Source organism: Scleropages formosus, chromosome 17 (assembly GCF_900964775.1).
Source record: "Scleropages formosus chromosome 17, fSclFor1.1, whole genome shotgun sequence".
NCBI lineage: Eukaryota > Metazoa > Chordata > Actinopteri > Osteoglossiformes > Osteoglossidae > Scleropages > Scleropages formosus.
The window spans coordinates 492,184-630,844 of NC_041822.1; the positions used below are offsets into that span (position 1 = coordinate 492,184).

The following is a 138,661-nucleotide window of genomic DNA, read 5'->3' on the forward strand; positions in this document are numbered from 1 at the left end:
AAGAAAAGTGTCTGCTAAATGAATAAATGTAATGTAAATGTATCCAGAAAAATATCTTTAAAGGTGTAAATTACTAGTTTTTATATTAAACATTCTTCGTTTTGTTTTTAAGTCAGATGCTCTGATATTCCTATATGTGTGCTTGTACTGTTGTTCTCTGTGAAAGAAAAAAAGGGCTATGGTTGCTAAGTGTGACGTATGGGAGGTCTAGTCTCACAATATAACAGTATAGCTTTACACTACGCTAACTGGGCTCTCCTCACCCTAGCAAGAGTCATACACCTCAAATTGGAAAGCAAAAGTAGATGTATCCCAAATTTATATTTTTGTGGACACCACCAATTCACCTCCCATGCGATGGGGTTTACAGAGGTATGGTAAGACAATCCTGAAAAAAAAATCAGAATTGAGTGGGTGGGCAACATATGTTAAAGTATATGAATTTTAGCGTGAGAGATGAATGCAGTACATAGACACTGCCAGCATGCACTGAATACGAGAGTCAGAAATCCGCATAATGAGTTTGTTAAGACACTTTTGCGCAAACACATCAGCAGAGTCAACATTTAAATTCTTAGTCAGCTGTCTCTGTTGCTCAATGTCTGTTAGTGATGTTGAACAAAAGCATATCATTATACATGCCTGGTGCTCACAGAACCATGTTGTAAAGAGAGTAATCTGTTGTAAAAACACTTCTTGTTCCACACATATATGTACTTTGTACAGTATTTATCATTCTTTATGTTATACACAACATTGAATAAAATATATATCATGTATGTTAATGGGGGCAGGGGGGTGCAGTGGCACAGCGGGTTTGCCCTGTGCCTGGTCTTTGGTGGGTCTGGGGTTCAAGTCCCACTTGGGGTGCCTTGTGACAAGCTGGCCTCTCATCCTGCATGTGTCCCCTCCCCCTCCAGCCTCACACCCTGTGTTAGAGGGTTAGGCTCTGGCTCACTGCAACCCTACTGGGGACAAGCGGCTTCAATCAATGTATCTGTGTTATGTGTATAATGATACATATTGTACTTAATTTACTGTATACTCTTGATGGGTTTATATTCTCTATTCTTTATGCATTCCTTATATGAAGAAGATCCAGTTTACAGAAGAGCTGGTTAGACAACACAGAAGAGCGGAAAAGTAATTGAAAATCAACACAAAGCATTAATGCTTTTTTCATTATCTGCATGTCTCACACCAACTTCTGCTTTCCATAAATGTTTAGCCAAGTGTAGTGTGTCTTTTATTAGTGGTGCTTTACACAGACAGAATTAGCTTTGTGCTGAATGGGCTACTTTTTCAGCTGGCCAAAAATAGAAAAACTGATATTTGAACTGTACATTAATGAAATCCCTAATCAAATTCTACCCAATAAACAGTTTTTATCAGTTTTGAAGTTTATTATACATTCATACATTTTCAGAACCACCTGTCCCATACGGGGTCGCAGGGCCTACCTGGTAACACAGGGCGTAAGGCTGGGGGGGGGGGGACGGGACACACCCAGGACAGGACGCCAGTCTGCCACAAGGCACCCCAAGCAGGATTTGAACCCCAGACCCACCGGAGAGCAGGACCCGGTCCAACCCACTGCGTCACTGTGCCACCACGCCCCCCCATTATACATTCATTTGTATTGAAATGTCAGAAATGAACAACAGTAACTCTTTGACAATAATTCATAGAGTATCAACAAATGAAAACAGTTAATGCATATATTCTTATGACAAGAGTACGGTTTGCATGTAAGATAGAACCCAAAACTTGAGTATTTTTCTACTGGAATTACTGTGTTTTTCAAATGAAAACTGCAATATCAGATGGAAAAATCACAGTGAATTTCAGCAACAATGAATTGAACAACTGTTTTCATCATGCTTTGAATTCTTGCTCAAATTCTTCGGAGGCATTTGTTAAGATCTAGAAGTCTGGCAGCTTATTGAGGCAAAAAAAAAAAAAAAACAGAGGTAGGTACTATTGTAAAAGTCTGTTCACCACATGAGGAGGGTGTGGTGGTGCAGTGGCGCAGTGGTGCAGTGGGTTGGACCGCGGTCCTGCTTTCCGGTGGGTCTGGGGTTTGAGTCCCGCTTGGGATGCCTTGTGATGGACTGGCGTCCTGTCCTGGGTGTGTCCCCTCTCCCTCTGGCCTTGTGCCCTGTGTTACCGGGTAGGCTCCGTGACCCCGTATGGGACAAGCGGCTCTGAAAGTGTGTATGTGTGTGTGTGTGTGTTCACCACATATCAGTGACTATTAGTGGCCATATACCTCCAAACCAGTTGAACAGGCAGTTTCAGTGAAATCTACATACAGGATATGTAATATTGCAGCACCTACATGGTACTGTACCAAGTAACAATAGAAGACCTGTCAGACTGACACTCCTGCACAATGTCCTCTGTATAGATTATTCTGTTTTATTTTGCACCTCTAGAAGTTTCCCAAAGCCCTCCACAGGGAAAGGGTATAGACCCACTTATTTTTCTTGTGTTAATAAACTTCTCAGAATTCTGGTAAAAGAGTTGATAAACTATTTTAAGTTCTCCCATTAAGTTGGTTCATAAATATGTTTTTTTTTCATTCTTCTACTGTATGTTTCCTTCATTTTGTGCTTATGAAGGGCTGAGAGTGATGACCCATGTTGACATACTTGAGGAGTCTAGCTGTAAATAACACCAGCTGGGTATTAACAGTTTATCTACAAACAGGAAATATATATGTATATTTGCATGTAAAATATTTTATTTTTTCAAATACACTGAAAAAGATGAGCCAACTATTTGTCTAAAAGAAATTATAAGAATAGTGGCTCAACATGGCTCAATAAAAAATTCATTCAGATGGTGCATCAATACTACCAGCATATGAGGCGTGACACGATTTAAGATAGCTGCCATGCTTCAAAGGGAATGAGAAATTCACAATTGTGATGAGCTACCAGGGACCAACAATACAAATATCATTCAGATAAATAATTCCTAGGAGATTATATAGGCTGTCTTTCTGTTTGGAATCTTCAAACACATAGTTTCTCTTTGGAAATACCGAACACATAGGATAAGTCTTTACGTATCCGTCATACCTGTCCCCTTTGTGCTTGTAGCATTAACGTCATGCTACATTCAGTGTTAAGAAGTATAGTTCTCAAGGTTGTCTAAGCCAACAGCTTTTATTTATATTTTGAGCTTCAGTGTGCTGAAAGGATGAGCAAAGGATGCAGATAAATAAATGTATAATTTAAACAATTTTAGGGTATGAGCAACTTTAAACAGACTTGATTGATTTCTGTTTCTGTTCACATCACGCAATTCAGGTTTTATGCACCGCTGCAGTTTTATTTGTTAGTTTGTGTTGTGCTCACATTTATTTGATCTGATTTGCTATACAGTGGGTAAGACTGTTTCAAATTCAGATGTTAGGTAGGTATCATATTGTAACGACCCGCGTTACTTGTATTTAGGAGGGAAACCCCTCTAATGTAAATAGTTGCATTATGGGAAATAATGTTAAATGTGTGTGCAACCACTGGGGGCACTTAGGGGGAAAATGATGGGGTTGACTGTGTCTGGCACTCTATAGAGAAAGAACTAGGGGTGTTAAGTGGGGTGGATGGGTGGTGTAGTGGGTTTGACCAGGTTCTGCTCTCCAGTGGGTCTGGGGCTTGAGTCCTGCTTGGGGTGCCTTACAACAGACTGGCATCCTGTCCTGGGTGTGTCCCTGCCCCCTCTGGGCGTAGTTGCTGGGTTAGGCTCAAGTCCTGCTTTGGCGTGCCTTGCAACAGACTGGCATCCTGTCCTGGGTGTGTCCCCTCCCCCTCCGGGCGTAGTTGCTGGGTTAGGCTCTGGTTCCCCGCAACCCTGTATGGGACAAGCGGTTCACAAAATGTGTGTGTGTCTCCTGAAGTGTTATTTAGTGTATCTAGCAGTGTAAGTCAAGATACACTGTAAGTCACCTTGTTGAATAAGGTGTGTGGGCTGATAACACTACATAGAGTTCATTTTAAGTCGCTTTGGAGAAAAGTGTATGCTAAATAAATAAATGTAAATCTAAGTGTGAGATTCAAAATAAATCACATCAATTACATCAGATGCCTGCCACAAACATAGGATCAAACACTGGAACCAGTGATACAAAACATACACTGGGTCTCAAGCCATCATAATAATATCAGAAAGCTTTTCATCCCAGCCATATGAGTACACCCCCAAACTGAATGGCACTGTGACATAACAAGCTCCCGCCCAGGTGTGATTATGTCATTTACTCTTAGTAAACAGCCGGAGTCCCGTGGTCAGGGTCTATTCTCCCTTTGCGAGATTGGCAAAGCAGCTGAAGAGCCCAACATCCGGAATAACTGCAGCTCTCCACACTTAAAGAAACTCTCAGTATGAACCCCATGGAAGCTCTTGGTGAGTTCAGTTTTAATTAATTTACTGATATTCACACAAAAAATTGATTTGAAATTTTTGAAAATCTTAAGAATGTACCATTTTTCTACTGGCACGAAGATACATTGTGTGTTGTATTAGTAATTTTTATGGCAAAATTTTTGTGCTATAGTACATGTATGACAGAATTTTATATAACCTATTTACATTGTTATTTTTCAGAGACATAACATTAATGAAGATTACTTGAGCAGAAATATAGCATGTAAATAAAAACTAATTTTCACTGTTACCAAAATCATAAATTTTATTTGAACAATTAAAACAAAATAAATCACAAACATTTATATACTAAAAATAAGTGAGAATGAGACTAAGTGAAACTTTAATGTTCGGAACCTCTGCTCAGCCTCTTTACTTTATGTGTGTTTTTGTGTTTTCAACTCTGTATATGTGTCGGTCTGTGGGTGCCTTTGCCAGACACCAACAATGAAATACTCCCTGGGGCGAAGGGCAAAGCTGACTTGCTGTGGAGAACAAGTAGAAATGACAATGAGAACAGAGAGCATCATGGGAAACCTGGAACCTGCTTTACACACTGTGACTTTAGTAGCATCTACAGCAAAGGTGAGGCCAAAGAGCAAACACTGTCAAAGAAAGATTAAGTGAAGGCAGGTACAGAAATTAATTTACTGTATATGTAATGCTTATGTGCTATGCACTTACACTATGTATTATATACATTGAATCTTTTGTATGCTTATAAAGACATTCATAGAGTTAAAATCTCTAGGCCTAGTTTGCGCTTTCTATTTTCAGTTTCAACAATCAGTTCTCTAAATGTGATGATCAGATAAGCTTCATAGATTAGTTTGCTAATTTAGAAGAATGTTTTTCAGAGATGATTTTAATGAACTTTCTTAGCTCAGTTGTTAAACAGGCTGAAAATTTCCTGTGCTTGAACTTTCATGGCTGTTTAAAAGGCAAATACTGTAGTGTTTCAGAACAATCTGGTATACCTTTGCAGCTGCTAAAGCTATTTTTTAGCCATAATTACTTAAAATGCACATACACATAGCCTGAAAGTTCTCACAATGTCATCCAAATGTTGACTTAGACTTGCTTCCTGACCCTGCTGGAGAGGAACCCACAAACAGATTCCTTCAGGCGCTGGTGCAAATTCTTCTCACACACGTCAACTCCACATTCGACCGTACCTCCAAAGTGCTTGATTTCCACCATCCTCACCAACTTAAGGAAGGCCTCGAGGGATTCAGTTTGGAGCTCCCTGATAGGCCGGAAAATCTGGAACAGCTCCTGGTGGATTGCAGGGACACATTAAAATATGGGGTCAAAACAGGTATGCACTATTATTATTATGATGTGTTGTCCCCATCTCCAAAGGAACATGAATAGTTGAAATATTTCACACGTGCACATATTGAAATTGTGACTGAAAATATTGCTAAAAGGTATTAATACTGGAATTCGTGCTGAAGGAGCGCACAATGTAGTTTCTGAAAAGCATATTTCATACATGAAGGCTGTGAGCAACAGTTATGTGCCCCATTAGTTTTGACATCTAATGGTCTTATGTGGATGGGGACGCAGTGGCGCAGCGGTGGCGCAGTGACTTGGCTGGGTCCTGTTCTCTGGTGAGTATGGGGTTCAAGTCCTGCGTGGGGTGCCTTGCAATGGACTGGTGTCCCATGCTGGGTGTGTCACCTCCCCCTCCAGCCTTGCGCCCTGTGTTGCTGGGTTAGACCCCAATTTGCTGTGACCCCACTTTCCTCCAAAGCAACATACATCTCTAGTGAAAATACAATTTGTGCATTACATTAAGAAAAAGAGACATAGCTGCAGACATGTCATTTCTAAGTAAACCTAGTTTGTTACTTTCCACTCAATGACCAATGTTGGGACAAGTGGTTTCAGACTCTGTGTGTGTGTGAGATCCCATGTGCTGTGCTCAGAAATAACTGACACGATCCACATAAGTTATATAACCAGATTTTTTAAAAAATGTATTTTACAGATTTGTGTTTTCATTTGCTTAGCAAAGTACTTTTATAAGGATGAGTGCACAGCTAACAATTTTACCATTTTTCTCAGCTCCTTATCTGAGGACTTAATTATGCCCAAATGCCTTTGACAGATGTATGATTATATATATTCCTTGTACGCTCACTAGGTAATAAGAGTTGTTTAATCACTTACAAAAATCAACCCAGTGCAAAATAGAGGACAGTTGTTTATGTCTTTATGGAGATGTGATTAAATGACAACATTCCGGACATGGCTATACAGCTGGACAAGCTAAGCTAACCTCTTTTAGAGCAGACATACTGTATTGGCATCACTATGGTAAGAAATGGCAATGGGGCTTGTGCATTTACCTCAAAAAAAATGGTGTAAGAATGATATCTTAATCCACAAACACTGTTCATCAATGGTAGAGTTTGTTGTCATGAAGTGCTGGCCTTATGTGCCCAGGCAGTTCACGGTTCTTGTTATTGTGGCTGTATACTTGCCTCCGAGTGCTAACTTGTAAAGTGTACGGCGCTATTACTGAGCAGCAAACAGCACACCCCGATGGATTTTTCATCATTACTGAAGATTTCAGTCATAAATTTAAATTTCACCTTTAAATTTCATCAATTTAAAAACTTCACCACTGAAATTCCACTAGCATGTAAACTTTGCAACCAGAGGGGAAAATGCATTAAATTTGACTTACACAGATAGGAAAACACACATACAAAGCTGTTCCCCTGCCCCACTAAGAATACTCGGGCCATATCTCTGCTACGCTAATTCCAGACTACAGATCACTTCTGAAACTCACCAAACCAGTTTAGAAACAGATCAGGGTCTGGCCTAAGGGAGTTACCTCGGCTCTACAGGAATGCTTTGAGCACGCAGATTGGAATGTGTTCAGAGAAGCAGCCTCCCATGGCCAGCAGAAAAACTTGGAAGAATATGCAGAGGCGGTGACTACTTACAGCTTACTTGGTGACTGCACTGAAGATGTTACAGTCATCACACAATCATCCTACTACACCATCTTATGAAGATGGCGCCCACTGTGGCAGCCGTCTCCTCCTCAAGCAGCCATCGTTTTATGTCATTTATTCTTGTTTGCTTACTTATTCTTAACTGCTTAAAAGCACACTTAGTCTCTGCATTGATTATATATGACAGGGAAACATTACTACAAATTGGAAAACAGTCATTTGAGCTCACTTTCAGTCTGTCTGACCTGGATTATCTCCTGCGCCCGAGCTCACACCCGCGAGGCCCACCAACACCGGAATCGAGTCATCAGCGCAGCCGGGGTAAAGAGTGATCCAAGCAGCGACGAGGCAAGAGAGGTGGGCTACATGCTAGGCTAAAGGCTCGAGCAAACCGTCCGCCTCTCTCAAGCCTACTGCTAGCGAACGTCCGATCCCTCGAAAACAAACTGGATGAACTCAGAACCAGGATCACATTACAACACGAAATTAGAGACTGCTGCTCGCTCATCTTCACAGAAACCTGGTTATCGGACAACATTCCAGACTCGGCGGTTCAGCTACAGACGCACTCCATTCACTGTAGGGACCATACAGCGGCGTCCGGAAAACATAAAAGTGGAGGAACATGCATGTACATTAATAAGCGGTGGTGCTCGGATGTGCAGACGGTCAGTAAACACTGTTCGAGTGATTTGGAACTTTTAGTAGTGAAATGCAGGCCCTTTTATCTGCCGAGGGAGTTTTCCGCGGTATTTCTCCTGGCTGTCTACATCCTGCCACACACGAACTCCGCGGCAGTGCTCGGGATTCTGCACGACACCATAAACACACAAGAAATCGCACATCTGGACGCTGTGTTTATCATCGCAGGCGACTTTAACCACTGTAACTTATAAAATGTACTCCCTACATATAACCAACATGTTAATTACCCTACAATGGAGAAAAACAAATTGGACCAGGTGTACAGTAACGTGAAGGGCGCATACAAGACTGCACCGGACCCCCACTTTGGACAGTCTGATCACATCTCAGTGTTTCTCTACCCTGCATACAGACAGCTTCTCAAGCAAGCCCCCCCAGTGAGTAAAACTGTAAAAGTGTGGTCTGAAGAATCTGATATGGTGCATCAGGACTGCTTTGACTGCACTAATTGGGAGGTGTTTAAGCATGCTGCCATGCGTGAGGACTGTACTGTTGACCTTTATGACTACACGTCAGCAGTAACCAGTTACATTAGCACCTGCATCGAGAACACTGTGCCCACCAAACAGATCCGGACGTACTCCAACCAAGAGCCGTGGATAAACTATAAAGTTCGATCCATGCTGCGTGCCCGCTGTACTGCATTCGTCTCAGGCAATGCCAGTGACTAAGAGAAGGCCAGGTATGATCTTTGAAGAGCCATTAGGGCTGCCAAGAGGGAATACAGACTGAGATTGGAGGGTCATTACACTATTGCTGACACCCGGCGCATGTGGCAGGGATTACAGAACATCACAGACTATTGGAGCAGAAGCAGGGGTGAGATCACTGACAGCCTCATCACACCTGACAAAATCAACGAATCCTTTGCCTGTTTCGAGGTCTTGAACAACGAACCACTGGGTGTTAAACTGACTGGTGGGAACACAGAACCCACCACTCATTGTCACATCTGCCAAAGTGCCAAAGACTTTTGGGAAGACAAACCCATGGAAATCAGCCGGACCAGACAACATCCCTGCTCATCGGTGCTAGCTGATGTCCATCCATGCATCCATCCATCTTCCTCCGCTTATCCGGGACCGGGTCACGGGGGCAGTAGTCCAAGCAGAGTCCCCCAGACTTCCCTCTCCCTGCACACCTCCTCCAGCTCCTCTGGAGGATCCCCAAGGCGTTCCCAGGCCAGCTGGGAGACGTAGTCTCTTCAACGTGTCCTGGGTCTGCCCCGAGGCCTCCTCCCAGTGGGACATGCCCGGAACACCTCCCCAGGGAGGTGTCCAGGAGGCATCCGGAACAGATGCCCGAGCCACCTCAACTGGCTCCTCTCGATGCGGAGGAGCAGCGGTTCTACTCCGAGCTCCTCCCGGGTGACTGAGCTCCTCACCCTATCCCTAAGAGTGCACCCAGCCACTCTGCAGAGGAAACTCATTTCTGCCGCTTGTATCTCATTCTTTCGGTCATGATCCAGAGTTCATGACCATAGGTGAGGGTAGGAACGTAGATCGACCGGTAAATTGAGAGCTTCGCCTTACGACTCAGCTCCCTCTTCACCACAACAGACCGGTACAATGACCGCATTACTGCGGACGCCGCACCGATCCGTCTGTCAACCTGCCGCTCCATTTTTCCCTCACTCGTGAACAAGACCCCGAGATACTTAAACTCCTCCACTTGAGGGAGGAGCTCCCCTCTAACCCGGAAGGGGCAATCCACCTTTTTCCGACTGAGAACCATACCTTGACGGCATCCCTTACCTCCGGTGTCCACCATCGTGTTCGGGGATTGCCGTTGCGACAGGTGCCGGAGACTTTATGGCTGCAGCTCCGAACCACCGCCTCGACGATGGAGGTGTGGAACATAGTCCATTCAGACTCAATGTCCCCAGTCTCCCTCGGGACCTGGTTGAAGCTCTGTCGGAGGTGGGAGTTGAAGACCTCTCTGACAGGGGCCTCCGCCAAACGTTCCCAACAGACCCTCACTATGCGTTTGGGCCTGCCAGGTCTGTCCAGCTTTTCCCCCACCATCGAATCCAACTCACCACCAGGTGGTGATCAGTTGACAGCTCAGCCCCTCTCTTCACCCGAGTGTCCAAGACATATGGCCGAAGATCAGAAGAAACGACTACAAAGTCGATCATCGACCTCCCACCTAGGGTGTCCTGGTGCCAAGTGCACTGATGGACACCCTTATGCATGAACATGGTGTTTGTTATGGACAAATTGTGACTAGCACAGAAATCCAATAACAACTCACCACTCGGGTTCAGATCAGGGAGGCCATTCCTCCCGATCATGCCCCTCCAGGTGTCACTGTCGCTGCCTACGTGGGCGTTAAAGTCCCCCAGTAGAACAACAGAGTCCCCACTGGGAGCGCTTTCCAGTACGCCCCCCCAGGGACTCTAAAAAGGCCAGGTACTCTGCATTGCCATTAGGTGGATAAGCACAAACGACAGTGAGAGACCGTTCCGTGACCTGAAGGCGCAGAGAGACGACCCTCTCGTTCACCGGGGTAGACTCCAACACATGGCGGCTGAACTGGGGGGCTATTAATAAGCTCACACCTGCCCGCCGCCTCTCACCCTGGCAAAGCCAGAATACTGGAGAGTCCACCCTTGGTTGAGAAGAGTGGTTCCAGAACCCAAGCGGTGAGTGGAAGTGAGCCCGACTATATCTAGACGGTATCTCTCAACTTCCCGCACCAGCTCAGGCTCCTTCCCCGCCAGTGAGGTAACATTCCAAGTCCCAAAAGCCAGAGTTGGTGCCCGAGGTTTGGGTCGGCCGGGCACTCGGTCCTGACCACCGCCCAAATCACAACGCACCGGCCCCTTACGGTCTCTCCGGCAGGTGGTGAGCCCACCGAAGAGCAGCTCCACGTCTTGGCTTCGGGCTGAGCCCAGCCAGGCCCCGTGGGCATAGACCTGGCCACCAGGCGCTCACATGCGAGCCCCCCCCCCCCAAGGCCTGGCTCCAGGGTGGGGCCCCGGTGACCCCATATCGGGCAGGTTAAATGAGAACCTTGATTTTATGGTCATAAGGGGGTTTTGAACCGCGCTTTGTCTTTACGGATATATTCAATTTGTCCCTTGCAAAAGCCTCAATTCCCACCTGCTTAAAGAGGACCACTATCCTGCTGCTGCCAAAAAACAACAAAGCATCCTGCCTCAATGACTACTGACCCGTTGCACTGACTCCAATAGTGATGAAGTACTTCGAGAGAATCGTCATGAGGTACATCCAGGCCATCGCTCCGGACACTCTGGACTCTCTCCAGTTTGCATATGGATGGAACAGATCCACACAGGACGCCATCAGCACAACAATACACACTGCGCTCACCCACCTGGAAAACATGAACAGCTATGTTCGAATGCTGTTTGTTGATTACAGCTCAGCATTCAACATAATAATACTTTCGAAGCTCATCAACAAGCTTCACAATCTTCGTGTGCCACCCACCTTCTGCAACTGGGTTCTGGACTTTTTGACGGGCAGACCCCAGTCCGTTAGAATTGGGAACCACACATCCAGGTCAATAACCATAAACACAGGAACTCTACAGGGCTACATGCACTTTTCACCCATGATTGTGTGGCCTCCCAGAGCAACACCAGCATTATCAAGTTTGCTGAGGACACGACATTCATTGGACTGATAGCGGGAGGTGATGAGTCGACATACAGGAGGGAAGTGGCTGACCTAGTGAAGTGGTGCCATGACAACAATCTCTCACTCAATGTCAACAAAACAAAGGAGTTGACAATAGATCTACAGAGAAGGAGGTAGCAACACTCATCACTGCATATTGGTGAGACAGTGGTGGAGAGGGTAAGCAGCTTCAGATTCCTGGGTGTTCACATTACTGAAGATCTCACCTGGTCTCACAACACAGCACATCTGGTCAAGAAATCACGTCAGCATCTGCATTTCTTGAGAAGGCTGAGAAATTTGGCATGCCAAGCTGAATCCTCGGAAGCTTCTATAGGTGTGCAATCGAGAGCCTCCTCACCAGCTCTATCACAGTGTGGTTTGGAAGCTGCACAGTACAGGATCGTAAGGCGCTACAGTGAGTGGTGAAAGCTGCTCGAACCATCACTGGAATGTCCTTACCATCACTGGAGAGCCTATACCAGGCCAGAACCATTACGAGAGCCACTAACATCATCAAGGACAACAGTTATCCCCAGCACAGCCTTTTCACATCCTTACCATCAGGCAGACGCTACAGGAGTGTTAAAGCCAGAACCTCAAAGTTGAAAAACAGTTTTTACCCACAGGCCATCAGGCTTGTGAACAACACCCATCACAGCAGACACAGTTCACCCTCTGAGCCTGAGAGGTGTCAACTACCCCCCATCCCTCCTAGACACACATACACATCCACAACGCCAATATCATCAGAGACCACAGACTACCTCCGCATACCTTGCGTACACAAATACACACCCCCTCTTTAACTGTGAATAGACCCAATCTACCTCCGCAGGACTTTGCACATGTACGACTTCCATGTTTACATTGCGCACTGCACACTTTATATACATATATAACCTTGTTTCTTGGATTTTTGCACTAATAGTAATTTTATTAATTTTTGTAATTTGTGATTTACCCTCTCTGTTCTCATTGTGTTTTTTTCTTGTGTTTTTCTTTCCTTATGTCCTTACAATTTATGTCATAGGCTGCTGAGAGGATTCACTGAGTAAGAATCTCATTGTTCGGTGTAACAAACTGTTTACTGTACACATGACAATAAACTCTTCAGTCTTGAATCTTGAACAATAAACCTGAGTTAGTTGGGCCTCAACACCTCCCTATGCAATTGGGTGCTTGGCTTCCTGACCGGAAGGCTGCAGTCAGTCCAGATCGGCAGACACACCTACAGCGCCACCATATTGAATGCAGGTACCCTACAGGACTTTGTGCTCAGTCCACTCCTGTTCACACTTCTGACCTATGACTGCACCGCAACACACGCGTCCAGCAGCATCATCAAGTTTGCTGATCACACGACAGTGATTGGTCTCATTGCCAACAATGATAAAACAGCATATAGAGAGGAACTGAATCAACTGGCTAACTGGTGCAAAATCAATAACCTTTCCCTAAACAAAGGAAAAGCGAAGGACTTCAGAAAGGCTCATACTTACCATCAACGACACCACTATGAAGCGAGTAAGCAGCCTGAAGTTCTTTGGAGTGCACATTGTTGAGGATTTCACCTGGTTCTCACACACGTCAGTTTTCACTAAAAGAGCCCAACAGTGCCCCCACGTCCTGCAGCACCTGAAGAGGGCAAGTAACCCCCCTACCTATCCTCATTACATTCTACACAGGAACCACTGAGAGCGTACTGACCAACTGCGTCACTGCCTGGTTTGGGAACTGCAAGGTTTCTGATTGAAAGTCCCTTCAATGGATAGTGAGCATTGTAGGAAGGATCATCATGCATCATACCCTTCGTCCCTCCCTGCAGGACATCTAATATATACAGTGTAGCCACAAGGCCCTCAGCATCACAGCTGACCCAACCCACCCCATCATAGTCTCTTTGTCCTCCTGTCAACCAGCAGAAGGTACAAAAGTGTTCGTGCCACCCCCCCCAGACTGAGCAACAGCTTTTTCCCTCAGGCTGTGAAAATCCTCAACAGTATGAATCCCCCACCCCAGACCATCCGTACACTCATCTCATGAAACAGTTGTGCATCCTTTTCCTTTTGTATTTGGAAAAACAGCTAAGTCACTTTGAACATAGCACATGCCATTTCATTTAAAATAGCACACGGCACATACTGTTCCCTTGTTTTGTATTATTGCTGCTCCGATAGTTCCTGCCACTGTCCCTAGTGCCGAGTGTTTTACTGTCTGTAGTGCTCATGCTCTGTGTATATGATGTGTACTTCACTGTCCTGTATTTGCACTCTTCTTGTTTGTAGCATACTGTACTGTATGTTCTGTGTGGTACAAAGGTCCAAAGAGAAACAAAATTTCATTCTCCTGTATGTGTAACTCACCTATAGGTGGAATGATAAAAAAGCTGACCTTGACACACACACACACACACACACACACACATTTTCTGAACCACGTGTCCCATACGGGGTCGCGGGGAACCGGAGCCCAACCCGGCAACTCAGGGCATAAGGCTGGAGGGGGAGGGGACACACCCAGGACGGGACGCCAGTCCATCACAAGGCACCCCAAGCAGGACTCGAACCCCAGACCGACCAGAGAGCAGGATCCAGTCCAACCCACTGCGCCACCGCACCCCCCATGTATATACATATGTATGAATATGTATATGTGTGTATATACAGACATGTTTGTTTGTTTGTTTGTTTGTTTGTTTATATGCTTTGCAAAAGTATTCAAGTCCCTTGAAAGTTTGCACCATTTTCTGGATTTCAGTAGATACATAGACATTTTCTTCCGATAAGTATTTTTACCATAAAAAGCTTAAGTAAATAGTTTGTAAAGATAATAATAATAATAATAATAATAATAATAATAATAATAATAATAATAATGACTGGAAAAACACTCCCTGCATAAGTATTATGCTCTACTGCATAAAAACAAAGCAAATATCTGCTTTGTGCACAATAGTGCACAATAGTGGCATAATTAAGTGTGTTTTGGTTGACAGGTCATCCACGTTTTTTCAACCAGCTCTCCTCGGGGCTTGATATCATTGGCATGGCTGGTGAATGGCTCACATCAGCCGCTAACACAAATATGTAAGTATTCTTTCTATTTTAAAATCATTTTAACTTTCTTAATTGGCAGATGGGGGGGAATGGTGGTTTGGTGAGTTTGGCCTGTGTCCACTGTGTGGTGGGTCTGGGTTTCGAAACTTGTTTGGGGTGTTTTGCAGCAGACTGACATCCTGCCCAAGGTGTGCTCCCCCCCACCTTTGGCCCTGTGAACTGTGTTGCCAGGTAGGGTCTGGCTTGCCCCGACCCTACTTGGGACAATCAGCTGTAATCAGTGCCATGCAATTGACCTATCACCCATAGACTACTTTTTAAATTCTTAATTGTCTTTTTTTTTCAGATTCACTTTTGAAATATCCCCAGTTTTCATCCTCATGGAGGAGGTTTTGCTGAAGAAATTGCGGGAGAAAGTGGGCTGGCCACCTGTGGAAGGAGATGGTGTTTTTTGCCCTGGTATTCCCTGTTTACCCATATAAACCACACAGACCAAGAGTGGGCAGTTCTAATCTTTAAGGGGCAGAGTCTGGCAGATTTTAAATTATTTTTTATTCAGCAGTGCATATACACTAGACTGTCATGGTAACATGGCTTTCTGAACCTAATATTGGCTACCATCATACCATGAAGTGCTACAGAGAAATAGAATGAAAAGTGCAAGTTTCCATATTTGTACTCAAAACATATTACACAGATACTTTCTTAGACCAAATATCTATGAACCACTATATATTGCAATTTAGACCTGAAAAGCAGTGAATTTACTTTACTGTAAGTCTTCACTCTAAGTCCAACACACCCACAGTGGAGATTCTTGAGCACTTATATATTTAAAACTTAAAACGTACTTTAATCAGTTCTGTGGTCTCTGTGCTGACATTTTAGTTGTGAAAACACCCAAAAAAGCAGTGTATTTTATAGCCATGTAGAACAAGGCGGTGATTTCCACCAATCTAACAAGAGCTTCACACTAGGCATAATGTTGTTTTTATAAAAATTACCATTTTTTTTCCATTTTTGTTGTACCCCTATTTTCTCACGAGGTAACAATTTTTATGTCATTAGACTGAAATTCTGATTTCATAAGCAGGTACAGGAGTATCCTGTTCTTAATGTTAGCGTCAGTGGCAACTGATTAATCTGGTCGTACTGTTTTTGACTACGTCCCAACATTTTTTTAATGGCATAACAGCATGATAAGTTCTGGAAACAGGTTACATGTGCTCAGCAGCAGTGCAAACAGACATAACTTTCTTCACTGAGGATCTAAAAAACCATATGCAGTGTGAGCATGACGACCACACAGTCGAGGACTGAATGAATAAGTGATTTTTATCACATATTATGAGACTATCTCTTTGGGATTTTATTATACATCAGGTTCTCTTTATGATCCCTTTGACCTGTGTGATTCTAGTTTCAAACAGGCTGAACCTCTGAAACAGCACGTAAGTCAGTCCAATAGCAGGAAATACTAGAACTGTAGATTTAAAAATAGCCTTTGGAGTTTCTATTTCCACTGTGGTGTGATGCTGCATAACCTTTACTGCAGGTGGTTCCATGTCCAACCTGTACAGCATCTTGCTGGCTCGGTACAGTTACTTCCCTGAGGTGAAGATGCATGGAATGGCAGTGATTCCAAGACTGGCATTATTCACCTCTGAACACGTAATTCCTGACATTTTGGTAGCTGAGCTTCCTCAGACTGATAGATTGCCAGGTCGTTTATGTAAATGTGTTTCTAGCAAAATTTAATCATGTACAGATACACATAAATTCTACTTAAAAAGGTACTTCAGCCAAAAAGATTATGTGATTTTATGAGAATCATTCTATTGTAACTGAAAATTAATAAAGAAACATTAGCCTATGTCACATGCAATTTCCTAATTACTTATGTAATTTCTGTTACATAGCCAAGTGAACAAAGGCATGTGACTTCTGTGTTGTACAGATTTTTTTTTGCCAAATGGACAATGATTAGGTATATTTCAGAATTCATTAATTCCAAATAAAATGCAGAAATGTTACAAACATTCAAAATTTTAATGAATTTCCTATATTTTACTATTGTATTAGTATTACTTAGCTCATGATGTAAAGTAATGAATGACATATTACTTGTTCTCATGTATTTCTTTTTTTCTTTAGAGTCACTACTCTATCAGAAAGGCAGCAGGAGTTCTTGGAATCGGAATAGAAAATGTGTTCCTTGTAAAATGTGATGAGAGGTAAGAAAACATTGAAAGTATCTGGGCCCAAACTACAGCAAAAGCCTTTAAAGTTCTTTTGTGAATTAGTATTTCATTAACAGGGGGTGCGGTGGCGCAGTGGGTTGGACCACAGTCCTGCTTTCCGGTGGGTCTGGGGTTCGAGTCCCGCTTGGGGTGCCTTGCGATGGACTGGCGTCCCGTCCTGGGTGTGTCCCCTCCCCCTCCGGCCTTACGCCCTGTGTTGCCGGGTAGGCTCCGGTTTCCCGTGACCCTGTGAGGGACAAGCGGTTCTGAAAATGTGTGTGTGTATTTCACTAACATCAACTGAATGCTACTTATGTTTATGGAAAATATTTATTTTTTTCCATTGAAGAGGCAAAATGATAACCTCAGAACTAAAATCAGGCATCATCAGGGCAAAAGCAAAGGTATGTTTGCATGTTTTTTCTACTTACGATTTTGTCAAATTACTTTTCTTAAACTAGACTGTATGTTTATAATGCGTTGTTAAAACAAATCTGATCAAAGAGATATGTATGATCATTAACCACTAGCAATATCTAGTATGATACAGTAGATTATTTCATTATATTTCATTATATATCATTATATTTAATTTTTATGTTTTATATATTTAATTTTTTATCTTCATGCAGCAGAAAACTTTCTCTCTGTTTAGGGTATACAATGTTATTTAATGCATGTTTTGTGCCGAAACCTTCAAAAAAGTCCCAAGTCCTGGGGGTAGTATTGGCAATATGTTCCATTAGTTGGGCTGCCTTCAGTGATATACAATGCAGCAGTCACTTCTGTGTGTGTGTGTGTGTGTGAGTGTGTCAAGTTAACTCCGCAAACCCTTCTGTGTTCCTCTCAGGGCTTGGTGCCATTCTACATCAATGCCACAGCAGGAACTACTGTCTATGGTGCCTTTGATCCACTCAATGAAATTGCTGAAATCTGTGAGAGGCATGGGCTCTGGATGCATGTTGATGTATGCATTTAATAGGTTTTATCCTTTCTAAGTAATATCTGAGAGAATCCTGGGAATGTCACATATTACGGTTACTCCCAGCTTCTACTACTTCTCTTCTGTTAGCCATGACAATGGGATGGGCTAAGCTCCACCTCAATTTACTCAACTTAAGCTGCTCTCTTATCTGTCTTTTCATGAATGTGGAGTCATGTTTCAAAATACCTCCAAAAAGAGCCATTACCCCCTGCTTTTACTGGGGATTTCCATCACTTTTAGCATTTTCCTGTCCATTACTAATTATGGATAGAATAAATTCTATGACAAAATCAACAATAACACGGGGAGAAAAGTATGGAGTAGCTCCAGCACTGAATGTTTTTAAGACCTATCTGAAAAGTCATGCTGATAAGGAGCCAATATATTGTAACCTTTTACAATCTAAAAGCAGTTTGTATTTAGAATCAGTACAAAGTTTATAATGTGTTAGTTTATCCAGTTTGTCCTATTCAAACTAGTTTGTAGTTTATTTATTTAGTTTATCCAGCAACAATGATCTTCATGAAAGTATAATGTGATCTTAAGTGATGCTTAATAACAACTTAATTTGGATTACAAGAAGAGATTTTCAAATATAATCATATTATAATTATATAAATTACTTGATTTAAAATGAATGATTAAATGCAAACAGGGAGAAAGATGAAGGGGAAAATGTTTGATTAAAGGGGTAACATTTTTTAATGATATAGACTAGACATGTCGTAAATCATAACATACTGTGATATGATTAAATGATATACCAACATTTTTAAATTTGTTAGACAGTGATTTCCAGAAAACTCAAGTCTTGCTTACGTTGCTTTTCTTACACCTCCTCAGACATCTCATTATTTCTTAAGATTTGCTTTAATTTTTGTCTTTTCACACTCTTTCAAAGACTTCTGCAAATTTCACTTGCACTTGCCGCATTTCTCAATTTTTCCAGAAGCTTTCTAAGACTTACCCCACATTTGCTCATCTATTCCTGTTCTTATGAAGACTTCCATATTTCCTCACTTTTCACCAGTTTTCCTGGTACTCCCCATACTTCCACAGATTTTCCTGCATTTCCTCATCTTTCCTTGCCCTTCCTCACATTCGCACACTTCCCCACATGTGCTCACATTCCCCTACAGGCTGCATGGGGTGGGGGTCTGCTCATGTCCAGGAAGCATGCTGGAAAACTGCAAGGGATTGAGAGGTGAGAGCCTGAATACAGAGGTGTAACTCAGGGTTCAGGAGCTTTGATATCTGAGATCCAGACTGTGCTGGTCTTCTTCATAACTCTTACTAGCTGAATGACAATCAGCTGGTTAGGTATTTTGAGTGAAAATCAATGGTTAATTCTGTGGTACATGAAAAGTCTCCGTTTGCATTTGTTTCTTTATCTGATACTTGTGTGGAATTTTTTTCTAAGAATTTTACATTACATTTACATTTCTTCATTTAGCAGATGCTTTTCTCCAAAATTTTCTCAGCAAAAATACAATTTGTGCATTACACTGAGAAAGAGACATAGTTGCAGACATTTGATTCTTAAGAAAACCTACTTTGTTACTTTTCGCTTGATAGACCGATGTTCATCACTCAAGTAGATGCAAAAAATGCAGGATAGATAAATCCTGATAACCTTCCTACATTTTTTTTGTAAGGTACACAAACATTCACATACAATTTTACAATGATAAGCTAATAATAGTGCTGTATCCATTCATAAAGCTCAGTCATTTTTACTGTATCAGTTCAGGATAAGGATCTGGATTAAGAGTACTGCAGCAAGAGGTGGGATTTGAACCTGAGTCTTTTAAGTGAAAGGCAGTGGCTTTAACATGCTACCTGCTTCCCCCAAGACTTTGTCTATTATGGACCCCTGATTAACCTCTTCCATAGTAAAGCATATATGTGCTAATTTGATTATTAAATTGGCTCCAGATATTATTTAAAATTTAAACTCCTTCATAGTCACAATGTTTAATACATTCACATTACATTTACATTTATTTATTTAGCAGTTGCTTTTCTCCAAAGTGATTTCCAATGAGGGGGGCATGGTGGTGCAGTGGATTGGATCGATGCTTTCCAGTGGGTCTGGGGTTCGATTCCTGCTTGGGGTGCCTTGCGATGGACTCGTGTCCCATCCTGGGTGTGTCCCCTCCCGCTCCAGCCTTGTGCCCTGTGTTGCCGGATTAGGCTCTGGCTCCCTGCGACCCCATATGGGACAAGCGGTTTAGATGGTGTGTGTGTGTGTGTGTGTGTGTGTGTGTGTGTGTGTGTGTGTGTGTGTGTGTGTGTGTGTGTGGACACCCAGGACAGGACACCAGTCCATCACAAGCCCCCTGCCAGAGAGCAGGACCCAGCCAAGCCCACTGTGCCACTGTGTTCCCCTCCAATGTTAAATAACAAAAAAGAAAGTGACTGTTTTTAGGTTTTTTCTGAATTTGATATTTAAGCATTCCATTTAAACCGTTAATATGTAAAAACACTCCTACTGAATTCTGCAGAGTGAAAAAAAAATCTTGAAACTACAGAATATTCTGGACTGTTGTACTGCATTAAATGGCACACTGTATTTAAAGATTATAGTCTGCTGAGGAACCATTCAAAACACACACGCACACAATCTGAAGTCACTTGTCCCCAGTGAGGTCAGGGCAAGCCAGATCCCAGCCCAGCAGCACAGGGCTGGAGGGGAACACTCCCCAGGCAGGATGCCAGTCTGCCAGTCCACCACAAGGCACCCCAAGCAGAACTCGAACCGCAGACCTGCCAGAGGGCTGGATGTAGCCAAACCCACTGCGCCGCTGTGCAACCACACCCTGTCCCCCCTTGAAAACAGGGATTTTAAAAAAGGTGTTTACAATGAAAAGAAGAAACAAGGAAAGTAACTGTGGTCTCCATTGCATCGGCCTTTCTCAAAAAAAGAAATAAATAAAATAAAAGAATCACCATTAAATGAATTTACAGAATCAATTTACATTTATTCATTCAACTGATGCCTTTTTTTACAAAGGTATATTATACCAAGCGACTTAGAAAGGAAGCACGCAGTAGTACAATGGCACAGTGGTTTTGGTCAGGGCCTGCTGTATGGTGGGTCTGGGGTTTGAGTCCTGCTTGGGCTCCCTTGTGGCAGACTGGCATCCTATCTGGGGTTTGTTCCCTTTGACCATGTGGCCTGTGTTCCTAGGTTATGCTCCTGTTTGCTGCGACCCTGCTTGGGATAAGCGGTTTTAGACATTGTGTGTGTTCTTACAAATTTTTACCCATTTATACAGCTAGGTAATATTTATTGGAGTAAATAGGGGTAAGTACCTTGTTTTTTGGTAGTACAAGCGACATCTGAAGTTAGATAATTTGATCTGATGGTAATAGCGCTATCACCACCTGTTGCCCCAAACTTCTAATGTCCCGCTTTGTGAATGACATGTAATGTATGATTTGTAATTACTGTGTAATGTGTAATGATAGACTTACAGTTGAACATTGTTATGCTTTCACTTTCATCAGAGCATCTTCTGTGACATGGAACCCTCACAAAATGATGGGAGTTCCTCTACAGTGTTCAGTCATCCTCATGAGGCAGAAGGTAAGCCAGGTGGCAGGTGCCAAGGCAGCCGGTGGACAAAATCAATTACCTGGAAAATAATAACTCAACACCTTATTTGATAAGGTCTCATTACTGAAGTAACCTCCTTTATATAAGGACCTCTATTACAGTAGATTTGTTCATTTAGTTGATACTTTTCTCTAAAGCATGTTGTAATGTTAAACTATCTGCAATTATTTACCTGTTTATTCAGCTGGGTAGTTTTACTGGAGTAATTTAGAGTAAGTACCTTGCTCAAGGGTACTGCAGCCTAAGGTTGAATTAGCATCCAAAGGCAGCAGCTCTAACTACCTGTGCTACCAGCTGTCTTCAACACATTTAAAGCAAACCTAAGCTCTGAAGCACACCAAAGTTTAATCATAGTAAATGAAATTTAAAAAAAAAAAAAAAAAAACAGGGAGACTAATCCTGGCAATAAATTTTTGCAAGTAATCAAAGTCTGTAAAATCAAAATGTATAATGCTTTGTCTAATATGCTATCACTATCAGTTTAATATTTATATATTAAATCACACTCTATGTCAGGGTGTCCACCTGGAGCGGAAGCGCTGGACCCAAGCCCGGAGCACAGGAAGGTTTCATAAGGGGAAATCTGAAAGACATGGTCACAAGACAAGCAAAGGGTCACTGATGAACATATGCTGTTGAAGGGACAGTCTGAAAGCTGTAATCTGAAAAGACAAGCAAGAGGTTGAGGAGAATGAGAGGAGAGGAGAGGAGAGGAGAGGAGTGGAGTGGAGTGGCGTGGCGTGGCGTGGCGTGGCGTGGCGTGGCGTGGCGTGGCGTGGCGTGGCGTGGCGTGGCGTGGCGTGGCGTGGCGTGGCGTGACCGGGGGCGGGGCTGAACAAGGTTCCACAGCTGACTGCACCCCGAACTTTCCTTTTATGCGCCCATCCAATCCTTTAAATTCTCTTTCACTGCAGCAGAAAGTCAGTAGAAATTGTAGCATCATTACTTTGAAGGAGTTGCTGATAAGGAGACACCTGGTAGTGTAGTGATTAGGGTTACTGCCTTAGGTCTAAAGGTTTTAGGTTCAATCCCCACCTTTGCCTTCAGTACCCTAAAGCAAAGTACTTACCCTAAATTGCTTCACTAAAAATTAGCTAGCTGTATGAATGGGTAAGTGCTTGTAATAATTGTAACCTTAGCATTGTAAGAAGCTTTGAAGAAACACATCAGCTAAATGAGTGAAAGCAGGCTTTTATTTATGTATATATTTGGGCTTCGGAGAGGTTCTTACTCAAAGGATATTATTTCATACGAAATTATAAATGTCATGTTAGATGCAAAACACTTAAAATTTTTAAGCTAAGTGGCTTTGTTCATATGCTGCATATGTGCCTCAAGTTTTGTTTTTTCCAAACCAGAAGAATCCTGTTTCACAATCTTTGTCATGTTGAATGGAAACTCCATGACTGACTGATTTTGCATATGTATAAGTAGCACATTCAATTCTGGGACTTTTTTGCAGTATATCATCCTGAACAGGAGGTGTCACCTGCTCACTAGCAAGTTAAAAGACATGTACTACTTTACATCTGAAAGTTCTATTTGAGATTAATACGGATGATGAGAATAACAAGGTTTGGGGTTTCCTCATTATCCAATTATCCATTTTATCCAAGCACAACCAGACTTCCAGTGACAAGAGGTAACACTTTAGAATACTGTTCTATACTTCATAGGTAGTTCATGGATAGTTATGCAGGAACTAATGCAGAACTAATGGGTATTGTTTCATTAACACTGCAGTAACTACTGATAACTAATAAGGAAGAGTGACTAACTAATCAGTAGGCAATGTTTGCAGTAACAGTTAATTATTAGTTATGTAATAGTTACTAATAACTATTAAATCCTGTAGTACTGACGATTACATAATTTTTACTCATTTAGTAGTTACTAATAACTATTAAATGTTGTAAGCCTCCTGCACATTAACTGAGGCTCATTTAAAAGAACTATGAATTAACTACAAATCAACAGTCATGTACAAGTACCTATTGCAATAAACAGGCTATTTATGATCCTGTTTATTATTAATAATACAATTTTCAGATTATTCTTTTACTTCAGTAGGTTGGTCAGAGTATTTTGAACCTTTTATGTCCTCTACCAGTGTTAACGAAGCAGTACCCATTAGTTCTGCATTAGTTCCTGCATACACACACACACACACACTTTCTGAACTGCCTGTCCCATATGGGGTCGCAGGGAACCGGAGCCTACCCGGCAATTCAGAGCGTAGGGCCGGAGGGGGAGGGAACACACCGAGGATGGGACGCCAGTCCGTCGCAAGGCACCCCAAGTGGGACTCGAACCCCAGACCTGCTGGAGAGCAGGACCCAGTCCAACCCACTGCGCTAGTTCCTGCATAACTACCTATTAATTACCTATGAAGTATGGAACACTATTCTAAAGTGTTACTGTGACACCTTGGGGTCTAAAGGCAGTTCTAACCACTGTATTACCAGCTGTTACATAAATCAGTTGCTTCCTTCAATGAGACAGCTAAAGCAGAAACCAATTCATATACTGTATTTCAAAACAATCAATCATCTACCAGACAGTGGAAATGTTTGTTATAGAAGGACACTTTCTCATTAACTGTATACCATATTCATTTACATTTATTCATTTAGCTGACACTTTTCTCTAAAGCAACTTATAATGTTAAGGTCACAATTATTATATGCTTACAATCATTTACCCATTTATATAGCTGGGTAATTTTTACTGGAGCAATTGAGGATAAGTACCTTGCTCAAAGGTACTGCAGTCAGAGGTGGGTACCAAATCTGCGACCTTTGGGTCAAAAGGTGGTAGCGCTAACCACTACACTACTAGCTGTCCCCATAGTCAGCACTTTCTACTGTCCCTCCCATTGTTTTGTTGTTTCTATAGCATAAAAATTTGCAAATGCAGAATTCTACTTTCACCAGCCTGTCCTGGGTGTGTCCCCTCCCTCTCCAGCCTTCCGCCCTGTGTTGCTGGGTTAGGCTCCGGCTCCCCGCGACCCCTATGGGACAAGTGGTTCAGACAGTGTGTGTGTGTGTGTGTGTGTCTGTGTGTGTGTGTGTGTGTGTGTGTGTGTGTGTGTTGGTGTGTACTTGCACCAGTCTCCTCTCTGTCATGACAGTCATTGACAATTTTTCTCCCCAGTGGTAAGATATTTGGTCAAAGATGATACAAAAAAACTTTATTTTATTGTTTCAGTTGCTTTGCTTTATAGGCATAGAAATCTATGATCACAACACAAAACATATTTCCAAAAAAAATTTAAAGACATTGTTTTTAAGATTTCATTTATGCATAACAAGATTACTCTGTCAAAATGATAATGAAAATAACCCCTTTAATACACTGAAGTTACCTCTCAACTGCATGATGAAATCTACCAGTTAGACATGTGAGCATGACCTGTGTCACTTTCATTAAATATCTGCACTTCTCACCCAGACAAAATGTGAATCTTCCAAAACTAAGAAATGTGTAGTAGGCATTTCTACCAAGACACACACACACACACACATTTTTGGAACCGCTCGTCCCATACGGGGTCGCGGGGAACCGGAGCCTACCTGGAAACACAGGGCGTAAGGCCGGAGGGGGAGGGAACACCCCCAGGACAGGATGCCAGTCCATCGCAAGGCACCCCAAGGGGGACTCGAACCCCAGATCCACCAGAGAGTAGGACCTGGTCCAACCCACTGCGCCACAGTGCCCCTCCTCTACCAAGGCATGTTGTGACATATTCCATTCTCAGATGTTCATCTTAAACACTTAAGGGAATCATATATAATCATATATAACAGTGTAACTGTTATAAGGGACAACTGCACAATTTCTGTTCACTCCAGAGAGAGCTGATGTGTTAATCTTGGCTGGTTGGTGAAGCTTTCACCTCTATTCATATTCCAGATCCAGATTCAAACCCAGAGTCAAAACCACAGCTTGGGAGCTGTGAGACAGCAGCACTACATATAGTCCTACTGTACTTCTAGTCCCAGTCTTTGGATTGCTTTAACTTTTAACTTTTGTGCTTTAATTGCACCATTCGACCATCTGTCCTTCAATCCATTCATCTAGGTGACTTCTCATGTGCAGAGGTTGTTGGCCATTCTCCCCTATGCTTTTTGGTCTCTCGTGAAGTGTAGGTTTCCTCAATCACTGCAGTCATCCCATTTTGAGATGTTTTCCATGTATATTGTTTTATTGCTGTATTCCCCTTCCAGCCCTCCCTCTTTGTCCTTCTACGATGTCTTGCAAGACCCGGGGCAAAAGTGAGTCATTTTCTGCTCTGCTCATAAGGTGGCTACAGTACTTGTTTCTTCTGTCTGCTGCTTTCTGGAGGAGGATGGTGCTGCAAACCTTTTCTTTTACCTGCCTCCTCATTTCTTACAAACTCATTCCAGGTATTTTTCATGACCTTCTACAGCACCACATTTCAAAAGAGGATGCTCTTCTTTTACATCTATTCTCATTGACCATCAATCACAGCCACACAAGAACACTAACAAATTGTAACATTTCAGTTTAATAATGGCTGAGCAAAGTTATTGGAAAGGCACCATCAAATTTCAGTCTCTAGATCAGTATGTCACATCACTGGAAGAAGAGGGCATTCAAAGGACTAACCTTTAAATACAGAAGATTTTCTGCCTGTCAGTGTTGGTGTAGAACATCAAAGTGATGCACTGTCCAGTGAAGTGCCTAACCTATTTTTTCTTACAAGAACCAGCTATGCAATATACATTTTCAAAGGTATGGAATAAAAATATTATATATTGCAATGTAGGGGGGTGCAGTGGGTTGGACCAGGTCCTGCTCTCCAGTGGGTCTGGGGTTCAAGTCCCACTTGGAGAGCCTTGCATATTGTGTATTTCAATGCATACACACACATTTTCTGAACTACTTGTCCCATACGGGGTCGTGGGGAACCGGAGCCTACCCGGCAACCCAGGGCATAAGGCCGGAGGGGGAGGAGGATACACACCCAGGACGGGACACCAGTCCGCCGCAAGGCACCCCAAGCAGGACTCGAACCCCAGACCCACCGGAGAGGAGGACCTGGTCCAACCCACTGCACCACTGTGCCGCCTTGTATTGCAATGTATATAGATAATATATTTTATGTTTTAAAAAGCATTCTAAGTGGATAAAGTTACAAGTAAAGGCAATGGCAATACCTGCATTGACGAAAGCTCATACGGATTGGGAAGCAAAGTGAGACATGAAGTATCACTGGTGCCTCAGAGCTCCTGGGCTGTGGATTCAAATATGTCAGTCTGGGGTGTTCTTGTTTTCTACATGATAGCATGGGTTTTCTCCCACAGTCTAAAGAACATGATTCACATGAGTTGGTGATTCTAAATTACTCATAGCATGTGTGCATGTGAGTGTTTGTGTATGAAAAATTGTGTGTGTGATTACCCTGTGTTGGCACCCTGTTTCAAACCTTATGCTCCCAGGACAGAGTCTGAATCACCACAACCCTGCATTGGACAAGTGGTTATTAATTATGAATAGAATGGATTGATCATATCTGGTTTTTTGATTGTACCTGTTTTTTTGTTCTGCTTTTGAGTCAGAGAACTCTGAAAGTTAAAGATAATATTAAATCATTTTCTCAAATTGTGTATAATTTTGTAAATTGTTTGAGGGAGTCATGTTCATGTTAGTGTATTCGTATTTGAATTCTGCTACCTCCTTGGCTTACGTGTGTGAGAGTGTGTGCACTTGCCCTTTGCTGGACTTGGTCACAGTTCATTCCCCAGTCATCCCAAACACACTGATGCACCACAACACCCCACCCCACTCCCCCACCTGGTTCCAGGGGCTTCTACAGGATTGTAACCAGCTCTGCGCCGAGTACCTGTTCCAACCTGACAAACACTATGATGTTGCCTATGACACGGGGGACAAGTCCATCCAATGCGGTCGGCACGTGGATGTTTTCAAGCTGTGGCTCATGTGGAAGGCCAAGGTGAGAGAACTTGTGGGGGCAGGTTTCAGACAGAAACCTTTCAGGGAACTCACAGTTTGTTCTGTTGAAGAATTACAGAATATGAAGCAAGGACCATGAAAGGTTTAAGCTTGGAGAGAAGTAATGAATCCAGAGCCAATAATAGACTTAAATATAAATATATAGGGAGACTCAAATGAAAAAAGGGCAAGTGCATACTTTTTTGACGCTTTGCATAAACCTGGTCAAACCATCAGGTTATTGGAAGAGTGTGAAACTTTTCTGCAGAGCACACAACATGACTCACTACTAGAAGATCAGAATTTTTCCCAAAAAATATTTATATTATTCTCTTCTTCATGTTTATACTGTATTGGCAAAAAGTACGCTTTATTTTAATGATACATTTCCTAACAAAAATCATTACTGTTTTACAGGGTTCTGAGGGTTTTGGGTCCCAAGTTAACCAGTGTTTAGAAAATGCTGATTATCTGTTCAACAAACTGGAGAACAGAGCTGACTTTGAGCTTGTCTTTAAAAACAAAGTAAGATTTCATTCATTCATTTTTGCAACAGAGTGGATCATACCGTAACTCACAAATGCTGGATTAAATTAAATGTTTTGTTAAGTACATTTTAACTCAGTTTTAAGTAATGGAGAAGTGTTGGACATTACATATACGGCTTTAAAAAATGGTCATAACATGTTTCATGTTTTCAATCTTACTTCCAAGCCGGAACACAGCAACGTCTGCTTCTGGTACATTCCACATAGCCTAAGAAAGATGTCCCGTGGCCTGGAGTGGAACAAGAAACTACATGAGGTACTGTAGTCTAATGCTGCATTTACAGTATTGCATGATGCTGGTGAACCTTACATTCTTAATCAGTTTTCTCAATGATTATTTTGCTAAACTGCAGGCTATGTCAACTCCTCCTTGCCAAGAGTACTTCACAGGTATACAGTAAAATCACAAGCTCTAAAATAACGCAGAAAGAATCTCATACCAAAGCCAAAATATATTTACAAGGACAAAGACAAAATCCAAATATATTTACAAGATTTTTTTAACTCTGGTAGTTTTAGGCGTGTGAAATATTTTGTGTGGGTTTTCTCCAGGTGCTTCAGTTTACGCCCGTAATTACTCCAAAAATGCGTTTCAAGTAAACTGGCGATGCTAAAGTGCTCAAACTGTGCGTCCGTATATGTGAGACTACCCTGCAATTGGCTGGCATCCTGTACAGTGGGAACCCTATATAGCTTTGTGCCCCATGCTTTTGGGATCAGCTGTAGACCACTGCATCTCTGATTCAGTGGCTAAATTGTTAAATAGTTGCGTTAAATTGCTCTGCTGTACAGTATAAATGTGTGAATGAATGTCGGAAGTTTAGTGTGGTGTACCTAACAGTGTCAGTCAGCTTGAATAATGGTGTCAGCAAAATACTAATCATTCTACCTCACTTTGGAGAAAAAGCTTTGCTGAACAAATAAATTTATATAATGTTATGCCAGATCCGAGCATTTTTAGGCAGATTAAGAGCATTAGGAAGGCACAGTAAGGGCCCTTCTGTAGCTTTAAACCCAAATGATTTCAATGAAATATCCAGCACTGTTATTGGTGACATTAACCATTTTAGATAAAAGACATAAAATATTGTTAATGATAATAGTCACTTTATGTACAGGTGGCACCTAAGATAAAAACCAAGATGATGGAAGAGGGAATGGTGATGGTTGGGTACCAGCCACTTGGAGAGAAGCCAAACTTCTTCCGATGTGTTTTCTCCAACCCAGCCACCACCAGAGAAGATGTGGACTTCCTGGTAGATGAGATCACACGTTTGGGGCAAGATTTGTAAATGATGACCAACACACTGAGGAAAAATGAAGAAAAACTAAAAAAAGAACCATGTCGATAGACATGTGCTGCACACATGTTAACAAGTTAAGATGAAAAAATACAATTAGGTTTTTAATATTAGAATATGGTTAGCCTAAAGTATACCCCTATATATAGTAAATTTTTTGATCTAGCTTTTCTACAGACATTTTGACCCTTTTCTACACGTAATTATGAGACATGCTGGGTCACGTCTGGTCTGTGAAATAGCCTAGGCCACAATAGAATAGAAAGCATCCTTATATTGTGTTTATTGTTCAATGAAGAAGGCTTAATCCTTATTGTATTTTCATGATAAGCATTCTACTGTACAAAAATGAGAAAAATTTGAAAAATTAGAGAATTTTGCAGTCCTCTTGGTACAAAAGAAATGATTGATAGGAAGAATTTCTTTGGCAATAGAATACTAAACATGGGGGGTGTGGTAGCATGGTGGTGCAGTGGCACAGTGGGTTTGACCAGGTCTTGCTCTCTGGTGAGTCTGGGGTTCAAGCTGTGCTTGGGGTGCCTTGTGATGGACTGGCATCCCATCCTGGGTGTGTCCCCTCCCCCTCCAGCCTTATGCCCTGTGTTGCCGGGTTAGGCTCCTGCAACCCTGTATGGGCTGAGCAGTTCTGACAGTGTAGAATACTAAACAATCCTTTTTCTGACAACAGTACAATGCCCATTAGATAGTAACAAAATACAATCCCACAGCATAACACTGAGCTATCATAGCACTACACTGGCCCACAATGAGTAAAAAAAAAGACTAAATTAATACTGTTACACAGTCTGATCAAAATGCATTGTTTATTAGCTTTTGGGCAAAAGAATGCGCAGGTACTGAACGCACATGGCATTGAATTGCAAACAAGTTTGAATACAAAATAAGATTGCCTACATTGTAATGCCAAGAGACATTTGACTGAAAGCTGGGAGAAGAGAAAGACAATGAAGCATGGGATATCTCTGTATGTAGATGAGGCTGCAAGTGTGAAAGTCGGTTATTTGGCAAAAAACAGCTGGATTTTCAAATATTTACTCTTTTGAATTCAGTGTAAGATTCGGTGATTTGCTGAATGGCCAAGGGAAAAGCTCACCAGACAGAAATCTAGTGATCAACATAGAGGTCACAGTTAATTACAACAAGCTTTAAAATGAAATCCCTTAGACAGAAAATTACTCTTATTAAAAAGAAAATACTTAAATATCACCAGCTTTAGGTGCAAAGGTACTGTTGTGCAATGTGCCATGAAATAAATACAGTAATAAACAAAATATTTTATGTGTACCTTGCATATTTCTCATTGTTTCCAAAAAAATGAATGTGATGCACTGTGACGGTCTCAAGATTGCATAATTTTGCACCAGCCTGTAAAGAGAGGTGTGTATGTTGATGATGTTGGTGTGTCTGTTGGAAACCATGGGAAAGAATGAATGAATGAATGAATGAATGAATGGGAGAGAGAGACTGCAATGTATCAATCTGCATGGGCAACACTGACACCTGCAGGAAGGAAAGTGGATTTGATTGACATTATCTCTTTGATTATTTACAGTCATATGTAGACATATATACAAATATATAATTGTGATGATCAGTGACATTTACTGCATTGTCCAATGTTATGTGATACTTCTTTGGTATAGTTTAAAGTCTGCATGAAAGGACAACAGAAAATACAAGTGAAATGCAATGAAACTGACCTTGTGACCAGAATGTTTTTCAGATCCACCCTTGAAGGAACTCAATGGTGTCATTGTATCCTTTGTATCTTATTAATAAAAGCCCCATCTATCCAAGTATCTGTTTACACAAATGAGTGAAACTGGGTGGAAGGTAAACAACTTTAAAAGAAATGTAAATACATGCTAGAGGTGGAGACAAGACTGAAACACTTGTACAATTCTATATCTAGCTTTTCGTTTGCTGAATAGCTAAAGTGGTAGAAATATCAGTTTCAGCACTTATCAGCATCAAATGTTGCCAGTGGCATATGTTGTGACATTTAAAGTATAAAGTGTTTCCTGTATTTTTTAAGAACTTACACATACAGTATAACTTATTAGCATTATATCAGTGTATGTTTGATTCCTGCAAGACCAAGATATTATATTGAAAATAAATTTACTAAGGTATACTTTTTAAAGACAAAAATTGAACCTAACCGTAATAAAACCATAATTAAAAATTATGAAAGATGCCTGTCATGTTTCCTGCCCTTATATATTGCCAGCTATATTTACACAAACACACAATGACTACAACCCCTTGCCTCGAGCAAGGTCATGGTGAACCAGAGACTAACCCAGCAACACAGGCCACAAGGCTGCAGGGGGAGGGGACACACCGAGGGTAGGACGCCAGGCTGCCGCAAGGCACCCCAAGCAGGACTGAAGCCCCAGACCCACCACAGAGCAGGCCCCGGCCAAACCCACTGCACCACACTCCATGAGCCATATTTAGATTTTCTTTTAATTTAGCTAAATCTTTCACTGCATAATTAATAACAGGCATTGAAGAATAAGTGATTAAGTTATGCAAAATCATCATCCTCCTCACAGTCAGGACAAATACAGCTTCTCATTCCACCCTTTGTATACATCAGAACACTTTATTGTGCACAAGTATACTAGTAACTAAGATCATCAGTATGAACAACAATGACCAACAGTTAATAACAAATGTGGGTGAAGACACTAAGGAAGATGCCAGAAAATGGAACTTCTGTAACTAGTAATATAATGGTGCAGTACAAGAGAAGGAAGCTGATCTTGTCAAAGGCCATCCGGCTACCAGGTCCTCCAAATCTGACAGATTAATTCATTGGAATAATTGTTTTCCCATTACATTATTTTGACAACTGAGGCAGTGAACAGTTCAAAGATGAAGAAGTTGCTACTGCTGTGACCTCCCTGTGAGCAGAACTAGGGTTAAGTGTTCCAGCCATCAAGCCCTTTCAGCACTCTGTGTTCCCTTGTTACAAAGTCTCCTTTGGCAGAGCATGTGACACAATACATTAACAGAAATGCTTTTATGTGTGGACATGAAACAGTCTGTTTGCTAACCAATCAAAGGGCAGAGCTTTTAACATGAACACTGGAAATGACTGGAAGACTGAATGACACTGAAAGGAACATCTCTGTGGAAGAGGCAGATGGTTAATCCTTGTATGGTTGCTAAAGCACATCAGAAAAAGCATACAAAGCGCATACATTGCTTGTTTTTTATATATATATGTACAGAGGGGGATGTGGTGGTGCGGCGGGTTTGGCCGGGTCCCACTCTCTGGCCAGTCTGGGGTTTGAGTCCTACCTGAGGTGCCTTATGACAGACTGGCGTCCCATCTGGGGTGTGTGTGTGTGTGTGTGTCCCCAGCCTTGTACTACCTCTTGTCAGGTAAGGCTCCAACTCTCCATGACAAGCAGTTTCAGCCATTGTGTGTATACATACACACACACATGCATTCTGAGCATCAGAATGAGAAAGAAAGGTGATTTAAGTGACTTTAAACATGGCATGGCTGTTGGTGCCAGACAGGCTGGTCTGAGTATTTCAGAAACTGCTGATCTACTGGGATTTTCATGCCTAACCATCTCTAGGGTTTACAGAGAATGGTCAGAAAAAGAGAAAATATCCAGTGAGCGGCAGTTCTGTGGGCAAAAATGCCTTGTTGATGCCCGAGGTCAGAAGAGAATGGCCAGACTGGTTCGAGCTGATAGAAAGACAACAGTAACTCAAATAACCACTTGTTACAACTGAGGTATGCAGAAGAGCATCTCTGAACACACAACACGTCGAACCTTGAAGCAGATGGACTACAGCAGCAGAAGGCCACACCGGGTGCCACTCCTGTCAGCTAAGAACAGGAAACTGAGGCTACAATTCACATGGGCTCACCAAAATTGGACAATAGAAGATTGGAAAAATGTTGCCTTGTCTGATGAGTCTTGATTTCTGCTGTGACATTCAGCTGGTAGGGTCAGAATTTGGCATAAACAACATGAAAGCATGAATCAAATCATCTCAAACTGGTTTCATGAACATGACAATGAGTTCACTAAACTCAAATGGCCTCCACAGTCACCAGATCTCAATCCAATAGCGCACCTTTGGAATGTGGTGGAACGGGAGATTTGCATCATGGATGTGCAGCTGACAGATCTGCAGCAACTGCGTGATGCTATCATATCAATATGGACCAAAATCTCTGAGGAATGTTTCCAGCACCTTGTTGAATCTATGCCACAAATAATTAAGGCAGTTCTGAAGGCAAAAGAGGATCCAACCCAGTACCAGCAAGGTGTACCTAATAAAGTGGCCGGTGAGTGTATATACATGTATGCATGAGTGCTGAATGTTGTTTGCCTTTGAGTGGGAAAAATAATAAATTTATATTCATATTAATATGTATTTTCCACATTGCTAGATGTTTTTAAAACTCACAGGTAACAGGCATAACACTAAGATGAAAACACACATACATACATTTTCAGAACCACTTGTCCCATATGGGGTCACAGAGCCTACCCAGTAACACAGGGCATAAGGCCAGAGAGGGAGGGGACACACCCAGGATGGGATGCCAGTCCATCGCAAGGCACCCCAAGTGGGACTTGAACCCCAGACCCACTGGAGAGCAAACCTGGTCCAACCCACTGCACCACCATGCCCCCCAGCAGATGAAGACCAAGCAGAAAATGAAATGCACCATAACCAGGATTATTACTTGAATGACCTGAGAGATTTTCCAATATATGCAGGTAAAAACAAACACCATCAGAAAATAAACAGCCAAAACAAAGGAATGTATTGACTCTGTGAGCCATTGTTATTGAGCAGTGAGAGGCAGGTGAAGAGGAAAAGCTTCATAATCTCGCTCTATAATAATGGGTTTTTTTTTTTGCTTTGTTATAGAAAAGCAAGGATTGTTTACTACTAACGCCATTGTTGTTTAACCACACATCTCACCTTATCTCTTCCTCACACCATACTGCCCCCCGATGGTGCATTACTGTATGACACCACCAAGGTGGGCAGCAACAAATAGTAAACGGTACAGAAAAAGAGAAGCACTGATGACAGTAGTAAGATGGTGTGGTGGCGTGGCAGGCGTGGCAGGCCTGGCAAGCCTGGCCAAGTCTTACCGCGTGGTGGGCCTAGGGTTCAAGTCCTGGGTGAGGTGCCTTGTGGTGAACTGGCATCTTGTCTGGGGTGTGTCCTCTCCCCCTCCAGCCTTGTGCCCTGTGTTGTCATGTTAGGCTCCTGGTTGCTGTGACCCTGCTGAGGTCAGGTAGTTTCAGACAGCATGTGTGATGACAGTAGTAAAATATATAAGCCAGACTTTTCTGTGTTTAAATTTAAAAAAGTTAGCTGTATTTTTGGGTTGTGGTCAGCTTAGCAAGCAAGTTTAAACTGAGTAGGCTGTGTGAATAATTAATTAATTTCTCAAAAGAACTACTGAATCACACACACACACACACACACACACACACATTTTTGGAACCACTTGTCCCACATGGGGTTGCGGAGAACCGGAGCCTATCCGGTAACACAGGACATATGGCCAGAGAGGGAGGGGACACACCCAGAATGGGACACCAGTCCGCCGCAAAGCACCCCAAGTGGGACTCGAACCCCAGGCCCACCCGAGAGCAGGACCCGGTCTAACCCACTGCGCCACCGCCCTCCCCCTAGAACTACTGAATCTTACTATTTATTTGATTAAAAATAATAAAGGAAAACAAACAGCTTGTTTACATTTACATTTATTCATTTACCAGATGCTTTTCTCCAAAGCGATTTACATCTCATAGAAAATACAATTTTTCCATTACATTAGGAGAAATAGAGATATAGTTGCAGACATGTGGTTCTTAAGTAAATATAGTTTTTCTTTCCACTTTATGCACAGATGTTCATCGCACAAGTAGGTGCGTAAAACACGGGATAGATGAATCCTGATCACCTTCATACTTTTTAAAAATTTTTTAAAAAGGTACACAAAAATTTATATATAATACAGGAGCAGCAGCTGTCTCACACACACACACCATCCGAAGTCACAATGAACCAGAGCCTAACCCGACAACACAGGGCGCAAGGCTGGAGGGGGAGGTGACACACCCAAGACAGAACACCAGTCCATCACAAGGCACCTCAAGCAGGACCCAAACCCCAGACCCCCAGAGAGCAGGCACAGACCAAACCTGGTGCGCCACCATGCCCTTCCTATAGTAGCATCTGTGTAAAGGCTTATTTGGGGATGATCGTGAAGTTACGATGCATGAACATCTTACATGAGCTTGAGAGATCATGGGTGAAATGAATCTGGAAAAGATGAGTTTTCAGACCCTTCTTAAATGTAAACAGAGTTTCAGCAGTTCTGAGTGAGAGGGGGAAGTCATTCCACCACAATGGAGGCAGAACTGAGAACCTCCGCACTTTACTTTTCGTGCCCAGGACCACCAAATGAGCAGAAGTAGATGAATAAAGGGGTCTGGTTGGGGTGTAGCAGTTGATCAAGTCTTGTAAATAGCTGGCAGCAGTTCTATTGATGCATTTGTAGGCAATAACCAGGGTCTTGAATTTGATCTGGGCAGCTGTAGAAAGCCAGTGCAGAGAAACGAGTAGAGGAGATACATGGGAACACTTTGGCAAGTCAAACACAACTCGTGCAGCAGCATTTTGTACCAGCTGCAGAGGTTTGATGGCAGTAGCAGGAAGGCCAGACGAGAGAGTTGCAACATTCCAGACAGGACGTCACCTTGGCCTGGATAAGTAGTTGAGCAGAGTCAGTTGTATTTACCTGTGGCAGCTCATTTGTTTTTAAGCAATCACTTAATTAGAAATGTAGCAAGTCTGAAAAGTATACAAATAAAAGTCATGCAATAATAGGGATGATTGTTTGATTACGTATTTTCAATTATGCCAGTTGGAAGTGGTAAGTGATTGGTCCTATAAATGGACATGGCTCATATTTTCCTGGAAGTTTTACATTAATGCATTTCTGATGTTTTTTTACTGGAAAATAAAACTGAAAAAGTAATTTTCCTTTCAGTGGCACCATGCTTACAAGTTTAGTTAACTAGTTTGATAGCTGCTTGAGGGATGGAGCAGTGTTTCAGGGAAACTGAAAACCATTAGAGGGGTGGCTAACAACAATATATAAGTCAGGGCTTCCAAGTAAGTTGTGACTATGGGTATATCAGTACAGCATCCTGTAATGAGTCCTGTGGCTGTTGCACAGAGCAGACTGGAGACCCGGGCGTGGAGCCAACTGCAGGATCGTTTATTACAAATGTACGAGGGGCAAAGCAATACTCATGGTCAGGGACAGACATGATTCAATCTGAGGTACAAACATTGTTTAGAAGGAGAATCCAAAAACATGGTTGATGAAGCGAAGCAAGGGTCATTGTCATGGGAGACAGGAACAGGGACGAGGAGACAGGTGAGGGAAGAAAGAGGGAGATGCGTGGAGAAGGGTCAGTAAGGCAAGGTAGATGTGTCGTGAGCACATGGCTGTCTCAAAGAGATTCTGCAACTGGGGAGCACTGGACTGGTGCTCTTTATACCAGGTTGCGTTGATTGTGACCAGGTGCTTGCGGCTGTGCTGAGAGCATGGGAGTGACAGTGGCCCCCTCAGGTATATGAAGTCCCCTTGTTGACATATTTATGCAGGTTGATCACAAGTTGAACAATACAAATCATCAGCTTCTTTTTAAAAAAAATTTCACAGAAATTCTAATGGATTTGTCTTTTCAAAATAAATCTTTTATCAACGTAAAGCAGATTCATTATATCTTAACTGGTATTTTTATTTTTCACTCTTAGGTGCCTCTTTAGAATGTTGAAATCTGAATTATTTTAATATTTGACTGTGTGTTGAAAAATATGAATATATACTGTAAATGTACACTATGTGGGTAATTTTCTTAGCTGTATCATAAGTAGGCAAACAGCTTGGGAAGAAGGTATTCATTATTGCGTCAAACCAGATCCCACAGCAATCTTTCAGAATCAGACTAAACCAAGCCAGCTGTGTGCTCTTATAGTGTCTGTTTTTTACTCTTATGGGGACAACAGGCTTGGGTCAAAGCTTTAACTCCATTTCCAGGCCAGTTTATCTTCCATATAGTGGATGCATCTGGGTACCTCAAGTGAGGGACACCCTGGAGGGCCTGGACCTTTGCTGCTACTGTGGCACCTGTGCAACCGATAATGTGCAGCTCCAACTGGGAGAGACTCCAAGTTCAGAAATTGTGAGCTAAGTCAGCCTGAGTCAGCCATGCTGGAGTCCAGGGAAGCCTAAACCACTGATCAGAAGTAGCGGACAGGGAGAAAAAACTGTGCAGCATACAGACTATATCATGTTTATTGTTTCATAAGAGTCTGAGGCTGGATCTGTCTTGTTGTAGCCAAGAGGCGTGATAGAACACAACGGGAAGATCTTTGGGAGGTAGAGAGGTCTCCTGAGTGCTTAGCCTTCTTTTCCACCCCTTTCATCCAGCCTAACCACAGAGTGAACATCCGATGAATGAAGAACAGCCAAAGGAAATGAGAGCGTGACGAAGTTCACTTGTGACAGTGCCAGGGCTTCTCGACTGAAACAAAACAAACAAAAATCAGGTACGTTCTTTATCAGCAACAGGAGCATTTGGTTGTTTACTTATGACCATTTTGTTGTTCACTATTTCAGTTGTTGCTGTGAAAAAGGCCAGTGAAATAAATACATTAAAAAAATAACTTTGGTAGCAGAAAACGTGTTTTAGTGATAATTTCAGTTAAATTGAGCTTCAGAAACCTGAGAAGTTGGTCATTTTGATGGGTGATCATTGAGCCCACAGCCCTAGATGGGACCCTCCTGTTTTCAAGTGTATTGCAATTATAGATGAAAATGTTCCACAGTTATTTTTATAAATACATTTACCATGATTTTATTTTTTATTTATCATGGATATATACTTTTTTGATGTTGGGGCAAAAACATACAGTATTTGTATTATAACAATTGTATAATTGAATATGGCAATCAGAAAAAAGTGCATAACCTACTTCTTGTAAAAAAAGTTGCTGTACAGTGTTAATAACCATACTACATTTACTATATATAGTCCAAGTAGTATGGTTATTGACATGGTGCAATATAAATGTTCATTTAATGCCAGTTAAAGAAGACATTTTATGCAATGATACAAACAAACATTTCCAGTATTTTATTTCTTTCTGTTTCTATATGAGCAGTCAGTAGTATAATGGTTACAGCTGTCTTTTCCACTTGCTCCTACTTGCTTGTAGTAACCTTGGGCAAGGTATTCACCCTGAATTGCTCAAGTAAATATTATCCCTCTGTATAAATAGACAAATCACTGTAAGTTGCTCTGGAGAAAGACAAACATCAGATACACAACTAATCATAAATGTGTGTAAATGAACAACGGCCTTCTGATCTCTGCAATCTTATATTTTCTAGTTAAAGATTTATGTACTGTATTGTGTAACTGGCAGCTGTACAGCAAGGGTAGACTGACAGTTAGTGTGTGACCCAACGCTACACAGAAGCAGATAATGTAAAAACTTTTGCAGGGAATGGGTGTGAAGGTATCTCCTCTTCTCCCAGCCACGGCCAAAGTGCAGTGGGAAAGCAGGAGGTGACCGTGGCCCACAGAGGCACAAGCTGGAAGCCCATATGGTTTTCCTGGACCAGTCAGTCTGCCAATGCTCTCCCACCCAGTTTTGGAGAGATGAGATGAACTTGGTGACAGTGCTGCTGCTCTGGAAGCTCTCACTCTGTGGGCTAAAAACACAGTACAGATGGTTTGTTTGACACACTGAAGTGTAGTAATACAGTAAGATGGACAGTGGATATTCACACTCAGTGTCACGCCTCCTACGTTCTGCAGGGAGGGCACACCATGGTAAGCATGGCTGTACCTATAGAGAACTTCAGTCTCAAAGCTCCCGTGTGGTCTCAGGGACACTGTATTCTTTCTTTTTTTTACTATGTTACTGAGACTGCAGCATTAAGCAATCCTATGGTGATGTTTATAACTTGGCTCCTGGGAAATGGTATTGCCACTTTGTTGTGTTACACTCACTTGCCTTTAGGGCTTATGGCACTGTTGGAGGACCCAGGTGTGTCTGTCAAACTGATGAAGAATTAGTTTGACTGCACATTTTGCCCTGAACCTGTTATCTTAGAGTGTTATTTTGGATGGAAGGAATTGCAAGTGGAGTCACAAAGCTAACCATTTTACTTTGTCATCTTTGGTAACCTGATATTGAAGGACAGAATTCCCATCTTCCTACTTGATCATAGAAGTGACACTTTCTATCAGATAAGGACACTGCTTTCTGTAAGCCCTTTTGAGAAATACCATGGGATAAACATGTTGGTATGTTCCAGAAATAAGTTAGAGGCATCAGGATTTTTTTAAAGGTAGAGTTCATTGGAAGTTCCTTTGGAGAAAAGCACCTGTTAAATAAATAAATGTAAATGTAATGTAAAGCTGATGTACAGTTCAATTCAATTTATTTTTATAGAGTGCTCTTCTCACGCAGTGACACAGAGCGCTTTAACACAGGCATAAATTAAGAAAAACAGATACAAACAAAGAAGACAGTCAACTAATGGCTCCCATAATGAAGAACTTATTATAGAGCTATAAGTATACCTACTGGCCACCGGAAAAAGGAACAAAAACTCCCAACTGAAGGTTGAGGGAGAAAAAACCTCTGGGGGTCCACAGGCCAGTGGTTGCCCACCCCTCCTGGGCATTCTAGAAAGTAACAATTTGTAAGCCAGTAACAATTTCTAAGTTGTACCAAATCACCAGTGACCAAATAGTAGAATGACCAGACAACCCACAGGATCATTAATATTGCCATTTTATTTCTTACAAATTTTCTATAATTCAAAAACTATTTTATCAATCAAATTATTAAACAAACAATTATTATAATGCATACTGTATGTCATGGTTTCTTGCAGGGAAAAAGGTAACGAACTGAAGCGCAGAACTTGGCTTCCTGGATTTTATTGTTGCCAAGGGATCAGGTGAGAGAATAGTCAAGGGACAGGTGACGGTCAGGCAATTGGCAAACGTCTTACACAAGGAGAAACAATGCTCGTCGTCAAAGGAACAGGCAAAAGGTCAGGAAATCCAGGAAGCCTGAGACACAGGAACCAATAGATGGGAGGCAGCAGTTACTCTTCTCAGAACTTCCACATGGAAGAACTTCCGAGGCTGTCTTTTATCTGTTGTTCCCTCAAGTGGCAGCAGGTGTCACAAATGGGTTAGCCAATGGGAGCGCGACAGTACCCCCCTCCTTATGGGTGGCACTGGATGCCCTATGCCAAGAAGGATGCCCCTGAGGGCGAGGCGCTGGCCTCTCCGGATGGTCCCTGTGGAAGGCAGTTATTAGATCGGGCTCTAGAATGTCATGCGCACCCACCTAAGACCGTTCCTTCGGGCCGTAACATTCCCAGTTGACCAGGTATTGCAGCAGTCCCCGTCACCGGCGGGGATCTAGTCAGGACCGAACGGCATATGTCGGGTCTTCATCAACCTGCACTGGAGGTGGTGGATCTGTAGAGACGGCAGGCTGGTGAAGGGAGATATCACAGGGTTTAAGAAAAGACACATGAAATGTAGAGTGCACCCGCATGTTAGGAGGCAATTGCAATCAGTAAGTCACCACTGTAACCCATCCCAAGACCTTGAACGGGCTGATGTAGCGTGGGCTTAGCTTTCTCGAGGGGAGTTTCAACCGGAGGTCCTGCATTGAGAGCCAGACCCATTGCCCGGGTACAAAGGAAAGGGTCCCTCGATCTGCCTGTCACTTGTACTGCTTGGAGCTCTCGCAGGTGGTCCTGGACAGTCCGTCATACATTGCCGCTATCCCTATGCTAATCTTCCACAGCCAGAATCTGGCTAGACAAGGTCTGCCATGGGAATATGGCTGGCTGGTACCCTAACATGCACTGAAAAGGAAACAGCCCGGTGGCGGTGTGGGGTGCGGCGTTGTGCGCATACTCCGCGGAGGGTAGGTACCTAACCCACTGGTGTTGCTTCCGAGCACAATAGGACCACAAGTACCTGGCAATGTCTTGCTGGAGCCTCTCCACTTGGCCATTGGCTTGGGGGTGGTACCCAGGGTCAGGCTTACCTGGACACCCAAACATTCCCAGAAGGCTTTCCATAGCCTCGAGGTAAACTGGGGACCTTGAGCTGAGACGATGTCCTCTGGTAACTCAAACAGCCTGAATATCTGGTGGAAGATGACCTCAGTCATCTCTAAGGCGGATGGAAGCTTGGTGAGAGGGATCAGATGACAAGCTTTTGAGAATCTGTCTACAATGGTTAGAATTACGGTCTTACCCTCTGAGACGGGGAGATCCACCAGGAAGTCGAATGCTACATGGGTCCGGGGACGGGAAGGCGTGGGCAGGGGTTCCAGGAGACCTGTGGGTTTCAGGGACAGGCTCCGAGCTTGAAAACAGACCATACAGGCCCTCACGTAATCCTGGATAACATCAGGCAACGATGGCCGCCAGAACTGCCCCAGCAGAAAGGATAGAGTTCTCCAGATGCCAGGATACCCAGACTCAGGGAGTCATGTGCCCACTGCATTAGAGTAGATCGCAGGCTGATGGGCGCATACTCTTTTCCTTCGGGTTTGTCTAGTGGAGCTGTTTCTGAAGCTTGGGCAGCCTGTAGCTCTTAAAAAAACTGCCAACACATTGGGGCCACCAAGCACCCTTCGGGTAGAATTCTCTCAAGGTGATCCCATGTGGGCATGGAATCGTGAATCTGGGACAGGGCATCCGCCTTGGTGTTTTTGGACCCTGGTCTCTACAAAACGGTGAAACGAAACTGGGTAAAGAACAGGCCCCATTGAGCCTGGTGGGAGTTCAACCGGCGAGCCTTCTCCAGGTATGTGAGGTTGTAGTGGTCGGTGGGTACCAGAAACTGATGCACCACACCCTCTAGCCAATGCCTCCACTCCTCGAGTGTGAGCTTTTAATGGCCAGGAGCTTGTTGTTCCCGATGTCGTAATTGCGTTCAACTGGTGACAACTTACGGGACAAGTAGGCACAGGGGAACAGTTTTGGTGGGGTTGCCTGCCGTTGGGATAGTGCAGCTCCTATTCCTACTCCTACTCCCACAAGTGAAGCATCCACCTTGACCACAAATGGCAAGGAGGGGTTGGGATGTTTGAGCACTGGGGCCAATGTGAAGTGAGCACCCGAAAGCTTTCTTGGTAGCTTCGCTCCAGGGTAGTCAGGGTCCCTTGGTGGTGGTGATGGCCGTGAATAAGGCCACCAGGGTGCTAAAACCTCGAATAAAACGGCGTTAGAAATCTGAAAAACCTATGAAGCATTGGAGCGCCTTCACTGTGGTAGGTCTGGGCAAGCTGGTGGTTGAACACAGTCTCAAACTTCTTTTGGAAGGTGTTGGTGGTCTTCTGCAGCATACGCCAACCCACCGTGGCCCATGTACGCTTCGGACCGGTGAGCAGCGACACCAGAAAAGCTATCTTAACTTCATCGGATTGGTACATGTGGGGGGAGCACACACACACACACACACACACTTTCTGAACCACTTGTCCCATACGGGGTCGCGGGGAACCGGAGCTTACCCAACAACACAGGGCATAAGGCCAGAGGGGGCGGGGACACACCCAGGATGGGACGCCAGTCCATCGCAAGGCACCCCAAGTGGGACTCAAACCCCAGACCCACTAGAGAGCAGGACCCGGTCCAACCCACTGCGCCACCCCACCCATGGGGGGAGCAGTCAAACACCAATTCGCACTGTGTTAAAAACCCTTGACAGTGCTCCAGTGTCCCGTCATACCTCTCTGGTGTGGCGACATGAGGTCCCAGAGATGGGGTACTCAGAGGCACAGAAGCAGCACCCCCTTCTGGAGAAGATGTCAGCTCAACTTCCTCCGCCATCTGAAGGAGCCCACTGGCTCTGAGAGTGTTGATCAGACCATCAAGCATCTCCTTGATCCGTCTGAGGGATTGATCGTACGCGCCAAGAAGGGTGTTCTGTGACGCTAGGGCGCTGCAGATCTGAGCGAGCTCTGCTGAGTCTGTATGCGAGGCAGAACCTTCTGTCATGGTTGCCTGGAGGGAAAAAGGTGAGGAACTTGAGCACGGAGTTCGGATTCTGGGTTTTATTGTTGCTGAGGGATCAGGCGAAAGAATAGTCAAGGGACAGGCGAAGGTCAGGCAATCGGCAAATGTCTTACATGAGGAGAAACAATGCTCGTCATCAAAGGAACAGGCAAAAGGTCAGGAAATCCAGGAAGCCTGAGACACAGGAACCAATAGATGGGAGGCAGCCGTTGCTCTTCTCAGAACTTCCACATGGAAGAACTTCCAAGGCTGTCTTTTATCTGTTGTTCCCTCAAGTGGCAGCAGATGTCGCAGATGGGTTAGCCAATGGGGGCGCGACAGCATATTTGATAAGGGATAAATGTGGTGCCGACATAGTATTGTGATTAATATTTTTTCTCTTTAGTTGTTGGTTAATCATCAAAATGTAATGCAAACTATTGAAAAATCACTTACTGTAGCATCATGTCAAAAAGATTTTGAAAAATCAAGTATGTGGTACACTGGAGTGACTGGCCTATTGCATAATCAGATCCTCTCCAAGCCTATGAACCTTTAGTCAGGCAAGGATAAAGTGTGACAGAATAAACATGAAACAAATTAGTGAAAAGAAAACTATGATCATGAAACCAGATATTCAGAAAAAGAATTAAAAAAGAAAACATGGGGACAATGAAGCATTTTATCAGCTGTATTAAGTTTTAATAATTGTTTGACCAGAGTGAAAATATCTTAGAAATTGTTGCACTTGCTGTCAGAGACACAAATTGGCTCCACTGAATTCCTTAGCTTCTCAGTGCAGGCCTTCAAAAGATTCCCTGTTCAACATCTCCAGTGTAGTGAATGGTGCTTCATTCTTCTTGACACCTTGAATATTTCACCTTCAGTGTGTCAGCTGAAAACCAATTGAAAGCAGTAGGTTTCTGCATATGAATCAGCTTCCGTTCCTTTACATGTTCATCAAAATCTGAAACTGAAAACAATCAAGTGCAGGCTTAGAGACTGCCCTTATAAAACACTATAACTCCTTACGAGCAGTCTTCAAGCGTTCTCTTTATTTTTCCACTTTTTTTTCTTATTTCCCAACACTGGGAATTAAATTCATCTGGTTGATCTCACCTGAAGTGGTACTTTGTAGACTGACATTTTCATTTATATTCAGTTTGTTTAGCCGGTCTTTTTCCAAGCTTTGTACCTGGCAATTTCATGAAAAAAGGAATGAGGCCAGTGCAAAGTTTATTGCACTTCAAGTAATAAATAAGTAGATGTATAAATATTTTGGCAAGGTGGAGATCCAAAATCAGCATGAGGTCAAGACCATCTGTTCATTTTGTATTGTGTAAAAATAGCTTCTAGCTCACCTATCCCTGCTGTGGATATGTCTCTATGCAGCCAAATCACAGCTATGACCTTCGCTACTTCAGCATGTCTCCCTGTTCCTAAAAGTCAGAAATCCAATTTTAATTGAAAACAGGCTTAGTGGCCTTGCAATTTTTTTCAATTTGGGCTACATGTCCATTTGACCAGACTTGCTTTGTTAAAGCCATGTGTTGACAGAACACAATGTAAAATGCGCCCTGCCTCTAATGTCCTCCAGTAATGCACAACATTGTATTTTTCTCAGAGATTTACATTGCTTTGGAGAAAAGTGTCTGCTAAATGAATAAATGTAAGTGTAAAATGGTTGTGATTCAGTTGGTTTTGAGGCTAGATGCATTTCTGTTTCTTTGTCATGTCCATTAAAGAAAAACAAATATAATCTTTTTATTCTACTGGGCCATGTTTATTTTAACCCATCACACATTTTCTCAGTGGAAAATTGTGTCAAATATCTATGGTTCCTCTTAGGTTCCTCCATTGAGCAGACATGCTTTCCAGAGGTCCCATGCTTGTTAAATACAGCATGTGACAACCGAAACTGCATTACTCCAGGGATCTATTTTGTCCATTGGAATAAGAAGACCTCTTAATAAAAGTACCCTTGAGAAAGGTATTCCTACATTGCTCCAGGAAAAAAAAATTACTTAGCTGTATAAATGGGTAGACAGTTGTAAGTAGCTTAACGTTATAAATTAAGGTGTCAGTAAAATGAATTCATGTCAAGGTAAACAGAGTGGTCAAGGCAAAATATCAGCATAACATTTTTCTTTTACTCCATATAAATTTTAAAGCTTTTAAACACAAAAAACTTAACAGGTAAGTATATTGTAGGGAAAGGAAAGGGGAATCTTCCCACCATCCCTTGCTGTCCAGTATACAGTATATGTGTTGCTTTAATTGTATTGTGAACTGGTGCAGCGTAATCTGTTATACTTTTTATGTTATCGATGCTTAAGCTACTGGAATGTGTTGTGTATTGTACGTATTGAGTATGTGTAATATTTAGTTGCCTGCAGTCAGCAGGTCTTCCATTGTATCCCGTTGCCTATGATGCATTTTGTCCAGGATGAAATGAACAATTAAAACACAAACCTTTCTGTGGTGCACCACATTCAGGGACTGAGCAGGCTTGAGATGATAAGGAGCAGATTTCTTAAGGAAAGAAGCATTGCATTTTTTTCTGAAATATACTTCACTTTGGAGAAAAGAGTCTGCTAAAGGAATAAATGTAAATGGAATGTCAACAGGCAGGGGGCACATCTTGCTTGGCTAGGGCCTGCTCTCTGGGTCTGGGGTTCGAGCCCTGCTTAGGGTGCCTTAAGATGGACTGGCATCCCGTCCTGGGTGTGTCACCTCCCCCCTCCAGCCCTGCGCCCTGTGTTGCCAGGTTTGGCTCCAGCTCACCATGACCCTGCTCGGGACAAGGTGTTTCAGACAATGGGTGTGTGTGTGTGTGTGTGTGGAATGTCAACAAAAAAGCTATGAAACACAAAAAAAAGATCAGCTGTGGTCAGAAGCAGCATCCATGTTCTTCCAGCTGAGGAGGTTGTAATGAACATGGCTCATGGTTCTCTGAGTCATCCATCCATCCATCTTCCTCCGCTTTTATCCGGGGCCGGGTCGCGGGGGCAGCAGTCCGAGCAGAGTCCTCCAGACTTCCCTCTCCCCGCACACCTCCTCCAGTTCCTCTGGGGGAACCCCAAGGCGTTCCCAGGCCAGCTGGGAGACGTAGTCTCTCCAACGTGTCCTGGGTCTTCCCCGAGGCCTCCTCCCAGTGGGACAAGCCCGGAGCACCTCCCCAGGGAGGCGTCCAGGAGGCATCCGGAACAGATGCCCGAGCCACCTCAACTGGCTTCTCTCGATGCGGAGGAGCAGCGGCTCTACTCCGAGCTCCTCCCGGGTGACTGAGCTCCTCACCCTATCCCTAAGAGTGCACCCAGCCACTCTGCGGAGGAAACTCATTTCTGCCGCTTGTATCCACCATCACATTTTTTCGGTCATGATCCAGAGTTCATGACCATAGATGAGGGTAGGAACGTAGATCGACCGGTAAATTGACAGCTTCGCCTTACGACTCAGCTCCCTCTTCACCACAACAGACCAGTACAATGACCGCATTACTGCGGACGCCGCACCGATCCGTCTGTCAACCATTTTTCCCTCACTCGTGAACAAGACCCCGAGATACTTAAACTCCTCCACTTGAGGGAGCAGCTCCCCCCTAACCCGGAGGGGGCAATCCACCTTTTTCCGACTGAGAACCATGGCCTCGGATTTGGAGGTGCTGATTCTCATCCCCGCCGCTTCACACTCGGCTGCAAACCTCCCCAGTGCACGCTGCAAGTCTTGACTTGATGAAGCCAACAGGACCACATCGTCCGCAAAAAGCAGAGACTAGATCTCGCAGCCACCAAAACAGACACCCTCCATTCCCTGGCTGCGCCTAGAAATTCTGTCCATAAAAATAATGAACAGAATCGGTGACAAAGGGCAGCCCTGGCGGAGTCCAGCATGCACCGGGAACAGGTCTGACTTACTGCCGGCAATGCGAACCAAGCTCCTGCTCCGGTCATACAGGGAACGAACAGCCCGTAGCAACGAGCCCTGAACCCCATAATCCCGAAGTACCCCCCACAGGATGCCACGAGGGACACGGTCGAATGCCTTCTCCAGGTCCACAAAACACATATGGACTGGTTGGGCAAACTCCCACGAACCCTCCAGCACCCTAGTGAGGGTATAGAGCTGGTCCAGTGTTCCACGGCCAGGGCGAAAACCGCATTGCTCCTCCTGAATCCGAGGTTCGACTATGGGTCGGATTCTCCTTTCCAGTACCCTGGCATAGACTTTCCCAGGGAGGCTAAGGAGTGTGATCCCCCTGTAGTTGGAACACAATCGCCGGTCTTCAGCTTGACGGCATCTCTTACTTCCGGTGTCCACCACCGTGTTCAGGGATTGCCGCCGCGACAGGCGCCGTAGACCTTATGGCCGCAGCTCCGAACCGCCGCCTCGACAATGGAGGCACGGAACAAAGTCCATTCGGACTCAATGTCCCCCACCTCCCTCGGGACCTGGTTGAAGCTCTGTCAGAGGTGGGAGTTGAAGCCTCCGCCAAATGTTCCCAACAGACTCTCACTATGCATTTGGGACCGCGACTAGCACAGAAATCCAATAACAACTCACCGCTCGGGTTCAGATCAGGGAGGCCGTTGCTCCCAATCACGCCCCTCCAGGTATCACTGTCGCTGCCCACGTGGGCGTTAAAGTCCCCCAGTAGAACGACAGAGTCCCCAGTGGGAGCGCTTTCCAGCACGCCCCCCAGGGACTCTAAAAAGGCCGGGTACTCTACACTGCCGCTAGGCGCATAAGCACAAACGACAGTGAGAGACCGTTCCCTGACCCGAAGGCGTAGGGAGACGACCCTCTCATTCACCAGGGTAGACTCCAACACATGGCGGCTGAACTGGGGGGCTATTAATAAGCCCACACCCGCCCGCCGCCTCTCACCTTGGGCAACGCCAGAGTAGTGGAGAGTCCACCCTTGATCAAGAAGAGTGGTTCCAGAACCCAAGCTGTGAGTGGAAGTGAGCCCGACTATATCTAGACGGTATCTCTCAACTTCCCGCACCAGCTCAGGCTCCTTCCCCGCCAGTGAGGTGACATTCCAAGTCCCAAAAACCAAAGTTGGCGCCCGAGGTTTGGGTCGGCTGGGCACTCGGCCCCGACCACCGCCCAAATCACAATGCACTGGCCCCTTACGGTTTCTCCGGCAGGTGGTGAGCCCACCGAAGAGTGGCTCCACGTCGTGGCTTCGGGCTGAGCCCGGCCAGGCCCCGTGGGCATAGACCTGGCCACCAGGCGCTCGCATGCAAGCCCCCCCCCCAGGCCTGGCTCCAGGGTGGGGCCCCGGTGACCCCATACCGGGCGGGGTAAACGAAAGCCTTGATTTTTTCTTCATAAGGAGTTTTTGAACCGCTCTCTGAGTCATCTGTTGTCAAAATACATGTTGGTATGTATATGGGCCAAGATGCAGCTGCAAACGTTCAACTACATTTTGAGTCCATCCTAGAATATCCTCTATACAGATAACTCCTGAAATAACGATTTACAAACATTGCAAATAATAAATATCATAAATAAGCAATAAAAAAATGAAACAATTCAGGAGTTAATCAACCAGCAAGTTTAAAACCTCAGGCTTTCCTCACATCAGCAACTGGCAATTTTTTTAGCAGTGCAATTGTTTGCCATGTCTTAAATCAGTCATACCCTGTCATGGATAATTGTTCAAGATAATCCATGTACCATCTTGTTGCCCACTGCCTGGCCAAATTCTCATTTCATTGTAGTGGTGTTTTTATAGAATTAAAATTTTGCTCATATGCCATAATATACAGGGGTCCACGGATCTGTTGGCAGGCTTCAGTTGATCAGTGAATAACAGACTTACTTTGAAAAAAACCCAAAGTACCCACACACACATACACACTGTCTGAAACCGCTTGTCCCAAGCAGGGTCGTGGCGAACCAGAGCCTAACCCGGCAACACAGGGCACAAGGCTGGAGGGGGAGGGGACACACCCAGGAGGGGATGCCACGCCGTTGCAAGGGCACCCCAAGCAGGACTTGAACCCCAGATCCACTGGAAAGTAGGACCCCCTCAAACCCAAAGTAAATAAAAGTTAAACATAAAATAATGAATTGTTAAGCTTTTACTGTCTGGGACAACCTGAGAAATAACAGAATGCAGAGAACATCCATGTCATGGCAGGGATCAGATCTATGCAAAGAAGAATATCAATAATAATGTGCAGCACAGTCACACTCAGGTCTTTGTGTGTACCTGTTACAGAAAGGCCCAGTGATGCGGCGATTCAGTGGCTGTGGGTTCCTCTTAAGTGGGGAGTTCTGCTGGTGGAGTATCTTCACCTTGGTCCAGCTCCTACCCTTCCAGGCCCAGGGGCTGTGGGGAGAGAGGACGGAGCAGCTGAGGCATGTGAGGAGACACTGGGTGTGGAACCAATTCTTTGTCCAGGAGGAGCACATTGGCTTGGAGCCCCTCTATGTTGGCAAGGTGCGACCACCACCTGGGTAGGGATGAAAATCTTCCATTAAACCATTTTACTATAAAATTTCAGGGTAAGTACCTTGTGCAAGGGCACTAGAGTCAGAGGTGGGATTCAAACCTTGGTCCTCTAAATCCAAAGGCAGCAGCTGTAACCATTGCGTCCTCTAAGTGGAGCCATTACAGAAAACCACAAGTGGTTGCTATGAGTGAAACTGAATCTGACATCTTCTTTCCTTAATATAATTTTCCTTCATTACCATTTTAAAATGGCAATATGCCTAACTCCCATGGGGCATCACTAAAAAGTGTGAGATGGATGTTCACATTACACATTACAAAAGGGCAGCGCGGTGGCACAGCGAGTACCATTGCTGTCTCACAGCACTAGGGTGGGTTTGATCCCCTCTGACTCTATATGGAGTTTGCATGTTTTCCCTGTGTTGTGAGGGTTTTCTCTGGTTTCCTCCCACAATCCAAAGACATGTTGTCCAGGTAGATTGGTGACTATAAGCCATAGTGTGTAAGTGACAGAGGAAGTGTGATTCAAAGGTATTTGAATGAGTGACTCGTTGTAAGTGATGTATCTAGCATTGTAAGTCACCTTGGGTGAATAAGGTGTGGGATGATACCACTACACAGTGCTCACTGGAAATCACTTTGGAAAAAAGCATCTGCTACATTTATTTATTTAACAGACTCTTTTCTCCAAAGCGACTTCCAATGAGCTCTATGTGGTGTTATCAGCCCACACACCTTATTCACCAAGGTGATTTACACTGCTACATTCATTATCTACAAGGGGGTCATTCATCCATACATCAGTGGAACACACTCTCGCTCACATGCTATGGGTGAGCCTGAACAGCATGGCTTTGGACTATGGAAGGAAACGCAGAGGAATTCAATTCAGTTCAATTTATTTTTATAGAGTGCTCTTTTCACACAGTGACCCAGAGCACTTTAACACAGGCATGAGGCAAGAAAAACAAATACATCAGATAAGAAACAAAAAAAGACAGTTAACTACTGACTACCATAATGTAGTACTTCTATAGCTGTAAGTATGCCTGCTGGCCATGGAGGAAAGGAACAAAAACTCCCAACTGAAAATCGAGGGAGAAAAAACCTCTGGGGATCCAAGGGCCAGTGGCTGCCCACCCCTCCTGGGCATTCTAGATTAAGTAACAATTCTAAGACAGTTAACAAGTAATAATGATATTGTTGCTATATGGTATCTTGAATCCCCAGCTCAGCATGGTGCGTCTCATCCACCATGGCAGTTGGTCATCATCTTCAGTCAGCCCGGCATTCGTCTGTCACCACTGGCCGGCCTCCTCAAGTCTTATGTAGCGAGGCAATGCTCAACAAGAAAGAACAGAGTTAGTAATTTGTAACTTAAACAAGTCAATTTAATATGCATTTGTATAAAGGTGGTAAAAATAAACACAGGCAAGTGGAATTACATTTCAACGTGGAATGCCTGAGCGAACATGTAAATCTTCAGTCTGGATTTGAAGACAGAAACAGACGGGGCAATTCTGACAGTAACTGGCAAAGTATTCCACAGTTTAGATGCTCTATAACTAAAGGCACAACCTCCTACTGAGGTCTTATTGATCACAGGTACTTTAAAGTAACCTGCACCCAATGAACAAAGACATCGTCCTGGGATATAAGAATCAATAATCTCACAAAGGTAAGCAGGAGCAATGCCATGTACTGCCATATAGGTCAAAAGTAGGATTTTATAATCAACTCTAAATGCGACCGGGAGCCAATGTAACGATTTAAGTACCAGTGTTATTTGGTCATACTTCCTAGTTCTAGTGACAATTCTCACAGCAGCATTTTGTACCAACAGTAGCCTGGATACAGACTGGTATGGTCAACCCAATAATAAAGCATTACAATAGTCCAACCTGCTTGAAACAAAAGCATGAACCAGTTTCTCAGCATCCCATCTCCATTGGAATTGCCGTTAATTAGCTATGTTTCTTAACTGAAGGAAGCATGACTTAGTCAAAGCATTTATATGAGATACAAGTGACAGTTTCCCATTCAGCAGGACACCCAACTCCTTGACACAATCTGTACGCTTGAAGCTCATACCATTTGTTGTAAAGATTGGCTTGATTATGTCAAGAGTTTTGGCATCACCACCTACGACAAGTACCTCTGTTTTACTGGCATTTAGAGATCAAGAATTTTTATTCATCCATCATTTTGTACTGGTATAACAATTAGCTAAAGACACCACATGTGATGGATCATCAGGCTTAAACGATACATATAGCTGTGTGTCATCGGCATACGAATGGAAATTCACATTGTGTTTGCGAATGTCACCCAATGGTAACATATAGAGTGAGAACAGTAATGGCCTCAACACAGAGCCCTGTAGCACACCCTACTGAACCGTAGTTGAGATGGAGGGGGTGCAGTCATCAGATTTCAGTACAAATTGTTCATGGTTAGCTAAATACGAGTCAAACAACTTCAGAACAGTACCCTTAGTCAGAAGCACTTATGCTGGCTAAGACCGAACTAGAGGGTACTATGGATTCGCAGATATTCTCTAATTTATTACTGAAAAACAATATAAATTCAAAATTTGTAATGGAAGCAGAAAAAGTGGAGGGAGGGGAATGGTAGGATGGGGCTTCAGGCCGGTCCTCGTCCTCCATCTCACACACTCACTGCCGGGCACAGGAGAAGAAATAGGGAACGTAATTAACCCCAGCTGTGGCCGCTTCATCCCCATCTCCGCCCCTTTCCCTGGCCACCTCAGCGTGCTACAATCTTGTTTAAAGGAATAATATTAACACGATCAACATGATCTACGCCGTAGGTTATGATGAGGTCGAGCGTCGTGAGTAAAATCGACAGAGTTTAAGAGAGACATAAAACTATTAGCGAGAGTAGCTGACGACACGTCTATATAATATGAATATTGAAATCACCCATCAAGATTATTTTGTCATGAGAAATGACTAAATCAGTTATAAAGTTACTAAATTTCTTGAGAAAAGAGGAATACGGTCCAGGATGGCGGTAGAAAGGAATATAATATATTAGGTTTCGACTTGAAATCTAGCTCTGGAACTTCAAACAAGGTAAAATTATCACGAATTCTTGGTGTTATTTGTAATCTATTGAAAAGAACGCCGACTCTATTTCCATGACATAGAGCACAAGATTTATAGAAATTATATCCATCGGGAGCGGCTTCTATTAGCGGAATCGTATCGGACTCATCGAGCCAAGTTTTGGTAAGAAAGAATAGATTGGACTTGTAACTTAATATTAAGTTGTTTACTAGAACAGCTTTACTTGTTAGTGAACGAATATTTAACAGACAGCATTTTATATTACAGTTTTGCCTCAGTGATAAGTTGAGAATGTCTGTTTTAACGTATTTTCGGTTTCTGGTGCAAGCGTTCCTATCACTAAGTCTAGTTAAATGCCGTGGCCTTATAATGGTTTGTATGTTTTGGCTGCACTTAACGCTTTATTTAAAATTTTGAGGTCCACACTGGACAAGGTACAAGAAACCCTATAACATGAGAAATGACCACTGGTACCAGGACAAGTAACAGACCGATCAATACACACAGCTGCTAAAGGAGATGACCCATTGCTGAATCAGTCCTGCATCTTGCAGGCCAAGTTCTGGGGCAGAACAAACGAACCCCTCCAGCTGAGGTGTACACCATCAAGCGTAAAAAACCTGAGCCTTTCCCAGAAATCATCCCAGTTATTAACAAATGATATGTGATTAGAGTGGCACCATGTCTCCAACCACCTGTTGAAGGACACCAGTCTACTGTACACTATGTCCCCCATGAAGAGTCTAGGTCTAGGTGCGATAGGTCAAGGTCTAGGACCAGACACTATTAGATTATGACATTTCCTTCTGGCCTTATTACGCATAGAAATAAAGTGGCTCTTTATCACCTCAGACTGCTGATAACGAATATCATTACCACCAACATGTACCATCATAGTCGACACGGCATTATTAGCCAGAGAACTCGAGCCTCAATGTTAGATACACGTTTGCATGGGAAACACTTCACCTTTACACTTCGATTCCCAGGCCCCCAAACCTTACCATTTCAGATAGATGAATCCCCCAAAATAAGCACATCATTATTATTATTATTATTAGGTGAACTGCTTAGCGCCTAATATCTATTTTGGGTTTGGACAGGAGAACCCGAACCAGGAACCAGTAGCCTTAGGCTTCGCTTTATTAGACTTACTCCAAACAGTAACCAAGCTGCCGTGAGAGCACTCCGGGGTACCCAGCTTCTCATTAGTTGTATTGGGGCCTGTAAGTGTCGACACCGAATTCGACACTATGGAGGCATCGGGACACATTGAGTCAAACCAGCTCTCCATTTCTCGGATAAAAATCAAATTCTTAATGTGCTCTTCTAAATTGTGGACCTTCTGCACCAAGTCATTATTTGTCACGCATTTCAAGCAAATGAAATGTTCAACAATGTCAACAGGTGTAACTAAGCAATACATTTTACATGATACACAACACATATGTGTGCCATCAGACGATACATTCAGGATGGAACTTACATCGAACAGGGACTCCATTCTTTCGAAAGACGCCGTCTCGGCTACCGGTGTTCGACTCCTTGCTCTGGACGCTCAGGAATCCCACACAGACACAGGGAGAACATGCAAACTCCACACAGACTGAGGGGAGAATCAAACCCACGCCCTATCGCACCACCCAGGCACTGTGAGACAGCAGCACCACCATACCGCCCGCTAAATTAATAAATGTAAATGTACAAATAAACCTAAGGGATCAGCAAGACTTCATACAGCCATCACTGCATGTCGAGATGTTAAACTTTTAAATGTTTCCCCACCTCAGCTTCATTCTGACCTGGACACTGGAGATGGCTCCATCGAATATGTCCTAACGGGGGAAGGGGCAGGGACTGTCTTTACTGTGGATGTCAACACTGGTGACCTCCATGCAATGCGACGTCTGGACCGCGAAGCCAAGGCCCACTACACCCTGCGGGCCCAGGCGCTACACAAGCACACGGGTCAACTACTCGAACCAGAGTCTGCGTTCACCATCCGGGTCCTTGACATCAATGACAATGAGCCTAAGTTCCAGGGTGAGCCCTACCAGGCCACCATACCTGAGATGTCTGCCATAGGTAATGACAGAAGGGCAGAAATGACACAGGAATGCATGCAATTGGCCTTGAGTGGGTCCCAACCTCAAATTTGAATTATAATTAAAGTTTAACATATTAAAAATTAAAGTCTAGTTTAATTATGTTAAAATTTTAATCCGCTTTGCTAAAATGAATGCTTATACTTATACATCAGTTCAGGTGCCCTGTTTATGTTTGTGTTCATATTCCCAGGACCCACTTTTGTAGGTTTGAAGTTTTCACTGTCCTTCACTATCATCATCACATGTCATAGACAATGACATAGCCAGTATTTTTGCTGATAGCTAATTTCTGATGTCAGTTTTGATAACATTTATTTGTGGAAAAATTAATTCCATCTGTGGGGGTGCGGTGGCGCAGTGGGTTGGACTGGGTCCTGCTCTCCGGTGGGTCTGGGGTTCGAATCCTGCTTGGGGTGCCTTGTGACGGACTGGTGTCCCGTCCTGGGTGTGTCCCCTCCTCCTCCAGCCTTACGCCCTGTGTTGCCGGGTTAGGCTCCGGTTCCCCGCGACCCTGTATGGGACAGGCGGTTCAGAAATATGTGTGTGTGAGAATTCCATCTGGTTTGGGGAGAAGACTCATAAAGTAATGAAAATTGGACTTCATATTATATTTCTTGATACCTTTGAAGGGTGTCTCCTGGCATTCAAGGTATACATTTACTTACTTTTGCAATTATTCATTTAGCACATGCAGAATATGCAGACTCTACACCAACTGAGCTTGATTCGAACCTGTAACCAGTCACACAGCCCAGTACACTGCCTCCGTTGCACCCAGCTGACCACTACTGGTTAAAGTCCTTTCAGTTTTCAGCTTCCTGTCTCAAATCAGACTCCATTAGACTTTTCTTGCTATTTCAGGTACAACTGCACTTCTTTTTGGCACCTATTGAAATATCTGATAACTAATAATTGTTGTAGATGATCAATGGCCAAATTTTCTTTCAGAGCATTAAATTAAATATATTAAATAATAATTAAATAAGTGCCTTCAGCAGAGTCACATATTAATTCTGCAGTGCTGTGATATGAGGACAGTTTTGCTGGGGGTGCATGTTGAAGTTAAAGAAAAAAAAAAAGACACCACTAACAGTAAGTCTGAAAAGGGAGAAAACTCTTCATAACTAGATATGAGAAAAACCCACCAGTTTGTTTGAGTTGGTTTGGTTTGGTTTAACGTAATCTGAATTGCAAAGGAAATTCAATGAAATGCTGAGAAGTTAAAAACTCATTTGTGGCAAAAAGCAGTGTTACCTTCTGGGCTACAAAGTATAAGCCTGACCACCTCTGCTGCAACTGATGTGTGTCATTTCCTTATGTGGTTCCATATCTCACCCCCCACCCCGGGTATCTCTAGGCACATCAGTAATCCAGCTGAAGGCAACAGATGCCGATGACCCTACGTATGGTGGCAATGCTGTGGTCGCATACAGCCTTGTGCAAGGCCAACCACAATTTTCCATCGAAGCAAGAACAGGTCAGAACCAATTAGTAGCCATAATCTGAGCTACCACCCCCCCACCCCCTTTACCATTCTTGTCATTTTGTTACCTTTCTGATTATTATGATACCCAGCAAATTAGCTGTCTGAAGACAACATTATAACTTTTAACTTTGATGATACCAATTCTATACTGTCTTATTAATCTGCTCCTCTTACCCCATTGAGACTAAACTCATAAGAAATCATGCACTAGTTAACACAAGGTGATTTTTTTTCTGTTTTACAGCTTCAGATACAAGTTGCATAGTTAATATAATCAAACATTTAAAATAGAAGAATTTTGCATCCAGCTTGTAGTGATTTTGGCAGCTTTTGCAGCAGCCAAACAGCACAAAATGGCCGACAGGAGGTGTGTGATTCCAGCCACATGACCATATATATAAATACAATAGCAACACCAATAAATGCATAAAATATGCTTAAATGCATGTGGTTCAGTTATGAAGCTTTGAAAAATGATAAAAATTGGCAGCAGTGGAGTTCTGTTGTGACCCCAGGTTGTCTTAGGGTTTTAGGGATGGAGTTTTAGGGATTAGTACTGTTTGGAAACCGGTGTAATGGGGAGAGGGACAGAAGAGTGACAGAACAATACTGGTGAGTTGTTTGTAGGATTTACTATGTACAAGTGAATTAGTAGAATAGCAAATTATATACAGGATACAGGAACACACACATTTACATGCAGAAAAGGAACATGAGCAGTGCCTTGAAGAACATATCAAAACAGATAACATATCAAAACCAAAGAATTCTAACTGCACAATTTCAACTGCAAAATGCGACATCACTAATGAAAACAAAACAGAAAGAAAAATCTTCGGCATCTTCACGCGCCATAACTAACTTACACTACCTACCCAAACCGAAATACAAGCGTGGTGCTTGCCCCTGTTCTGTGTCTAAACAACTGAAAGAAAACTACGTTTGTGCAAGGTATGTGTCATGACAATCTGACCTGTTCACTATTCCTTCAAGAGGCACAAAATCACAGTGAACACAAAAGGCATCACAGCCACAAAAACAAGAGACTATTATTTACAGTGAATACAGAACACACTGATAGAAAATGGAGTAAACGTAATAGCAATAAACAAATAATTCACACAAATTGGAACAAGCAAAAGCAAAACTGAATATCAAGCTAGGCAAGAAGTCACCTGTGAGTTCAATCTTTCAGGTTTCTAAACTTGCCATGGTGGATCTGATTGGCTGGAGGCTTCTGTGATGTCATGGATGATGACAGGAAAATTAATGGGACACTGACAAAATGCAACAGGATGCAACAGATTCAAAATATCCCCCACATTAGTTTGCTGATGCTTTTCTCCAAAGCAACTTATAGCGTTATGTTACAATCCTTTACCTATTTATTCAGCTAGGTAATTTTACTGGTGCAATTTTAGGGTGAGTACCTTTCTCAAGGGTATTACAGCTGGAGGTGAAACTTGAACCTGCAACTTCTGGGTCCAAAAGTACCACACCGCAGTGCCCTATAATATGGTGTTATGTGACAAGGATGACAGCAGCAACTGTGCTGTTTCATTTCATGTTCCTGCCTTACCCAGACTAGCCTGTAGCCTCTACGTGAATGAAGATGCTCAACAATTATATGCTGAAATGTACATCACTTTGGAGAATAGCGTCTGAATAAATGAAATGAGCACAGACAACGAGCAGTGAGCAGATGAGACAACTGCAGAATTTATCACAGCTTTACCAGAACTGATTGTAAACTGTGAGTCTGGGGATGGAACAGATGAAATGTTGAAGGATCAGCATGTCGAAAAGTCCTGCTGCCCATGCATTCATGAATGGCTTCTGTTGCAACCTGCACTCACTTGAGAGAACCCCATGATGCGTGCTGCTCGGATAGAGTCTACCACGGTGCATGCACAGTTATTAGTACCACATCCAGTACACGTAATCAAAACGAAACTGCTTAAGACAAAGCCATAACCTATGGTGAGTATCGTCTCCATAGCCAGTCTACTTCTTCTCCTAAGTCAATTTGCTCTTGCTTTCACTGTGATTCTGCTTCTCACTTTGGCAATGCTCCATACAACCCTGCTGCTAAAGCATTCAAAGACAGGCCATTTTGCAAGCATCTATCAATCTGATAAAATGGAAACCCATCCATCCATCTTCCTCCGCTATCCGGGGTCGGGTCGCGGGGGCAGCAGTCCGAGCAGAGTCCTCCAGACTTCCCTCTTCCCACACACCTCCTCCAGTTCCTCTGGGGAAACCCCAAGGCATTCCCAGGCCAGTCGGGAGACATAGTCTCTCCAACGTGTCCTGGGTCTGCCCCGAGGCCTCCTCCCAGTGGGACAAGCCCAGAACACCTCCCCAGGGAGGCGTCCAGGGGGCATCCGGAACAGATGCCCGAGCCACCTCAACTGGCTCCTCTCGATGCGGAGGAGCAGCGGCTCTACTCCGAGCTCCTCCCGGGTGACTGAGCTCCTCACCCTGTCCCTAAGGGTGCGCCCAGCCACTCTGTGGAGGAAACTCATTTCTGCCGCTTGTATCCGTGATCTCATTCTTTCGGTCATGATCCAGAGTTCATGACCATAGGTGAGGGTAGGAACGTAGATCGACCGGTAAATTGACAGCTTCGCCTTACGACTCAGCTCCCTCTTCACCACAACAGACCGGTACAATGACCGCATTACTGCGGACGCCGCGCCGATCCGTCTGTCAACCTGCCGCTCCATTTTTCCCTCACTCGTGAACAAGACCCCGAGATACTTAAACTCCTCCACTTGAGGGAGCAACTCCCCCCTAACCCGGAGGGGGCAATCCACCTTTTTCCGACTGAGAACCATGGCCTCGGATTTGGAGGTGCTGATTCTCATCCCCGCCGCTTCGCACTCGGCTGCAAACCTCTCCAGTGCACGCTGCAAGTCTTGACCTGATGAAGCCAACAGGACCACATCGTCCGCAAAAAGCAGAGACGAGATCTCGCAGCCACCAAAGCAGACACCCTCCATTCCCTGGCTGCGCCTAGAAATTCTGTCCATAAAGATAATGAACAGAATCGGTGACAAAGGGCAGCCCTGGCGGAGTCCAACATGCACCGGGAAAAGGTCTGACTTACTGCTGGCAATGCGAACCAAGCTCCTGCTCCGGTCATACAGGGAACGAACAGCCCGTAGCAGCGAGCCCCGAACCCCATAATCCCGAAGTACCCCCCACAGGATGCCACGAGGGACACGGTCGAATGCCTTCTCCAGGTCCACAAAACATATGTGGACTGGTTGGGCAAACTCCCACGAACCCTCCAGCACCCTAGTGAGGGTATAGAGCTGGTCCAGTGTTCCACGGCCAGGGCGAAAACCGCATTGCTCCTCCTGAATCCAAGGTTCGACTATGGGTCGGATTCTCCTTTCTAGTACCCTGGCATAGACTTTCCCAGGGAGGCTAAGGAGTGTGATCCCCCTGTAGTTGGAACACAATCGCCGGTCCCCCTTCTTAAAAAGAGGGACCACCACCCCGGTCTGCCAGTCCAGAGGCACCGTTCCCGAACTCCACGTGATGCTGCAGAGGCGTGTCAGCCAAGACAGCCCCACAACATCCAGAGACTTGAGAAACTCGGGGCGGATCTCATCCAACCCCGGAGCCTTGCCACCGAGGAGTTTTTTGACTACCTCAGCAACTTCAGCCAGGGTAATGGACGAGTCCCCCTCCAAGTCCCCAGCCTCAGCTTCCTCTATGGAAGGCGTGTCGGAGGGATTGAGGAGATCCTCAAAGTACTCCTTCCACCGCCAGAGGACATCCTCAGCTGAGGTCAGCAGCGCACCACTTTCACTGTAAACAGTGTTGGCGGAACACCGTTTCCCCCCTCTGAGTCACCGGACGGTTTGCCAGAATCTCTTTGAGGCTGACCGAAAGTCTTCCTCCATGGCCTCACCAAACACCTCCCAAGCCCCAGTTTTTGCCGCGGCGACTGCCAGAGCCGCGCTCCGTTTGGCCCGTCGGTACCTGTCAGCTGCTTCAGGAGTCCCATGAGCCAGCCAGGCCCAATAGAACTCCTTCTTCAGCTTGACGGCATCCCTTACCTCTGGTGTCCACCACCGTGTTCGGGGATTGCCGCCGTGACAGGCGCCGGAGACCTTATGGCTGCAGCTCCGAATCGCCGCCCCGACAATGGAGGCGTGGAACATAGTCCATTCAGATGCAATGTCCCCCACCTCCCTCGGGACCTGGTTGAAGCTCTGTCGGAGGTGGGAGTTGAAGACCTCTCTGACAGGGGCCTCCGCCAAATGTTCCCAACAGACTCTCACTATGCATTTGGGTCTGCCAGGTCTGTCCAGCTTTTTCCCCCACCATCGAATCCAACTCACCACCAGGTGGTGATCAGTTGACAGCTCAGCCCCTCTCTTCACCCGAGTGTCCAAGACATATGGCCGAAGGTCAGAAGAAACGACCACAAAGTCGATCATCGACCTCCCACCTAGGGTGTTCTGGTGCCAAGTGCACTGATGGAAACCCTTATGCATGAACATGGTGTTCGTTATGGATAAACCGTGACTAGCACAGAAATCCAATAACAACTCACCGCTCGGGTTCAGATCAGGGAGGCCGTTCCTCCCAATCACGCCCCTCCAGGTGTCACTGTCGCTACCCACGTGGGCGTTAAAGTCCCCCAGTAGAACGACAGAGTCCCCAGTGGGAGCGCTTTCCAGCACGCCCTCCAGGGACTCCAAGAAGGCCGGGTACTCTACACTGCCACTAGGCGCATAAACACAAACGACAGTGAGAGACCGTTCCCTGACCCAAAGGCGCAAGGAGATGACCCTCTCATTCACCGGGGTAGACTCCAACACATGGCTGCTAAACTGGGAGGCTATTAATAAGCCCACACCCGCCCTCCGCCTCTCACCTTGGGCAATGCCAGAATAGTGGAGAGTCCACCCTTGGTCGAGAAGAGTGTTTCCAGAACCCAAGCTGCGAGTGGAAGTGAGCCCGACTATATCTAGACGGTATCTCTCAACCTCCTGCACCAGCTCAGGCTCCTTCCCCACCAGTGAGGTGACATTCCAAGTCCCAAAAACCAGAGTTGGCGCCCGAGGTTTGGGTCGACCGGGCACTCGTCCCCGACCACTGCCCAAATCACAATGCACTGGCCCCTTATGGTTTTTCCGGCAGGTGGTGAGCCCACCGAAGAACGGCTTCACGTCATGGCTTCGGGCTGAGCCCGGCCAGGCCCCGTGGGCATAGACCTGGCCACCAGGCGCTCGCATGCGAGCCCCTCCCAGGCCTGGCTCCAGGGTGGGGCCCCAGTGACCCCATACCGGGCCGGGTAAACGAAAGCCTTGATTTTTTCTTCATAAGGGGTTTTTGAACCGCGCTTTGTCTCGTCTGTCATCCAGGACCTGTTTGCCATGGGAGACCCTACCAGGGGCATATAGCCCCAGACAACATAGCTCCTGGACTCATTCAGGCACTCAAACCCCTCCACCACGGTAAGGTGGCAGTTCACGGAGGGGATAAAATGGAAACAGTAAAGAAAATGGAAATACTAAAATGAACAGTTTTGTGCCTTAATGAAATGAAATAATACAGAAGGTCAAATTATACTCAGTACTATGCCAAACTTCTATAGTGACACAATACCTATTTGAACTGATTATAGATCACAGGCTCCCCAGTTTCCATTTTTGCCATTGCATTTTTACCAGCACCATTTCAGGGCATTACATTACATAACATTTATTCATTTAGCAGACACTTTTGTCCAAAGCGACATACATCTCAGCAAAAGTACAATTTATGCATTACATTAAGAGAAAGAGACATACCTGGAGACATGCGACCCACAAGTAAACCTAGTTTGTTACCTACCACTTGCTGCACCGAGGGTCATTGTTCAAGTAGGTGCATAAAACACAGGATAGACAAATCCTGATATACCCTCCTACCAATTTTTTTGTCTTTTTTTTTTTAAATATTATAAGATACACAAGCAAGGAAATACAATGCCGGAGTAGTGGCTGATAAAAGGATTTATCTGGTGATGCTCATGAAGTTACGGTGCATGAACATTTACACCGTACATGAGCTGGAGAGATCTTGGGCAAAATGGGTCTGGAAAAGATGAGTTTTCAGACCCTTCTTAAATGTAGATGGACTTTCTGCAGATATGAGTGAGAGGGGAAGGTCATTCCACCACAACAGAGTCAGAACCAAGAACCTCCGTGCTTTACCTTTCGTGCGCGGGACCACCAAGCGAGCAGAAGTAGACGACCAAAGGGGTCTAGCTGGGGTGTAGCAGGTGATTAAGTCTTGTAAATAGCTGGGAGCAGTACTATTGATGCATTTGTAGACAATAACCAGGATCTTGAATTTGATTCGGGCAGCTATAGGAAGCCAGTGCAGAGAAATGAGAAGAGGAGATATGTGGGAACAATTTGGCAAATCAACCACAACTTGTGCAGCAGCATTTTGTAGAAGCTGCAGAGGTCTGATGGCAGTAGCAGGAAGGCCACACAGGAGAGAGTTGCAGTAGTCCAGATGGGAAGTCACCATGGCCTGGATCAGTAGCTGGGCAGAGTCAATTGTGAGGTAGGGACAGATCCTACGAATATTTTGCAGGATGTATCTGCAGGACCAGGTTGTGGCTTTGATGTGCTGAGAGAAAGACAGACTCACGTCAATCATTACTCCCAGACTCTTAGCCAAGGAGGTAGACACAATGAGTGAGTTGTCCAGTTTGATCGATAAATCGTGACAGAAGGACGGGCCAGCTGGAGGGAAAAGATTTCTGTTCTAGAGAGGTTGAGTTGGAGGTGGTGATCAGACCTCCATGCTGAGATGTCCGACAGGCAGGCAGCAATGCGTGCGGAGATGTCTGACGCACCACGTTGAAAGGAGAGGAAGAGCTGGGTATTATCAGTATAGCAGTGGTATTTGAATCTATGGGAAGCTATAATCGACCAAGGGAGGAGGTGTGAGATTGAGAAAGAAGAGGACCCAATACTGAGCCCTGTGGGACACCAGTTGGGAGAGGCAGAGGAGAAGAACGAGAGCTCCGCCAGACCACTTGATAGGATCTGTCAGATAGGTAGGACTCAAACCATCTTAGCACCTTTGAGCCCAAGCTGGTTAAGAGAGGAGAGTAGAATCCGGTAGTTGACTGTGTCGAATGCTGCAGACAGATCGAGGAGGATGAGGACCGAGGAGAGGGAGGCGGCTCTAGTGGCTTGGAGAGCATCACCAACAGTGCATCACCCTTGATAATGCTGAATGTCACGTTAGTCACCTACTCCAATTCAGATCTTCCTGTGTTATGCTTCCTGAACAGTTATGAACAGTTATGCCTGAGGTTGACCTGGTTGCTGTTCTTAAATTACAAATTTCTGCAAATGTGGTAGGATCAGTATCTGCACTTGCAGAAAGTGCAAATGGATTTCTACAGTAGCTTCATCCACACCCATCAGCTGTGCAAAAGGTGCGTAAAACACACGATAGAAAAGAAAAATGGTACTATTGAACTGTGTAGATTTGAGAGCCTAATAAAGTAATCACTAATAGCCACCCCGTTCCTCACATGGAAGATCTGTTGACAAGAGATATGTGGAGCTACAGTTTTTTTCAACAACTGACCAAGTGCATACTACCAACGAATGCATAGTACCAACTTTTGTTTCATGAGGACAGCTGTGATTTCATTGGATTCCATACGGCTTATGGCATACGGTATTCCAGAAAATGATGGCTTCATTGCTTCATAGTGTGAAGAACTAGCTGAATGATACAATTATCTATGGAAAAACTGCTTAGGAACACAATTCTAAGTTACAAGCAGTTACAGTAGTCTGGTTTATAGCTAATTTAAGATAAATGCCACTTTCACAAGCCCAGTGTTATTTTCATGGACACACCATTACTGCACAGGGTATTCACGCTGATCCTGGGTACATTAGTGTAATCTTGAATGTCCCAGTACCCTCAGATAAAGCAATTTCTTATTCCCTCTTGGGACTGACACCATGATATTCTAAGTTTGTTTCAAATTGTGCTGGTGAGGTGCAAGCAATGTGTGTTTGCCTCCAAAATGACACTGACTTCTCATGGAGCACTGCAGTTCAGGACAGCTTTGAGACAGCCAAGAAGCTGATTGTCCACAGTCCTGCACTAGCTATTTTTGACACTGTGCTGCCTACCTTTGTGTCTGCAGATATTTCTGCTTATGGTCTACATGTAATACTGACACAGCTTCATTCTAACATTACAGAATGCACTGTGGCATTTGCCTCTCAGTCTCTGTCAATAGCTGAAAGCAAGTACTCTGAAAACGATGTGTTAGCTTGCGTGCTGTTGAAAGTTGGAGGACATCTCAAAGGCGTATATGATTCATATTTTGTACTGACTACCATACTTTGACTACACTGTTGCATTGAAAGGGATGGCCCAGATCAAAGGCCATAGAATCTTGTTTGAATGGATACTTTCCTATTCGGAATGAACTGGAAGAGCATGGTAGCCTTCTTTACAGAGAACCAAATTAGGTTATAGTGCCTATTGAACAGCAAACTGAGGTAGCTGCCTTTGCACATGGCAGTCATCAGGACAGCCCCTTGCACTTCCTCAGAGGCCTTGGTAGAAACTGGTTATTGACATATTTAGTCCATTTGAAACTGGGCCTTGGGATTGCCGATGTGCAACTACCATGGTTGATTACTATAGTAAATTGCCAGAACTTGCATTCACTTCATCAGTTACTACTAAGAATGTATCATCTTTCTTGCCACAGTATTCAGTTGACACAGGAATCCAGTGGAAATTGTGGCTCAATAGTGCAGTTTACTTTAACAGAACAGACAGAGTTATTAAAAAAAATGGGTGTCATTCACTGCAAAATTTCTATTATCCCCAAGTCAACAGTATACTTGAATTCTGGAATCAAGTTCAATACAATTCAATTCAATTCATTTTTATAGGATGCCCTTCTCATGCAGTGACACAAACCACTTTAACACAGGCATAAACCAAAAAAAAACATCAAAACAAAGAAGACAGCTGACTACAAACTATTGTAATATAATGTTTTTATAGAGCTAAGTATGCCTACTGGCCATAGAGGAAAGGAACAAAAACTCTCAACTGAAAGTTGAAAAAGATTCAAAATGTTCTTAAAGATTGTATCCAAAAGGCAACATTCAAAGGGAAGCCATGGAAACAATACATTCAGAGCTTACTCCTTCACTACAGGGTTAAATCACATGTTACTTCAGGGAAAGAATATTTTTCAACAATAGGATCCTTTAGTCAAAGTTAAATATTAACGGGATGGGTGGTGCTGCAGGTTTGGCCCAAGCCTGCCCCCTGGTGGCTCTGGGGTTCAAGTCCTGCTTGAGGTGCCCTGCAACGAACTGGCATCCTGTCCATGGTGTGTCCCCTTCCTCTCCAGCCCTGCGCCCTCTGATGCTGGGCTAGGTTCCGGCTTACCGCGACCCTGCTTGGGACAAGTGGCTTCAGACAGCGTGTGTGTGTGTATTATCAGCGGGGGGGGCGCAGTGGCCTTGGGAAACTGGGGTTTGAGTCCTGCCTTGCGGCAGACTGGCATCCCGTCCGGGGTGTATAAAGAATTGTTGCATGTCTTCATTTTGTGGTTGCTTGTTCTGTATATACTTTCATCCAAATGTGTATAGGTTTACTTCTGATATACAGACACCCTTCTACTTACATAACTTTGACTTATGTCAATCTGGATTGATGTAATAAATTTATGGCATACACACTATTTACAGATAGCACTTATATTTTACGCAAAACATCTGAAATATGTTACGCTCAAGTCGGTATAACCAGGCAAGGCAGGAAGCTGCATCTTCCCAGTTCTCGTGTTTTGAGCTATGAACACATCTCCTGTTATTAGTGTAGTGCTTTTTTCCCATATTTTCTATCCTTTTCATTATTTGCAATGCCTGGTAGCAAATGTTCGCTTAAAGAAAAATGAGAACTGTCTCGCAAGCATACAGAAATTGATTTGGAGATGAAATTGAAAATCATGAAGTATGAAGGTGAGCAAAATTATCGTCTATAGCACTGGAACCAGGTTTAGGTGTATTGACTGCGAATACAATAATGAAAGTTGCTGCAAATATAAAGGAGCACATGAAAGGAACAGCTTGCATGAAAGCAACAATAATAAAAAAATGTCAAGGTACAATAACTGAAATGTAAAAATTATAAATTACATAGCAGCAGCACCCTCTTGCTTGCCAGCAAAAGATTTAAGGTAAGCACGCACAGTACAATACCGTACACGTACCATATGCAGTAGTCTATTTTTTTAATTAAATGTATGCTTTATAGAAATGTAAAAATTTCTTTCATTGACTAGGCCTAAGCCTTATTAAAGTATTTCATGTCTGACATTTACTAGAGAATTTTATTCTGTATTTTTTTTATACCTGTATTTGCAAAAAATGCAAAGGAAACAAGAAGGTTTGGCTCTGTAACAGAGGGAGAAGTGAAATCCGACATACATAAATTTTGACTTACATCTGGGGTTGAAGAATGGTCTGTTTGGTCGAGGGGTGTCTGTACAATTCTTAGATCTTAATTGCTATTGCAAAGCTTGTTTCTGCTAGTATGGCATGCTGTTTTCTAACAGAGAGGGAAATGTGTCCTATTCCTTGTCCACAAAGGATAATGCTATTAATCTTGTTCATCCTACACACTGAGTGGCATAAGAGGATAGAAGAGAAGAAGAAGTCAGCTGAGGTGTCTCACTGGGATTAAAGACACTATATCTTGAACAAACAAATAAGCAGAACTGTGTCCTCTTAAATGCTAAGTGTGAATTAGGAATATTTAAAGAGATTCTGGTGAAAGGAAAATCAACTGGGAAGGTCAGAAGGAGTGTAGAAATGTAGCTGGTGGTATTTGTAAACTCACATTAAGGTCATATGCAGCATGCTGCCCTCTTATGGTAGCAACAGGTGTCGCTGCATCACTCCTCTGTCCTGTGCCTTAAGAAGAACAGTTCTGACCCCCACAGGAATCCTCCGTGTGTCCCTCCCCAGCATGGACAGGGAGCAGAGGGAACAGTATCACGTCATTGTCCAGGCCAAGGACACAGGTGGTCAGGAGGGTGGACTGACCAGTACAGCCACTGTTACTGTTACCCTGAGTGACATCAATGACAGCCCCCCCCGATTCACTCAGGGTGAGTAGCTTGCTCTATCATGTTCATTCCTGCTCATCACATGTAATTAAATGTATAATTTTATCAATTATGTATGTATAAACTGGAATTGAACACAAAGTTGCTGTTGAAGATTATGAAAATGATAAAGACTAAGAAACACAACCCAAATTCCAAAAAAAGATGGGACAGCATGGAAAATGCTAATAAAAAGAGTGATGTGTAAATTTTCTTCTATTCAAACAAAACAGTATAAGGAGAAGGTGTTTCACATTTCAACTACACCATTTTTGAAGTTATTAGTATCATGCTGCACTCTGGAATCCAGCTGACAGACTCAAACACCAGTGCATGTTAGCTCAGTGAGACAGGCAAGAGAATAGGTGGGGACAGGCAACGGTCAATCAATCATTTGTTGTTCCAATGAGTAGACAAGAGCTAGAGTTGAGCAAACCATCAAAGACCTGGGAAGCCAAAAACAGCACGCACACGCACACGCACACGCACACGCACACCAGGTTTAGCCCAATACAGGACCCAGGCACTGTCATGTAGCTACCCCTTCTCAAAAGGAAGTTCCACACTCAGGCATGTCCAAGCTGCCCTTTTATCCCCTGCCTTCTTGAGTGGTTGCAGATGCGGTTGTTAGGCATGTAGTCATGGGCGTGACAATAAGTTTATTGTGAAATTGTTGCCAACAACACATTCCAAAAAAGGAGAGAGGTACACGTACGTACACACACACACACATTTTCAGAGCCGCTTGTCCCATACGGGGTCACGGGGAACCGGAGCCTACCCGGCAACACAGGGCGTAAGGCCGGAGGGGGAAGGGACACACCCAGGACGGGACACCAGTCCATCACAAGGCACCCCAAGCGGGACTCGAACCCCAGACCTACTAGAGAGCAGGACTGTGGTCCAACCCACTGCGCCACCACACCCCCAGGACAGAGGTAGTTTAGGACTATATAACAATGTGACAAATTGAATTAACAAGGTGATGTGAAACAGCTGATGTTAAATGCGTGAGGCAATCGTGTTACAGTATATAAGGAGCCTCCAGTAGGCTTGAAGTTCAAAGATGGGTTGGGGCTTGTCAGTTTGTTAGCTGATGCATCAGGGACTAATTGAGTACTTTGAGAACAATGTTTTCCAGAGACAAATTGGCAAGGTTTTGGGTACAGTGTATGATACTATGAAAAAAATTCAAGGACTCTGGTCAAATCTTAGTGCATAAAGGGTGAGGCTGAGAACCACTTCTAAATGTGCATCCAGTGTCCCTGTTTTAAAAACTCTCATGTCTAATAGATATTATGGCTTGTGTTTGGGAAAAATTTGGTAAATGTTTATCATTTGCTGCTGCATCCACAGATGTAAGTTAAGGCTTTACTATGCAAAGCACAAGCCATACATCAACACTTTTCAGATGGATAATATCACAGTGGAGTAGTGTTTTGTAGTTTGACAAGTCAACATTTGAAATAGTTTTTGGGAAAAAACAGCTATTATGTTCTGTGGAACAAAGAGGAAAAGAACCATCCAAACTGTTATCAGTGTCAGGTCCAAAAGCCACTGCCTGTCATAGTATGGGGGTGTGGCAGTGCCTATGGCATGGGTAACTTGCACATCTCTAAGAGCACCATTAATGCAGAAAGATATGTACAAATTTTGGCGCAACTTATGCTGCCATCCAGATGCAGTGTTTCCCCTGGGTCGTCCCTGCATTTTCTAGGAGGATGATGCCAAATTGCATTCTGTCCAGATTACAAGTGCATGGCTGCATAAGCAGAGAGTGAGGGTACTAGACTGACCTGCCTGCAGTCCTGACCTATCTCCGATTGAGAATGTGTGGCGCATTATAAAGCATAAAATATAGCAACGCAGGCCCCATACAATTGTACAGCTGAAGACCTCTATAATGAATGAATCGTAGAAAATTTTGCTTGCTGAACTTAACTGGTGTTTTTAGTGCCCAAATGCTAAATTGTTTTAAAAGACATGTTGATGTTACAGTGGTAAAAACTTGACTGTCCCAACTTTTTTTGGAACATGTTGCAGGGGTGAATTTCAGAATAAATGTATATCTTGAAAAAACAATGCACTTGATTAGGTAAAACATGAAATACCTTGTATTTATACTGTTTTTGTTTGAATACAAGTCAGTGTACAAATCACTCCTTTTTGGTTTTTTACCATTTTCCATAGTGTTCCAACTTTTCTGAAAGTGGGGTTTTAAAAATGGTTTTAGTTCTCTGTATTATGATATTTGTATCACTTTTACCACCATACATCCCATACAGGAAGGTTTTTGTTGCTACAGAGTGATACTGTGGACTGTGGTTGGCAGTTTCACATATTTTTGATGTGTCTTTCTGTTCCACTTTGTCTCTAAACACATACATACACACACATACAATGTGGGTGACAGAGCTGTACCAGATGAGTATTTCAGAGTCAGCAGCAGAAGGTTCAGTCATCGGATATATCAGGGCTGAGGACCAAGATGTTGGGGTCAATGCCGACATGTGTTATAGCATTGTTGGTGGGGATGGTCAAGACATCTTTGACATCAGCACAGACCCCACCCACCGATTTGCCATCATTACTGTCAAGAAGGTACAATAAATTGTCATATATATATTTAGTATTATACATGAATGTTAATTATCTTGCAGATTATATTTCACTATGTTGTGATGTTGCAATGGATGACATTAATTTTTGTCATTTTTTTATCAATTTTTATTCATGATATATTCCATTATGGTTGTCAATATAGTTAAAATATATCTTGCAATACATCTGTATGTTGAATGTAAAAATCATTCATGTTCTTATGCTTATATGAATGCTGTGTTACTGTTTGTGTGTCATTTCATAAATGCAGTATTTTAAAATCTATCTTTTAATATAGTACCTTAGAACACTACAGTATAATGAAACCATATATTGAAAAAAAATCACACAAGGTACTTCACACATAAAATGGAATAAGAAAATTGTTCTTTTTAGTAATGTTGTTGTTTTGGTTTCAGCAACATTAAACATGCAGTGGAACCAAGACGAAGTACAATTCCACCAACAATGTGGAATTCACTACTTTCAAAAACCACATTCAAACACACAGCACAATGTTTAAACTAGAATGAGCCCTTAAAATTGTATCTATTTCAAAAAACACAACACTAGATCATGAATGTCTATCACTTACCCACAGGGACCCAGAGGGAGCTGGAACTTGCAGCTATTCATTGTGTGTTATCATTTTTTTTTTTTTTTTTTTTTTTTTTTAAACTTAAGTCCTTATTTTAGCTCTAATTCCAAAACCTGCTGCATTGTGGGTGGCTTATTTGTATCAATATGTGTGTCAAAGTATTCCACTGTTTTTGTTATTCTAGTACTGGTGTATACATGATATCTTTACAATTTGTGCCTCCATAGGCTCTTGACTTTGAGACCAGGGAATGCTACACCTTGCAGGTGGCAGTGGCCAATACTCAGCTGGACTCACGCTACTTGAGCCTGGGGCCCTTTACTAATGCCACCAATGTGACGGTCACTGTGGAGGATGTGAGTGAGCCCCCGGTGTTCTGTGAGCCCTTGTACTACGTGGAGGTTCCAGAAGATCTGGGGGTCGGTGTCGAATTACTGATGGTTTCTGCCCGGGATCCCGACGTGACCAATGACTCCATCAGGTGGGAGAACAATGAAACATAACTGAAGGAGCACTAATTTGAAAGTAATCAAACCTATATAAAATTAAGTCCTTGTGGATAATGACACCTTAATTTAGGTGTGAAATTACAAAAATAGTAAATTTTTCTCAGTTTGGGATATTGATCAAGAGTACTGCAGCAGGAGCAGAATTTGAACTCAGGTTCTCCAGTTACATTTATTGATTGCTCTGACACTTTTCTCCAAAGTCACTTCAATGTAAACCTACTTAAAAGAATTTACCCATTTGCACTGTTGGGTCATTTTTTACAGGAGCAATTCAGGGAGAGCACCTTGATTCAGAACTGTGCCCTTTGAGTGCAAAGGGGGTGGCTCTAATCACTACATCACCAGCTGCCTTGGTAGGGTTAATACAGTTAAATAATGTGCATTGACTGACCTGATCTTCTTAAATATCTTGAATAAGTCTCCGGCAGGGGAACTGATAGTGTAGTGTTTAGAGCTGCTACCTTTCATTCCAAAGATTGCCAGTTTGAATCTCACCTACTGTGGTAATACTCTTGAACAAGCTGCTTACCCTAAACTGCTCCAGTAAAATTGCCCAGCTGTATAAATTGCTTAATTTTTGTAAGTAGCTTAATACTGTAATTCAGTTTGGAGAAAAGCATCAGCTAAATGAATAAATGTAAATGTTCTTTACTGCCCAGCACATTAAAGAAAAACTGCTGTACCCATAATATAGCAGGATGGTCATTAGGTGGAAGCATTTTAGTTTCTATGACACAGACACTGTAGTTCATTAGAAGCTTTATATCTCAACCATGCCATGTTATCAGCATAATTGTTGCTCTGTGTTTATGACCTTAATTTCAGTATCTGACATGGTAGCATGTGGCAGAACACTAAAACTCATAATGTATGCATGCTGCATAGTCCCAGCCCTATACAGGGGTTGAAGACACATCACTCTAGATCCTCTCAGTACTGCTTTCCAACCATTTCTGTTCCCTGACCTCTTTGCTAAGTTAGTGTTCCAGTGTGTTTCTGTTCTAGTCCTGAGCTCCCATCCTGTTTGCACCAGACCTCTGTGATCCTGCCCAAGTCCCCTATTCCAACCCTGTCTACGTCACACCTCTGTATATTAGCATTTCACCCTGTTTCACTCAAAGAGTAGGCCTTGCATCTCATTATTTGTTATTGGCCCCTAAACTTCATTTCCTGATTTGTACTGTTCTTGTATGTACACTACTTTTGAAATCATTGCATTCTGTGTCTGAAAGTTACACTTAAAAGCGTTCGTATCCTTTTCGTGTCTGTACATCACGATATTAAATGTTTCAGATGAAAATTAAAAAATTAATATTATATTTGATAATATGAATAACTGCCCGCTGTACATGTGCCTTTTTAATGAACACTTTAGTCACAAATGATGGAAAGCAACAGATATTGCGACATCAAACAACTCTGGAAACACTGGTTTGCATCATGTTATTTTGTTTCATCTAAATGCAGATGGTGAGGAAGCAGAAGCACTTGACACATAACCGTAACAATCCCTACAAAAGCCAGCTTTAATAGTGGGAGGAGATGAGGCACAATAAAACATACAAGTATGCTGACAGTGGCCAGCAACTGTTTAATCATTTGGCTGACACTTTTCTACAAAGCAAGATACAATAAACACAATGTAGTATTTAACTGACACCTAGTCCAAAGCCGTCCTTCATCAAAATTTCTATACACCAGAGCAAAGTAACACTTGGAAGAAACCCATACAACCATGTAGAGATCCTGCAAACTCCATGTTGATTTAGTAGGGATTGAAACTACAGCCTATACTACCATTCTGGTGTTATGAGACCCCAGTGCTATCTGCTGTTTTACCTTGCTGGAAATATTGCTTTCAGGATAACACACACTAGTAACACAATAGCCACTAACATACAAAAACTGTGGAAACCCACAGCAACACAGGGAGAGAATGCAAACTCCAAATACCTTGAGTTGGACTTGAACCCCACACCAAGAAAGCAGCTCAGGAGCTGTAAGACACCAGCCTTAATCCCAATGCCACCATGTCTCAAAAGTGTGAATTTTCCTTCTGATGTCACCCCTTGGTCATCAGGTACTTCATTGAGAGATCAAGTGACCCTGGCAGATTCTTCTCCATGGACACCTTTACAGGGTCCCTGTTAACTGAACGAGCCCTGGACAGAGAGGAGATCCAGTGGCACAACATAACTGTGCTGGCAATGGAACTGAGTGAGTGATGGACTGTCCGTATGCAGGGTCTAAGTGCACTAAGAGCTACCCTGCCCTTATAGTACATTGGTGGTGTACTCATGTTAGTACAGTGAGTGCATTAAATATCACATTAGTATATAGGCATTATATCAGTATTGTGGCTGCATTATACAACCAACCAATATCAACAACCACTTGTCCTCAGCGGGGTTGCAGTGAGCCAGAACCTATCCCTGAAACACAGGGTGCAAGGCTGAAGGGGGAGGAGAAACACCCTGGATGGGATGCCAGTCCATCACAAAGCACCCCAAGCAGGACTTGAACCCCAGACCCACCACACAGCAGGCACCAGCCAAACCTGCTGCACCACCACACCCCCCAGCATTATACAACCGATCTGTATAATTTATAATACTGCTTTTGGTACTGATATGAATACTGAGGCTATACTAAACATCCCATTAGTATGCAGTTACTATACTATTATCAGTACTATCACTGCATTGAAATACCCTTTCAGAACTGAGTAAATGTATTGATATCAGTACTATGAGTACAAATATCCCATTAGCATGAAGCTATCAGTACCAGTAATTACACTGGTATCAGTACTGTGGCTGCAATAATGCAAAATCAGGATATAGTTACTATATTCATCAGCACTATGACTGCCTTAAATAACCCATCAGTATATAGTCATACTGGCATCAGAACAGGACCACATTAAATAGTCCTTCAGTATTCTGTTCTTGTACCTGTATCAGTTCTGTGGCAAAATAAAACCAATTGGCAGTTCTAATTGACCCAGTGTAATGAAAATAAGAAAATATAACATCTTCAGTGTGTGGGCAGCCAAGCTCACAACAATGTCCTCCACAGACGATCTCTCCCAAATTGGCAGCGTGTCAGTCATTGTGAAGGTGAAGGATGTGAACGACAACCCACCGCGACTCTGGAAAAGTGAGGCCTTTGTTTGCAACGATGCAGAATCTGGGAAGGTAACACATACCTGACAGAGGGACTGTTTTCTGTATGATTAAAAACACTGTACTGAGTGTGATGTTCCGGATAACTGTATGCCTGCTTGTTGTCTTTCCAGCCACACCACTGAGCACTTAATCATATACACATGATCATCCTCAGATTTCTGTTTCTTGAAAATCACAGATAAGAAACAATATTTATATGCATATTTATTATCTGAAAGAAGTGTAATTATCAGAGATTATTTTAAAAAATAAATGTCAAGATATTACAAGGTAAAATATAATACTGATTGCTCTGACTGACTTGCCTGGAACAGAAACTTTTATATATGACATCACAGTGTAATTGGTTTGAAAGCTCTGCTGCACTGTATTGACCTGTGTTTCCTAGACTTGTGGTTGCAACTCAGATGATTTTGAAAAGGTGATCGTGATGGCCTAAAAAAGATGGTTTAAAAGAAGAGCCTTTATGGTGTTAAAAGAGAATTACTTCACTGGCATGAAATGAAGGATCATTGAAATAGTAATTAGGGTAATTTTGGATAATAAAGCATCTATGTAAACTGAATATGGGCATGAATAGTCCTTTCATGCCCAGAACTTCTGTGTCAAACAGACTATCAATGAACCCCTTGTTAAATAGCACTCAAAGTGTATACAGTATTATGCACGGTGTAATTTTAGAAAATTTTTAGGAGCTAATGCAAAAAATTAAACAGTATCATGATAGCCACAGAGAATTCTTGTTTAATAAATTAAATTTTCATGTGAATTTGTTTCTCATTTTGTCTGTTTAAAAACTCTGCTATAGGGTAGTCATGTGGCAATGTTTTAAGATGACCACTTGGATTCTGGCTCTACTCTTGAGACCCACAATTTAGATCTATTTCTCCTCTGTTTCTCCTCCCATTGCAGCTTCCAGAAATCACAAAGTCAAGGCATGTCCTTTTTTTCAGCGTGCTGTCAGAAATATAAAAGAGTGAAAGAGCCACAGGGAAGAAATAAACTGAGCATGCATTTTAAAACGTTCATCTTCTCAAAAACAATAACATTTTATTAGTTAATGTCAACTATTATTCAGTAAAACTATGTGAAACAAGGCAACATATCAAAATGACTTGTCGTTAACACTGGACATACCTACATTTAGTGTCTCTGGTGTAGGACAAGCTCATACTGAGGGTTGCCACCAAAAAAGTTTTGGAAGCACTGATTTCAAATGGTATTTTTCCCTGTTGTCCATGTGTTTGTTTTTTGTGTATTCACATAACCAAAGCTGATTCACACACTAAGGGCAGTAGACCTAGACGACCCAGATGGCATTCAGCGACTCTACTACAGCCTGGAGCCTGAAGCCTCCAACAACCCCAACTTCTCCCTCCGAGATAACCAAGGTGATCATATCTTCTGCTACTGGATGCTTTTATTCATGCAAAATAGACAAAACACTCATATTCACTCTGAGTTAAGGCTTTGAAGGTCTCGAAAAACCACTGACACTCTGTTATTCTTCTGGAATAATCCCTGAAGCTCTGTTTTCTTCCCAGTGGAATGAAGGCAGCTACAGCAGGTTGTGCTCTCAGAAAGAAGTACTTTCATTTAGTACCCTGGAGTAATCCATGAGATGTTGCTGGTCCCAGAGTAAAGAATCTGCCAAGTGCTGCTGTTGCTCTCCTTGTCCCACACACACAAATTAATTCTCAAAAGTGATCCACACTTTTATAAAACCCCAAAATAGAAAATGTCATTATTTCTAGTCTAAAATCTCTTGAGAGTTGCACTTTTCAACCCTGGGAACCCACTATATATTTTTATTATTGCCTCTTAATAAATTGAACCCTACTGGGTAGTAACAGAATAATAACTCAGTTGATCTATCTGTAAGATATTGTCACGTCCCACGGGGTTACTGCCCCTCCTGGTCAGAGGCGGCGCCACTCAGCCGCTAGGTAACACTCACCTATCACCTCACAGTCTCATAGGACACGGAGGTATAAAAGGAGCCAGCGGAGCAGAACCACTTGCGGATTCTTAATCAGCGGTTCTATTGTGCTCTCTTGGAGATTAGTAGTCTCTTGTTCCCTAGGTGTTTATGTCCCAGTTCCGAGTGCCCGTCCTGTCAATTCCTGCCTCTTGTTCTCCAGTCCTGTGTTCCAGTCCAGTATTTTGTCACGTCTCGGGGTTGCGGTCATACTCACAGAGTAGCGTTTCACTGTTCACCGTAGGCGTAGTTCAAACACAGTGTGTGTTTCCTGGTCTCGTGTTTCCTGTTTCACTTCCACCGAGTGTCTTACAGTACGCACAGTGCACTTTTAACATCACCCTGCACGTGAGGTCATTTTACGTTTCGTCCGTGTTCGGACGTAATAGCAACGCGCGTCCGTGTCGGACTCCCGTCCGGACGCTACAGATTTTATTTGTCTAATTAAAAATTGTTGACAAAAATAAAAATGTCTGCTCCTATAGTTTCATTTGGGCTTTTCAAAACAAATAGCAAAATTGGCATTAAATTTCAAGTTCACTCTGCAGTGCCTGATCTCCCCAACAGGGTGCTTATCTTGCATTGATCCAGTAAATCAACCCAGCTGTTTAAAATTCAATCATTTTGTCATTGGGACAAAAGCTTAACTAAGCCGCTGAACTGCTTAATCTGTTCAAGAAGAGGGACTCATTAAGTAACTTAAATTATGTTTATACTTATTAAATATTTTCAATTTTGAGAAAATGTAAAATATTAAAAGGGGCCACCGGATAAGGTTTGAGAAACACTGAGTTAAAGGACAGCCTTTAGATATAGTCTGAATGGTTAAATTAATAAATAATTTTGTGACTCACAAGACAACACTGCAGGAATTTTTGTAAAGAGGGGCAGCTTCTCCATAGAAGAACAGACCAGCTTCCACCTCACAATCTTGGTGTGGGATGAAGAATCACCAATACAGACAGGTACCAGCACGCTGACCCTCCACATGTGCCAGTGTGAGGAGAATGGCAAGGATCGAGCCTGCTCCACTAAGGTGCAGGAGCTCCGGACCTTTGGGCTGACCCATCACACCCTTGCAATCATCTTGGCCTGTGTCATCATCCCTCTAGGTAAGTATCCACTCGTGTGCCCCCTAGAGATGATTGAGGGTCAGGCAGTGTAGCCACTAAGGACTTGTTGTGATCAGAAAATCTCCAGCTGTTAGGGTGGTACGGTGGCAATCAAGGAGCACTGCTGCCTCACAGCTTCTGGGCGGTGTGAGAGAAAATGGGTTCAATCCCTGCTCAGTCTGTGTGGAGTTTATATGTTCTGTCTGTGTGGGTTTCTGCCAGGTGCTCTGGTTTCCTCCCACAGTCCAAAGACATGCTGGTTAGGTTTCCCCATAGTGTCTCTCTGACTGAGGGAGTGTGTTCCACTGATGTATGGATGAGTGACCCTTTCTAAGTAGTGTAAATCACCTTGGTGAGTAAGGTGTATGGGTTGGTGACATGAGTTCATTGCATCTGCTAAATAAATGTAAGAAGGGTCTTTGCAATTGTGCCCTTGAATCCTTAATCTGAACTGTTTCTTAAGAAGTAGTGGCTATGTTTTTACATGCACGGTGTTGTGAAAACACTTATGCTCCCTTTCTTTTCTTTTCCTTTTCTTTTCCTTTCTTGTTTTAGCGGCTTTTCTTTTTTAAAACCGGTTTTTGTGAACAGCACAGGGTCACAGAAACAAACTAGTAGAGACAGCACACTGAGAAATTGCACATATGTTAAAATACATACAGCTAGAGCTCATCCTTAAAGTTAGAAGTAAAAAGTTACAATATATCACAAGTATGATTACATAAGACTTTCTAGTAACTTACAAAAGGGTGACCAGACATTCCAGAATTCATTCCAGAATTCCGGTCACGCAAATTAAATGTCAAATTTTTCAAGCAGAATAAATTTAAACACTTCAGCATCTATATATTTAGAGAGTAAATTCTGAATTCTGAATTTGACCACAAAAAATGAAGAGGTAATTTACCATGAAAATAGGTAAGAAGAAAGTTTTTTGTTAAATATGCTTGACTGTTGTGTGTATCTTTGGAACTTTTTGATATGAACTTTGATCAGACCTCCAGAGAAAAGCTGAAGCATAACAGTCTGGATAGGGTCACAGCTATTCCTCAAATTGTCAATCCACACCTTGGATTATATGATTGTATTTGAATTTTTACTGCTGAATGATATATCACTCTGAGGTGTACTGGAATCACATCCAGAGTGCATCCTGCCTCAAACCCTATACTGACGAGATAGGCTTTGGACCACAGTGACCCTGCCTTATTATATGCAGTTTTTGATAAAGAGTCAATGAGAGTGATTCAGTAAATGATCAACTATTTTTCTGTAATCACTCCTTGCTTTCAGCTGCCACCCTCATCACCTTGTCTCTGAGGAAGTGGCACAGAAGGAAGAGTAGGAGGAGGACACGCTACCCCTACAGTGCAGACACAAGCATCCGTGAGAACATTGTGATTTACAATGATGAGGGCGGCGGCGAGGCAGACACAAAGGCATTTGACCTTCATGTCCTATGGGAGGGCAAGGCCCGCCAGGGTGCCAAGTGTGCGATCGCATGTGGAGTTGGCTGTGGGGTTAGCCCCCTGGACGAATATATCCTGGTCAGGCTGAAGGAGGTTGATGCGGACATCAGACCCCCCCCATATGACTCCATCCGGGGCTACGCCTATGAGGGTGAAGGATCAAGGACAGGGTCCCTGAGCCCACTACACAGCAGCCCATCCAGTTCTGACCAAGACTATGAATTTTTGAAAGACTGGGGGCTTTACTTCAGAAAATTGGCTCTGTTGTATGGGGTGCTTGAAAGGAAGGAGCCATTGTAGTGCTGCCCTCTCTTGGTACCGTCTAATCTCACCTTGCACAAGTAATGTGATAGTAATGACGGGCAACAGGGTGGCATAGCGAGTAGCACTGCTGTCTTGCCGCTTCTGAGTGGTGCAAAAGGATGTGAGTTTGATCTCTGATCAGTCTGTGTAGAGTTTGTTTGTTTTCCCTATGCCTGCATGGGCTCACCCAGGGAGAAGCAAACTCCACACAGACATGCTGTTCAGGTGGATTGGTGACAAAGTCACCTACAGTTTGTGAATAATAGAGAGAGTGTGTTTCACTGATGTATGGAGTAAGTAAGTAGTGGATCTAGCAGTGTAAATCACCCTAGGTAAATAAGGTGTGGGCTGGTAACACCATATAGTGTTCCCTGGAAGATGCTTTGGAGAAAAGCATCAGCTAAATTAAATAATGTAAATGTAATGAACATCCATCCATCTTCCTCCGCTTATCCGGGTCCGGGTCGCGGGGGCAGCAGTCCAAGCAGAGTCCCCCAGACTTCCCTCTTCCCACACACCTCCTCCAGTTCCTCTGGGGAAACCCCAAGGCGTTCCCAGGCCAGCTGGGAGACATAGTCTCTCCAACGTGTCCTGGGTCTGCCCCGAGGCCTACTCCCAGCAGGACATGCCCGGAACACCTCACCAGGGAGGCGTCCAGGAGGCATCCGGAACAGATGCCCGAGCCACCTCAACTGACTCCTCTCGATACGGAGGAGCAGCGGCTCTACTCCGAGCTCCTCCCGGGTGACTGAGCTCCTCACCCTATCCCTAAGGGTGCGCCCAGCCACTCTGCGGAGGAAACTCATTTCTGCCACTTGTATCCGCGATCTCATTCTTTCGGTCATGATCCAGAGTTCATGACCATAGGTGAGGGTAGGAACGTAGATCGACCGGTAAATTGAGAGCTTCACCTTACGACTCAGCTCTTTCTTCACCACAACAGACCGGTATAATGACCGCATTACTGCGGACGCCGCACCGATCCGTCCGTCAACCTACCGCTCCATTTTTCCCTCACTCGTGAACAAGACTCCAAGATACTTAAACTCCTCCACTTGAGGGAGCAACTCCCCCCTAACCCGGAGGGGGCAATCCACCTTTTTCCGACTGAGAACCATGGCCACGGATTTGGAGATGCTGATTTTCATCCCCGCCGCTTCGCATTTGGCTGCAAACCTCTCCAGTGCACGCCGTAAATCTTGATTTGATGAAACCAACAGGACCACATTGTCCGCAAAAAGCAGAGACGAGATCCTGCGGCCACCAAAACAGACACCCTCCGTTCCCTGGCTGCACCTAGAAATTCTGTCCATGAAAATAATGAACAGAATCGGTGACAAAGGGCAGCCCTGGCGGAGTCCAACATGCACCGGGAACAAGTCTGACTTACTGCCGGCAATGCGAACCAAGCTCCTGCTCCGGTCATACAGGGAACGAACAGCCCGTAGCAACGAGCCCCGAACCCCATAATCCCGAAGCACCCCCCACAGGATCCCACGAGGGACACGGTTGAATGCCTTCTCCAGGTCCACAAAACACATATGGACTGGTTGGGCAAACTCCCATGAACCCTCCAACACCCTAGTGAGGGTATAGAGCTGGTCCAGTGTTCCACGGCCAGGGCGAAAACCGCATTGCTCCTCCTGAATCTGAGGTTCGACTATCGGTCGGATTCTCCTCTCCAGTACCCTGGCATAGACTTTCCCAGGGAGGCTAAGGAGTGTGATCCCCCTATAGTTGGAACACAATCTCCGGTCCCCCTTCTTAAAAAGAGGGACCACCATCCCGGTCTGCCAGTCCAGAGGCACCGTTCCCGAACTCCACGCAATGCTGCACAGGCATGTCAGCCAAGACAGCCCCACAACATCCAGAGACTTGAGAAACTCGGGGCGGATCTCATCCACCCCCGGAGCCTTGCCACCGAGGAGTTTTTTGACTACCTCAGCAACTTCAGCCAGGGTAATGGACGAGTCCCCCTCAAAGTCCCCGGCCTCAGCTTCCTCTACGGAAGGCGTGTCGGAGGGATTGAGGAGATCTTCAAAGTGCTCCTTCCACCGCCCGACGACATCCTCAGTTGAGGTCAGCAGCGCACCACTTCCACTGTAAACAGTGTTGGCGGACACTGCTTCCCCCTTCCGAGCCGCCGGACGGTTTGCCAGAATCTCTTTGAAGCCGACCGGAAGTCTTCCTCCATGGCCTTGCTAAACTCCTCTCAGGCCCAAGTTTTTGCCACGGCGACTGCCAGAGCCGCGTTCCACTTGACCCGCCGGTACCCGTCAGCTGCTTCAGGAGTCCCATGAGCCAGCCAGGCCCGATAGAACTCCTTCTTCAGCTTGACGGCATCCCTTACCTCCGGTGTCCACCACCGTGTTTGGGAATTGCTGCCGCGACAGGTGCCGGAGACTTTACGGCTGCAGCTCCGGACCGCTGCCCCGACAGTGGAGGTGTGGAACATAGTCCATTCAGACTCAATGTCCCCAGTCTCCTTTGGGACCTGGTTGACGCGCTGTCAGAGGTGGGAGTTGAAAACCTCTCTGACAGGGGCCTCTGCCAAACGCTCCCAACAAACCCTCACTATGCGTTTGGGCCTGCCAGGTCTGTCCAGCTTTTTCCCCCGCCATCGAATCCAACTCACCACCAGGTGGTGATCAGTTGACAGCTCAGCCCCTCTTTTCACCCGAGTGTCCAAGACATATGGCCGAAGATTAGAAGAAACGACTACAAAGTCGATCATCGACCTCCCACCTAGGGTGTCCTGGTGCCAAGTGCACTGGTGGACACCCTTATGCTTGAACATGGTGTTCGTTATGGACAAACCGTGACTAGCACAGAAATCCAATAACAACTCACTACTCGGGTTCAGATCAGGGAGGCCGTTCCTCCCAATCACGCCCCTCCAGGTGTCACTGTCGCGGCCCACGTGGGCGTTGAAGTCCCCCAGTAGAACGACAGAGTCCCTAGTGGGATCGCTTTCCAGCACGCCGCCCAGGGACTCTAAAAAGGCCGGGTACTCTACACTGCCGTTAGGCGCATAAGCACAAATGACAGTGAGAGACCGTTCCCCGACCCGAAGGCGCAGGGAGACGATCCTCTCATTCACCGGGGTAGACTCCGACACATGGCAGCTGAACTGGGGGGCTATTAACAAGCCCACACCAGCCCGCCGTCTCTCACCCTGGGCAACGCCAGAATAGTGGAGAGTCCACCCCTGGTTGAGAAGAGTGGTTCCAGAACCCAAGCTGTGAGTGGAAACGAGCCCAACTATATCTAGACGGTATGTCTCAACCTCCTGCACCAGCTCAGGCTCCTTCCCCGCCAGTGAGGTGACATTCCAAGTCCCAAAAACTAGAGTTGGCGCCCAAGGTTTTGGGTCAGCCAGGCACTCGGCCCCGACCACCGCCCAAATCACAACGCACCGGCCCCTTATGGTCTATCCGGCAGGTGGTGAGCCCACCGAATAGCGGCTCCACACCATGGCTTCGGGCTGAGCCTGGTCCCGTGGGCATAGACCTGGCCACCAGGGGCTCGCATGCGAGCCCCCCCAGGCCTGGCTCCAGGGTGGGGCCCCGGTGGCCCCATACCAGGCGGGGTAAACGAGAACCTTGATTTAAAAGTCATCATAAGGGGCTTGTAATGAACAGTTAAATCTAAATGGTGACTATAGTCATGCTGTTCTAAATTACTACAAAAGGTACAATTATACTTTGAAATTTCCATTGTTGAAATGGCTAAAATTGTGTGTTCTACAGGCAAAGTGAACCACCATTGTATCATAAAACTTACTAATATTAAAAAATTTTACTGTACCACAAGAATAAGTAAGAAAAACAATGTGCTATAGGGACAAAATTTTGTTACTTATAGTTCTGAATCACTCATTCAGAACAATAAGTAATAAAACCATTTGAAAAACTGCAAGTTGTAATTATTCAGATTGTATGGGGCCATGACATATAAATACATATTATACTTTTATGATCAAGTATTAGACAAGTATTAGACAAGCATTAGAAGTTACAAGAAATTACAAGCACAAGTATTAGACAAACAGTTACAGATGGATGGATGAATGGATCGATAGATGGATCAAAGGATTCATTTTGGGCCACACTTGAAGCCAAATGATGCATGGATATGATATAATGGGAGATCATTTTTTTCTTTGCCACAATGACCAGAAACATGGATAATTAGACATCATGTTGTTTTAAAGGTAGAAACTATAAACACTGATATTACAGTGGCCAGAAGACTCTCAGATGCCAATGATAGTAAAAGAATAAAATGGCAGTGGTCTTTTTCTGAACACTTTTTAAACTTATGGCTATTAGCACTTTAGCCACCATATTTTAATCGACTGATTATAGCAAAGCTCAGCTTACTTGCTTCTCATTAGCACATTTTTTGTTTGTGTGCGTTGTGTGTGTGTGCACGCGTGCTTACCAGCAGCAGACTGATGCCCTGTCCAGCATGTATCCTGCCTCGTGCTCTATGCTGCTGGGCTGGCCTCCTGACCACTATGACCCTGCTTTAGAATAAGTAGTTATTGAGAGCTAAGTGCCGAAAAATTGAGAGAAAATCATTCCAAAGATTAATCTTGACATTTGCCAAAACATGAAGTCTGATTGAATGAAGATTCGCCTCAGCGTGCTACAGTGTATTTCCTTGCGTGCTGGAGAATGTTTTCAACATGAATGGTAGTGTCACCAAGTCAAAGCCAACTCATAGCAATCACTCCACTAGGTAAGGGAGGGAACAGAAGGTTTGTCAGTCCCTTGTACCATGTGTATTTGTGGGTGCAAACACACCTGAGCTCAGTTTGAATTCGACAGCCAGTGAGCAGGTCAGAACCTGTGAAGCTCAGAACTGTTACCAGCTGCACCATCATGTCAATTCATTCAACATGGCTAGTTCCATATATGGAACTGTATTAGCGTTATTTTTTATTGTTACTGAACTGAATCATCAGTTAATGTGAGTACAGCTTCAGTAAAACTATCAGAACACAACTGATTTTTCTTGTTCTAGTGCAAAGTGATTATTATTATGTATAATCCAGATCTATTGAACAATATTTATTCTTGCTGCACTGGAATTCATTAAATATTCATAAGTATAGTCAGATTATGTAAAAAGTAATCATTATCAAATCTGAAATACCAAATTCAGGAAAAAGACAGCTCCGTGAAGTTGTGCCCCTACAAACAGCACAAATGAAATAACCATTATGATTCGTTAGTGCTAGATTTGTGCTGTTTTGTGCCATAAAAATTAGAATTTGTGCCATTGCAGCTTTTGAAATATTAACATTTATTTATTTTGGAAGCGACGTCACTCCAGCCCCCCTACAATGCCGCAGAAACTCAAATTCCAGCCCTTTCGTTTGTGTTACATTTGTGCCATTCAAACAGCGGTTCTATCTCCTTTTGTTCCGGAGATAATAAAGGCTGTTTACATGGCACGTGACGTCACTCCAGCAACCCTACAACACCATAGGAACTCGAAAATGGGCTCATTTTCTTGTGCTGCATTTGTGCCGATTTGTGCCGTTCAAACCACAGTTCTATCTCTGTTACTTTTGGAGATGATAGGGGTTGTTTACATAGCACGTGATGTCACCAGCCCCTCTACAATGCCGCAGACACTCGAACTGGGGCTCATTCATTTGTGCTACATTTGTGCCGTTTAAACCATGGTTCTACCTCCTTTAGTTCTGGAGATATACATAGCTGTTTACATGGCATGTGACCTCACTCCAGCCCGCCTACAATACTGGAGAAACTCAGATTTGCACTAATTTGTTAGAGCTACATTTGTGCTGATTTGTGCCGTTTGAACCGTGGTCCTATCTGTTTTACTTTTTAAATATGAAGGATAGTATTTCTGGTGACATCACCCAGAACCGTGAAGCTGGCCCCCCTACAAATGGTTAAAACAAAGAAATATATTGTGATGCGCAGTGCCATGGGTTTGAATGGGGCGAAGAAGGATCCACAGGCAGCATTCATCTCGAACGTTTATTTGAACACCACAACACAAGGAAATAATGCTCTCGGTCTGAGGACCCCATTTCCTCAAGGACCTGCACACCAAGCCAGCCTTCCCAGCCTGTTTACATGTAACATATCCCTTAATATTTAAAAAGGAGAAGAGATAGGACCACGGTTGGAACGGCACAAATCAGCACAAATGTAGCACTAACAAATGAGCCTGAATTTGAGTTTCTCTGGCATTGTAAGGGGGCTGGACATGCCATACCGCAGTAGGAATGGCATAAATCGGCACAAACGTAGCAGTAATGAAAAATATGTATTTCTTTATTTGTGCCATTCGTAGGTGGACCAACATCACGGTTCTGGATGATGTCATATGAAATACTATCTTTCATATTTAAAGAAGTAAAAGAGATAGGACCACAGTTTGAACCGCACAAAAATAATATATATAATTACACACACACACACACACACACACACACTGTCTGAAGCCGCTTGCCCCAAGGGAGGTCGCGGCAAGCTGGAGCCTAGCCCGGCAGCATAAGACAGAAGCCTGGCTGGAGAGGGAGGGGACACACCCAGGACGGGATGCTAGTCCACCGCAAGGCACCCCAAGCAGGACTTAAACCCCAGACCCACTAGAGAGCACAGGCCTAACCTGCTTGCCCACCACACCCCTCGATATGTGTGATGTGTGTGTGTATATATATATATATATATTATATATATATATATATAATTTATTATTATTACTATGGGGGCGTGGTGGCGCAGTGGGTTGGACCGGGTCCTGCTCTCCGGGAGGGTCTGGGGTTCGAGTCCCACTTGGGGTGCCTTGCGGCGGACTGGCGTCCCATCCTGGGTGTGTCCCCTCCCCCTCTAGCCTTACGCCCTGTGGTGCCGGGTTAGGCTCCGGTTCCCCTCGACCCCGTATGGGAGAAGCGGTTCAGAAAGTGTGTGTGTATTATTACTATTATTATACAGTATAAAATTATATAAAATTAAATGTTAATATCTCAAAAACTGCAATGGCACAAATTCAAATTTTTTATTGCACAAAAGTGGCACTAATGAATCATAAGGGTTATTTATTGCATGCTGTTTGTAGGGGGGGGTGTGGTGGCACAGCAGGTTTGGCATGTGCCTCCTACTCCCTGGTGGGTCTGGGGTTCAAGTCCTGTTGGGGGTGCCCTGCAATGGACTTGCATCCCACCCTGGGTGCACCGCCAGATCCCAGCTCACCACACCCCACCTGGGACAAGCAGCCCCAGACTGTGTGTGTCTGTGTCTGTGTCTGTAGGGGGGCCAACCTCACAGAGCTGAAAAAAAACAGAAATAGAAAATAAAACTGGCAACTATAAGTTGACTACTGCTGTATATAACAGGGTAAGTTCTTTTCCAATACATTGAATCCACATAGCATTCACAAAGGTTACTTATAAAAAAATGTAAATAACTGAATGTGAATAAATTCATTTTGTTTATGTAATTAGAATTTTTTAAGTGTAAACTTGTTGTCTAAGAGATTAGAATAGCCAGTGGGGCTGACCTCGTATCACCACACAACTATATACTAAGTAAAAAACAATGGCACACAGGCACATCTGAAGGGCTCTGCTACCTTGTACTTTCACTGAAGACAGAATGGAGGACACAGTAGTTAAAATTGTACTTTCAGGGCAAAAATAGCTAAGGGTACCTTTATCACTGTCTGTTGATGAGTGTGGATAGACAAGGCATGGACTCAATTGCTTGTTCAGTTGTGAAAGAAATCTCTCTTCACAAATATCACCTTTTATCTTTATTTTCTTTTTTATTTTAGATTTTTTGCATAACCAGAGTCGAACACCACCCAGGCATGCTTTATTTCGTGAGGGAAGGGTTTGAAGATGAATATAAAAACGTTATTCCTTCTTGAGATTATAATATAAAGGCTGACTTTGCTGTGTGATGAGCTGTATCCTATTTCAGCCTGCAGGTTTTGATAGACAGTATACAACAGTTTAAGCATAATTTAAAATAAAGAAATAGATAAATAAATAAAGAAATTTCTATTAACGAAACCACAAGTGTTACATAATGATAATCTCTGTAACTGTTGTTTTTAACAAGCTTCTTTTCCTCACAGTCTGCTGGGGAAAATTTTCTTTGACTCCTAGTTCACAGGATCCTTTTACTGCTTATCACTCAAAACTCATTTCATATCACATTAAACTCTTGGTACAGCATCGCAAATATTTTCCCTTGCCCTTGAAGGATTAACAACCACAAGAAGCACTGTGGGAAAATAATTTTGTCAATAACCTCACTAACAATGTTAATATCAACTTAAGCCTTGACAGTCTCAATTCATGAGTTAAGTGTATTCGACTGGTTCTGCATTTGAGCAGACAGTTGGTGTACTTTCCATACGGGGCTGAGTAAGGTTGCTTCGCCCACATTTGGGAATAGATTTATAAAAAGATAGGTATGGGGGGGTGGTGAGGTGTTTCTGGAAAACAGAATATGTGAGGCATGGAGGTTAGTGGGCCTTTGTATGTGTTGTGCATGGTTGACAGCTGGGCATGTCCAAGAATAAGGTCTGATACTTCTTTCCAAAAAATTTTGTTTTTAACAAATTCCAATAATTCAGTTTATTTTTATGGAGCACTCTTCTCACACAGTGACAGAGCGCTGAACAAAGGCATAAGGCAATGAAACACATACATCAGGGAAAGAAACAAATAAAACAATTGACTACAGACTGGTGCAATACATTATCAATGCATCTATTAAAGCTATACGTATGCCTACTGGCCACGGAGAAAAGGAACAAAACACTCCCAACTGAAAGTTAAGGGAGAAAAAAACATTTGGAGGTCCAATGCTTAAGTGAGCATATAAGTAGCTGCCCACATCTTCTGTGCATTCTGGATTCTGCTTAAGCAAGACTTCTAAGTCAGTTTACAACTAATAATACAATTGTTGCTGTATGATAACTCAGTTTCTCAGTTCACCAATGGACGCCTCATCCATCATGGTAGTTGGACATTAACTTCAGTTAGCATGGGGTGCTTGTGTGGTGGCCAGCCGGTGCCCTCGGATCTTAATGTAGGGAAACAATGCTCTACAAGAAGTAATTGTTAGTAATTCATTACTTAAGAAATTAAACAGTTAATGTATTTTAATACCGAGGGGGAAAAAACAGAAAGATAGTCAAATGGAATTACTTTTGTTACTTAAATGCCTGAGTGAACATGTAAGTCTTAAGTCTACATTTAAAAACTGAGACTGACAAGGCATTTCTGACAGTAGAGACAGTCCCCACATTATGACATCCAACTTACATACAACCTATAGTTACAAACTACCCCCTTACTAACAGGAAGTAAATTTTTTTGTCGCCCTTAAGTAACAATCAAATGAAAAGTTCATATTAAGCCTATTATTTTAAAAATTCAAGTAACATAAAATGATTCGTAATTATTTGTGACACGCATTAAAACTTAGCATGTCTACAGCAGTTTGTCGGCTCGTGAGCAGGATGCGTGAGCCCAAGGTAGGACAAAGACTTTGTTCTTTTCAGTCGGACCATGTTGCTGTTAATGTCTCGTGTGTTACTGTATCTGGCTTTAATTTTTTGGTTTTACCCTCTTAACCAAGGCACCAAAGTGTAAATGTGATGCAAGTGATGGTGCTGCATCCAAGAAAAGGAAAATGATAACGATTGAAACTAAAGTAGAAATAATAAAGTCTTCGGAAAAAGGTGAAATACCAATGAACATTGGAAAAGTGAATATTAAAGTTTCTTCAGTTTTGCACGCACGCACACACACTCTCTCTCTTGCTCTCTCTCTATTATAAATACTATAGTTGTCATGACCATGCCCGCACCTCAACCAGCAGCTTCAACTGGAGCACTCAGCTATAAAAGACACTTCTTCCCACTTGTGGAATCTCACTCGAGACAACCGTCCCCTCTGTGTTCTCAAACCTACCTGGCTTCATTCTTCCAAGTCCTGTCCCTCATCATTCCCCAATCCTGTTCTACATCTCTTTGATAACGACCACCCGCCTTGTCTCGTGACCATGATTTCAGATCCTCACCTCTGTTAGTTCATCAATCAACCGAACATTTGCCCGTCCCCGACGATGAGAACAGGTCTAGTCCATTGATTCTGAACAAACAATCCTGCACTTGGGTCCAGCCTCCTCTCTGTCCTCTGTTCATCATGACAGTAGTAACATTTATTATTATTTCTTTCTGTGTCTCCCTCGCTATTATAAATACTGTAGTTACATTTGTTGTTATTATTATTACATTACATTGTATTATTATCATTACTGTATTGTTGTATTAAAGATGTTTTTGTGTATCCGGAAGTGTTTCTTTAATGTTTTTTATGCATAGAAGGTACACGATGTACAATATACTAAGACAAACATTTGACAAACTTATTGTTAGATGCCCACAATATCTAACTGTTCTGATTTAAGTGCTCTATAGCTAAAGGCGCACCCTCCTACTGAGGTCTTTTTGATCATGGTTACTTTAAGGTAACCTGCATCCAATCAACAAGATATCGTCTTCGAATGTCACATCATCATCTGAAACCGCCAGTCCCATGTGGGGTCACGGGGAGCCGGAGCCTAACCAAGCAGCACAGACGTAAAGCTGCAGGGGGAGGGGACACACCACAGACGGGATGCCAGTCCGTAGTAAGGTACCCCAAGCGGGTCTCGAACCCCAGACCCAGGACCTGGTCAAACCTACTGAGCCACCACTTCTTCGAATGTAAGAATCAATAATCTCACAAAGGTAAGCCAGAGCAATGCCATGTACTGTTTTACAGGTCAGAAGTCTGAACCGCTTGTCCTATTCAGGGTCGCGGGGAGCCAGAGCCTAACCCAGCAACACAAGGCGTAAGGCTGGAGGGGGAGGGGACACACCCCAGACAGGATGCCAGTGCATCGCAAGGTACCCCAAGTGGGACTCGAACTCCAGACCAAGGACCTGGTCAAACCTACTGAGCCACCACTTCGAATGTAAGAATCAATAATCTCACAAAGGGGAGCCAGAGGAATGCCATCTACTGTCTTACAGGTCAGAAGTAGGATTTTAAAATCATCTCTAAGTGTAACTGGGAGCCAATGCAGCTATTTCAGTACCGGTGTTCTATGGCCATGCTTCGTAGTTCTATTGACAGTTCTCGCAGCTGCATTTTGTACTAACTGTAGTCTGGATACAGTCTGGTATGGACAACCTGATAATAAAGCAATATAGTAGTCTAGCCTGCTTGAGCCAAAAGCATGAACCTGACAACACAGGACCCAAGGCTGGAGGGGACACACCCAGGATGGGACACCAGTCCATCGCAAGGCACCCCAAGCAGGACTCGAACCCCAGCCCCACCAGAGAGCAGACCCGCTGTGCCAAAGTGCCCCCCTATTGGTTAAACATTTAGCTAAAAACACCACATGTGATGGGTCATCAGGCTTAAACAAAACATATAGCTGCATGTCATCAGCATAAGAGTGGAAGAACAGAAAAAACTGAGTCCGAACAATAATGGACATATATAATTCTCTCTTTAATTTTAAAACCTTTAATTTTATGGACATAGATCAACATTGTGTGTTCTTTTGTTATATAAACTTTATGGCATCTAGATGTATTCTTCTATATTATTACAAACAGTGTGTGTTAATATTCCTAAAGCTGGGTGTTATTGGGGAATAGGAGGGCATCTGTCCTAAGGAGATAAAGCCTCCAGCAGCAAGAAAGTATAAAAATAATGAGGTGAATATGTTTCCAAAACTTGTGGATTCAGAGTACAAGGATAAGATCAGGGGCTTGTGTGTAAGAAAGGGAATATCTCGAAGCATAACCAAGGACGATGAAACCAAGTCTCTAAGTTCCGTCATGTCTTCAAAGAACCAGGACTCGAGGATTACACAAATCATTAGACCCACCAGCACTGAAGCATTGATATACAATAAGAAATTATTGACGTTCACTGTAATTTTGTGTAGCAATGTGTTAATATGACTCCCCTAAAGTGAAGTGTTATTATTTGGTTACTAATTATGAGTATTTCAGATGAGACTAAAAACCCAGCTTAACAAGAAAATAAGAAAAGTGAAATAAGATCTGAATGCAGATGGTGTCACCAATAATGAGTTGGAGTCAACGAGACACTAGGGGGTGTGACATGATGGCTGGTTCATTGTCAATGCCAGAGTTGCAGAATCTTACCGAAAGCAATCAGTTTGTCTGATATTGAATGACAGCTTTGTAAATTAATGGACAGGTTATTCAGTTCACTTCAATTTATTTTTTTAGAGCACTCTTCTCCCACAAAAGGGTGTGGTGGTGCAGTGGGTTGGTCCAGGTCCTGCTCTTCGGTGGGTCTGGGGTTCGAGTCCTGCTTGGGGTGCCTTGCGATGGACTGGCATCTTGTCCTGGGTGTGTCCCCTCCCCCTCCGGCCTTGTGCCGGGTTAGGCCCCGGCTCTCCCTGCCCCGTATGGGGCATGTGGTTCGAACGGACTCTTCTCACACAGTGACGCAGAGCACTGAACAAAGGCATAAGGCAAAAAAACAAATACACCAGGGAAAGAAACAAAGAAAACTGTTGACTACAGCCTGGTGTAATACATTATTAATGCTTTTGTTAAAGCTGTGAGTATGCCTACTGGCTACGAGGGGACAAAAACTCCCAACTGAAAGTAAAGGGAGAAAAAACCTCTGGGGGTCAAAGGGTCAATGGCTGCCCACTCCTCCTGGGCATTCTAGACTTCTAATCAATTTACAGCTAATAATAGAATTGTTGCTGCATGTTTGCTTGATTTCCCAGTTCACTAAGGTATATCTCATCCATCATGGAGGTTGGTCATCAGCTTCAGTCAGCATGGGGTGCTTGTGTGATGGCCTGCTGCTTCTTCAAGTCTTATTGTAGGAAACAATGCTCAAGAAGAAAGAAATTGTTAGTAATTTATAACTGAAAGAAATAAGTTTGAGAGGTGGGAAAAACTAAAACACAGCCAAGTGGAATTAAATTTCGTGGGGATATGCCTGAGTGAACATGTAACTCTTTAGCCTGGATTTCAAGTCTGATAGAGACAGAGCATTTCTGATAGTAACTGGTAGAGTATTCCACAGTTTAGGTGCTCTGTAGCAAAAGGTGCAACCTCTTTCTGAGGTGTTATTGATCACAGGTACTTCAAGGTAACTCACATCCAATGAACGAAGACATGGTCCTGGGATGACCAACCGCCATGATGGACGAGACGTACCTTGCTGAACTGGGAAATCAAGGTACAATACAGCAACAATGCCCTTATTACTTGTAAACTTAGAATTCTTATTTAATCTAGAATGCCCACGAGGGGTGGGCAACCACTGGTACTTGGACCCCCACAGGTTTTCACCCTCAACTTTCAGTTGGGAGTTTTTGTTCCTTTCCTCCATGGCCAGTAGGCATACTTATAGCTTTATAAAAGCATTGATAATGTATTATGATTGATAGTTCTATAGTTCCATGTTTTCGTCCAGAAGGAGAAAGCAGACTCAATTGCGGAGTACACAGGAGTTTATTTAGGGACTGGACAGGAACCGTAGTCGGGGACAGGCGTGGGTCTTCGCACTACAAATGTCGTTTATCAGGAAATCCAGAATCGTGGTCGGTGAATACAGGCAACAGGTCAAACACAAAAACACGATTAGAACACAGGAAGGGAAGAGGTCATGGGAGAAAGACTCAGGCAGGTGGACTGGGAACAAGGATCAGAAGCGAGAAGCAGGCTGACTCAAACAAGCAAGCTGTGTCGGCAAACAAGGTTCCGCATCCTTCTATGTTTGCTTCTGCCCTATATCCTGCCAGGTCCAGGTGTATCTGATTATGTTGATGGCATGGATCTGGCCTGACCCCCGCCCCTCCAGGAGCGGCTCTAGATGCCCGCCTGGGACCCGGGGGGCGACCGCGGGGCCGGGGAGCGGGCTAATCCGGATGGGCCCTGTGAAAATCAGAAACAAGGTCAGGGTTCAAAATATCACGGGCTGCCACCCAACTGCGCTCCTCCGGCCCATAACCCTCCCAATCCACAAGGTACTGAAGGGTCCCACTGCGGCGATGGGAATCCAGGAACGCCCTTACGATGTATGCAGGTCAGGGCAAGGTTATGGGAGAGGGAGGTGCTGGCTGAGGCTGATGGAGAGCAGTGGCCATGGGCTTCAGGAATGACACATGGAAAGAGGGGTGTACACGTAAGTGCCGAGGGAGTTGCAGTTGATAGGTGACAGGGGTGACTCGCCGTAGAACCTTGAAGGGTCCCAAGTACCTAGGGCTAAGTTTTTTGGACATGTACGGTCCTTGTAAGCCACGGGTCGATAACCATACCCTCTGACCTGGGAGGATGGAGAGTGGGCGTTGTCGTCTGTCCTCCTGGTGTTTTAGTTGTGACTGGCGATGGAGAAGATGATCGCGCACGGCTTTCCATACTGTCTGGCTGTTCTTGTACCAGGCATCCACAGCTGGCATGTCACTGGGCTCCGGATGCCAGGGAAATAATGGCGGTTGGTACCCTAGAATACACTGGAATGGTGAGTGCCCAGTCGATGAGTAAGTGAGAGTGTTGTGGGCATATTCTGCCCAGGGTAAGTACCACACTCACTGTTGGGGATTACCCAAACAGTAGCTTCGGAGAAATCGGCCAACGTCTTGTTGGAGATGCTCCACTTGCCCGTTGGCCTGGGGGTGATAACCAGAGCTTAGACTCAACCTTAATTCCTAACTTTCTCCAGAATGCCTTCCAGACCCGTGAGGTGAACTGAGGTACTCGGTCGGATACGATGTCCTCGGGCAGACCGTAAAGCCGGAAAACATGGTGGAAGAGAAGCTTGGCGGTTTCGAGGGCGGTGGGTAACTTGGGTAAAGGAACCAGGCGACAACCCTTAGAGAAATGGTCAATGATGGTCAGGATTGTAGTCTTACCTTCTGAACTGGGGAGGTCGACTAAGAAGTTGAGAGCTATGTGTATCCAGGGGCGTTTTGGGATGGGCAAGGGCTGTAGGAGACTGGCAGGCTTCTGGGTTGGTACCTGTTTGTGCACAAACAGGACAAGCCCGGACATAGTCTTGCACATCCTCCTTTAGGGATGGCCACCAGTATTGCCTCTGCAGCTGCTCTTGTGTGAGACTGAAGCCGGGATGTCCTGCAGCTGGATGATCGTGTGCCCATTGGAGCAGCATCTTTCGTCTTCCTGGGGGAACATATTGCTTACCCACCGGTCCTCCGGGAGGTACAGAGTTAGGGTCTGGTTGCTGCCCTTGGTTGACATCCCATAGTACGGGCCCCACCACACAGGTCCTGGGCAGGATGTAGTCAGGTTCACCAGGGTGTGGTCTTTCCTCATGTAGGCGCGAGAGAGCATCCGCTTTGGTGTTTTTCGTCGCTGGCCTGTATGTCAGAGTGTAGTTAAACCGAGCAAAAAAAGAGCGCCCATCTGGCCTGCTGGGAGTTTAAGTGTCAGGCACTCTGCAGGTACTTGAGGTTCTTGTGATCCGTTAATATCAGAAAGGGATGTTTTGCACCTTCCAACCAGTGACGCCATTCTTCTAATGCCAACTTCATGGCTAACAGCTCCCAATTCCCGATGTCATAGTTGCGTTCAGCAGGAGACAATTTCCTAGAGAAGAAAGCACAAGGGTACATTTTCTCTGGCTTACCCTGGCGTTGAGAAAGCACTGCGCCTACCCCGGTCTCTGATGCATCGACCTCCACGACAAATGGGAGTTCTGGATCTGGTTGGTGTAAGATGGGCGCTGAGGTGAAGCAGCGTTTGAGCTCATCAAAGGCCTGTTGAGCCTCTGGGTTCCATGGGAGTCTGTATGATTTCGTTGCTGTTAATGCAGTTAGCAGGGTGACAATCAAACTGAAATTTCTTATGAACTAGCGGTAGAAGTTGGCAAACCCTAGGAATCGTTGTAAGGCCTTTGTAGTGGTCGGATACGGCCATTCTAACAATGCACGTACCTTAACTGGATCCATGGCGACTCCGTCTGGGGTCAGTATGAAACCAAGGAAGGAGATTCTTTGCCGGTGGAACTCACTTTTCCAGTTTGACATACAGTCGGTTCTGTAGCAGGTGCCGTAAAACCCGTCTAACCAACTGAACATGACTGCTAAAATCCTTGGAGAAAATCAAGATGTCATCCAGGTATACGAGCACCCCACAAGGTACCAGGTCCCCCAGCACATGATTGACAAAGGCCTGAAAAACACTTGGTGCATTGGCAAGCCCGAAAGGCATGACCTGGTACTCATAATGCCCCATGGTTGTACTAAACGCGGTCTTCCACTCATCTCCTTCTCGGATACGTATCAGGTTGTATTCACTCCTTAGGTCTAGTTTTGTGAACCATTTTGCATCACGAACTTGTTCTAGAGCAGCTGTGATCAATGGCATTGGATGAGGGTACCTGACAGTGATGCGATTTAGGCCCCGATAGTCTATGCATGGTTGCAACCCCCCCGTCCTTTTTCTCCACAAAAAAGAAACCGCCAGAGGCAGGAGAAGTGGAGGGTCGGATGATACCGGAAGCGAGCGCCTCTGATGTATTGTTGAAGTGCCTGCTGCTCAGGCCGTGACAGGGGTTAAACACGACTACGGGGTGGTGTGGTACCTGGTAACAGGTCAATTGCACAGTCCTATGGGCAGTGAGGACGTAGCTCGGCAGCACGACTGCGGCTGAAAACTGGAGCCAGATCTTGGTACTCGGGGGGTATCTGGGCAGGCCGTGCAGATTCGTTTCCCTCAATGGAGGTGGCCCTGCAAGGTAACCTCAGGCATTTTCCCTCACATTGAGTTCCCCACGAAGTGAGGTCTCTGGTGCTCCAATCGAACACGGGGTTATGACATGCTAACCAGGGAAATCCCAGAATCACCGGAACCTCAGGGGTGGAGATCAGATAAAACTATTGTTTCATGGTGACAAGCCCCGATCACCATCTGAAGGGGGGCAGTCTGAGAATCTACAAACCCCCTAACTAGGGGTTGTCCATCTAACGCATTAATCTTAAGGCGCTGGGGACATTTTTCTACAGGGATCTTGTGGTACTGGGAGAAATTAATGTCTATAAAGTTGTCTGCTGCCCCAGAATCTACCAAAGCCTGTATAGACAGGCTACCCACTCCCCAAGACAAGGTGATGGGTACAGTCATACAGTCATAGTGAAGGATCCCACTCACCTGGGCTCTGGGACGGACAGGACACTGAAGACGACGGTGTCTGGATTCTCCGCAGTACAGGCACAGGGCTTCTTGGAATCTCCACCTTCGTTCAGTGGGGGACAGGCGACCCCATCCCAACTGCATGGGCTCCGCTGCGCTGCACTCTTTGCTGGTCTGCTCCGGGGTGGCGCGGCGCCATGGTTCTTTGGTGAGCACGGCATTGTCGACGGCCACTGCAGTGTCAATGAACTGATCCAGGGTCCATTTGTCCCCTCGGAACGCCATCTCTTTCCGTATGTGGGGGTCTAAACCTCTGCGAAAACTAGCCAGGAGTGCTGACTTGCCCCAGTCACTGCACGCGGCTAAGGTGCGGAACTCGATGGCATAGTCGACCACCATCCGTTCCCCTTGTCTGATCTCGAACAGTCTTTCACTGATGCTGTCATCTGACGGGGGCAGCCCAAACATGGCTTGAAACAGGGTTTTAAAGTCTTCATAGGTTCACTGTGAATTACACTCCCAAGTGGCCGTGGCCCAGTCTAATGTGCGGCCGGCAAGGAGAGACATGATATATGTAATACGGCTTAGGCTAGTGCCGTACACCTGAGGCAGGCTAGAAAAAACCAGCTCACATTGCATCAAAAACCCAGTGCAGCGAGCGGAGTCACCTTTGAAGCGGGCAGGCAGCAGGAGACGCGGGTCTTGAGGCAGTGGAGGCTGGGACAGAGGAGACAGTGGTGTTGCCAGCGGCTGTTCTGGTCTGGAGGCAGTCGCGGGGGCGGTCTCCACCGCAGTGAGCATACCTTGCTCCTGCATTGTTCCGACTAGGGACTGGAAAGCCTCCGCGAGGCTATTTAAGGTTTGCTCCATCAACCCCAAACGGTTACCTTGTGTGCAAGCACCCTCTTGACGCGATCGATCTCCGCTGAGTCCATTCCGTTGGCGGAACCTTCTGCCATGTTTTCGTCCGGAAGGAGAAGGCGGACTCAATTGCGGAGTACACAGGAGTTTATTTAGGGACTGGACAGGAACCGTAGTAAGGGACAGACGTGGGTCTTCGTACTGCAAACGTCGTTTATCAGGAAATCCAGAATTGTGGTCGGTGAATACAGACAACAGGTCAAACACAAAAACACAGATTAGAACACAGGAAGAGAAGAGGTCACGGGAGAAGGACTCAGGCAGGTGGACTGGGAACAAGGATAGGAAGCAGGAAGCAGGAAGCAGGAAGCAGGAAGCAGGAAGCAGGAAGCAGGAAGCAGGAAGCAGGAAGCAGGAAGCTGTGTCAGCAAACAAGGTTCCACATCCTTCTATGTTTGCTTCTGCCTTATATCCTGCCAGGTCCAGGTGTATCTGATTATGTTGATGGCATGGGTGTGGCATATAGTTTCTTTGTTTTTTGTCTTATGCATTTGTTTCTTTGCTCTATGCCTGTGGTCAAGCGTCGAATTTCACTGGATGAGAAGAGCACTCTGTAAAAAGAAACTGAATTGAATTGAATTGAATTGATTTGACTTGAACTGAATATATGTGTACATACAGTGCATTTGGAAAGTATTCAGACCCCTTCACTTTCTTCACAATCCTTTTAATTTGGAGTGCATTTTTCCCTCACCAATCTACACTCAATACCCCATAATGACAAAACAAAAACAGGATTGTTGAAATTTTAGCAAATTTGTGGAAATACACACACACACACATTTTCAGAACCGCTTGTCCCTTACAGGGTCACGGGGAACTGGAGCCTACCCGGCAACACAGGGCGTAAGGCCAGAGGGGGAAGGGGACACACCCAGGACGGGACGCCAGTCCGCCGCAAGGCACCCCAAGCGGGACTTGAACCCCAGACCCACCAGAGAACAGGACTGCGGTCCAACCCACCGCGCCACTGCGCCACCGCACCCCCCTTTGTGGAAATAAAAAACTGAAATATATTTAGCTATAAGATATATTCTGTGGAAGCACCGGGAAACGTCATCAGTGATGTGACCTGGGGTCATGGGATTTTTTGGGTCTTTCAACATCAGACACCCTTCCCCAGGCAACCCAGCCAAGGTTGATCAAGCTCCAACTTGCGTCCTAGCAGCGACTAACCACAGACCTGCTCTCTTCATCCAGAGCCACCTAGTGGCTCTCTCTGTGGCTTCAGTAGCTGAACTGATGGCTTTCCTCTTCACCTCCTCTGTGATGCCCAGCAGATTTAGGACTTTGTACAATGAGTGCCTTGCAAATCCCCAATAGTCCACCTTGATGGGCACGCAGTGTGTCCGCCAGTTATGCCTCCAACATTGTTCCACAAGCTCCTGGTACTTTGCACGTTTCCTCTCGTTAGCTTTCTCCAGGAAAGATGATAATGTCCAGGCAGAGAGATGTGAATACAATGTTTCCTAGGAACCTCAGCTGTTTGCTTAAGTCCACTCTCAGCTACCAGTCAATAGCTGTGATAAGGAAGCCTGTCTTCCTTCTAGGCTGTGAGTGAGCCTTATGGCCCAACCTTGACAAAGGAGATAGTATTCCACGCAGGATGGTGATGCTTGGTGGTGAAGATGGCTGTAGCAACATGATCTGCAACTGCCTTTAGCACCTGGTTGTGATGCCAATGGTAGCGACCTTCGCCAAGAGCTTTCGGGCAACTGCTCAGAAGGTGTTCAAGGGATGCTCTCCTGGTGCAAAGAGGGCAGGAGGGCAATTCGGTCTTCTCCCAGAAGATGAAGGTTAGCTGGACTTGGTCAGGTGTCATATACAGCTTGGACCAGGAAACTGACTCAGTGTAAGTCAGCCTGCCAGATGTTCGACCAGGTGCCTTTCCATTGTAATGCATTCTCCCACTTTGTCCATGGTCCTTGCTGCTTGAGCACCACCATTTTGCTGGCTCTTACTTCCTCTAGGTCCCTCCATACTTCCTCCTGAATAATATGGTGCCTATCGTTGCCACGGGCCTTCACGACTACTTGCTTCATCCCTCGACTCCAACATTGGATCCTTGCTCTAGCCCTCTTTGCCAATCCACCTATCATTCACCCGTGCTCGACTACGAGAACCAGCCTAGTCTTTTGGATTTGAATAAACAATCTTGTACTTGGGTCCAGCCTCCTCAAATCAAATCAAGGAGTTCCCACACTCAAATTCTTCATTTATTAGCTTGGTGGCTAAACAGAGGTTGCATCTGTTCCTTTACAAATAGAATATTTTTAAAATAGATCACTGAAGAAAATGCAAATTAAAATGAACACATTTAAAAAAAAATGTTCATAACTTTTTTTTCGCTTTATGAGCTGCATGGAGTCAAAACAACATACATGAAGAAACATCCATCTGTCCATCCATCCATCCATCCATCCATCCATCCATCCATTCATTTTCTTTCCCGCTTGTCCTAGTAGGGTCACAGTGACAACAGGGAAAGCAGAGAGGCCCAGCCGCCCCTGTCCCCCGCAACTTCCTCCAGCTCAGCCTGGGGGATCCTGGGCCGACCTCGGAGCCTTGTCCCAGTTAGATGTGCCTGCTATACCTCCTTATCAGATGCCTGAACCACCTCAACTGGCTCCTCTCAATGTGGAGGAGTAGCGGCTATACTTCCTCCTGGATGTCTGAACTCCTCACCCTGTCCAACCACTTCACACTTGACTGCAAACCGTTCCAGTGCGTTTTGAATGAATGAATGAATGAATGAATGAATGAATGAATGAGCTTTATTGCCAAGTATGTTTACACATACAAGGAATTTGTCTTGGTGACAGAAACTTCCACAGCACAGACAGAATGACAGTGACAAGACACAGATAATAAAAGTAGAGTGGACTAATAAAAGATAAAAAAGAAAAATATATAGAGTATAAAGTACATAATATACAAAATATAGGGGGTGCGGTGGCGCAGTGGGTTGGACCGCAGTCCTGTTCTCCGGTGGGTCTGGGGTTCAAGTCCTGCTTGGGGTGCCTTGCGGCGGACTGGCATCCCGTCCTGGGTGTGTCCCCTTCCCCCTCTGGCCTTACGCCCTGTGTTGCCGGGTAGGCTCCGGTTCCCCGTGACCCCGTAAGGGACAAGCGGTTCTGAAAATGTGTGTGTGTATACAAAATATACACTAGACATATGTTTGTACAGGTATGTTCTATAGAATGCAAGGGAAAGTAAAGAGATATGATGTGAAAAATAAATATAAATAGTGTTTATTGCACCGGTTTACTCCTTAGGGGGCATTTCTCACTCTGGACGAGTACAATTCTTGGAGAGTTGGGGGGGGGGGGCGGCTGTGCCAATGATTCCTCCAGCCGTCCAGACTATCCGCTGTAATCTTCTGAGGTCTGATTTTATAGCTGAGCAGAACCAGACAGTTATAGAGGTGCAGAGGATAGACTGGATGACTACAGAGTAGAACTGCATCAGCAGCCTCTGTGGCAGATTGAACTTCCTCAGCTGGAGAAGGAAGTACAACCTCTGCTGGGCCTTCTTCACAATGGAGTCTATGTGGAGCTCCCACTTCAGGTCCTGTGAGATGGTGGTGCCCAGGAACCTGAATGACTCCACTGTTGCCACAGTGCTGTTCATGATGGTGAGTGGGGATAATGCTGAGGTATTGGAGGCAAACCATGTGACAGTGCCAAAAGGACAACATCATCCATAAAAAGCAGAGACATCACATTCCAACTCCCACATAGAATGCGCTCCTGACCTCGACTGCTCCTTGACATTCTGTCCATAAAGACCACAAACAGGAGTGGAGACAAGGCACAACCTTGGCGGAGTCCAACACCCACATTGAACGGGCTTGACTTAATGCCGAGTATGCGGACACAGCTCACGCTCCGTGTGTACAGAGACTGAATGGCCCACAGTATTTGCCCTCGCACCCCATACTTCTGAAGCACTTCCCACAAAATTTACCTGGGAACACAGTCATAGGTCTTCTCCAAGTCCACAAAACATATGTAGACTGGATTAGCGAACTCCCATGCCCCCTCAATTATCTGTGAGAGGGTAAAAAGCTGGTCCACTGTTCCATGGCCAGGATGGAATTCGCATTTTTCTTCTTCAATCCGAGGTCCAACTATTGGCCGGAGCCTCCTGTCCAGCACCCTGGCATAAATTTTCCCAGGGAGGCTGAGGAGTGTGATACCCCAATAGTTGGTACACACTCTCCAGTCCCCTTTCTTAAAGATAGGGACCACCCCAGTTCGCCAGTCCAAACGCACATTCCCCAAGGTCCATGCAACATTGCAGAGGCGTGTCAGCCATGACAACCCTACAACATCCAGGACCTTAAGCAGTTCTGGGCGAATCTCTTCCACCCCCGGTGCTTTGCCACCATGGAGCTTATCAACTACCTCAGTGACTTCCACCAGGGAAATTGACTCTGACAACCCGGAAGCCTCTGGCCCTGACTCGTATAAGGGAGGCATATCTCTCAGGGTTAAGATTTCCTCAAAGTGCTCCTTCTACCTCCTGACAATGTCCCCATTAGAGGTCAGAATCTCTCCACCTTTGCTGAGCACAGCTTGAGCGAAGCTCATCCAACCCCTCCTGAGCTGGATGGTTTGCCAGAACCTCTTTGAAGCCGACCAATAGTCATTTTCCATAGCCTCTCCAAACTCCTCCCATGCTCTGGATTTTTCTTCTGTAACTGCTTTTTTTTGCCTTCCGGTACCTGTCTGGTGATTCAGGAGTCCCCAGAGCCAAATAGGCCCTAAAGGCCTCCTTCTTCAATTTGACGTCTTCCTTCACCACTGGTGTCCACCAGTGGGTTCTTGTGTTGCTGCCATGACTGGCACCAACACGCTTTTGGCCACAGCTGTGTCTGGCTGCTTCCATGATGGAGGTTTTGAATAGGGTCCATTCAGACTCCATGTCCCCTACCTTCTCCAGGACATGGGAGAAGCTCTCTTAGAGGTGTGAGTTAAAATCATTCCTGACAGGGTCCTCCAACAGTCGTTACCAACACACCCTCACTAAACGCTTGGACCTACCGAGTCTGTCCATCAGGTTTCCCTGCCGTCTGATCCAATTCACCACCAGTGAGCCCACTTCTTCTTGCTCAGGCATGTTTATTATGGCCATACCCTTTTGCTGCAGCCGACAGCAGACATCTCCAGGCACTGTTGCTCTACTTTCCACAGTGTTGCCCAGCAGTAGCACATAGCAACTGCTGCCTGGTAGGTGAAAAAAGACAGGTGTTCCCTCAAAGTCATGTGGAAGACAAACCACAGCAATCACTGCAGGATCATTCAGAAGCTGGGTCACAGTAAAGCCAGCTGGCAACCTGGCAATGCCCTGACACCAAGGGCAAGCACGACTCTCGTTGGCTGGTCTTCATCTGGGTCAGACACACCCAGCAGCAGGTATGCTGGCAACCCCAAAGTTTGGGCCTTTGTCATGGGCTGTAATAGTTGAAACACATCTGGCACTCCAAGATGGAGCCCTAGAAAAGCATCTGCATGTCTAGTGTATGTGGGAGCTTTCTACATTCACTGCTCCCACCACAGTCGCCTCCTCCCAGTCTGTTAAAAGCAACATCCTACAGACCAGACAAATTACCACTGTTTCGGTCAACAGGAGAAGAGTAAGAAAAGTTCATAAGAGAGTGAAGACTTGTACTTGCTTCCTATCCATGTTTGACATCTCAGCTCAAGCCAACCATCACAGCTCCATCCATCTTTCTCCATCTGCAAAATAAGGCAAAAGATAGCATTAGTCATGCACTGCCAGTATGACACCTGTGTATACTGAATCTCTCAGGGCTCTAAGAATGAATCCATCTTTTGGGTTCACATCACCTTTATTTGCACCCCAGTGTGAATTAATGGAGATAAGGAAGAATCTGAGGACACAAAAGTGCACACGCAAAGTCCAGAATAATTAATTTATCCAGACATACTGTATTGCTGACAGCTTTCAGATTTCAGAAACATACTGTAGTGTACCATTTGTCATGGTCTTATGGTTAACCCAATAATTGCATTGAATAAATGGAGCCACATGGCTGGATGACCATTAATACATTCATTTTAATGGTTCGCTCAAGGGTGTTACAGAAGGTGGGATTCAAACATTGGCCTTTCAAGTATGAAGTAATAGTTCTAACTATTACACTGCAATCTTGCTTCATTCCTTGCTGTAAAGAATTGCCTCACCTTATTCCTGCTTGTCTGTTAGTTGTTTTTCCTAAATAGTTTTGCTTTCTGCACTTTTCCACTGCTTCACTATTATAAAAAAAGTGCACTTGCAATCCTTCTACCTTTACATAAGGATTCATGCAAAGTATTCTGGTTCCTCCAGGCTGGGAATTCCACAGTGGGTGGTTAGTTCACTCTTCTTCAAAACTTTTATTAATCTCTCTTAAGCATTCCTCCTCTAATTGGAGTGTGACAGAAAAATTACTAAACTGCTCTGTCAGGTCATTCATGAATATTTGAAATGGGGATGAAATATCAAATAAAAAACAAGTGTGGTGATAAAATTGTATATAAATATGTTTGTCACAACAATGATGACTTCTGAGATTTATGTCCTATTATATCAAACACTTGCATTTGTATTTAGAAAAATTTAACAAGTAAATTTTTCAATTAGGCGACACATGGGCACATAGTTCTGAGTAACAGTAGAAGAGATATGATCAATATGATGCTAAATTAGACCCTCAGGTGAGTCTCTTCTTGTGTCAAAGCACATTGTCTGCCCACAAACCAACAAGGATAACAAATGATGTCACATTATATAGTATACATGGTAGTATCATATTTCAGGGACATTATTATGTAAAGTAATGCAAATTCTGTCTCCTGGACAAGTTGAAGGAAAAGCAAACAGAGGACGACAATCAAGAAGATGAATGGACTCAATCACAACCACACTGGACAAACCTCTTTCAACCCTTAGGGCACAAGTAGCAGAGAGAGCAGAGAGAAGATTCTAAAAACACCCTATTTATGTGGTGGCCAAGAGCCAATATTTACTCACATCAATTACTAAATTAATTTCATTTTATAGAGCATTTATACAGCATATAGAGTGATGCAGAGCACCGAACAGTGTGACAGTTTATGATATCAGAAACAAAGTGACATTCATGAAGAAAAAAGGAAAAAACCAACTATAACAAGGAAACGAAAAAACCTCTGGGGTCCAAATACACACACACATCTTCTGAACCACTTGCCCCAGAGGGGGCTGCGGGGAACCGGAGCCTACCCGGCAACACAGGGTGTAAGGCCGGAGGAGGAAGGGACACACCCAGGACGGGACGCCAGTCCATCACAAGGCACCCCAAGCGGGACTCGAACCCGAGACCTACTGGAGAGCAGGACCTGGTCCAACCCACCGCACCACCGCACCCCCTGGGGTCCAGATAATAGTGCCTTAGTTGGTCACTGAGAATATACCTAGTAGAATCTCTTCAGATTGAGTACTAAAGGTATGGTGGTTACTCTGTACTTTATGTATATTAACTCTGGTGGGCATTGTTCTGGATAGTGGTTTATTGCACATACCGTGTGTAACTTTATCATGGTCATTCTGCTTACTTTGCATGCTAATACCTCCCATGACTACGAGCAGAAGTGATGATGGCACCATAGCTGCACAAGGATATTTCTCGGTTGCTAGCCCAATAAGTGTGATCACTGCAGATCAGCGACATAGAGTCCACATTCGCTATTGTTTACACTCACACCTTAAAAATAACCTCAGCACACAGCACTAGGGACTAAAGTCAACATCAACACTACCACCACTGTTAAAAATTTATCAAATAATTAAGTATATAAATATAATTAAAAAAGCTTCAGATAAATTAGACATAACCACACTTTTCACACGTGGGCTACTCTTTGAAAAAATAAGAAAAATTAGACATTTATTCAGCTGACACTTTTCCCAAAGTTTATAATCATTTACCCAGCTAGGAATTCATTTAACAACAATACAGAAGGAAGTGGGATTCAAAACTGAGATCTTTGGATTCAGAAGCCACAGCTCTAATTATTATCATACTTGAGAAGTTCCTTGCTTGTAAAGAGAAGAGTGTGAATGTGTACATTCCATCTAATATTATGTTAAAACATTCATTGTCCTCAGACAGCAGATGTGGACCTCTAGAATCATGACCGCCATTCACCCCACTAGCCATGGCCCTGGTGTTGTGTGTTGCTCGTTGTCCCTGAATAGCTTTGTGGGTGCCAGAGAAGAGGACATGTATGGAAGTTTTAATTAAGGAGAACACTTGAAAAGGTTGATTAATCCTGTTGCAATTGTCACGCCCCCAATCACACTGCAGTCTAGCGCACCTGGCCAGAATCAGCGGGATCGAATATAAAAAGCCACGCCACCACTCCCAGGTTGCGGAATCTCCCTGAGACAACTGTTCCCTCTGTGTTTGCAACCTGCATCTTTTGTCCTTTGCCTTGTGTTCCTGCCTTGTTATGCCAGACCTTGGGACTGTGCTATCGACCTCTTGCCTGGAACCTCGCCCCCCTAGGAGCTGAGTATATCCGTTGTCTTTACCCAAACAGAAGGCCATGGAGGAATACATTTTGGCAGCCTTAGCCTCTGGAATCATCTAGCCCTCAATCTCCCCGGCCTTTATGGATGCTTGGTTCATATCCGGGAGGGGGAGGAGTGGAAGACTGCATTCAGCACCGTGTTTAGGTCATTACGAGTATCTCATGATGCCTTAACGAACACACCCTTGGTGTTCCAGACCTTTGTTAGCCATATATTAGGGAATCTCATAAACAAGTGTGTCCTCGTGATATCTAGATGACATCTTGATATTTTCTAGGTCAGAAGTCAAGTTCAAGTTGTTCCTCTATAGAGTTTGTGTACAGTGGAACGAAATGTTGTTTCTCCGGAGACCATGGTGCAACACAGAGCATAGCACAAGACAATAAATAAATACTCAAGACATGTTCAGTAGAAGTTGGTGATGATAGGTATGTAAACCAGTGCTTCCAATGCACATCTCGGCAATAATTCCAGGTCTTGCAGAGGTTGTGAGACTCTGAGCCTTTACATGAAAGGCGAGAAATACCTGTTCCACCAGGAGCTTGTTTCGTTCCTAGGCTTCATCCTAAGCCCAAACAGGGTAGAAATGGACCCTAAAAAGGTTAGTGCGGTACTTGACTGGTCACGTCCCCTTACAGTTAAAGCCTTACAACAGTTCCTGGTGTTTGCTAATTTTTATTGTCGCTTCATCCAGGGGTTCAGTGATATTGCGACTCCCCTTACCTCCTTGCTGTGAGGGAAAGAAACTCGTCTCACCTGGTTGCCAGAGGCTGTAAAGGCCTTCAGAGAGCTAAAGAAAAGGTTCACCATCGCCCCAGTACTACAGCATTCAGACCTAAAACTCCCTTTCGTGGTGGAGGTTGATGCCTTTATGTTCGGGTCAGGGGCCCTACTATCCTGGCAACAGGGAACACCACCAGAACTTCACCCATGTGCCTATTTCTTGTGTAAATTGTCCCCAGAGAAATGAAATTACGACATCGGGAGCTGGGAGTTGTTTGTGAAGTTAGCCTTAGAGGAATGGAGGCATTAGCTTGAGGAGAGCTGGGAGTTGTTCGTGAAGTTAGCCTTAGAGGAATGGAGGCATTAGCTTGAGGAGGCCACTCACCCTTTCATGGTCCTCACTGACTGTCACAACCTAGAATATCTGAAAAGAGCTCATCACCTGAATCCCCAACAATCATGCTGGGCCTTGTTATTTAGACGCTTCCTGTTCCCTGTTTCCTATCGGCCCAGGTCCAAGAAGACAAAAGCAGACATGTTATCCAGATTAAAAGGAAGAGACCCCAAGGTGACCACCCCTGAACCCATCTTGCTCGACTTCTGTTTTGCCGAGCCCATGCAATGGCAGTTTCAGTAGGAGCTCTGAGCAGCCCAAGACAAGGAATGGGATCCCATTAAGCATCCTGAAGGAAGAAAGTACATCCCACCACAGTTTCACTCCTTCCTGCTCCATTGGGTGCACAACTCCCGGTCTGCAGGAGATGTAGGTGACTGCAAAACTGTCCCTACTAAACAATCCTGCACTTGGATCCTACTTCCAGTCTCCTGCACTCATGTCCCTGACAGCAATCTTGCCAATAGCTAGTTTTCTAGCGTCACCGTATGTTTATCTGTTTCCACACATCCACCTTGTATGCTCTATGCCATTCATCCATCCATCCATCCATCCATCCATCTTCCTCTGCTTATCCTGGACCGTCCGCGGGGGGCAGTAGTCTAAGCAGAGCCCCCCAGACTTCCCTCTCCCCGCAAACCTCCTCCAGCTCCTCTGGGGGAACCCCAAGGCGTTCCCAGGCCAGCTGGGAGACGTAGTCTCTCCAACGTGTCCTGGGTCTGCCCCGAGGCCTCCTCCCAGCGGGACAAGCCCGGAACACCTCACCAGGGAGGCGTCCAGGAGGCATCCGGAACAGATGCCCGAGCCACCTCAACTGGCTCCTCTCGATGCAGAGGAGCAGCGGCTCTACTCCGAGCTCCTCCCGGGTGACTGAGCTCCTCACCCTATCCCTAAGGGTGCGCCCAGCCACTCTACGGAGGAAACTCATTTCTGCCGCTTGTATCCGCGATCTCATTCTTTCGGTCATGATCCAGAGTTCATGACTATAGGCGAGCGTAAGAATCTAGATCGACCGGTAAATTGAGAGCTTCGCCTTATGACTCAGCTCCTTCTTCACCACAACAGACCGGTACAATGACCACATTACCGCGGACGCCGCACCGATCAGTCTGTCAACCTGCCGCTCCATTTTTCCCTCACTCGTGAAAAAGACCCCGAGATACTTAAACTCCTCCACTTGAGGGAGGAGCCCCCCCCCCAACCCAGAGGGGGCAATCCACCTTTGTCCGACTGAGGACCATGGTCTCGGATTTGGAGGTGCTGATTCTCATCCCCGCCGCTTCACACTCGGCTGCAAACCTCTCCAGTGCACGCTGTAAGTCTTGATTCGATGAAGCCAACAGGACCACATCGTCCGCAAAACGCAGAGACGAGATCCTGCAGCCACCAAAACAGACACCCTCCGTTCCCTGGCTGTGCCTAGAAATTCTGTCCATAAAGATAATGAACAGAATCGTGACAAAGGGCAGCCCTGGCGGAGTCCAACATGCACCGGGAACAGGTCTGACTTACTGAGGAGCTCTTTACTCAGGAACTTTGTTGCCTGGGGCTATATGCCCCTGGTAGGGTCTCCCAAGGCAAACAGGTCCTGGGTGACAGACGAGACAAAGCGCGGTTCAAAATCCCCTTATGACTATTAAATCAAGGATCTCATTGGTGGCCAGGTCTATGCCCACGGGACCAGGCTCAGCCCAAAGCCATGACGTGGAGCCGCTCTTCGGTGGGCTCACCACCTGCCGGAGAGGACATAAGGGGCCGGTGCGTTGTGATTTGGGCAGTGGTCGGGGCCGAGTGCCCGGCCGACCCAAACCTCGGGTGTCAACTCTGGCTTTTGGGACTTGGAATGTCACCTCACTGGCGGGGAAGGAGCCTGAGCTAGTGCAGGAGGTTAAGAGATACCGTCTAGATATAGTCGGGCTCACTTCCACTCACAGCTTGGGTTCTGGAACCACTCTTCTCAACCAGGGGTGGACTCTCCACTATTCTGGCGTTGCCCAGGGTGAGAGACGGCGAGCTGGTGTGGGCTTATTAATAGCCCCTCAGTTCAACCGCCATGTGTTGGAGTCTACCCCGGTGAACGAGAGGGTCGTCTCCCTACGCCTTTGGGTCAGGGAACGGTCTCTCACTGTTGTTTGTGCGTATGTGCCTAGCAGCAGTGTAGAGTACCCGGCCTTCTTGGAGTCCCTGGGGGGCGTGCTGGAAAGCGCTCCCACTGGGACTCTGTTGTTCTACTGGGGGACTTTAACGCCCACGTGGGCAGCGACAGTGATACCTGGAGGGGCGTGATTGGGAGAAACGGCCTCCCTGATCTGAACCCGAGCGGTGAGTTGTTATTGGATTTCTGTGCTAGTCACGGTTTGTCCATAACGAACACCATGTTCAAGCATAAGGGTGTCCACCAGTGCACTTGGCACCAGGACACCCTAGGTGGGAGGTCGATGATCGACTTTGTAGTCGTTTCTTCTAATCTTCGGCCATATGTCTTGGACACTCGGGTGAAAAGAGGGGCTGAGCTGTCAACTGATCACCACCTGGTGGTGAGTTGGATTCGATGGCAGGGGAAAAAGCTGGACAGACCTGGCAGGCCCAAACGCACAGTGAGGGTCTGTTGGGAACGTTTGGCGGAGACCCCTGTCAGAGAGGTCTTCAACTCCCACCTCCGACAGAGCTTCAACCAGGTCCCAAAGGAGACTGGGGACATTGAGTCCGAATGGACTATGTTCCACACCTCCATTGTCAAGGCAGCGGTTCGGAGCTGCGGCCATAAAGTCTCCGGTGCCTGTCGCGGCGGCAATCCCCGAACACGGTGGTGGACACCGGAGGTAAGGGATGCCGTCAAGCTGAAGAAGGAGTTCTATCGGGCCTGGCTGGCTCATGGGACTCCTGAAGCAGCTGACGGGTACCGGCAGGCCAGACGGAGCGCTGCTCTGGCAGTCGCCGCGGCAAAAACTCGGGCCTGGGAGGAGTTCAGTGAGGCCATGGAGGAAGACTTTCGGTCGGCCTCAAAGAGATTCTGGCAAACCGTCCGACGACTCAGAGGGGAGAAGCAGTGTTCCGCCAACACTGTTTACAGTGGAAGTGGTGCACTGCTGACCTCAACAGAGGATGTCCTCGGGCGGTGAAAGGAGTACTTTGAGGATCTCCTCAATCCCTCCGACACGCCTTCCTTAGAGGAAGCTGAGGCCGGGGACTCGGGGGGAATCGTCCATTACCCTGGCTGAAGTTGCTGAGGTAGTCAAAGAACTCCTCAGTGGCAAGGCTCCGGGGGTGGATGAGATCCGCCCCGAGTTTCTCAAGTCTCTGGATGTTGTGGGGCTGTCTTGGCTGACACGCCTCTGCAGCATCACGTGGAGTTCGGGGATGGTGCCTCTGGACTGGCAGACCGGGATGGTGGTCCCTCTTTTAAGAAGGGGGACCGGAGATTGTGTTCCAACTACAGGGGGATCACACTCCTTAGCCTCCCTGGGAAAGTCTATGCCAGGGTACTGGAAAGGAGAATCCGACCCATAGTCGAACCTCAGATTCAGGAGGAGCAATGCGGTTTTCGCCCTAGCCGTGGAACACTGGACCAGCTCTATACCCTCACTAGGGTGTTGGAGGGTTCATAGGAGTTTGCCCAACCAGTCCATATGTGTTTTGTGGACGTGGAGAAGGCGTTCGACCGTGTCCCTCGTGGCATCCTGTGGGGGGTACTTCGGGATTATGGGGTTCGGGGCTTGTTGCTACGGGCTGTTCGTTCCCTGTTTGACCGGAGCAGGAGCTTGGTTCGCATTGCCGGCAGTAAGTCAGACCTGTTCCGGTGCATGTTGGACTCCGCCAGGGCTGCCCTTTGTCACCGATTCTGTTCATTATCTTTATGGACAGAATTTCTAGGCACAGCCAGGGAACGGAGGGTGTCTGTTTTGGTGGCTGCAGGATCTCGTCTCTGCTTTTTGCGGACGATGCGGTCCTGTTGGCTTCATCGAATCAAGATTTGCAGCGTGCACTGGAGAGGTTTGCAGCTGAGTGTGAAGCGGCGGGGATGAGAATCAGCACCTCCAAATCCGAGATCATGGTCCTCAGTCGGACAAAGGTGGATTGCCCCCTCTGGGTTGGGGAGGAGCTCCTCCCTCAAGTGGAGGAGTTTAAGTATCTCGGGGTCTTGTTCACGAGTGAGGAAAAAATGGAGCGGCAGGTTGACAGACTGATCGGTGCGGCGTCCGCAGTAATGCGGTCATTGTACCGGTCTGTTGTGGTGAAGAAGGAGCTGAGTCATAAGGCGAAGCTCTCAATTTACCGGTCGATCTACATTCCTACCCTCACCTATGGTCATGAACTCTGACCGAAAGAATGAGATCGCGGATACAAGCCGCAGAAATGAGTTTCCTCCGCAGAGTGGCTGGGCGCACCCTTAGGGATAGGGTGAGGAGCTCAGTCACCCGGGAGGAGCTCGGAGTAGAGCCGCTGCTCCTCTGCATCGAGAGGAGCCAGTTGAGGTGGCTCGGGCATCTGTTCCAGATGCCTCCTGGACGCCTCCCTGGGGAGGTGTTCCGGGCTTGTCCCACTGGGAGGAGGCCTCGGGGCAGACCCAGGACACGTTGGAGAGACTACGTCTCCCAGCTGGCCTGGGAACGCCTTGGGGTTCCCCCAGAGGAACTGGAGGAGGTTTGCGGGGAGAGGGAAGTCTGGGGGGGCTCTGCTTAGACTACTGCCACAGCGACCCGGTCCCAGATAAGCAGAGGAAGATGGATGGATGGATGGATGATTTTTTTTTTTTCAAAAAAGGAAAAACAATCTGAAGTGAAACAAACTGTTAAAAAGCACATTATTTCAACTTTGTTAGTATTTGAAGTGTTGCATTGCATTCATTGTTTAATCATAACATTTTAAAATATATATATATATATATATATATATATATATATATATATATATATATATATATATATATGAGGAAGGGGGGGTGTGGTGGCGCGGTGGCGCAGTGGCGCAGTGGGTTGGACCACAGTCCTGCTCTCCGGTGGGTCTGGGGTTCGAGTCCCGCTTGGGGTGCCTTGCGGCGGACTGGCGTCCCGTCCTGGGTGTGTCCCCTCCCCCTCCGGCCTTACGCCCTGTGTTGCCGGGTTAGGCTCCGGTTCCCCGTGACCCTGTATGGGATGAGCGGTTCTGAAAGTGTGTGTGTGTGTATATATGAGGAAAGAAAGTGTCCTAAGTACTGCACCGTCTCCCAACATGGCGTTATGATCATTACTTCATTAGTTCCTCATTAGTGACTGGGCAAAATGAAAGACAAATAAAGAAAAAAATCTGTCATATTTACATTGTATTTTGTTAAAATTAACGTACAGACACACAGTGTCACATCCCCACCTGAGACTGGGTCCCCTTACCCATTCCTGAAAAATCATAGTGGATGATGAAAAGGCGAATAGTGGAAGCCCATTCCCCATTAGAGGGGGGTGTGGTGGCATAGTGGGTTGCACCGAGTCCTGCTTGGGGTGCCTTGTGATGGCCTGGTGTCCCATCCTGGGTGTGTCCCCTCCCCCTCCAGCCCTGTGCTGCTGGGTTAGGCTCCGGCTCCCCGTATGGGACAAGCGGTTCAGATGGTGTGTGTGTGTGTGTGCGTGTAAGCTGCTTTACAGAAAAGTATCAAGTAAATGATACTAATAAAGTATAACAATATACTATACAGTGCTTATTTAAGTTGCCCTTAAATACTGTAACAAACCACCTCAAACCATCATCAGATTAAGAATATGATTTCTACTGAAGAAACGGAGAGCTGGTTGGACTCTGTGTCCCGATGCCTCAGTAGTCTCGAACTCAGCATCGATACTTAACAGGCCCCAATACAGTTAATGAGAAGCCGGATACTTCGGACCCCTCTCATGGCAACTGGGTTACCGTTAGGAGTGAGTCGAGTAAAACTAAGCCTAAGGCACAGGTTCCTGGTTCTGTTTTTCCCGTCTGAACCCAAAATAGATATTTGGCTGTAAGCAATTCACTGGCTGAGCTTGGAATAATATTATAATAAACTTATTATGGGAGATTCAGCTGTTCGAATATTAAGGTTTGGGGGCTTTGGAATTGAAGTGTAAAGTGAAGTGTTTCCTGCATGCATGTGTGTCTGACATCAAGGCCCGTGTCAGTTCTCTGGCCGATAATGCCATGTCAGGTCTTGTGCATTTTGGGAGTAATAACATTTGTTATGAGGTGTTAAAGAGCCGCTTTATTTCTATGTGTAATTAAGTCAGAAGTAAGTGTTAGAGTCTAATAGTGTCTGCTCTTTTACCTAGACTCTTTATGGGGGACATAGTGTACAGTAGACTGGTATCCTTTAACAGGTGGTTGAAGACATGCTGCCTCTAATCACATATCATTAGTTAACAACTGGATTATTTCTGAGAAAAGACCTGGGTTCTTCAGGCGTGAAGGTGTACACCTCAACTGGAGGGGATCCATTTGTACTGTCCCAGGACTTGGTCTGGCCCGTTGCGCGATTGATTCAGCCATGAGACATCTCCTTTAGCCTTTTGATTATTGATAGGTCTGTTACTAGTAGCCAGTTCCTGTGTGATGGGGTTTCTAGTGCTGTGTCCAGTGTGAGCCTCAGATACTGTAAATAAAGCGGTACTTTCAGCCAAAAAATACTATTATTAGACGACAGCATTTAACTAGACTTAATGATATGAGTGCTCGCATCGGAAACCTAAAATATCTGAAAACAATCAACTTACCACCAAAGCCAAACAGTACTCTAAAATGCTCTCTGTTAGTATTCGCTCACTAACAAGTAAGCTGCTTTGGTAAACGATTTAAAGATTACTAAAGTTTGAAGTCCAATCTCTTCTTTCTTACCAAAACCTGACTCAGTGAGACCGAGATGATTCCGCTAACTGAAGCCGCTCCAGACGAATATAATTATTTCTATAAATCTCACTCTGTTTATTGTGGAAGTGGAGTTGGCGTTCTTTTCAATAATGGACTACAAATAACTCAGAGAAATTGTGATAATTTGCCTTGTTTGAAGCTCCACCACTAGATTTGAAGTAGAAACCTAATTTTAACTATTTTTTTATCTACCGTCCACTTGTACCGTACTCCTCTTTTCTCGGTGAATTCAGTAACTTTATAGCTGATTTAGTCATAACTCATGACAAAATAATCTTGATGGGTCATTTCAATATTTATAGAGATGTGTCAGACACTCTTGCTAATAGTTTTATGTCTCTCAAATTCTGTCAGCTTTACTCAGGTTAACAGTCCTATACATTTCCATAACCATACACTTAACCTCGTCATAACTGACAATGTAGATGTTCATAATGTAAATATTATTCCTTTAAACAAGACTTTTTGCAATCATTACTTGTTAACCTTTCATCTATGCCTGCTGGTGTCGTTTGACAACAGTAAGACCAAAATCGTGCGATGCATTTATGAAAAAGTACTGCTAAATGTATCGATTTGAAAAATCTAATTTTGGAACAAGTACTGACATAGATCAAATGGCTTTTGAATATAAGCCTGTGGTAAAATTTGCCTTAGATTATATGGCTCCACCAAAATCTAATGTAGCCCACCTACTCAAATCTGATTTTTATTTTTTTCTTAGGATTGTCTTGGCGTACCTCTGAGAACCGCTTCAAATGGGAGGTGAACTGGTGGTGTCTACAAAAATATGTATTTGGAATGTGTCTACCGTAGCTTACAAATCTGAAGGCATATGACTCTGATAGAGTGCTGAGAGGCCCCGTTGGCCTATTGTATAGCTATACTGTTCTTGTGAGAATTAGACCCTCCCATGCTCACACTTAACAACGATAGCCCTTAATTCTTTTTTTCCTCTTCCAGAGAACACAGTACAAACATGAATAAATATTACACCACAAAAATTAAATATAAAAACAGATGAAATATTTATACCGAACCAGGTGGTTCACATCTTGTTACCATGCTATGGTAACCTGAGAGAAAATTAACAAACTTAATACCTGGGGTTTTTTTGTCACTCAGTTTATGATACCATAATTTTGGTGTGCTTGTTGAAGCTCATTTGTTCACCTTGAGGAAAACACTGCCTTTACTCACTGTTTCGTTGAAACTCTCAAAAACGGTCAATGACCAGTTCTCAAATCCTCTCTCCACCAGGGCGGTGCGATGGCAAATTCCCGGGCTGGCATTCTGTCTGCGTGCAGATCAGTGTTGGGTCCTCTGGCATGCTGTGTGCGAGTCCTGGGCTCCTCTACTGCTGTCATGGTGAACACAGGAACTCAGGAGACGGACTCAATGCAGAATGCTTTTATTTGTATTGCATGAGAGGGCAACCACAAAACAGAGCAGAACAGAGGGCCTTGGAAAGTAAGTGAGGGAGAACGTCTCACTGGCATACAGCTGCGAGAGGGCATCAGCTTATGTGTTCTTAGAGCCTGGCCAATATGATACAGTAAGTTTAACCTGATGAAAACAGGGCCCATCAGGCCTGGCCCGGGTTCAAATGGTGTGTTTTTCTGCAGGTACTCTACATTGCGGTGGTCAGTTAGTACGAGGAAAGGATGTGAAGCCCCCTCCACCCAGTGACTTCATTCCTCCAGAGCCAACTTGATGGCCGACAGCTCTCAGTTTCCAATGTCACAGTTCCGTTCAGCTGGAGACAGCAGTCGCGAGAAGTATGCACAAGGATAGAGTTTAAGGGATCACCTGGTCTCCGGGGGCATCATGGTTCCGACCCTGGCCTCCACTACTAAGTGTGGGGTCTGGATGTCGTAATATAGGTGCCGTCGTTGTGGTGTCCGAAAAGGAAGGTACACCGTTCTTTGGAGGTTTCCCTGAAACAAAGCACTGGAACACTTGATGTGTGCAAAACAAAGAGTTTATTAAGAACAGTAGCTCGTGTCACAAACTCACTTCACAACCGCGGAACCTTATCTGCGTTCGCGCGAAAAACACCCCCGTTATATATATTGCCCCCAATAAACGGTTCCCGCTTCTTTTAGGAGATAACCAATGACAATTATCCTTTGTCGACTTATACCCTACAGGCCGGCAGGAACCTTTCTTTACAAAACTCTCAAGGATTCGTTCTTGGTGTAAAACACCACAGTCGTGAAGCTGTTCTTCAGCTCTAGGAAATCTCGCTGCTCCTGGTCACTCCAGATCAGACGAGTCCTCTTACCTGCCGTGGGGGCCATGAGGGGGGTGGCGTTGGAGCTGAAACCGCCGATGAATCTCCTGTAGAAGTTGGAAAAACCCAGGAACCATTGTAGGGCCTTCACAGTTCTGGGTCGTGGCAAATCACCACCTGGACCTTCTCCAGATTCATGGCCACGCCTACGTTGCTCAGGATGTAACATGGAATGGCATTCGCGACTGGTGGAACAGACATTTCTCTTCCTTGACATAAAGATGGTTTTGCAGGAGCTGTTCTAGCACTGTCCTTACCTGGCATACATGTTGCTCCCTGGTCTTGGAGAAGATCAATATGTCATCCAGATACACCAAGACGCTATCATCCACCGGGTCCCCTAGTCATTATTGACAAATGCCTGGAATATCGAGGGGAGCATAGACAAATTGAAAGGCATGATCAAATATTGGCCCAGAGTGGTGCTAAAAGCAGTCGTCCACTTATCTCCGTCCCTGATCCAGATGAGATTGTATGCACTCCGAAGGTACAGTTTTGTGAAAATCCATGCTCTGTGCATCCATTGCAATGCTGCAGTGATCAAGGACAGAGGATGGGGATATCGCACCATAATAGCATTCAAACCCTGATAGTCAATAGAGGGGCGCAGGCCCTCGTCCTTCTTTCCCACATAGAAGAACCCATGTGGAGGGTCGAATACAGCCTGCTTTTAGTGCTTCAGTGATATACTCTCGCATGGCCTTTTGTTCGGGGGGGAATAGGGGATATACCCTTCCATGGAGTGGTGTGTTCCAGGCAGGAGGTCAATGTGCATTCCCCACGGTCTGTACAGAAGAAGGGGCCGCTGCCCAGGCCTTAGTGAACACTTCACTAGATCTCGATATTCGGTGGGAATTCACCATCTGCCGTGTATCTGTGGCACTCCTTAACAGAGGTGGCCTGACAGGGATGTAACAAACAAGAATGTTCACAATTGCGGTCCTCAGGAGAGCAGGGTCCCGCTGCTCCACAGGAAGACTGGGGTCGTGCAGGACTAGACAAGTGAAACATAATATATTTGTGTGCTCGGCGGACCAGACCAGATAAAAAAATGAGCTGTTCTTGGTGGGAATCCCCAACTGCATATGAGTGTATTATTTTGGTCTGGGGGTGCGGTGGCGCAGTAGGTTAGACCACAGTCCTGCTTTCCGGTGGGTCTGGGGTTCAAGTCCTGCTTGGGGTGCCTTGCGACAGACTGGTGTCCTGTCCTGGGTGTGTCCCCTTCCCCTTCTGGCCTTACGCCCTGTGTTGCCGGGTAGGCTCCGGTTCCCCGTGACCCCGTATGGGACGAGCGGTTCTGAAAATGTGTGTGTATTTTGGTCCCTATCGACCGGGCGTCCATAAAACAACTCGCAGCCCTGGAATCCACCATCGCGTGTGCCTCTATCCAATTCCCCAGAGTCACAGGCACAGTTAACTGCAGTTTACCAACCTTGGATTCCAGGTTAGTTTTTGGTGGTGGCGGGTGAACTGGGCAGGTCATGCAGAAATGGCCTGACACTCCACAGTAGAGGCAGAGGCAATTGCAGAAGTGGCACTGTCTCTCATCAGGATTCAGGCGTGTTTGGTTGATTTGCATCAGTTCCAGAGCCTCTGCTGCGGTCAGTGTTCCAGTGGAGCAGCACAGCACAAGGTTCGCTCATGGTCAAGATTGCTGATGATTATCACTGTCTCCACAAAGAAGGTCCAGTCTTCTCTCCAGTAGGCAAGCTCCGCCTGGATCCGGGGGTGTTCGGGAAGCTGGCTGAAAGGGAGACAGGGTTCCAGCCGCTCTGTTCGGCCAGGGTCCGGAACTCCAGGGAATACTCAGCTACTTAGCAGTTGGCTGCTGGATCTTCATTAGGCCATCACTGGCTGTTCGTGCAGAGAGCGGGTGATCAAACACCGCCTCAAAGTTCATCTTGAATGCTTTGTAGGTCAAGGGAGTACTGGACCTCCACCCCGCTCTGGCCCAGCACTGTGCGGGGCCTGTGAGGAGCGAGACTAGGTAAGTGATCTTGGTTTCGTGTGCTTAATATGCTCGTAGGGAGCTAGCGAACACAAGCTCGCACTGCATTAGGAACCCCTGGCAATTGTCCAATGATCCATCGTACCGCTCTGGGGTGGCGAGGTGTGGGTTCCCAGCAGGTATGCCTCCGGCGCCAGGGGAGCTGCAGGGTTTCCCATTGGGTGCATGATCCTGCTGGCCTGAAGCACTTGCACCAGACCCCTGGGGGTCTCTTCCATGCTGAGCAAGGACTGGTCATGTGAGCAGACAGGATGGTGTAGCTGGTCAAGCATCATTGAGCCCCTGTAAGAGGCGGAACCTTCCGTCATGGTGAACACAGGAACCTAGGCAGGCGGACTCAAATGCAGATGCTTTTATTTGTACCACACGAGAGGGCACCCACAAACAGAGCAGAACAGAGGGCCTTGGAAAGTAGGTGAAGAGAACATCTCTCAGGTGTGTTGGAGTGGGTGCTTTTATACTGCGTCTCCAGGATCATCACGGAGCGGGGGGTCATGGTGGTCATCCAGCATGCAGCTGTTAGTCAAACAGGCATGCCAGTGACAGAAACCGCCGGTCAGAAAACTCAGTGTAAAAATGGTCCTTCACACACACACAGTTTTTCCCCTCCAAGCTAGCGCGGGTGGTGGCTAAGCACAATATGGCACGTGGTTATTTCGCTCCCGTAGTTCAGTGAAATTTCCGAGTGAAAACAGCCCCAAACACGAATTGTTCTCCTTGTTTTTTTTTTCCCCCAAATTTACCCACTAATTATAACACCCTTGTCTAGGAACTTAATGAACAACCATAATCTTAAATTATGTGAACTTTTTAACCAGCACTTCATGCATCTCTTCTTTCTCCTTCTCGCTCCCCTTTTTTTTCCGGAACTCCTCGGAAGGTTATGACCACATCTCCAATTAGCACTGATTGGCTAATACCTAACTGACACTTGGCTACCCAATAAACAACAGGAAAAGAAAACCTAACAATACATCTTCTGAACCGCTTGCCCCATACGGGGTCACGGAACCTACCCAGCAACACAGGGCGTAAGGCCAGAGGGGGAGGGGACACATCCAGGACGGGACGCCAGTCTGTCGCAAGGCACCCCAAGCGGAACTCGAACCCCAGACCCACTGGAGAGCAGGACCCGGTCCAACCCACTGCACCACCGTGCCCCCGCACCCCCTCACCTAACAATACAAAAACTACAAACACACACACAAAAAAACATCAACAATTTACAAAACCATAACTCTCTCCATATTAATACAAGAATTACTATACATTAATAATAATTAAACCAAAGAAACACACAGCAATATAGCAACATGTGAACAAATGTAGCAGGGGGCTACAGTAAACTTTTTTGAACTATAAGAAACTGGCCATGGTTCAACGAACCAACTTGTGTGATAAAATTAGACTGTCGTAATCTGATTGGTTATTATGTAGCCTGGTCCGATTGTGTAAAAAATGTGGAAAACTCAATTTTTAATGCCACATCCGATATTACACCAAGTTAATTGATGAAAATGAGAATAATCCTTGTTTTTTGTTTAATACCTTCGCTAACTTAACTGGTCAACACACACACACACACACACACACACACACACACACACACACACACACACACACACACATTTTCTGAACCGCTTGTCCCATACGGGGTCACGGGGAACTGGAGCCTACCCGCAACACAGGGCGTAAGGCCGGAGGGGGAGGGGACACACCCAGGACGGGACGCCAGTCCGTCGCAAGGCACCCCTAGTGGGACTCGAACCCCAGACCCACCAGAGAGTAGGACCCGGTCCATAATTGGTCAACACCAAGATGATAAACAATGTAATTCTGCCTCTATTACAAATTATGAATTTATGTTATTTATTAGCAGTACATTAGAGAATATCTGGGCATCAGTCACTCCCTCTACTTTAGTCCAGGTCAATGTAAGGGGTTCTGGCAATGATAAAATTAGACCCTGTCTGTGTCATTTCAGTGGCTTCGACTTAATCACTATAGAGGAAATTACCGTGCTAATTCACTGAATGTAATATTCTACCTGTCATGTAGAACCTAATTGCCACTAAATTATTTAAAGCTGCAGTTTCTGTTTCACGGGTCGTATTGTCAATATCATTAATATCTCATTAGCCTACATAATGTCTGTGTTCCAAATGTTTTAAAGTCACTCTTATTAGACTGCTACTGAAGAAATCAGATTCTCATTGTAATAACCCAAGTAATTATAGACCTATCTGTAATGTATAGTTTTTTATCCAAAATTTTAGAAAAGATCGTAGCTTCCCAAATTGTCGAATATCTTAATCAGCATACAATGAAAAATTTCTGTCTCTTTTATGTCCTGGTCACAGCATTCAAAGAGCGCACACCCATGTTCTTAATATTGTCATCTCTTCTGATGCTTGTCATATCTCTGTTATGTTACTGTACACTTGAGTACTACGTTTGATACTGTTGACCATAATATCCTACTCAGTAGACTTGAAAACCTGGTTGGTCTAAGGGAAACTGTTCTAAAGCGGTTCCATACTGAGCTAAGTATAAACAATTTGTATTGAAATCTAATGACTTCCTTCTTGTCTGTGGTTCAGTATGATGTGCCTGTGGGCTCTGTGTGCAAAGTTTGTGGTTTTAATGAGCCTTGCGACATGTGGATGACTGCTGCATGCTGAGGCCGCCCGGGGAGGGGGGCGGAGACGGGATTAAAGCAGCCACAGCTGGGGCTGATTTCATCCCCTATTTCTTCCCCGGTGCCCAGTAGTAGAAAGAAGAGACCAAGGAGGAGAACCAGACCGAGACGACCGCAGACCCAAACCCTGATACGAAGCCCACGTCCCGATCGACCTGACTCTCCCAGCCAGCACGAAACTTTTCCCTACCTGTTCCCTGCTCCCCCTTTCCCATCTCCTTCCTTCTCCGCTGTCTAGGCAAATAAAAGCCCACAGCTACAGGTGACTGCATCTCCCGTTTCCTGCCTCGTCTCTTACAATGACTAAACATGGCTTCTTTTATTCCGCCATCTTACATGCACACATAACCAGTACCTCCTACATCATGGTCACGTATATCACACGTAACTTATGTACTCCATGTATTCTGATAGAATACTGTGACGGTATGGATGACGGATGGAGGCAGCAGTGGAGAACACAACTACACACACACACCACAACACACACACACACTATCTGAAACCACTTGTCCCATGCCGGGTCACAGGGAGCCGGAGCCTAACCCGGCAGCACAGGGCATAAGGCTGGAGGGTGGAGGGGACACACCCAGAACAGATGCCAGTCCGTCACAGGGCACCCCAAGCGGGACTCAAAACCCCAGACCCACCAGAAAGCAGAGCCCGGTCAAACCAACTGCACCACCATGCCCCCAGAACACAACTAGTAGAACCAAAAATATTTATTTTTCTTTATTTAAAAAGTTAATCTTCAGTAATAGCAAAACACTTTAACCCAAGTCAAATGCCAAATAGAAAAATAAATGAAGAAAAATAAATATAGAGTTACAAAAGAAAATTAGGCATATGAGCCATGGGCTTAGACCCCTGCACCAACAACAATACACAGCTGTATTCCTCTTCCTCCTTCTTCTTCTTCTTCTTCTTCTTCTTCTTCTTTGTTTTCTCTTTTTCTCTCTGTCTTTTCCAACTAGTAACCTAATACAACCTTTTACAGCAGTAACCCCACCCTTCTGCCTACACCATAACAGCCTCAACAACTAATTTCAAAATACATATCCCCCAACATAATAACACCCAACAAAATAAATACAAAACATTTTTTCTTTGTCTGTTATAAATATCCCTATTTTACAATATATAAAAACATTCATCCCATTACACAGTAAAACACCCCCCGTAAAGTTGGTTGTGTCCAAGCGCTCCCACCTAGAAATACACAGAGTGGTTTTACAATACAAGCTAACCAGCACAACGAAAATGTTAAGTTGCTAACTGATAAATAAAGAGATTACAGAAATGGTTTTTGAAAACTGCAATAAATGTTTACTTCTACCAGCCAACTGCATGCGTTTGCCATACTCCTTTGATGAAACAGATGTTAGTAGTTAATGACAGAACATGGATCCCAGTAGGCCTTTTTTTGAACCTAACCTGGTTCAGTCAGAAAATGTTATTTAAGTGGAATAATGGACCAAGACAAACAGTGGAACACTACAAAGTGAAATGCATGTGAACAGGCAGCAGCAACAAGATTCACTATTTTATAGATGATATTTTTGCTGGCAGGGGGTGCGGTGGTGCAGTGGGTTGGACCACGGTCCTGCTGTCCGGTGGGTCTGGGGTTCGAGTCCCGCTTGGGGTGCCTTGCGACGGACTGGCGTCCCGTCCTGGGTGTGTCCCCTCCGGCCTTACGCCCTGTGTTGCCGGGTAGGCTCCGGTTCCCCGTAACCCCGTATGGGACAAGCGGTTCTGAAAATGTGTGTGTGTGTATTTTTGCTGGCCTCTTGCTACCAGCACAGCCATCACAGCTCAGTATGTGACAAACACATTGCACTGTGTTGCATCTATTACTATTCTCAATCTATATGTTACCCACACACACACTAAAACTGCTTGTCCTGGGCAGGTTCGCAGCGAGCTGGAGCCTAGCCCAGCAACACAGGGTGCAAGGCTGGAGGGGGAGGGGACGCACCCAGGCTGGGACACACCCACACTGGGACGCCAGTCCATCGCAAGACACCCCAAGTAGGACTCGAACCCCAGACCCACCAGAGAGCAGGTACAGGCCAAACCCACTGCACCACTGCCACCCTGCTTATATGTTACTATTGAGTGATATTATTTACAAACATAAAAAATAAATAATAATCACTGACCATAACTCTGAAGAAAAATTCTTGCTAAATGACTAAATGCAATGGAAATGTTCCACTTCCCCCTTGTGTGAAAAATAATTAATTATACTATTATACCCGCTATTTGGCACTAAATGGAACAGAACCAAAGGACTTTTCCTCATTAACAACTCATTCCAGTAAACTGCACTCAGTGCCGGGGAAGCTTTTAAAGTGTTAGAATTTAGAGAAACTCATTATAACTGTAGCAGCAACAGCAGATGGGAAAGGGTGTCAGAAGTTGTGAACATATCATAGGTCCAGCTAAAGTTTGATTAAAGTTCAGTGGTGCCTTGAAAGAATTGCCACTTACTCCTTCATCCAGTGCAACTTATGACTTGGACTAATAGTCAGTGAAAATTAGACCAGTGATGTAGCTGGAGGCCTCAAGGGTGGCTTAATGTGATAAGGTGTTACTTCCACAGAGCGGACTGATCTGAGGTCCTGGAGCTGTTGAACTTCATTTGTGGAAGTTTCAACTGAATTTTGTTTCCTAGCAGAGAGGACTGAGAAAGGATTCAGTCATAGCTTGAATCAAGGCGGCAACTGGTATGTTTTCAGCAAGGTCTGAAGCCCCAAATCCAAGTCAAGGTGATGACTGGACCTTGGACCAGTTCGTAGAAAATACCCTTACCCTGGACAACCTGGTCCGAGAACGCCTGCAGTGCCACAGGTTCTGGTCCTCTCTTCGATTCCCCAAAACCAATGCAGATTAACCAAGGTCGTCTGACCCCACGAAGAGACAACGGTGGCATCAGGAGGGCCTTTGCCTCTACTGCAGATGTTCCTGCCACTTCCGGACAGCTTGCTGAGCAACCCTCCACAAGAGCCCCCCAAGCACCGCAACAGGTAAGTGACCCCTTCCTTCTAGCCTTGCGACTCACAGTGCCAATTGTCCTGTCGTGGGGTCAACCAGGTAACCACACTAGCGTTCGTGGATTCCGGGGCACCCAGTTGTTTTATGGATATGACTTTTGCTAATTCGTATGGTATTCCTACCTGTGATTGTGATGTAATGTTACAGATCAGTGCACTCGATGGGCAACTGCTGGGGATAGGAATAGTGGATTTATGCACCGTATTGTTTTGTGAGATGTACTCAATTTGAAGAAAAGCATTTCTTAAAGGAATAAATGTAAATGTGTTTTATATTGTGCTGAAGTGGGTTTAGCTGGGTCCTGCTCTCTGGTGGGTCTTTGGGTTCGAGTTCCTCTTGGGGTGCCTTGTGACAGACTGGCATCCCGTCCTGGGTGTGTCCCCTCCCCCCCAGCCCTGTGCCCTGTGTTACCAGGTTAGGCTCTGGCTCATCATGACCCCACTCTGGCCAGGTGGCTTCAGCCAGTGTGTGTGTGTGAAATCCTGGGCCAAGAGTCATACAGGTGATTTACAACATTTTAGTGGTAGATAGGAAAACTTGCAAAGGGTTTTTTGGTTGGGTTGGGAACATGTTTTCCCCATTTAAAATAAGGGGAAATGATATTTCAGTATTCAAAATTATGGTAATCACCTCAGTTTCAGGAATTGATCAGTTTTGCAGATCAAGGGCTTGGTGTAAGGGAGATGTAGTGGTGCAGCAGGCTTGATCGGGTCCTGCTGTGTGGTGAGTCTAGGGTTCGAGTCCTGCTTGGGGTGCCTTGTAGTGGACTGGTGTCCTGTCTTGGGTGTGTCCCCTCCCTCTCTGGCCTTGTGAGCTGTGTTAGGCCCCGGCTTGCTGCACCCTTGCTTGGGACAAGTGGTTTTGGACAATGAGTATATGTGGATTGGTGTATAGGTAGTGATTGTAAATGTATTTGGAATCAGATAAGCCAGTTGCTCAAAAGGACTCATATCAAGTCAAACTGAATTTCAAAATGTGAAAAGTTAGTCAACATAGTTGCTCAGTAGAAACATCTTGGTTTGACACATCCCACAACAGACTTTCCGTATGTGCAGGGCTTGCCTGTTCTCCGGAGATATTTCAAGTTCTTTTTATTGTCATTCCTCTACACAGCTTGTATACAGCAGAACAAAATGTTGTTCCCCTGGAGACCATGGTGCAACACAGAACAGGAGTACAAGACAGTAAATAAATACACAGGACAGGACATGGACGTGGATGTGAACATGGGCTGTGAACTGTAGGCAGTTTGTAGTGTACGAGTCTTGCTGGGTTAGTTGTTGTGCCAGGTGAACGTTGGGAGGCAGCAGGGTGTTGAGTAATGTGACTGCCTCAGGGAAGAAACTGTTGCGGAGTCTGCTGATAGTGGCACGGATGCTCCTGTACCTTCTGCCAGATGGCAAAAGGGCGAAGAGTTCATGAGAGGGGTGAATTTTTGGTTAATTTTTCCAAAAACATATCCTTTGTCACTCCCGACGCACCAGACGACTGCGCGTCTAATAACCACGTGCTTGACGACCACCTCGACCCCCCGGCGACAACCCCGGAGACACAGTATAAAAGCACCCGCTCCGACGCACCTGGCAGCGGAACCTCCAACTGAGACGATCTCTCAGAGGCTGATTGCTCCACTCTGGTCTCTGGGTGTAACCCTGTGTGATACAAATAAAGTGAGTTAGCATCAGCACTTGAGTCTGCTCACCTAATTCTATGCACACTGTGTGACAGAAGGTTCCGCCTCTTATGTGAACTCAGCAATGCTCGATCAGTTGCACCATGCCGCCTCCTCGGATGGCACCCTGCTGGGCTCGCATGACCAGTCCCTACGCCAGATTGAGGGGGCCCTCCAAAAGACGGTGCAAGTGGTCCGGTCCAGTGAGATCACACAATCCGCCGGGACCCCCCACCTTGCGAGCCTGGATAAGTATGACGGAACGCCGGACAACTGCCAAGGCTTCCGAATGCAATGCGAACTCTTGTTCGCTCACTCTCTACGAACCTATCAAGCAGACAAAACCAAGATTGCCTACCTGATCTCCCATCTCACAGGCCCTCGTGGTGCTGGGCTACAGCCTGGTGGAAGACTCACGTCCCCTCCACCTATGAAGCTTTCAAGAAATGCTTCGAGGCGGTGTTCAATCATCCGCTCCCCCCTCATGCCGCCAGTGATCGCCTGATGAAGATCCGGCAGGGTGGCCGAATACTCCCTAGAATTCCGGACCCTGGCCAAGCAGAGCGGGTGGAATTCCGCCCCCCTCTTAGCCAGCTTCCGGAATGGACTCCACCCCCAGGTTCAGGCAGAGTTCACCTACCAGGAAAAGGAATGGTTTTTCAACCACTTTGTGGAGGCGGTAATAACCATCGACAATCTCGCCCAAGAACGAATGCCCTGCCAGTGGCTGACTACCGGGTCACCGCCCCACCGAACACGCTCCGGAACCGATGCAGATTGTCTCTCGTCGGGGTCCGGTCGGCCTCGGCCAGCGCCACCTCCGCGACCATCTGTGCCTCTATTGCAGAATCCCCAACCATTTCAGCGCGATCTGCCCAGTTCGCTCGCCACCATTGAAAGCAAACCTGGACCCCAAGGCTAGTAAACCACAATTAACCGTGTCCGTGACTCTGGAGTGGGTGGGGAATCGGGTAGAGACGTGCGCGCTGGTGGATTTTGGTGTTGCGAGCTGTTTTATGGACATCAGCTTTCCTGCTTCACACAGCGTACCCAGGTGGGCTTGTGAAGCAAAGTTGCGGGTTGTTAGCCTCGACGCCCAGCTGATAGTGGACTCGTGTACAGAACTGTTACACATGTCAGTGGGGGCGTGCCACCGTGAAGAGCTCATGTTTTACCTAGTCAGGTCGCCGGACACCCCAATCATTTTGGGTTTCGCTTAGCTACCTCTGCACGATTCAGTATTCTGTTGGAGTAGCGGGGACCTGGTTTCCTGGGGACTGCAATGTGAACGTTCTTGTTTGTCACTTCCCTGCCGGATCACCTCTGTTGAGATTGCCGCAGATGTGCCACCAGTTGTGGTTCCTCCTGAGTGAGGTGTTCAGTAAGCTACAGGTGGTGGCCCTCCCTCCCCACAGACTGTGGGACTGCGCCGTCAATCTCCTGCCCAGAACCATGCCCCCCTGTGGGCGGGTGTACCCCCTCTCTCTCCCCAAACAAAAAGCCATGCAAGAGTATATTACCGAAGCACTTAAGGCAGGCTATATCCAACCTTCCACGTTGCCAGCCTCCGCAGGGTTTTGTGGGAAAAAAGTAGGGGGTATTATGCGCCTGCATTGACTATTGGGGGTTGAACACTATCACGGTTCGATACCCCATCCCCTGCCTTTGATCACTGCAGTCTTAGGACAAGTGCACGGTGCAAAGTTTTTTACAAAATTAGACCTTCGGAGTGCATACAACCTCATCCACATGAGGGAGGGGGATGAGTGGAAGACCGCTTTTAGCACCATCCTGTGTCATTATAGTATTTGGTCATGCCTTCTGGTTTGTCTAACGCATCCTCAGTGTTCCAGGTGTTTGTCAATCACATACTAGAAGATCTCGTGGATGACTGCGTCCTGGTGTACCTGGATGACATCTTGATCTTCTCCAAGACCCGGGAAGAGCACGTCCGCCAGGTAAGAACAGTGTCAGAACGGTTCCTCCAAAACCGCCTCTATGTCAAGAGCGAAAAATGTCTCTTCCACCAGACCAGAGTGTTGTTCCTGGGCTACATCCTGAGTGACGCAGGTATAGCTATGGACCCGGAGAAGGTCCAGGCGGTGGCTGACTGGTCATGACCGCAAACTGTGAAAGCCCTGCAATGGTTCCTGGGTTTTGCTAATTTCTATAGGAGATTCATCAGGGGATTCAGCTCCATAGCTGCCCCCCCCACGGCCCTTATGACAGGTAAGGAGACCTGCCTGCCTTGGGGCGGGCAAGCAGAGCAAGTGTTCCTAGAGTTGAAGACTCGTTTCACGACAGCACCGATATTACAACACCCAGGCCCCACGTTGCCGTTCGTGGTGGAGGTGGACGCCTCAGAGGTTGGAGTCAGGGCCGTGCTGTCCCAAAGGCAGGGTGACCTAGCAAAACTGTACCCCTGTGCATACTTTTCACCAAAGCTGTCGCCAGCTGAGTAGAACTATGGCACTGGAAACTGAGAGCTCTTAGCCATTAAATTAGCCCTGGAGGAATGGAGACACTGGTTAGAAGGGGCCTCGCACCTCTTCCTGGCACTAACTGACCACCGTAACCTAGAGCATCTTCAGATAGCACACTGTCTGAACCCACGCCAGGACCGATGGGCCTTGTTCTTCACCAGATTCGATTTCACTGTATTGTATTGGCCAGGCTCTAAGAACACGAAGGCTGACGGCCTCTCACGGCTGTTTGCCACTGACACTCCGACCAAACGCCCAGAGCCGATCTTACCCAAGCACTGAGCTGTGGCCCCAAAACACTGTCACTTCTTTCAGCAGCTCCAAGACGCACAAGCAGCCAAGCCCAATCCACCCGTGGCACCAGAAGGTAAAGAGTACATGCCCGTGAAAATGTGACCAACACTCCTGCAGTGGGCCCACAACTCTCCTATAGTCGGTCACCCCGACGTGCGCCAAACACTGTCCTTCCTTTAAGGGAGGTTCCGGTGGTCCTCCATGCCGGAGGACGTCCAGGAGTACGTAGAGGCCTGCACAATCTGTTCCCAAGAGTGAACCCCAATACAGAGACCTGCTGGCTTGCTGGAACCATTGCCAGTACCCTCACGGCCTTGGTCTCATGTAGCAGTGGACTTCCTGGTGGACCTCTAACTTTCGGATGGTAAGACAGTGATACTAACCTTGATACAGTCTGCCTGAGAACATTGTGTCTGACCGTGGGCTCCAATTCACCTTGCGAGTACGGAAGGCATTCTGGACGAAACTGGGGGTCTCGGTGAGCCTCACCTCCGGCTCCCACCCCCAGCCCAACAGGCAGGTGGAATGACTGCAGCAGGATGTCAGTCGCTTCCTCCGCAGCTACTGCACCCATCAGCAGCGCCAGTGGGCCCAGTACCTGCCCTGGGCCGAGTATGCTCACAATGCCTTGACCCACTCCTCCACAGGTATGTCACCGTTCCAATGTGTTTTAGGGTACCAAGGCTAAACTCTGACATAGCACCCTCTGTTACAAGCAGCAGGCGGACAGCCACCGGCATCCCCTCACTTTCCACCCAGGACAGAAAGTGTGGCTGTCCACCTGGGACTTGAGGTTACGCCTCCCCTCCAGGAAGCTCAACCCCCATTTTGTCAGCCCCTTTGAGGTCCTTCACCAGGTCACGCCCATCTCCTATAGGCTCCAGTTGCCCCCGGACTTACGAGTCCATCCCACCTTCCACGTTTCCTTGCTCAAGCCCTACAGGTTCTCTGTTCTCCAGGCACCTCGTGATGGACTGCCGAGGCCGCCAGCCGAGTCAGTGGCAGTTGATGAGGACCCGGTCTATGCTGTTCAGGCAATCCTTGATTTCCATCAACGGCGAAGGGGCCTGCAGTACCTGGTTGACTGGGACGACTATGGCCCGGAGGAACAGTGTTGGGTGCCCGCGCGCAATGTTCTAGACCCTGTTCTTGTTGCTGATTTCCACAGGTCCCATTCAGATCAGCCCGGGCCCTGCTGCAGAGGCCGTCCACTCTCGCGTTGTGAGGCGGCAGGCGCCGCCCATAGGGAGGTGGGTACTGTCACTCCCAACGTGCCCGACGACTGCATGTCCAACATGCGCATGCTTGACGACCACCTCGACCCCCCCGTCGACGACCCTGGAGACGCCTTGGCCGCGGAACCTCCAGCTGAAAGACATTCTCCTCACCTGTCTCTTCCGAGGGCTGAGTGCTCTTCTCTGGGTGCAACCCCTTGTGATACAAATAAAGCGAGTTAGCGTCAGCATTTGAGTCTGCTCTCCTAATCCTCCGCGACATTATTCATATGAATTACATATGTATTTTGCATGAATTTACTGGTGTTTCTTAGCTATACCCTATTCTCTGGAACACTGTTACATTAAGTGATATAGCACTTCCTCAAACTAGAAAGATAGACCTAATAACGGGAGTGTTATACCAACTCCTGACACCATTCCCCTAAAGATTTTTTTAAAGAATTTGTTCAGTTTTCAAATGTTTTCCAGTTCACAGAGATGAAACTTTAATCCTTGATAGATTTAAAAATGCATCTGATTTTCAAGAAGCATTTTTGCATTATTGTACCCATATATCAGAGTTTAATATAAAGCCTGATTTATTTCAGATTATAAACATTCATACCCCTAACCCTTGGAAAACTTCCTCTTGCACCATATAGTCTGTTGAGGATTAAAACTAAATGTTATATATCATACCAGTCTAACAGGAACAAAATGGCAGGTGATTACTGAAAGTTTAAAGCTTCCTGATTTTAACTAAATGCAAAGCAAATATATTGTAGCGCACTGTGCTCTGTGTTTGGATGGGGCAAAGGACGACGCATGGACAGCGTTCATTGTGAACATTTACTGGAACACCAGCACATGGGAAAATAATGCTCTCGGTCCAAGGACCCCTTTTCCGTAAGGACCCATAACCTCAAGCCATCTCTCCCAGCCTACTTAGCATCCCTCAGGCTTTCCTCCCTTTTCTCCTCACAAACAGTTACTCCCTTATATTCCCCATAAGTCCCCACAGTGGTTGAACACTTAATTCCATTTTTCCCCACAATACAACTATTTACAATAAACCCATTTCCCGCTCAAACTCAATGTAACGTGTGTCACTACAATATTGTCATCACCTGTTAAGAAACCACAAGATAAACCAGAGATTTAACAGCAGCACTGTGTTGCAGCAATTTGAAATATGTTAAAATTTCTACCCACCATGCTGCACCATGCATATGTTCTTCTGGTCAAAGGAGATCACCATTATAAGCGATGCAACCAAGTTGTATTGTTGAACGTCTAAAAACAAAAAAAAAAAAAAAAAAAGAAAAAAAGCACACTCATACTTGCTGTGTTCAGTATTCTCACCCTCACATGCATCTCTCAGTACATCTTTTATACACCAAAAATTACTTCTGGGAGCATTGGTGCTCATATACAAACTCTTGGAAAAAGTTTCCAAAGTAAACCACACTTTGTTCTACACCTTGTAAGAGACCTGGAGTCTTACACAGTGTTTAAACACTTATATGCAGGGATTTGATTTTAATTCTAACACATTCAAACTTATCTCACAAACCTTTGCCACAGATGTGACTGGTAAAAATGATAAAATGCAGGTGTCTTTGTCCATGTCTAGTTGTTGCTTTTTTAAGACATGTTAATCACATTTTCATATTTGAACTCAGGAAAATATTTTGCCCATCTCCGCACTTGGGTTTTTATTTGCCCACATGTTCATTCCAACTAGAAAAAAACTGCTATTTACATTCCTGGATCTTGATATTCATTTACCACCAATAAGCTTGTAACCACCCCTGTAAGTGAATACATTATTCCATTCTGCTTTGGTGTTTATATTTGCTCCTAAGTAACATAACTCTCAATACTTGCAATTTTGTGACATGAGTGGCTTTAAGAGACCTGAAAGATTCCCTTTGACACAAAAGCTGAACAGCAATGACTACACCTTACTTTGACCTTGCAGTTAAGTAACATTTGCAGCTGACTAAACCAATGTACTGAAGAGGTAGTTTGGTGACGGATCAGACCCTCCAACAACTGCATTACACAAAGTGGGGGTACAGATCATGTATCCTGTATTTTGCTACATCCTTTAACTGTAAAGTGAACTCCTTCAGTCTGTTTTTATTCTGAAATTATTGCCATCAATCTCAAAAGCACATGAAATGCATATACTTTTCAGTGAAAGATATGTACAGACTATCAAGCTTTAACCCTAATTTAAACCAGGCATGATTTCAGTGCCGAGTTCATTCACCTGAGTAAGTACCTGTGTGAGTATACCAACACAGCATTTGGAAAAGAACTCCAGGATCTTCCTCAGACAAAACCATTTCATAAAAACATCACACATCAGGATAAAGCAGACTTGTTTCTGTGGTCACTGAGCTGAGAATAGTGGTCAGAGTCATCACAGCATTTTCCTGTGTATAGAATTATTCTTCCCTCCACAAATCCCTTTAACTCTAGCACTAAGAGATTATACAGTATGAATATGGAAACCAAATGAAGCTGTACTGTAGCATCAGCACCATCAACCCTCTTTAACCAGAATACCTCCCTTAGGACAAACAACTTGACTCAAAGAAATTATGGAAGCTGCTTCAAGTATTACATATTAAAATGTTTATATGATCTCAGCAGATTCAGTGTTGCCTTGGTGATAAAGAAAACGCCTACAAGAACGGGGACAGAGTCTTGTATAAACAGGCCAAAAATACACTGGCAAAAGAGATCAGAGTGGCTAAGAGAAACTACTCTGAAAACCTGAAGAAACAGTTTTCAGCCAACGATCCTGCGTCGGTGTGGAAAGGCATGAAAGACATCACAAATTACAAGACACCACCCCCCGGCACCGTGTCAACTCAACAACTAGCCGACGATTTGAATGAGTTTTATTGCAGGTTTGATAAACCCTGTCTCACACCCCACACCCATTCAGACCCTCTCTCCACGAATCAATTAACACCTCCAGTAACCCCCACCTTCCCCTCTCCTGCACCTTTGATCTGCGAAGAGGAGGTGCGTCGGGTCTTCGTCAAACAGAAGACAAGGAAAGCACCAGGCCCAGACGGCGTCTCACCGGCCTGCCTAAAAACCTGTGCTGACCAGCTGGCCCCTATCTTCACAAAGATCTTCAACGGATCACTGGAGATGTGCGAAGTTCCTCCCTGCTTCAAACGCTCCACCATCATCCCCATCCCGAAGAAACCCAAAATCACAGGACTTAATGACTACAGACCTGTCGCCCTAACGTCTGTGGTCATGAAGTCACTTGAAAAACTGGTGTTGGACTACCTGAAAGACATCACTGGACCCTTGCTGGACCCCCTGCAGTTTGCTTACCGAGCAAACAGGTCTGCGGATGATGCAGTCAACATGGGACTGCACTACATTCTGCAACATCTGGACAAACCAGGGACTTATGCGAGAATCCTGTTCGTGGACTTCAGCTCAGTCTTCAACACCATCATCCCACATCTCCTCCTGTCCAAATTAACCCAACTCTCTGTGCCCACCTCCATCTGTCAGTGGATCATCAACTTTCTGACAGACAGGCAGCAGATAGTGAGGCTGGGAAGATTCTCATCCAATACTCGCACAACCAGTACTGGCGCCCCCCCAGGGATGTGTGCTCTCCCCACTGCTCTTCTCCCTGTACACCAACGACTGTACCGCAAAAGACCCCTCTGTCAAACTCCTGAAGTTTGCAGACGACACCACACTCATCGGCCTCATCCGGAATGGCGACGATTCTGCTTACAGACAGGAGGTCCAAGAGCTGGCTGTCTGGTGCAGTCATAACAACCTAGAGCTGAACACGCTCAAAACAGTGGAGATGATCGTAGACTTCAGGAGAAACACCTCAGCATTATCCCCACTCACCATCATGAACAGCACTGTGGCAACAGTGGAGTCATTCAGGTTCCTGGGCACCACCATCTCACAGGACCTGAAGTGGGAGCCCCACGTAGACTCCATTGTGAAGAAGGCCCAGCAGAGGTTGTACTTCCTTCGTCAGCTGAGGAAGTTCAACCTGCCACAGGAGCTACTGCTGCAATTCTACTCTGCAGTCATTGAGTCCGTCCTCTGCACCTCTATAACTGTCTGGTTCGGCTCAGCTACGAAGTCAGACATCAGAAGACTGCAGCGGATAGTTCGGACTGCTGGAAGAATCATCGGCACATCCCCCCCAGCTCTCCAAGAACTGCACTCGTCCAGAATCAGTAAAAGGGCGAGCAAAATCATTCTAGACCCCTCACATCCAGGCCACTTCCTCTTCGAACCCTTGCCATCTGGCCGGCGCTACAGAGCACTGTGCACCAGGACAGCCAGGCATAAGAAAAGTTTCTTTCCTCAGGCCATCTACCTCATGAACACCTAAATCTCTCCCCTAGAGAGTAAACTGTGCAATACATAATGCTATTTATAACTATTTATCACATTTCTCTTACTCGCACTCCCTTGCATTTGTATCTAGTGACTATTTTTTGTATATTCAGTACTTTATATTTTTAAATATTTTATCCCTTGCTCACATACTCTATCTTTTCACCTGTCTTGTCACTGTCATTCTGTCTGTGCTGTGGTAGTTCCTGTCACCAAGACAAATTCCTTGTATGTGCGAACATACTTGGCAATAAAGCTCGTTCTGATTCTGATAAAGACCCAAGTTTAGCTTGATCAACAGGTACATAGGAAACAATGTGCACATGAAGATATACCTCAAAAGAGGTAGTTAAAACAGGAAAGTAAATGCAAACTACTACAGGTGTACTATAGAGCTCAGCACAGGACTCTAGCCCCCCTTGAGCAGCATAGCAGGTAGAGCTGACATGACTCAAGCACTAATACATTTAAAAAAAAAAAAAATCCCCACACACCATTAAGGTTTCTGAATATGGACATGTAGCCTTGAGATTGCACCTACACATGGCTAATCTTGTAACTGACCTCAGACCATCCTTTATTCTCTCCCCCACCTTTCTCCATGCTAATTACAATCCTTTTCTCTATTCAGGGAGGGGAAGAAGAGAAAAAAAAAAAAAAAAAAAAAAAAAAAAAAAAAGTGGTTTCTGTATTGCAGCAGGAGCTCACCCCAGGAGAGTTCAATTCCAAAGTGAAGTAATCCTGCTGGAGATCTGATTTCTAGCTACCAACAGAAATTGTCAATAATACTGTGTAGCCTTTCCTGTAATAAGATACAGAAACATGTCACAATACAAACTATTGTAGTTCCGGGGAGGAACATTGGCACCTCTACATTTAAAAAAATGCAGCAATATTTTTGGTCAGAGCTCCACACTCCAGGGAAAGCAGCCACAGACAATTGGAAATAAACTGGTACAAGAAAAAGGTTTTTCTAATTTCAAAAAGTTGCACAATGAGCATTTTGTAAATCACAGACATTGATATAGATGCATTTCCAGCACAGAGCTAGAAGAGTAGGCTAGAATCACTATATGAAGCAGAACATGTGTTGTGGAGGTTCACACATATTCAACTCAAAAATTTAAGTGAAAAAACAGGGGGGCAGACACCTTTCATGAAATGCACATTTTATACCAATTTCATTGAAGACTAAACAGAACTGTCTAAAATATGATTTATTAGATTTAAGAGGTACAACACAAGCCAAAGTACTTAAAATGTTGGCTTCCAGAAAAGCCAGTGAATGAAGCAGTTACATCCCCACTATCCCTGAAGGAGCATACAAAATAAGTAAAATTAAGCACATTTGTTTTCATAACCTTATGCATGTTGAGGCAAGAAACTGCAGCATCATATTTGTGCATTTCAAAGACAAAGCTTAAGTCTCTTAGACTGCTATCTGAACAGTTTGATCTAAATCTGCAGTTATACTAACATAGTCAAGGAACAGCAAAGAAAGAATAATGCTATCAAGTAGTCACAAATGTGACCATCTGGTGACTTTACCAAGGTTGCACCCACACAATTACCCCCTTCACCAGAAGTTTAAAAGAATAAAATAAGCAAAGATTAGTCAGGCTACTCCTATTTCACATGCCTTTTAGAAGAGCTGTTCCAGATGTTGGCCTGCTTTCCTAGTGCCATTTTCTTGAGCTTCTTCCAGTTTTTTAATGTCCTAGTTGGGTACACTCCTCATATAGGCTCTGCTGAGGCAAGTTCTGTCCATCAGTGATGAAGACTGGACCATCTGCCTCTGAATTGAATCAGTGTTTTTCCAAGCCCAGTAATGAATTTTCCTGCCAGTCACACACTGGACACAGTGTCCTTTGGCTGCTGAGATGCAGGTTGCAGACTGACAACTGCCTTCCCAGTTCAACTTCTTACACTTGCATTTCTCAACCTCATAACACTTGCAACTTTTAGAGTCTTGGTTCTGCCTTCTCAAAGTAAACATATCAGCTGGGGTTCTGAGAATGCATTCCTGTTCCTGGACAGCAAGGGAAAGTTTGCTGTAGTGATTAATTCCAGCCATGTCTGCAAGCCAGCTTGAAGCAGGGATACAAGGAGGCAGAGAGTCTGATGAGATTGACTCCCTCTGGCTCTTTGAGGGAAGGTCTTGATTCAGCCCAACAAGAGTTACAGCATCTTGGGATTTTGAATAATCATTTACTGTGATATTACCCTCCTTCTCTGATAGCAGCAGCTCATTCTGGAGTGTCCATTCAGATGATGGGACATAAATTGCTACAGACTCTGACCACATGGACTGATTGGCCATCTTCTTGAAGTCTACCATGTACTGGATGCTGAAAGGCAGCTTTATGATTTTAAATGTATTCTCCTCAATGTAATCTGCCACTTTGTTTGGCTCTTCACCCTGCTGTGAAGTAGCAGATTTCAACATTACCTGACTGGCCTCACAGCCACTGTGCAATACATCCATGCTAGAAGGTGGCAATACTTGCCCTAGCTGGACCCTGGGACAAGAGGGGGATTGCTGTTCTCCCTGCTTCCCTGAATCCATACAAAGGTTGCTCTCGTGTGCTGAGGAAGCATACACTGGGACAAGGCCCTCAGAAGGGTAGGCATCATGTTCCACAAGGTTCCCATCACCATATGGCTCTCCTGCAGGCAACTCATTCAAAGGTGTGCAAATCTGTCTCCAGCCATTCGCAATTCCAACCACACAGGCACTCCCTGGGGCACATCTGACATCTGCAGTTGTCTTCATTTGTGCCCTTTCCTGCAAGCAGACACCAAAGGTGGGAGAGGAAGCAGGGGTGGAGTTGGAGCAGGCTGTACCCCTTCCAGAATCAGACCCTGCACATTCGATGTTCTTGGAGAACTGGGGATCACTCCAGCCCAGGAATGGAGTCTCTGTTTGCACCCCCAAGCTGACCATCTCCTTTTCAGCAGAAAAAGCCTGGCATCTGAACCGCTGAGAAGGTGGATAGTGAGAGTTCGGAGCCCTGTGATCTCTCAAGGGGAGCTGAGCAGGGAACACCACAAAGCCAGGGGTCTCCATATAGGCACTTTGCGGCAAAGCCACACCAAAACCTTAAAAGGAGAAAATTAAACAGTACTAGCAGAACGATGTATAAAAGGCACATTAAACAGTAGATTCATTGGCACAATATATTTTGAGAAATACTCAGCAGCTGTTGGGGGTAGAAGCAAGTTACTGTCTATAGAAACTACCTTTCTGAATAAATAGCAAGATCATTTACCTTTACAAATGTAAGATGTCTCCAAGTTACTATAAATGCATCATATTTAGTATCCCAACATTCTCTCCTTAAAAGGAATCCAGTCATTTCTAATGTGAACTAGGACCCCCTCCCCAGTAAATGAGGAGATTCTAAATAGTCTGAGAAAAGTATCAAGTAAATGCCTAGAGTACAGCAGACTAACCTGGTATGTATTTGGTAACTTTTACTGAAATGTATGAAGATACATTTATCCATTCATTAAACCCATTAATATTTTTAACAGTTCAAAACACTGAAAACCCTAACCTGAATTGAAGACTTTGCTCTGATGTGTTAAAATTTTCTTGAGCAAATGTTACAAGTTTGACTACCCACCTCTGTCCAGAGGATTCATTCATGTTTAAGACAATGAACTGAAAGGTCACATTACACCTAAGCAGCTTTATTTTACAAAGAAAATACATGAATTTCAGTAGTTTACAATGTTAATGAATAGAATTTGCATTATTCTGCAAAGTTCAATTAATGTGCTGTGATCAAAACTCCTGTTCAGACATGCAACACTTCTGGTTCCCATAGTGACTAGAAGATTTAATCTCCAATACATAAGGAGGAAAGGATGAAAGGCCATAAAGTAGCAACTACAGGGACTTAGTCTGAAAGACATACCAATCCCTTGAAAGGGTAAGCAGGGGTTGTAAGGCACGGGCATCGATAAGGGCCACTGGCTCGGCAGGTAGGGCACAGCAGGAGGTACATAGAAGGTCATGACGTGATGTGTTCTGGACCATGCCTATGTTGAGTAGAGAAACATGAGACAAGACACTATGAAACATTCATAATTTTTAGCCCTCCTAGTTATTCAGAAAATTC

At 45.0% G+C, this 138,661-nt stretch overlaps 2 protein-coding genes across 5 annotated transcripts; both read left to right on the forward strand.

The window, feature by feature from the left end:
• The first annotated feature begins 4,388 nt into the window (after positions 1-4,388).
• gad3 (glutamate decarboxylase 3) lies at positions 4,389-29,475 on the forward strand. Its single transcript, XM_029259696.1, has 15 exons — positions 4,389-4,410; positions 4,870-5,016; positions 5,507-5,749; positions 14,751-14,841; positions 15,158-15,270; positions 16,367-16,482; positions 16,966-17,045; positions 17,401-17,455; positions 17,902-18,018; positions 19,176-19,240; positions 21,547-21,625; positions 27,483-27,632; positions 28,049-28,156; positions 28,346-28,435; positions 29,298-29,475. The coding sequence occupies exons 1-15, from the start codon at positions 4,389-4,391 to the stop codon at positions 29,469-29,471; spliced, it is 1,650 nt and encodes a 549-aa protein (XP_029115529.1). The 3' UTR covers positions 29,472-29,475.
• An 8,299-nt stretch (positions 29,476-37,774) lies between these two features.
• LOC108923312 (cadherin-20-like) lies at positions 37,775-79,830 on the forward strand. Of its 4 annotated transcripts, none has more exons than XM_018733980.1 (12): positions 37,775-38,126; positions 49,859-50,080; positions 54,972-55,266; positions 56,647-56,766; positions 67,796-67,963; positions 70,374-70,561; positions 71,387-71,640; positions 73,749-73,885; positions 74,747-74,865; positions 76,130-76,247; positions 77,692-77,946; positions 79,240-79,830. In XM_018733980.1, the coding sequence occupies exons 2-12, from the start codon at positions 49,871-49,873 to the stop codon at positions 79,713-79,715; spliced, it is 2,340 nt and encodes a 779-aa protein (XP_018589496.1). In that variant the 5' UTR covers positions 37,775-38,126; positions 49,859-49,870; the 3' UTR covers positions 79,716-79,830. The 4 variants fall into 4 exon arrangements, with proteins under 4 accessions (XP_018589496.1, XP_018589497.1, XP_018589498.1 ...); XM_018733981.1 differs by having other exon boundaries at positions 54,972-55,224; XM_018733982.1 differs by lacking the exon at positions 49,859-50,080.
• The last annotated feature ends 58,831 nt before the right edge of the window (positions 79,831-138,661 follow it).

Excerpts from the sequence above, each read along its gene's own strand:
- gad3 (XM_029259696.1), top strand. The coding sequence starts at position 4,389 with ATGAACCCCATGGAAGCTCTTG. Across the intron at positions 15,271-16,366 it reads AGATGGTGTTTTTTGCCCTG|GTGGTTCCATGTCCAACCTG; the intron begins GTATTCCCTGTT and ends CCTTTACTGCAG. Across the intron at positions 21,626-27,482 it reads TCATCCTCATGAGGCAGAAG|GGGCTTCTACAGGATTGTAA; the intron begins GTAAGCCAGGTG and ends ACCTGGTTCCAG.
- LOC108923312 (XM_018733980.1), top strand. The coding sequence starts at position 49,871 with ATGCGGCGATTCAGTGGCTGTGGGTTCCTCTTAAGTGGGGAGTTCTGC. Across the intron at positions 55,267-56,646 it reads ACCTGAGATGTCTGCCATAG|GCACATCAGTAATCCAGCTG; the intron begins GTAATGACAGAA and ends GGGTATCTCTAG. Across the intron at positions 67,964-70,373 it reads CCCCCCCCGATTCACTCAGG|AGCTGTACCAGATGAGTATT; the intron begins GTGAGTAGCTTG and ends TGTGGGTGACAG.